We start from the raw sequence: 144,179 nt of genomic DNA, 5'->3' as shown, positions 1-144,179 counted from the left end.
ATGTGAAATATCCGTCACTGTCAATCAAAAATATTGGTTTGTCAACTTGTTCTTGAAAGTTATTTCGAAGTGTTAGATAATGCCTAAAAAAAGATATAATAGGTATAATGAACAATCGCAGCTGATGATTTTAAATATATTGGCTTTTTTTCAACTGGAAAAGGAACAAGTCCGAAACGGAATTGCACTTCAAATTGAGAATGTGATACAGCGAGCCGCAGATGCAGCAAAATTGGGCACAACGATTGCAAATATAAAGAAGAATGGGATAAAATCAGACCAGGATTACGTAGCCTGTATATCTTCCAAGCAAAAAACAGCAAAAACCAAAATTACAACATATTTGAAACATAGAATTTGGGACACAATTTATTCTATGTACGCCAGAAAAGAATATGTAATATTGGCAACAATAAGAGAAAAGTTCAGGGAAGAAATTGAATATTTTGAGTTTTCCATTGACTCCTTAAGAAGATGGATCAATAGTATAGGCTTCAAGTGGAAAAAATCAAATAACAGAAAATATTTGATGGATTTGCCAAATATTGTTCATAAATGAATCAATTTTTTAAGGGAGTATATCAAAAATAGAAGTGTAGGTTCGGAAGGTTTTACTCCAGTTTTCATTGACGAGACGTGGATTTTTAGCAAGGGATCATTTCGTAGTAGCTGGCAAGATGACACCAAGCACACGGATTCAAGGAAAAACAGTGAAGGTAAAAATTATCTGGTTATCTTTTTAGATTTTTTTTTGAATAAAAACTATTGCCCTTGTAAGAGCCCTCTAGCTTCATAGTTTCATCATTCATCTGTTTCATAGTTTCATATAATTTCTCTCTAAGACAATATGAGGGAATTTAACTCCATACACTACTCGTATGTGCATGGAACTTTACTTATTAATTATACAGGGTCACAATTTCAAGAGTAGCCATGGCTTATAATTTTTAAACCGTAAAAGATATAAAAAAATGCTTAAAACCGTTTCTATAGTAACAAGGGGGAACCAAAATGATGAATTTTTTAGGGATATACTATCATCCCCCTAACCCCCAGAGCCACCCCCTTAAAAATTTTAAATTGGAAGGGTAGTCGAGTGATACCTTGTTTGAAAGGTCTATTAATTCCCTATATTATGCGACCCTACTTATAATAATCAATGCATTTATTTTAGAGTTATGCCAATTTTAATATTTTATTAAAGGTTATTTAAGTGTTTTTTAATTTCTTATAAAATTAACATATTTTGAAAATGTCATAAAATATTTAACATTTGAACATTAGTACAAATGGTTAAGAACTAGGAAAACACTCTGCAATATTGCGTTTATTCTATTTTTAAAACAATAAAAATCTGCATTGAACTTTAATTATTTTATTAAATGCTCAAAGTGGCTTCCATTATTTTGCAAGCAAAAGTACAATCTGTTTTCAAACTCTTGACGAACATTTCTAAAAACTTCAGTTGTTAATAATCGGCACTCTTGTGTAATTCTTTGTTTTAGCTCCTCAATGGTGGCAGGCTGCGTTTTGAAAACGACTGATTTTAGGTGACCCCAAAGAAAAAAATCGAGAGGGGTGAGATCTGGCGATCTTGGCGGCCACTCAATAGGTCCTCTTCTACCAATCCATTGGTCTGGATAATGATTATCTAGCCACTCTCTAACAGGCAATACATAATGTGGTGGGGCCCCATCTTGTTGAAAATGCAATAAATTTTCATCAAGAACAAGATCTCCATTTTCATCCCTTTGGTTTTCCAATTCCGTTATTACTAAAGGCTCAACAGTTGTTTCTAATATTTCAGCACAAATTTCTCCATTTAGATTTTCATCAATAAACAATGGCCCAATTATATTATTCCCTAGAATTCCGGCCCACACATTTATTTTTTGGGGATATTGGGTGTGCCCTTCCCTAAAAATATGGGGATTCTCATTACTCCAGTAACGGCAGTTTTGCTTATTAACGTTACCGTTTAAATAAAAAGTGCACTCGTCACTGAAACAAATGTTTTTTATAAAACATGGCTCATTTATTATTTTTTGGGTCATTAATTCACAAAATTCGATCCGCCTGTCTGGATCGTCATCACCAAGTTCTTGAACAATCTGTAGCTTGTAAGGATGGAATTTATTAATTTTTAATATCTTTCGTACTGATTCACGAGACACTCCTGTGGCAGCTGCTGCTTGACGAGTCGACATACCAGGATCCATAGCAAAATGCCCAAGAACCTCAATCTGAGTTGCTTTATCCAGTATTCTTGGCTGATTTTTTTTTATATCACCTACAAACCCAGTTTCTTCAAATTTTCTTACCAACTTCTGGATGTAATAATGCCCAACCTGCTTATCTGGGTGCCTCTCATTAAATATTGTGGCACTTCTACGAAAACAGCGATTTTGAGAACCATAAATAAATATCATTTCAACTCTTTCGGCGATCGTATAAACCATTGTAAAAATAAAACTAGAGCAGTGAGAGAACTTTAAATTACAAAAAGAACCACGATATTACTAACCAAACCAAAAATTGAACATTTTAAGGCAAAATTTAAATAAACAAAAAACAACAAATATTTCGAGAATGGCAGGCATCGAAAATTTTCCTTTTTTTTACATCGCCAAATACCATTCCGACAATTCAATAATTTCAGTATAAGTGTACTATTTATTGGAGTTTTGTTTTGGCTTTTAACAATTCATTTTAGTATTAGAATAAATATTTTTATTCTGATAGTAAAATGAATTGACTAACATTTAAAAGGACATACATATCTCGGAAATGGTTGCATTGATTTTAATGAGTAAGACGGCAAAATATAGGGAATTAATAGACCTTTCAAACAAGGTATCACTCGACTACCCTTCCAATTTAAAATTTTTAAGAGGGTGGCTCTGGGGGTTAGGGGGATGATAGTATATCCCTAAAAAATTCATCATTTTGGTTCCCCCTTGTTACTATAGAAACGGTTTTAAGCATTTTTTTATATCTTTTACGGTTTAAAAATTATAAGCCATGGCTACTCTTGAAATTGTCATCCCTGTATATTTATGTTCTGGATGAATGATTTCTAAAAGAAGAGAATTGAATTATCTTTTATTTTTAAGGTCATCGTTATATCGTGGTCCACGCCGCAACCAAAGATGGCTTCATCAAGGGTGCAAATTTAATATTCAAGAGTGGAGTAAAGACGAGAGATTATCATGACAATATGAACAGGAAAAACTTCGAAAACTGGTTTAAAACTCAGCTGGTTCCAAATCCTCCCCCAAAGTCATTTATAATCATGGACAATGCAAGTTACCATTCTGGTTTATTAGAAGAAATCCCGAGAAAATCTTGGACAAAGCAGAGACTGACCGAATGGTTGAAGAAAAAGAATATTAGCTTTCCAGAAAAAGCCATGAAAGATAAAATATGGAGTATTGCACGCAGAAACTGCCCTAGTGAAAAAAAGTACTTCCTCGATGACTATGTTAAACCTTTAGGACACAAAATTTTGCGACTGCCACCATATCATTGCCAGTTTAATGCAATTGAAATGGTATGGTCGGAATGTAAACGAAAATATGATCAATATATTTCCAATTTTAAGGGGTCACCTTCGGAAGTTCTGACTACATGGGAAAGGGTAATAAACGAAATTTCTATAGATCATTGGCAAAAATATATTTTTCATACAGAAAAGGTCATTGAAAAATTGGCTTGGGAGGCAATACAAGTGTGTGATGCTTATGACATTCTGCCATGCAATATGGCGTGTTTTTTTTGAGTTTGTATGTTTTATTTTTTGGAATGGTATTTTCATTTTAATATGTTAACATATTCCTTCAAGCAGCATTTTTTTCATGAACAAGTAAATTAAATTGTCAGTATTTAAATTTTTCCCAGTGAGTTAAAATAATTTTATACCATTATTCACAATTTTTGTAAGCTCGGTTTTGTTACGTCTACTGCTCGTGCCGAATTCTACTTTTCAAATATGTTGTAGATTTGGTTTTTGCGGTCTTTTGCTTGCAAAATATACGAGCAGCGTAATCCTGATCTGATTTTATCCCATTCTTCTTTATATTTGCGATCGTTGTTGTGCTCAATTTTGTTGCATCTGCGGCTCGCATCACATTCTCAATTTGAAGTGCAATTCCGTTTCGGACTTGTTGTTTATGTCCCATTATTTATGATTAATTATAATAATATTTGTTAATTGTTAAGTTTGTTAATAATACAATAAATACTACAAGATTTTTAAAAATTTTTTGGGAATGAAAGTATATACACGAATATAAAAATATAATAATATGCTGCTAAAATAAATCATTTGTTAATTTTTGAACGTATAAAAATACATAGCAGACTATTAATTTCTGAAGGCGATGGTAAAGTTTCTAACCTAATATTGATTGGCAAAAATATCTACGCCATACGTTTTTTCTCACCTGGATGACGTAACTACAAATGGGTATAATTTCGACTTTAAATTGAATGATTTTTGATTCCTGTCAAAAAAAAACAAATAGGCGTTATGTGATTGGCAACTATGAAAAGAACTTGTGACATTTCTGCGGTTATTACCAACGAAGTCATAGAATTGCAAAATTATAGTCTCATACGGCAAGATCGATTAAGCAGGGGAGGTGGTATAGCTGTTTATGTAAAATCATGTATCGACTATCGTGAAGTTCTTAAAGAAACATGCGATTATCTTGAGCATGTCTGGATCGAATTAAAAGTAAATAATCAAAAAGTTTTAATTGATAATATATATCGTCCTCCCAAGAGCGACATACATCTATTCTATTCCCGTCTTGAAAATATTATGACCGACTTTTATGTTAACTATGAATCTATTTTACTTTTGGGTGACTTTAATATACGTTTTTTAGATTTGAATTTTAAGGTATCATTAAGCGAAATTACTGAATTATATGGTTTGCAACAGCTTATAACTGACCCTACCAGAATATCCAATACCACTATGTCTTTAATTGATTTACTTTTCTCAAATTTAGAGTCGGTGGAGAATTGTGGAATAAGGGATATTGAAATATCGGATCATATGCTAACTTACTGCAAGATAAACTTTGATATACCTAAGCCTCAAATTTATAATTTCACTTATAGAAATTTAAAAAATATCAACACTTGTTTATTTCAGTCTGATATTGAATCGATTCCCTGGCATAATATGTACAATATGGCTGATTTAAATAATACAGTTTTTTTTTTACTCAATCTTTATTAGAATTAATTAACTTACATGCTCCTATAAAAAACGTAAAGGGTAAAACTAGACCATATTGCCCCTGGATTACTCCTAATATTAGATTTATACAAAGACTTCGCAACTCGGCTTTACGTAAATTTAGAAACACCAAAAGTCGCGAGGATTGGGAAAATTATAAGCAGTACAGAAATCTTGCAACTAGTTCAATTAGGGCGGAAAAAAAGGCATACCTGACTCACAGATTTAGAGTATGTAATAACAAGGAAACATGGCAAGAACTTAACAAACTAAATATTTCTAATAAATCAAATATACAACTTCCTCCTCTTATGCAAGATGTAGATAAACTTAATTTTTTTTTTCTAATATTAACAAAAACAAATAATAACCCTGACGAAGAATTTGTTGGGTATTTTAAAAAACATAGGTTAAATTATTTGGCTGAATTTAAATTTAATTTGGTGACACAAGATATAATAATAAATTACTTAAAATCTATTAAATCTAAAGCATTTGGCGTTGATCAATTAAACATTACCCTGATTTTGCTTTGTTGTCCTGCCATAATTAAACCACTCACTCATATTATAAACGTATGTTTAGAACAAAACTGCTTTCCCGATCAATGGAAAGAAGCCAATGTTATTCCTTTGCCCAAAATAAAAAATCCTGTTGAATTTAATGATGTTCGCTCAATATCTGTAATTCCTATACTATCAAAAATATTAGAAAAAGTTATGGAGTATCAAATAGTTCAATATTTAAATGTAAATAATTTAATTCATAAATACCAGTCTGGGTTTCGTAAGGGGTATAGTTGTGCAACCGCTTTATCTAAAGTGACTGATGATATTTTTAAGGAACTTGATAAACATAAAGCTACGGTGTTGGTTCTCTTAGATTTTTCTATAGCCTTTGACATGGTAAATCACAGAATATTACTGGCTATATTAGAATATATGGGTTTTGCTGAGTCTGCGTTGGCATTGGTGTCTTCTTTCTTGTTTAATCGAAAACAAAGATAGTGCTTAATAACAATAAATCAAATGCACTGGATGTTACCTCTGGGGTGCCCCAAGGTAGCATTCTTGGTCCTTTGTTTTATACTCTTTATACTTCACAAATTACCAAAAAAAATTTACACTGTAAGCACCATTGCTATGCAGATGACACCCAGCTATTTTATTCATTTCATCACACTAATGTTGTCCAAGCTAATCAATATATAAATGAGGATTTAAATACCTTAAATATAGAAACTCAAAAATTACTTCTAAAGATTAACCCCACTAAATCAGCAGCTATTCTTTTTTGTAGTGACAATCATCGAATTAATATTTTAAATAATTTAAATGTACACCTTAATAACAATATAATAAGTTTTAAAAACTCTGCAAAAAATCTTGGACTAGTAATAGACTATAAACTTAGATTCAAAGAACATGTTACCCTTAAACTAAAAAATGGATATTCTGCCTTAAAAACAATATATCGTCAAAGACATTTTTTAAGCTCAAGTATCAAAAAACTACTCTGTGATGCTTTAGTACTATCACCGTTAAATTTTTGCGACACAATTTATGGACCATGTCTCGATAACTCCGACTCAAGTAGAATTCAAAAACTTCAAAACTCTTGCTTAAGACTTATATTTGGTATAAGAAGACGGCAACATATTTCTTATAAATTAAAAGAAGCAGGTTGGCTAAATATGCACAATAGACGAATATTACATATTTTATGTTTTTCTTACAAAATTCTAAAATCAAAAACTCCGCCTTACTTACTTGAAAAGCTTACCTATCGTATTGATGTGCATAATCTTAATATAAAACGTAAAAATCTTTTAACAATTCCTTGCCATAGCAAAGAACTCTTTAACCGATCCTTTTCTTATGTCGTACCAAATTTGATTAATAAGTTCAAAGTAATTAATTTTACTGTCACTGAAAAACTTTTAAATTAAAAACCAAGCTTCTTCTTTTAACTCAAACTTAATTTTTCTTGAAAGCCTTTCTTTATTAAAATACTACGCACATGCTAACTAACTGAATGCAACGTAAAATATTCTATTAACATTTATTATTTAAAAATTAACTGTTTAAAAAAAAAAAAGAAAGGAAGAAGGGAAAAGAGAAAAAAAAGAATTTTTCCATTCCGTTTCATCCATTTTTCCCCCTACTGCTTTTTCCCCTCATAAGTATATGCCTACCTATTTGTTTTTTTTAGTTTGTCTATAAGAATTGTTTTTTTTTCTCTCACTTCTTCTATTATAAGCCTTAACAGAATCCAGGAAGTTGTTTTCTTCTTTTCTGGAAGTCTGAATGCATGGCTTATTAGTTGCCTTACTTGTGTTAACTAAATTCTTTATATAACCTATTGTTTTCAAAATGCTCTCTTTGTTTAATATTCTAATATTCAATTACATGTATATAATCATATTACCCTCTGTAATTATGTTTTTTTTGTATTGGTGGCTAATAAACGTCTTATTATTATTATTATTATTATTATTATTATTATTTGTCATGTAATTCTGCGGTGGAAAAATTGAATTTTTGGATTGATTTTATAAAATAGGTAAACGTTTATGTTTTCCTCAATTAATTTCAGTTATTCAGTATGATTAAAAATATACACAAAGCGTGCATGTATAAGATGTGAGTCACGCCTATGACCCATACATACGCAGCACGTCCGATGCATTTACTATATCAAAAGGAAGCAGATATCACAAGAGGGTCAGTCATAGGAAAAACACGTCATTTGGGGAATGACTCAACTGTGTTTGGGTTGAATTTTTCGTTTTGGCATCTCAGGGTCAATATCATTTAAAAGGGGGGTCCTATAATTAGTCTTCCCTCTTATGAGGGTTGTCTAGTCTGGGTCTATCAATCGATTGAAAAGAATTTGATGCCCAGCGGCGTACCGACCATGGGTCTAAAGTGTTCAAAAGACACGGGCCCGGCGATCTCAGCATCTTGTTAGTTTTTTCGTGCAGATGACATAAAATTTTACAGCACACTTTAAATTTTAATTAAAATATAAAATGAGAAAAATACAGTAATTTGAGTGAAAAAAAGTGAGATCGGTGCATGTTACTAACGTTATACGGCATACGTATTGAGAGTGGGAGTGCCATGTAGTGCTGTAGTTGGGTTGGCTAGAGCCGAACTTAAAAAAAATCACGAAAATACTTTCAGAGTATTGACCAAGAATTAGATGAAAATATGCGCCAGGAAATTTCTATATGGAGAAAAATCTTAAGGCGCGTCATTGATGTGACCCTAACACTAGCTTCTTGCAACATGCCTTTTAGAGGACATAATGAAAGCAAAAATTCAAAGAATCCAGGTCTTTTTTTATCTATTATTCAATTGCTTTCAAAGTATGATCCCGTATTACAAAATTTATTGGAACACAAGGAAAAAAAATCTGTTACGTATTTAAGCCCAAAAATTCAGAACGAAATTATTTAAATATTAGGCAATTCGGTTAAATAAGAAATTTTAAAGAGAATTAAAGAAGCTCCATTTTTTTCAGTTATAGTTGATATCACCCAGGATATTGCAAAAGTTGATCAGTTAAGTATAATAATGAGATAAGTCATAACAGATTATGTAGAAAACACACCGGCGCAAATTAAAATCCACGAATCTTTTTTAGGGTTTATTCCAGTAACGGACCAAACTGGTGCGGGCCTTTGCCAAACCATTTGGCAAATTCTAAACAACCATGATCTTTCTATAATAAAGCTTCGTGGGCAGGGTTATGACGAAGCTGCTAACATGAGCGGTGTGTATAAAGGTGTACAAGCGGAAATTTTAAAATTTAAAATTAGCACCACATGCTCGATATGTGCATTGCGCAGCACATAATTTAAATTTAATTCTTAATGATTCAGTTAAAGATATTGCGGAAGTAAGAAACTTTTTTGACATGGTTCAAAATTTATATGTGTTTTTTGGTCACAGCATCAAACGATGGGCGCTATTGCAAAGTGTGAAGCAAAATAAAATAACTTTAAAAAAATTAGCGCCTACTCGGTGGTCGTCCAGGCATGATGCTTTGGAAGCTCTTCGTTTTAGGTACATTGATGTATTAAAGACACTTTCTAAAATATCTTACTTCTCAAAATACAGCGGAAATTACCGAAGCAACATCTTTAAAAAGTCAGTTAGAGAAATTTGAAACAGTTCTTTTAATTATTAGTTAAATAAATAATAGAGGTTTATTATGTTTGGCTGCTTAAAAAAAATACGTGTTTTGTTGCTTTCTTTTTTCTGTAACTTATTTATTAGGTGTATTTTTGTTAGAATATTTAAGATTTAATTTTTTTTTTCTTAAAGATGACAAATTTTTTGGAATTTAGTGATGAGGTTGAGGAGGGTAGCAGGTTGGATGTAGTGTTGGCGGATGACATGGGGCGGGCTGGCGAAGTTTTTGGTGATGGTGGTGGGCTTAATATTATACATTTTAATATCAGAAGCTTACAAAAGAATTTTGATGAATTGATAATTTATTTGAATGAATTGGATATCACAAAAATCGATATTGTAGTGTTGTCAGAAACATTTACAATTAGCAATGTTGACACATTCAGGCTTGCTGGTTTTGGTGATTTTAATAATAACTCTTTCTTTAATAAAAATGACGGTGTTGTAATGTATATCAAAAATAATTTGCATGCAATATCTCAAATAATAAAACTAACTGAAACTAATCTCTTGCATTGTACTATGAAAATAAACGATATTTCTTTGGGTATTACCGGTGTATACATACCACCTTCTACAAATTTAAACTTATTTTTAAACGATCTGGAAACACAAGGATTTATAGGAAAGCAAAATATGTGCAATATATTTATTGGGGATATTAACATTAATATTTTGGAGGAAACTGATATGAATGTAACTAAGTATTTAAGTGTTATGTCGCAAAATGGATATATGTCGTGCATAAATCAAGCAACAAGAGAAACCCACAATTCTAAAACAGCACTCGATCATATATTTTTAAAAATAGATCAGTTTGATTTAAGAAAAAACTCTATCTTACCATTAATTTTTAAAACTAATCTAACTGACCATTATCCTATTGGGCTATCTATTAAAAATGTAACAAAAAATATTGCCCAGTTTAATAGCATGCAACGGAAAGCAAATATAAATTACACAAATTTAGAAAATGATCTGGCTAAAGAAATATGGGAAGAAGTGTTTACAAACAACAATATAGAAGAGTCATATACCTGTTTTAAAAATAAAATTTTATATTTTCTAAGGAAACACACGTATATTATAACACTAAATAGCAAAACAAGAAAACGTAAGCCTTGGGTAACCCAGGGTATTATTAATTCTATAAAACAGAGAGATAGCATGAAAAAATCTTTAAACATGAACCATAATATTGCCGATGAAATAAAATATAAAAAATTTAGGAATAATTTAACTAAGGTAATGAAATTGGCAAAAAATAATTATTATAAGCTAAAAATAGATGAATCCAAAAATGACTACAAAAAAACATGGAAATTTATTAATGAGATTACCAACCATCAAAAAAAGCGCCTCAAAATAATTTTAAAATAAAAGTAAATAATGACATAATAACAGATGAAGTAACAATTAGTAATACCTTTAATGAGTTTTTTACAAATGTAGGTTCAAAAATTCAAAAAAATATCAATAAAAATTCATCGAGTTTTAAAGAAAAAATTAAAATTAATCCTAACTCCATGTTTCTTTTTCCAGTTAATACAAATGAACTTATAATGCACATTAAAAAATAACTAAGATATTTGAAAAATGTTTAAAGTCTATAATTATGAATTTCCTGGAAAAGAATAATCTTTTATATCAAAAGCAATATGGTTTTCGAGATAAAAAAAAATACGGAGAAAGCCGTATTTGATTTAGTTAATAATATTCACATTAATCTACAAAACAGAAAAAAAAGTTTAGCAGTTTTTATGGATCTTTCGAAAGCTTTCGATACCGTTTCACATGAAATTCTCTTTAACCGTTTAGAAAAAATTGGTATTCGAAACGGGCATCTTAACTTATTAAAAAATTATTTATCAGATAGAAAACAATTTGTTAAGATTAATAACACAATGAGCTCTCCTAAATACATTAAAACCGGAGTTCCACAAGGAACAGTGCTGGGACCAGTACTCTTCCTTGTGTATATTGATAGTATAGGAAGCTTATTGGACGACTGCGAAGTTATTTCGTACGCAGATGATACTGCATTATTGTTTTCTGATAATTCTTGGAAGAGAGTCTTTAAAAAAGCCGAAATTGGCCTTAGTAAAATGTATGAGTGGCTCAACAACAGTCTTTTAAGTTTAAACTTTAATAAAACTTATTATATGAGTTTTTCCGCAACGTCAGTAGATCAACCACCGCCCACAGAGATTGTTATTCATAATAATGACTTCTTATCGCATAATGATGCATGTAATTGTATCAAAATAAAAAAAGTTGAAAAAATCAAATATCTGGGGGTTATACTGACTCAGTATCTTAAATGGGAGGAACATATTGCATTCGTTAATAAAAAAATTAGGAATATTTTCTATAAATTGTATCAGGTACGTAAAATCCTAAGTGTAAAAATGTTAAAAACTTTATATAACGCACTAATAGAATCCAATTTAAGGTACTGTATTATTATATGGGGTTGCGCGTATAACAATACTATAAAGAAGTTGTTAATCACTTAGAATTCTGCACTAAAAATAATATTTAAAAGACCATATAGATTTTCAACTGGTGAACTATATAATAATCTAAATTTACTAAGTGTCAGAAATATTTATATCCATTTCACTTTAAACTATGTCCATACTACATTATCACCAATTAATAGTGATTCTATCAACTATCTCACAAGAGCAACAAAAGAGATAAATATGTTTATTCCATTTAAACGTACAAATGTGACCCAAAGATTTGTAACCTATTATGGACCAGTTCTTTTTAACACACTGCCTGCTGAATTGAAAAAATCTTATAATTATCCAAAAATTTTCAAAGCCAAAACCAAACAATTTTTATTGAAAAATCAAACATTTTTTGAAACGTTGTTCTGAGTGTGTGGATATTGGGTTATTTTAGTGCATATTAGTCGTAATTTTTACTACCTTTTTGTTCTCTCGCCTGTTTTCCGCCTGCATAGCGGCCGGGCTGTTGCCGTTCTTAACCTCTTAATATCTGTGCCATTTTTGGAAGAGGAAATCTGCACACAAGGTACGTCATTAGATGGCCTTAGGCCGATTCCTCTTCTTGGATTTTTACATTAGGTATATAGGTATTTAACGTTATTTTTCTTCTCTCATGAAATAGGGTTGTTATCTATTTTTATTTGTACCTATTTTTCCTATGTAACAATAACACTTTTGTATATAACTTTACGTAATATATTTGAATTTGAATTTGAATTATAATTGAAACAAATGTCTTAAAACAAGTAGATACCGTTTCTAGGCTCTTACAAAATAAAGACCAAAATATTGATCAATCTGTCACATTATTTAATACTTTATATGCAAATATGAAAGAAATGAGGAATAATTTTCACTTATTAATGCAGGAAGCTATTGAATTAGCAGGAGAATGGGGTACTTCTACTCAGTTCGTGCAAAAAAGAATGGTTCGCCACAAGATATTTTTTGACGAGAGCAGAAACCTACACCACATTGAAAGCGTTGATGAATGGTTTAAAATTAATGTTTTTTATAAAACAATCGACATAGTTATTGCTCAAATAAAAAGCAGGAGTGGCGCATTGAACGAAATTTACGACACTTTTAGGGTAATTTTACCAAAAACTATACGTAATTCATCCATTTCGGATAAGACATTATATGAAATGGGCGAAAGGCTTTATATCAAATATCCAGACGATCTATGATAATAATATCTTTTAGAAAATGCTTTCAGGGAAAAATAAATGACATCAATACGATTTTAGAACTACTCGAATTTATTTTGATTCAAAATTTTTAATCTTGCTGCAGTTTTAGCGAAATTGTAACCGCATGTAATATTTTCTTACAATTCCTGTTTCAGTAGCTTCTTCAGAAAGATCGTTTTCAAAATTAAAAATTACTTAAGAAGTGTAATGGGCTAAGAAAGGTTGTCTGCTTTGGCAATTATTTCTATTGAAAATGAGATATCTCGAGAGCTCAATATTGATAATATTATCTCAACTTTTGCAAATTCCAAAGCAAGAAAAAAAACGTTTTAGATGGATTTTTTTATTATTAAATGCTTCTTTTAGATTAGATAGGATAGGTGTAGGTAGGTACTAAGACATACGTTAACGTGTTTTAGTATAGTAATATAAATAAATGTCATACAAAAAGAAATTATTTATTTTATTTTCCGCGTTTTCCTATCAGAAATAGGGGCCTGGCGAAAATTTTGAACACAGGCCCGTGCCGACGTCGGTACGCGGCTGTGAGGCATATAAATTCAGTGAGAGAGACGGACATTGTTATAATATCTGATATAGATGTTTTAGATTGTATATGGATATTTTCACTTAAGCGTTCAAACAGTATATTTTCGAGCGTAATGGTCCATTCATAGAAAAATTTCACAGACCAAAAGAATGGACTTTAAGCACGTAAATATCAGATTTTCTCGCCGTTTGTTTTGAAAGAGCGCCATTTTAGGTACCGACCGTAAAGGAAAAATGACGCGATTTCACTTTTTTATCGCCTAAAGTAGGTACTGTAATTTCTTTAACATAAATGGTTTTTTAAATAACTAGCTTTAATAGGTGTTTTTAAGGTTCCTCCCAATAACTTTTAGTATATTCTTACACTTTGATAGAAACTAAGAAACTTGAAGACAGCTCATACGTCAACTTTTGATTTTAAAATGCTAGTTCGTTTTCCCTTTTCAGTCATTGAACCATAACCATATATTTCGATTCGTCCCTCGCAAAATTATTCAATCGCCATTTAAATAATCCGAAAACGGGTTTTTATTAAACCGTTGATGTGGGTGCAAAAGAAATTTTACAATACTAACACTACGCGATTTCAACGTTTTTACAAGGTGTCGCCAAAAAAGGAGCATCTTGTGTGTACGGCGATTTAACGATAACCTTAATATGCTCATTATTAATGCATTAAAAGTATGAAAAGCATATTAAAAGAACCGTAAAAACTCACCTAGAGTAGGTACTATTATAGATTTTATCACCAATATTAATGAAACAAACTTCACAGTGAAATCTTAGGTTTTTCAAGTTCTTAATAAACATAATAATAAACATTATAACATCTTAGGTTTATCAGAAACGTTATTATAGCAGATAAAATTGATGATAATTCTCTTCAAATTGTCGGTTACAAATTTATAAGAAAAGACAGTCTCCATATTGAAGGCAATAAGTTTCTGGGTCGAGGGGTTGTAATTTACGTTAAAAACTGGATATGTTTTAATTTTCTCGATTGTACATCTAATGGAAGCATTGAGCAACTTTGGATAAAATTTAAAATAAAAAAATGCATTTATTGTATAGGTTCGATTTATTGATTGCAAAGGGGAAACTTTCCTTTATTTTTAGAGACACTTGAAGAATCTTTATCCAAATTCTCTATAATGTGCGATAAGGTCATCTGTGGGAGAGATTTTAATGTTGACTTCTTGGATATTAATAAGAGTAATACCCAAAAATTAATTTCTCTTTTAAATACTTTTAATTTCAAAGAAATAATGAAGAGCCGTACTAGAATTTGTGCAGGATCAACAACTTTAATAGATTGGATTGTTATTCCTAAACATTGTGATAATTATGTGAAAAAGGTATAAAATATAGAAAATGTGTCTGATCACCATACAATGTACCGGGTGTCCAAATAAGAAAGGACGCCGGCTGTATCTCGGAAACTATTTATCGCACAGCGCTGAAAAAAAAATTTTCTCAAGAAAAGTAGCCAAAAAAAAATGGCTGGAAAATATTTACAAGTTCCTAAGACTACCACAAGAGGGCGTAACTGCACAGTAATTTCAAAAAAATCAAATTTCGTCTAAAACAGCCAGTATTAGGTACCATTTTGAAAACATCAGAATAATCTTCATTAATTTTGCCTTAATTTGGCTAAAGAATTTTCTTCATCTCCAATGAGAAGGGTGGGGGAAGATCATAAATAATGCAACTTTTTAATCGCCCTGTACTCAGACTCTTTATTAAAAGTAATTCAAGTGGGTACTCGTTTAAAAGGAAATTCAAAGGGCTTTCAAAATATGCACCTGTCAATGTCACTTTGTTTTCAGTGAAGTCGTCAGAGGGCGTTGTTTAACAGAGACTGGGATTTTAGAGATTTTCTCTAAAAAGTTAAATGCAATAATATGATTTTTTCACTGCGGTTTCGAAGACTTAAAACATACTAACAAATCAGTGAAAACCGCGTTTCGATATCTCTATTTGTTTTCGAGTAATTTTAAAATAACCTATTTTTCAAATTTTAAATATAAGTACCTATAATTAATTTAACAAATGATTCAGAATTAGCAGGAATTGACAGATTAGATAAGTCGGAATAAGTTTGTCTCAGGCGAATCTTAGAATATCTTAGGCGAATGGCAACGCCGATCAATCTGAAAAAAAACGTTACAAAAATTAAACTCCCCCGACTTGATAACAGTTTATTTCAAATGCAATCAGAACTCAACGGATGCCTCTAGAATAATATATATGCTATGCGGTATCCAGAACAGAGACATTATACGAAAAAGACATTTGCAAGATTAGCTACTCGGTTAGCAGAAAATGGCAGTATCCGCCTCTTATTCAATCTTCAAAATCCTTCTGACTAAACAATTATAACAAATAGCGCAAATTAATACTAAATATAAAATAAATAAAAATAAAACATATAACTAAATCAATTTCTTTCAAGATGTTCGAAGTGTCCACCATCGTTACTAATACAGTCGCGTACTTTTCAATAAGTAACGTGAACTGCAGCCTCCACTTAAAGCAACTGACATGCTTGTTACCGCATTTCTGATCCTAACTATCATATCATCTCGTGTTGTAGGTCTGGTTTGGTAAACGATATCCTTTAGTCTGCCCCACAAATAAAAATCTAGGCAAGTCAGATCAGGAGATCGCGGGGGCCAAAGAAATATACTTCCTCGACCAATCCACCTATGAGGACACCTTAAATTCAAAAATTTTCTCACATTTATCGCAAAATGCGCGAGACATCCATCGTGCTGTAAAAACATCCTTGCACGGGTTTGAATTGGGATGTCTTCAGGCAGTACAGGCAAGTGATCTTGTAAAAAATCTAAATAGGTGTGTCCATTGAGGACCTCTTCAAAAATGTATGGACTAATAATTCTTCCCCCTATTATCCCACACCAGACATTAACAGACCACCGACCCTGATACTGCACTTCTCTCATCCAGTGGGGATTTGTGGGAGCCATATAGTGCATATTGTGTAAATTTACACTATCAACACTGATGAAAGTTGCCTCGTCTGTCCATAGAATGTTTGAGACAAAATGGGGATCTTCTTCCATCATATTGCTAAACCAGTTACAATAATCAAGTCGTCTATCAAAATCGGTTCCTGTTAATTCCTGATGCAGCACCATATGATATGGATGCAACCTAAAATAACAATCAAATTAGGTAAAAAATAAAAATAATATATATTTTTTAATATTCGATTCTAGTAATAGTCAAATTTAATTATCAACTTTTTAACGAACCTGTGGTCTCTTAAAATGTTATGCACAGTTGATTTCGTAATGCCCAAATCCAATGAAATTTGCCTTATTCCTATGTGAGGGTATAATCCAATATAAGCAAGCACATATTTTCAACAATATTTTCTTCGGATCGTCCAGAGCGACGTCTTCTGTAAAGAGGTAAATGGATACTGCCACTTTCTCGCAACCGAGTAGCTAATCTTGCAAATGTCCTTTTCGTATAATGTCTCTGTTCTGGATACCGCATAGCATATATTCGAGAGGCAACCGTTGAGTTATGATTGCATTCGAAATAAACTGCTAGCATATTATAGGCTACTTCATTTGGAATTTTCATTTTTAAACTTATTAATTTGTACTAAAAAAACACTTACACATCAGAAATAACTTAAAACTGACAACTGTCAATTTAAGTAACTTTAAATGACATTTTCCAATCCTTTGTTTCTGTTTATATTTCCAAAGGCCTCTTGATATAATAGTAATATTCAAATAGAATTAATAAATAATGCTCTAATAAATCATATTCGGAGATTCTCGATTGCCAATTATATTTTCAAGTGGAAATATGATTATGAGCTTTCAAATAATTTTCAGTAATTTTTGATAATATTCTGTCACAAAGACCGCCCTAATATTGCTAATAATATTTAAAATTTGAAAAATAGGTTATTTTAAAATTACTCGAAAACAAATGGAGATATCGAAACGCGGTTTTTACTGGTTTGTTAGTATGTTTTAAGTCTTCGAAACCGCAGTGAAAAAATCATATCATTGCGTTTAACTTTTTAGAGAAAATTTCTAAAAACCCAGTCTCTGTTAAACAACGCCCTCTGACGACTTCCCTGAAAACAAAGTGACATTGACAGGTGCATATTTTGAAAGCCCTTTGAATTTCCTTTTAAACGAGTACCCACTTGAATTACTTTTAATAAAGAATCTAAGTACAGGGCGATTAAAAAGTTGCAAAATTTTTTTTCCAGCGCTGTGCGATGAATAGTTTCCGAGATACAGCCGGCGTCCTTTCTTATTTGGACACCCGGTACATTAGATATAAATATAAAAGAAACTCCTTTTTACATTAAATTAAGAAATTTTAAAAGAATTGATAAAGTACTTTTTAATTATTACCTTAATAACGCACCTTTCGATCAAATTTTGTACTTAAAGTCTATAGATGAAAATATTCAATGTTTGAGCCATGTAATTTTGTCTATATTTGATGCTGTCGCTCCTTTAATATCTTATAAAATCGGTTCTTATAAAAAAGCATCCATGGATGCCTCCATGGATGACAGATAATATCGAAAAATTAATACAATTAAAAGAAAAAGCATATACACGTTTTAAGTCTTCTGGTTATCAGGCACATTGGGACTACTACAAACGGTTGAGAAATTTTACTAATAACGCAATCACAAGAAAAAAAATTAGATAAACCTAGAGAAATTAACAACTATTTTAAGCAATATTAAGGATCTGTATCACAAGTAGACCAGGACCTGTTATCTTTTTACCAGCACAACTTAAAGGCTAATTTTAATGAGCTCTTTTGCTTTCGCACGGCGAATGTTGAGGAGGTTAAGAGTCAATTATTTAGCATAAACTCTTTAGCGTTTGGCAATGACGCAATTAATCTTCAAATGCTAACTCTGAACTGTCCCAGGATTCTTCCATACCTGGCTCATTTGATTAATACCTGCTTATTGGAATCAGTATTTCCCACAGACTGGAAAATAGCCAAAAGTGCAGCCATTACCAAAGAAAGCTATACCTGAGGAATAGAGCGATTTAAGGCCCATTAGTATTTTGCCATGTCTATCTAAGGTTTTGGAAAGGATTATGGATATGCAGATTAGGGAGCATTTGGAAAGGTATAGTATTCTACCCGAACACCAGTCAGGACTTAGGCCAGGATACAGCTGTGTTTCACCGTTAGCAAATATAACATGCAGATAATATTTTTAGGGAAAATGATGTTGGAAAGGCTACTGCGCTTATTCTTCTTGACTACTCTAAAGCGTTCGATACAATCAACCATGAACTGTTATTTGCCATTTTGTATTATACAGTGACCGCCTAAAGTTCCGCATAAATTCGATAAAAATTAAAGACATGATTTTTTGAGAAAACGCTCGGACCCGTCGATTTTAATTTTAAGTTGCAAGCATTATTTCACATAAATTTTTGTATACAGGGTGGAACAAAAAAAAATATATGACGTCATCGCTCATTTTTTTAAATGAAATGCTATATCTTTTATTGCATTTATGAATAATAGGCGAAATTCAAAGCAATTAATTTTTCGTATAACACACCTTATCTCAAAACTCAACTGTTTCAGAAATGTTTACATTTAACAACAAGAAGGCAAGTAAACACGTCTATTTACAAATTAAGATAAAATCGAGGATAAAATGTTATAAACTGTGAAACCTCTTATTAATGTATCAAGTGTTTAAACTGATCTCCATTAACTTCTTGGCAGAAAGCTAGACGGTTTACAAACTCATGTAAAACACTACTAACTATTTCGAGTGATATACGTCTAATTTCATATCTAATTCTATTTTTCAAATCTTCATACGTTGTTTGGCTTCTTAATATAAACTTTACTTTTCAGGTACCCCCATAGAAAATAGTCGCAGGGATTTAGGTCTGGTGACCTGGCCGGCCACTCTATTGGCCCTCTTCGTCCTATCCATCTTTCTGGGAACACTGTATCCAAGTAATTACGGATATCTCGAAAGAAATGTGGCGGTGCGCCGTCTTGCTGAAACCACAAATTATCTGTCGCGACAGCAGGGTCTTGTTCATCTGGGTATAGGGCAGCCAAAGCAGAGATAAGATCTTCTTGAAGAACATTCAAATAGCGTTGTCCTGTTAAGTTTTCTTCGAAAAAGTATGGTCCTAGTACTTTATTTTCCACGATACGAGCCCAAACATTAATAGATTTACGGTACTGTGTATGAGCCTCAGTTGCCCAGTGTGGATTTGACACTGACCATTATCGACAATTATGCCGATTTACGACACCGTTTAAACAAAAAGTTGCTTCATCCGAAAACAAAACTCGTAACACAAACTGACGGTTATTATTGCAAATGTTCATCATGTGCTCGCAAAATTCGTTTCTTCCATCAAGATCGTCCTCATTTAATTCGTGTATTAGTCTAATTTTATAACGGTAGTATTCATTTGCTTTTAAGATGCGTCTTACTGACGTTCCGGCTATATTATTATCAACTGAAATTTGTGAAGTTGCATTGTTTGGATTTTCTTCGACGGAGAGCAGAAAGTTTAATTTTGTTTTTTCTAAGATTTTTGGACGACCTGATCTTGTCAAATCCCTAACATGACCTGAAGTTATGAATTTGTGCTCTATTCTACTAACTGTTGACCGAGAAATAGGATGGTTCGGGTATTTGGCATTAAACAGTTTATTTACTTCTCTTTGCGTGCGCACTCGATCCCCGTACCCTAGCATCATCAAAATTTCAATTCGTTAGGTTTCCGTTAAAAAATATAGCATTCTATTAAAAAAAATTACCGATGACGTCATATCTTTTTTTTTGTTCCACCCAGTATACAAAAATTTATGTGAAATAATGCGCAACTTAAAATAAAAACCGACGGGTCCGAGCGTTTTCTCAAAAAATTATGTCTCCAATTTTTATCGAATTTATGCGGAACTTTAGGCGGTCACTGTATAGGTAGCACTATAGGCGATAATGAGCTATTTAGATAAGAGATTCCAGTTCGTACAAACGTCAACGGGGCAATCTGAGTTTAGCGAAATTAAGAGCGGTGTTCCACAAGGATCAATTTTGTCACCAATTTTGTTTTTAATTTTTACGTGCAACTTATCTAAATCTTTAAATAACAGCAAAGTAGATCAGTATGCTGATGACACGCAGGTTAGGCATTCCTTTTACCCACGAGACTGGATGGAGCAAAAGAAGCAATAGAAACGGATTTGGAAAAATTGTTAAAATTTTCTGAAAAGCACAATTTAAAAATGAATCCCAAAAAATCGGTAATGTATTTCGGAAAAGGAAAATCAGAACTCAAAAAAACAAATGAATATAACAATTCAGGGAAATTTGCTACCATTTTCAGTTCAGTGTACTAAAAACCTAGGTCTTATGATCGACACAGAACTAAGATTTAAAGATCACATGAGCCTCAATATAAGAAAAGCCTACGCGTCATTAAAACTTCTCTACCCTCACCGATATTTATTTTGCCAATGCGGCAGAAAATTGAGCTTACAGATAGTTTGGTTTTGGGCTACTCTAACTACTGTGATGTCATATATGGGCCATGCTTAGATCAGGATCAGCTAGATGGGATACAGAAAGTCCATAAATCGTATCTTAGGTTTATTTTTGGAATAAAGAAGTAACCAGTAACATATAAACTATAGGAGGCAAAATGGTTGGATATAAAAAAGAGAAGAGACTTGCACTGTTTATATTTTTTCCATAAATGATTAAATCTAAAACTCCTCCATATCTTGCTAAAAAATTACATATCGAACGGATATTCACAACCTAAATCTCAGATTTAAAGGGCTAATAACTCCTCCTCAGCATACCACTACTATGTTCCAGCGAAGCTTCTATAATATCTTTCGCTTGTACAACGGAATACCTGACTAGTTTAAATCATCAAATATTAAAAATTTGAAACGAAAAATTCTCTGTTCTGACAAATCTTCTCTGATATCATAGTCTTGTTATAGATGACTATTGTTATGTGTTTTTAATTTAAATATTTTTTTTGGTTCATTTTAATATTTTGCTGTATGTGAGTAATATTTTATAATAATGTAAATAAAATAAGGTAAGATTGTATATCACTCTTTTAGATTTTGCTGTGTAGTTGTAATCTAAGTGTTGTCATTATATGTATATTTATTAAGTTACAATAAGTTATAACTGTAGGAGTTTTGAATATTGGATGTTATTTTAAATCTTTTATTAATCGGTGCTGGACTCAATCAATTTTCAATTGACTTCCAGCTCCTTTTTTGCATTAATGTAAATAGCAATAGGGTATGTCACTCAACATTATCAATTACTCTAGATTCTACATTGTATTAATGCAAATAAAATATATTATTTTTATAACCCTTTGTTGCCCGATTGCGCCCTGGTTGCACTTTCTGAGGCAATCCACCAACCACTCCTTTCTGACTGGTACCTTTCCACAGTGTCTGAAGATTTCCATGGTGGTCCCACTTTAAAAATGTACCGATGCCAATAGCCCTGAACACATTCGGTACACTCTTGCCAACACTTTCAAAGAAAGTGGAAAAGTTAATAAAAAATAGAGTAACATCATTTTTGGAGAGCAAGGAGATTCTTAACTTTAATCAGTTGGACTTTCAATCAAACAAAATATATCTATCTGATGCTATTTTTCACTTTCTTACTGAACTTTATGTACATCTTAATGAGGTAAACTTTGCTGCAGCAGTATTCTGTGATCTCTCAAAAGCTTTTGACTGTGTAAATCACAGAGTATTGCTGCAAAAGCTGGAACACTATGGATTTAGAGGCAATTCTTTCCTCTGGTTTGAATCATATTTATCATATACGCAGTAAACTGTAAGGGTTGAACATTTTAATTCAAAATTAAACCACAATTTATCTGGTGTTCTACAAGGATCAGTTTAAGGACCCGTCCTGTTTTTATTATATCGGGTAAAACAGAAAAAAGGGAACACTTAATAACTATTTTACTCTTCAAGATAAACAAATAGAATTTGGTAAATTGATGGAATTGACATATCCAGTTGCTTTCCGCCATTTCCTGTTTAACCGGAAGTGATACTAATTTTCCTATTTTTAAATATTATTATGTATTTTGATAGAAATTAATATTCTGAGAACAATGAATGAAACAAAAAGTATTTGCTACTTTTTGTTTTATACCTATAGAAAAAATCAAGTTTTTAAATTTGAAAATAGGGTGCGATGTATGCGTTGAAAGTTCTAATTTTTAATCAAGTAATCACGGACAAACAGTTTTCATTGCATTTAATGACTTACTCTGGCTGACTCTTTTACACGCCTATTTAAATTGTCCAAACCAGTCATTTTGGCGTTTACTTTATTTTTTTAAATAGCACGTTACTGGGAACAACCACTTTTAAAATAAGGTTTTTTTTTCCCAATAATTTAGTATGATCATTTTTTAATCGGTGGATAAACAATCCCATAAAAAGAAAAAAAATTAAGTAAGTAAGTAAATTAAGTCATATAAATAAACGTATTTAATTAATAGAACTAGCATAGAAGGGTATTTCTATGATATTTTTCTTGATTTCTTAACTAGGAGGCTGTGTTTTGACGCGTTCTTGAATTATTTTTCAATTGACATAATATATGACATGATCATGCATAATCTTGTCAAGTTTAATTATTATTTGTGATGCAAATAGATTTGTTGCACTTTTTTGTGTTTACTAATATTTGAAATGTTTTCTGACAAACTGATTTAAGTAATAAAACACAATGAATATTATTTTTCCGTGATTACTTGAATAAAAATTTAAATTTTCAATGCATTTATGGCACCTTATTTCAAAATTTAAAAAAGTATAAAACAAAAAGTAGCAAATGCGGTATCATTATTCTTAGAATATAATTTTCTATCAAAATACGTAATAATATACCAATTGTCCCATTTAAAATAAAAAAGTTAGTGTCACTTCCTGTTAAACCGAAAGTAACAAACAATAACAGAATATGTCAAAAGATGCTCTTATGGCTATTTTATTGATATACCAAATTTCATTTATTGTCACAAGGTATATACATCTTATATTTATATTTTAAAAGAATTACTAAATTGTATCCTCCCTACAAGGAACACATTTTTTTTTGTTAGAACTTGGCCAATTTACCCACAAAACCTCACAACAATTTACAAGTTTTGGTCATTAATTTACAATTCTTGTATTTATATATTTATTCTTTTTATTGATTTAAGTCGGCAAGTATGTAATATAACTATAGGTATATTAATGACATTGTAAATACCAAAATCAAGAGACTTATTTGCAGATGACACGACCATTTTATCCTAACAGCGACATCTTAATGCGTACCATAAACTGTGGTATTTAATATATTAAGGACTGGTGTGATTGTAACCTATTATCCTTTTATCCTTTTTTAAAACAAACATTATGCATTTTAATTGCGTACTTGAACCATTCATTTTAGATGATAATAAAATCACTTATAGTGAAGTTTCTAAATTTCTTGATATCCTAATATATAAAAACATTACTTTCAAAAGCATTTTATCATGGCTTATTTCACTTTATATTTGTTTTGCTAAGGGGAGCTGTCAGTAGAATATATGGTGTGGATCCAAGGGAATCCTGCAAACCCCTATTTCTAAAACACAAGTTATTGACTTTCCTCTCTCTTTTTATTCTTGTTGATTATACATAAAGTCCAGACATCTAGCACCCACGGTAAACAATATAAGGCAGAGAGGCTTTTTACTAACACCGATTCCTCACTCAGCGCTTATCAAAAATTCCATTTTATATAATTCCAGAAAGATCTATAATCATTGGCCAAAAACGTTGAAGGAATCCAACTGTTTCATAATTTTTAAAAGTAAACTTAAAAATATTCTCTTAAGCAAATCCTACTATACCGTGAGCGAATTTTTGCAAGACAGAATTAATTTTATCCCTCGGCACTTTGGTTTATCTTCGCTGCTTCCCTAAACATATTAACTAGTACTAGATTGAACATCGTAATTTTTTTTTATTTGTGTGCGCTCAGTTTATAACTTGTCCTTTTAATGTCCGATTATTTATGTTTTGTTTTGTAAAACAAATTTTCAGTGTTTAATCTGGATTTTAGCTTATATTTAAATGCCTTGTTACTTAAAATATTTTTTATTTATTTATTTGACTCTTATATCTTATAGCTTGATCGACAGAACTGTAATGTTCTATGATAATAAAGCATTTTTTTAATTTGAACTTGAACTTGCATCCCTCAAAAATCAGAAAAGTTTTCGTTGGCTTAAAGAAGATAAGAACCTTACTATTTCCAAAAGCAATAAGCTAATAAAGAAACATATTTAGTTCATATGCTTCAACTAATATATTTTCAAAAGGTAGAAAGCTTAAAACAACAATTTTATCGAACTATCTAATAATCCTCTTTTATCAATAAAACTAAAATAGAAATTAAAAAATGCGAATTAATTATTAAAAAGTACTGGAGCGAAAAGAACTTACTCCGAGCAATCCTTGTATTTCTAGACTTTATGATAGGTATGTACATCATGTCATGACAACATCGAAAGCAAACTGGAATAAACCAAAAAGAATATAATATGTATATGGCAATTCGGGTGAACTTCGAACTGATGAGATCTACAAAAATCAAAGCCGTACTCTCGGAAGAACCAAATCATTAATAAATTATTTACCCTCTGTGCGGACATCAATAACAAAAAACCATTTAAGATCAAACACCAACCACTAGCATTAATTAGAAGCACTAGATATAAGCCTGCAATTCCATCAGAAAATGCACAAGTGAGCACTATCACCCTGCTATGAATTTCCATATGAGATTGCACTGGGATCTTATTGAGCCATAGAATCTATTAAAAATCACACGTTAAAAAGAAACTAATGGAAATCACCAATAAATCATTCAGTTTATCTCAAAATATCATGAACACACTATAATGTACAAATATGCCTCAGTTGATCAAAGAACTAAAGTATGTAGAATAGGAATATATTATGAAAACCCACACGTGGCCATAGGAAGGAGAATTTCTGATTCGACTTATATTTGATAGCCGAAATTCTAGCAATCAGGGAGGCAGTATGAATTCTCACAGGACAACAAATAAATTATGAGTTATCTCCGAATCCCTAAGCGGAATACACTTTTACTATCGGCAAGACAGTAAATAACAGGCACACAATTTACCAATATAAACTTAATTTGGATTCCCAGTCATACAGCAGAGCCAACGAAAGACCAGATAAACTAGCAAAGGAGGGAAGATTGTTACACGAAATCACAACCCAATCTAACAGACTTAAATAACTTCATAAAGGAAGGCAACTATAGAAAAAGAACGAAAATTCCAATGGTCCCAAGACTGTCGGATACTTTTGATAACCTAAAAGAGGCTTTGATAAATGCATCTATCCTACACCGACGCTAGTAATGTGGGTATAGGAGCCGCGCTGTCCACAATCCAGCAGGTTGAACCATGAAAATCAAGGAAATCTATCAAGAAAAATATGTCCATTGTGTCCAGTGGACAGCAAGCAGTGTCAAAGGGCATACAAAAAATACGATGATACGTTAAGAACAACGATCGTCGTTGATACTTGACGAAATGGAGATCTTATAAAAAACCAAGAGTAAAATCGATATCCAGATAGTACTAGCCCGTATAAAGAAAGGCAAAAAGTCAACTTGGGAAGAATTTGCCAAGTATCCTCCTATAATTTATTAAGACAAAATAGGAAGAATTTGAATTTGAGAAGACTTTGACAGAAACTGCCCTCTTGCAAAAAATGAGAAGAATACGTAAAACTAGAACCAAGGAAACCCCATGGTTTCATGACAACGGGTAAAAAAGCTAAGGAGTCATAATATTACTAAAGAAGACCAACTACCACCTAACCCCACAAAATATAAACGAACAAGACCTGAATGATAATCCAAACTGCATATGCAGAAAGGAAGGGGCAGTAAATCACCTAATATTTAACCAAAATGCGGAGAAATATACAGGGTGTCTCACGACGAATAGACGCGATCGATATTTCGGAAACTAATTTTTCAAAAATTTTGAAAATTTGGCAACATGGCACTGTCGAGGGGGGCTACACAACTAAAATATTTTGATAGTTGTGACGTTTCCGGTTATACCGGAAGTAGGTGTCAACTTCGTTATTTTAAATGGAACACCCTGTATATTTTTACTTTTTTGGCTTTTACGTGAAATTCTAAGTATATTTTGTGTATAATGTCCTATACCTAAGTGTAACCGTTTTTGACATATTTTTAATTTCATGTGAAAAACTATGTTTATAAGCCCTAACATAATTACCGATTACTCCCTTTTAGTAGCCTTTATTTATTGGTTAGTTTTGGTTTTATTTTAGAGGAAGGACCACTTTAAAAGACTATTTTAAAATTTGGCTAAAAAAAAGATACAGGGTGGTCAAAAACTAGCATTAAAAATTAAAATGAAAAAATCATTAAAAGTCAATTTTTTTAAATGGAAACCCCCTATTTTTATAATTTTTTCATAAAGATAATTAAAAATAAGGTTAACTTTGTATAAGGTTATCTAGTCCAAAAATTGATAGTTTCCGAAATATTGGCAGTTTAAATTTGGCCTAATATTAAAAACCGTATAATAACACGGCTCAAGGATTGTTGATTAGTTGGGCATGACGATTGTCATAGTAACCGCTAGAAGCGGCAGTAAGATAATGGATTATAACAGAAATGTACACTTTTTAATTAAATTACACTTTTACGAAGAAAACTTAAATAGCAAGTAACTTATAAATTTAATGCATATAATCCATTGTCTTACTGCCGCTTCTAGCGGTTACTATGACAACCGTCATGCCAACTAATCAACAATCCTTGAGCCGTGTTATTATACGGCTTTTAATATTAGGCCAAATTTAAACTGCCAATATTTCGGAAACTATCAATTTTTGGACTAGATAACCTTATACAAAGTTAACCTTATTTTTAATTATCTTAATGAAAAAATTATAAAAATAGGGGTTTCCATTTAAAAAAATTGACTTTTAATGATTTTTTCATTTTAATTTTTAATGCTAGTTTTTGACCACCCTGTATCTTTTTTTTAGCCAAATTTTAAAATAGTCTTTTAAAGTGGTCCTTCCTCTAAAATAAAACCAAAACTAACCAATAAATAAAAGCTACTAAAAGGGAGTAATCGGTAATTATGTTAGGGCTTATAAACATAGTTTTTCACATGAAATTAAAAATATGTCAAAAACGGTTACACTTAGGTATAGGACATTATACACAAAATATACTTAGAATTTCACGTAAAAGCCAAAAAAGTAAAAATATACAGGATGTTCCATTTAAAATAACGAAGTTGACACCTACTTCCGGTATAACCGGAAACGTCACAACTGTCAAAATATTTTAGTTGTGTAGCCCCCATCGACTGTGCCATGTTGCCAAATTTTCAAAATTTTTGAAAAATTAGTTTCCGAAATATCGATCGCGTCTATTCGTCGTGAGACACCCTGTATATGGCAAGAATAGAACACAAACTACTAATAAATGTTTAAAATGTACTCAGTGAGAAAAACACCTAAATAAAAATTAAACAAAACTATAATTCTAGTGCATGATAAATGGCATACCGGAGTCCATTGTAATTAAGGATAAAGAAGAAAAGATGAATTTTTAACCTCAAATAGTACTTAACTATAGCTATTTTTATGATTCCAAGGTCAAAGCATCAGGGCTTCTTTAGCTTTAGTACAATATAAATTTCATCATTTTTTTTGAAATCTTGTCCTCGTCTTTCTGAGCTATCACAAGGCACATACTTTGAAAACCGGCCAAATTGTACCTATTCACTTTCGAATTGCTCAGTTTTAATCCATCAGATTTTCAAAGATTGCAGTCAGATATGTCTATCTTTGTACATTACTGCACTTTAAATAAATTATTTGTTAATCCTGAAAAACGTCTCTGTATACCTTTATTAAATAAATCACCGCAGCGTGTACTTAATTAAAGCATGTGGATTGTATTAGTGATCTGGGTGTAACCTTGGATTCCAGACTGTTGTTTGACTTACATCAAGAGAACTGTGTTCAAAGCGATTAAAAATGGGGGATATCTCAAATAATTGTCGGTTTTAGCAATATTAAATGATTAATTTTATTATATAATTCACTGGTTAGGACTCTCCTTGAGTATTCAACACTTGGTTGGAGTCCGATGTATCACAAATATATTTATCAGTTGGAAATAATACAACATAAATTTATAAATATATTAAATATTTTTATATTCAATCGACCTAGGCATTAAAACTTACATTGTTACGTAATGTTATGGAGTCTTTCGAAAATGTAGATATTTTTTTATCTAATTTTTGCATATAGGGTTATTAATATTCAAATTGAGATCCCTTACTGTACTTAATATATTATTAGCACTAGCCCTTACTTTACGCCTAACAGTGAAACTTTTAACATTTCCAGGTTGTTTTTTTAACTATTTATCAAACTCTCCATTATTTAAGTGTGCTAGATATTTCAATACATTTGAACTTGGCAAGTTGCCGATTATTTTTTATTAGTTTTATTCCTTTGCTTTTTAACTTACTACTTTGTTTTTGATTTTTGATAAATCTTGTACCAACTTCCATATATTGATTGTTATTTGAAGATTCTAAATTAAGTCAAATATTGTAAATTCCTATTTACTTGTAATTGCTTTGTATTAATCTGTGCTTTTTGTTTTTTAGCTAGGTAACCATATCTGTTGTAAAGCCTTTGTAAATGAAGCATTGATGACACAACATAAGCCTATTATTATTACTATTATTAGTACTCCGGTGACATCACTAATAAAACAAATAATAATAAATTTTATTTTTTTATGGCGGCTTTAAATAAGATTTAAAGCGGCAACACTTGCGTTAATTCCCATCATACTCCAGTTTTTTTATTCGTTTTAAATTTCGTGTTGTGGCGATAATAAAGTTATTATGTTTATACGAATTCATAAATATGTTTTAACGGATATTTAAAAATAGGTCTTAATCATGGTTTGTTGTTGTTTTAATTCAAGATAAATCGGTTGTTATTGTTGATTAAAATGTTGTTCTTTGGATAGAGCTATGATAAATAACATTGTGTCTAAAACGTCCACACGAAGGTCATTTTCAATAATTATAACCCATATTAAGGTGTCAACGAAAGTGAGCATCTTAGTATTCTCCGCTCTGACCAGTTTTCACCGATTTTCTCTGTCACTATCGCGAAACATGCGAGAAACAGTTAAAAGACCGCATTGCTGCATTCTATTTCCATATAAATTGAATTTTGCCATTCGATCGGATAACAACTACACCGGTTATTTACGTTTTACGTGACAATTACAATAATCACTTTAAAGTAATGTTTCTGGGAGGTCCTATTTTACTATGGATCTTATAAAGGCGTCCAATGTCCCAAATTGACATTAGGTCTGTAGAAAATTGCATTGTCCCTTTTGAGGACTCAAAAACCGTTTATTTCTTATCTTTAGTTCTAATCTAATCTAACATTATAGGCATCATAAACAACGTTATAGACTAAATAATTATCTACAAGAATCTACTAAGACTATTTTTCGTAAGATTAACCATTCATCTGATTTTCGCTTCACTTCATCATAATCCCTTATATTAATGTGTTTTGCCTTAAAAACCAAACTCATTTTTTATTTTAACGGATGTTTTCAATCACTAACAGATAATGTGTTTAACATTAAAATTCTTTGTGTCGCCTCTGCCACATGAACGATTATCACAGAGACGCGTTTCCGTTGGGTTGGGTCTTTTTTTTTTAAATTATCTTTTTGTATTGTTCCTTTACTGGCTTACATCAACGATAAATATTTATTAGTTTTTTTTTTGAAACCACTGGATGTCTTATAGGGGTTTGTATGAGATTTTGTATTTAAATTACATTAAGAACAAATTTTATATATTAGTGACTCATCAGAAGCCTTTTTCAAGGCGAAAAACGTGAAAATCCAAGCCAAGAGCAAGAACGTGTGGTATACACTTGGAACTTAACGACCTTTCATATCAAGTATAAGGTTACAGTAAACGCAAAATAAATCCAAACGCGATTCCTTATGTAGTAAAGGTCGTTCACTCCTCTTTAAGAACTTGACACAGAAACTAACATGATAAATGCCGGTACTTTTAAGGAAGTATGTAAAAAGCTAATTTGAATTTATCACAAAATTAGTATATAATATTAAAGGCATTTCCTTCTTTTACTATTGTATTGGAATTATAATAATAGTTGTCCTACTTATAGCGTATAATGCTTTTTTCAAGATGGCGTCCACTCAGTTAGACATTGTATATGGTTTCATTTTGTTAAATTAGGTTTGAAGCATGACATCTCAAAACCTTAAGTTATGTGTTATTATACTATTCTTAAGAGGCATATTTCAATATTCATGTATTTTAATTTTTTCCTAGGAGTAATAAATCATAGTTAGACTAATCAATTTATCATTATCGTATTTTAGGTCATTTTAATGAGGGTGGCACATTTAAATGTTATGTCTGTAAACGCAGGGTTTAATGAGTTTCTGCAGAATTTAATTCAATGAACTAATGTTGATATTATATTTGTTTCAGAAACGAGAGACTACAGGATAGAGATAGTGGTGTGGCGGTTGATGTTAGGAATGAATTTAATGTTAATATACATTTCTTTTGATTTTGACATAAACAGAGTGACTTCATTCCATTTCATTGTTTTTCAAAATTTAATATAAAAATAAAACTTATATTTTTGCGGGTATCTATAAGCCGCCTGCACTTCATTTTAAACAACATTTTATCTAAATTATATCCATTTACTGATAAGATTTTTTGCTTGGGCGATTTTAATATAAATTTACTTAATGTTGATAATCTCATCTGTAATAAACTCACACATTTTTTTGCAAACTAAAATCTTTTTAACGTCATTGAGGATTTAACTCTGGTAACAGGCAGTGTTGGCATTTTGCTTGATGCATATGCGGTGTTTGCCTCTAATCGCTTTATTATATAATTGATGACAAAATTAAATGTTTTAATGAACTATTTAATAACTGTAAGTCTTGCTTTAGGTGCTATTAGAAGGGAAATGAAGATTTAAATTTGTATTTGTAAACAAAGAAAAAACGACACATGGAAAGCCTTAAAAAATATCAATATATGTAAAAATAATAATAACAGGTAACTATGTATATTGATATGCTTGCTTATGAAGCTAACGATACTAATAATTTTTTTGATCTTGCATTAATAGTTAAGTTAATTTTTACAATAATAATATATTTCAAGATAAGTTAAACTTTTCTTTCCATCAGCTTGTAACTTTGGATCAAATAGGTAAATTCTGAAATAACATAAAAAGCAATGCGACAGGCTCACCTACGATGCTTAAATATGTCACATTTAAATTTCTGTATAGAGGACAATAATTATTTTCCGGATCAATGGAAAACTTCTATTGAAAAGCGAATTTTGAAAGTCACTAACGCTTCATCATTTAATGACCTTCGAATATCCGACCAATCTTTCTATTTTTCTAAGTATTTGATACAATACTCCAAGTTGTCATTTTATGGTTTTTCGTGCACATTTTTAATCTCACCTTAAACGTAGATTTCAAACTATTTGTTTAAATTATAATTCAGACAAGTCGACATATTATCCGGAAAGGTTTTGTTTTGGGACCTTTTTTATTTTTAATTAATGCGTCAGAAATCCCTAAACCTCTTAAGTATTCCTCAGACATTTACTGATGATAGACAGCTGTAATTTTGTTTTTATTCTGAAAGCTTCAAGTATGCTGAAATGTGCATTAATACATAGATTTAGACGTTATAAATAATTTATCCAAGTTACAGAATTTACTTCTATGCTCATCTAAGACTAATTTTATGATTTTTGAAAATACTAATAAGTATAATGAGTTACTATGAAAAAAAATATACACTAAATATATACAGGGTGTTCCATTAATAATAGTAAATATTTTAACAACAGATTCCTCTCATAAAAATAATGAGTTAGGTTAAATTTTCCTAGTCGGAAAATGAAATGCAACCAAGATACAGGGTGATAAACATTATGTATTTTTTTTTAATTTTGTCTATAACTTTAGCAGTTGTTTTTTGTTTTTAACTAAATTTGGCATTTGGAAGTTTTTTTATATGCCAAATCTAATTTTATTAGTTTTTTAAATTATCTCATAGAGGGCGCTCCCAGCCACATTTTAGTAGTTTTTTGAACTCCATAGCTTTTTACGCCCTGTATAATTTTATTTTTTATTTTAAATATGCATTCTGCAATCTTTTTTGCTTACAAAAGGTATACCTTAAAAATTTCTCTAGGATTACTCTTTTTCTAGATATTTATATTTAAAGATTGTAAAGAAATCCATGAACACCATATTTTATACTATTTAAATTGCTATATTACACTTTAAATGGTTGATAAATAAAAATATAAAACCTAAATAATTATTTAAAAATAAAAATTATCAATATTTGCCAGGAAATGTTCCACATGGCCTCCATTTGTCTCAAGACATTTTAAAATTCTTTTATTAAAAGACCGCCGAATCTTAAAAAATAATTGGTCATTTCGAAATGACTCGGCAGCGGCTTGAATTTTTTCTAATAATTGTTCCCTAGACCCTAGTGTTTATTTGATTTTCGTAAACAATGGATTTCATGTATCCCCATACGCAAAAATCCAATGGGTCGAAATCAGGACTTCATGGGGGCCAAGGTCTTTGACTTCCACGTCCTATCCAGTTGAAATTAGCACCTGATTTTTTACAACGGCGATAATGTCACAGCGGTAGGGACTAGAGACCCTAATCACAGATGTAAATAGCGTGCGGAGCTATTTACATCTGTGCCCCAATATTTTGGACCACTTCTTAATATATTGCAGTTTGCATTTTGAAAAAATTGTTAAACCTCCAACCTATGGTTTTACTTATCGTGACATCCGAAACATTGATAAAGATAAATTACAATTTGATTTGCGGAATATTAATTGGAATATTTTTTATGAATCCAACAATACTGACGAGAAGGTAAAATTCTTTACAGACAAATTGCTTCAGCTTTTTAACCGTCATGCACCAACAAGAACCATCAAAGGTAAAAAGAACCCCTATGCACCGTTGATAACTGAGAATATTCGCTTAATGATTAAACTACGAAATAGAGCTTTAAATATGATGATAATCACTGGTCGTATTACAAACAACTTAGAAATTATACTACTTCTGCTATTCGTGCTGAAAAACAGGCTTTTCTTAACCATGAACTAAAACATAGTAATACTATGGAAAATTGGAATTTAATGAGAAAAATAGGAATTTGAGGGTTCAAGAACTCTACATTACCTGAGAATTTATCAAAAAACTTGAATGACGCAAATTCACTTTTTTCCAATATTTCTGTGAAGCCACTTAACATCGATAAAGGGCTTCTTAATTATTACCGTACTAATAGTCTAACGCATAATTCATTTAAGTTCAATGTTCAGTCACAAAATACCGTCATGAAAATTTTAGGAAAATTTAAGTCAAAAGCAATTGGTCGTGATAATTTAAACTTGGAGCTTATATTGCTCTGTTGTCTATTTATAATACCACAATTACTCGTTTGATAAATTCATGCATAACATCAAATATATTTCTGACCAGTTGGAAACTAGCTAATATACTTCCATTGCCCAAAGTAAAAAATCCAAAAGAATTTAGCGACTTACGTTCAATTTCGATTCTGCCTATCTTATCGAAGGTTCTAGAGAAATGTCTTGAGTAGCAAATTACGTTGTTTTTAAACAGCAATTCTATCCTTCCTTTGAAGCAGTCTAGATTCCGTTCTAATAGCTGTGCGACCGCTTTATGCGATGTGACGGATAATATTATTCGATCTTTAGATGAAAACGAATCCGTTGTACTAGTGATGCTAGATTATAGCAAAGCTTTCGATATGCTTAACTGCGAGCTTTTATTGTCGATACTTGGCTTTGTAGGATTTTCTAATGCTGCAATGAAACTCGTGGAAAGCTTTATCACACATCGAAAGCAAAGATTTGTTTAAATGACAATTTTTCGGAAGATATGGCTGTTGTTATGGGAGTTCCTCAGGGCAGTGTTCTTGGTCCTCTTCTTTTTTTGATTTGTACGGGCGTTTTGTTTAAATGTTGAAAGTATACTAAACATCATGGTTAAGCTGATGATACTCAGTTGAAGTTATCTTTTGATTCTTCGAATCCGGGCAATGCTGGTGACTGTTTAAATCAAGACTTGTCAAGTCTATATAACTTATCTGTAAAACATGGCTTACAGTTAAACCCTAAGAAATCTGTTGCGATGTTAGTTACCAAACAAAATTTAAGACAGCACCTATTGGAAAATTTAAAGATACAAATTAATAACGAGCCTATCGTATTTCAAGATATTTGCAAAAATCTCGGTTTGTACATTGATGTAGGATTAAGATTCTCATATTATGTGACATCAAAATTGCAGAAAGCCTATTCAATGTTGAAAACTTTAGCGCCATGAGTTAAATGTGGATACTAAGCGAATGCTGTGCGATTCTCTCATTCTTTCTCATTTTAAATTTTGTGATACTGTATGGTCCTTGTTTAGACAACAGAGATAAAAAGCGTATACAAAAGTTGCAAAATGCATGTATAAGGTTTATTTTTGGTATTCGCAGGCCATATGGAGTGTTGCACATTTGCTACAATATTCTTAAGATGAGGTGCCCACAATATCTTTTGGATAGGGTGGTATTTAGAGCTGATATTCATCATCAGGCTAATGTTAGAAATAGACGGTGTTTAAATATTCCACGACATCGAAAAGAAATTTTCAAACGATTATTTCTTATATTGCATCTGTAGTAAATAAATATATTACTGATCTTTCACTAACGAAAAACGGCTTCCGAAAATGCATGAAATCTAAGCTCTAGAATATTATTTAAAAACAGAGCAATGCATTTAAAAATATGAATTTTGAATTTGTTATAGGTTTTTATTTTTGCATACTCTCTTTTTCATTTTATTTATGTAAAAATGTTTTAAATGTGTTTCCTCGATTTTTGTGCACTATTTATTTATTTTTCTTTGGGTACTTACTATTAGATACTTTTTTTGGATAAATTATTCTGCTTTACAGGCTACAACAGCCCAAGAAGCTAAAATTATGCCTTTTAATCCGCATTTTGTCTGTCATTTTTTGTTACAATGATGTTTTTTTTATAACTTTGTAAACATATGTATATGAGGATTAATAAACGTTATTATTATTTTTATTATTATTTTTTCGTTATTGTTTTTTCGTTATTATTATTTTTATTATTATTTATTATTATTTCGGTGCCCTTAAGTGACCTGAAATGTAGAGTTATCTCCTAGGAATTTTCGGGTGCTGCGAGCAGTTGCCAGCAGTACTGCCTTTTGCATGGGCTTATATAGGTGTTCACCAGTTCCTAGTTGTTTAAGGTATTCCAGTAGACTCTTCGGTATTACACCCGTTGTCGATATAACAATTGGGATGGTCTGAACATTATCCATTCTCCATTGCCTTCCGATTTGAATTTCTAGATCTCTGTATTTGGCGATTTTCTCAGTGTGTTTCTCTTGCAGATTATTGTTGTTCGGTATGGCTACGTCAATTAGAGTTGTTTTCCTGGAAATTTTATCTATTAAAATAAGATCTGGTCTATTATGCCTTACATGTTGATCGGTAAGTACACTGCGGTCCCAATATAACTTATATCGGTCATTTTCCACTACGGGTTCTGGAGTATATTTATAATATGGAACCTTCTCTGTTGTAATAAGTTCCAACTTCATTGCCAGCTCTTGATGTAAAATTTTCCCAACTGAGTCGTGCCGTTCTTTGTATTCTGTCGCTGCAAAGGCCTGACATCCTCCTATTATGTGCTGGATTGTCTCTGATGTTTGGCATCCATACCGGCATTTGTCGTTTTGTACGGACGGATCTCTGACGATGTGCTTGAGATAATTTCTTGTTGGTATAACCTGATCTTGGATGGCGAGTAGAAAGCCCTCGGTTTCTGGAAACATCTTGCCTGATACCAACCAATAGTTCGACGAAGCAGTGTCGACATGATTTTGGCTGATCTCATTAGGATGCCGCCCATGAAGGGGCTTCTCCATCCAGATGCAGAGTTTTTCTTGGTCCGTATGATGGTAGCTGCGCGCTTCCTCGCTCTTAAGTTGTAGAGGAGTGGAATCGTCTCTTTGATTTATTGCGCGATGCAGCGTGGAGGTTGGTGGTTGTGCGTTTTAGTAAGTAGGGTCCTCACTTTTCTTTGTAGCCTTTCTATGTCTGTCCTACTCCAATTAATTTCCCCAAAAGAATAACTAAGAGCTGAACATGCGTAGGAGTTAAGTGCCTTAAATATATTTTTGCTGTTGAGATTGGTTCTCAAAACTTGTCTTACCCTTTTCACAAACTCGTTAGTCAGTTCGCATTTCATTGTTTGTTGTTCAATCGTTTGTGATTGTTTCATCCCCAAGTATTTGTAAATTTCGTGTTCGCCCATGGCCTCGATGGTCTGGACATTCTGCATCTGATATTCTCCTGGCTGAATTTTTCCTCGGATTATATTGAGAGTACGGCATTTATCTAGTCCAAATTGCATGCCGATGTCATTGGAGAACTCTTCTACTATATGCAGCATTTGGTTTAGTTGGTTCCTAGTTGCAGCCATTATTTTTAAATCATCCATATACAGTTATTATTATTATTATTATTATTATTATTATTATTATTATTATTATTATTATTATTATTATTATTATTATTATTATTATTATTACACACCTATAAAATGTGAAGTGCTCTATTTTTCATAAAGTAGCTATTGAAAGCTGTCTCTAAGGGGCTATTGTATTTATTTTTATATACAGGTTGTTACAAAATTCGGTGCAAATATTTTAAGAGCATATTGCTCGAATCAAAATAAGACTTTTTTTCCTATAAACATATATCCTAAAATGCACTCCCTCAGAGTTACACTACGGGCAAATTGCTTGAAGAAAATCGCTTATTTGGAACCGTAACTACAGTTATGCGTCAAATGTCCTGAAGGTCCCTGTTTTTTGAGTGCTTTTCAGTTTCTGTGACAAAAGTCTTATCCTTCTGATCGTCCCTATCTTAAGCCTAATTTACACGAGCAAGTAAAACTATCGCAAGTTTATATCTGAGAGCACTTCCAAATAATTTGCATAATGTAAATAGTGTCCGAGAGTTCTCTCCCAGCAAGTAGCAAAGCTTCCGGTCAAGTAGTTGCGTCATAAATTATTGCAGGTCTAAACAAATCAGGACTGTTCTTTAGCAAGTTATAATTTCTTTTCCGTTTTGTTGAAAGTTGGGTGCAAGTTAAATAGTGCAAGAAAAGCAAAATGGAGGGCAAACGTGTATGGTCCAAAGAAGATACGTGCGAATTAATAAGTATTTTTAAAGGGTTTCCGGAGCTGTGGAAAATAAAATAAAAAATATATAGAGATAGAAATAAAAAACAGCAGGCAGTAAAGTTTATAACAGAAAAATTTAATACAACTGATGCTGAAATTCAACGAAAACTCCAAAATCTCCGCACTCAAGCAAACCAGGAGTGGAACAAATTGAAAAAAAGGAAAAGTGGTCAGGGTACTGATGAGAACTATAAGAGTTCCTGTAAATACTTCGATTTAATTAAGTTTATATTTGATCAAAACATAACAGCAGGGACCGAGGATAATTTATTGGTAAGTAAAAAAGTACTACAGTTTGAAATTATGTATGTTTATTGAAGTTTTACCATTATTTTAAATATATTTATATTGCCAAGAAACTTCACCTTCCGCCGAAACAAAGTAATCACGAAATTCTTCACGGATTTCTTTAGCTATTACTGAGTAATTGTGAACATTGTCGTTTTGAAGTGGTAACATATTGTCTCTAGGTAGTCCTTTATTGCGTCAATTTCCCATTTCATCATTGTCACCATCAAAAGTACCAGTCGGCGCATATTCATTTATAGAGGTGTTACGTGACATAAGAAAATTATAGAGGACACATATTGTTTTTGTAATTGTTATTACTTTTTCCGGTGCTAGCGGAATGGGTTTTCTTAAAATTCGAAATCTATTTGCTATTATGCCAAATACATTCTCCACGATTCGTCTGGCTCTCGAGAGACGATAATTGTAAATACGATTAATTCCAGGTTGATTTCTAAATGGATATGGTTTCATTAAATATGGTTTAAGCCCAAAGGCATCATCGGCAACGACTAAATATGGTACTTGCTTTGTACGCCCAGGTAATGGCTCTGGGGGAGGCAAATTTATTGTATTTTCCTGCAACGCTGTTGCTAATCTTCTATTATTAAAAACTCTAGATACTCTCCCGTTTGCTCCAATATCGGCATATGTAATTCTATAATTAGCAACGACAAATGCCATGAGAACAATACTATTTGTCCCTTTATAATTATAGTAATAAATTCCACTGCCAGGAGGTGCTTGTATAACAATATGCTTTCCGTCTAATGCTCCCAAACAATAAGGGAAGTTCCATTTTTCTTCAAACTGTTTTGCAATCTTTTTCCATTCTTTTTTTGTAGTAGGTACCTAAAAGTTGAGCTTTTGTTACATTTTGTAGAATGTATCAGAAAAGGCAGCTGAAACGTATTTCCAAGAATCAAGTCAGGCAACTGAGGTAACGCCCAAGACTGCCATTACTAACCAATGCATAAAAAAGAAACGTAGTGCTATTGACAATGATGCTATGGAAAAAGCACATATCACCGAACTTAATAAGCCATCCGATGAATATGATATATTTGGAGAATTCGTTGCTTCTGAAATAAGAAATTTAAAATTTGACCAGAAAAAGAGGAAATTAAAACGAATAATTCAGAAAGCTATTTTAGACATGTCCGAAATGGACGATCATGAAAGAAGTTTATCAGCTACCTCAACACACTCTTTACAATTTTAAAGATCATTTTTATTCTGTTTCATCACCACCACATTTAACCCAATTGACTCAGTCACATTCACAAACATCTTCCACTGTTCAGTATCAAGAATTAGGTAAACAAGAAAAATAAATCGTTTTATTATTTTTACCTTAAAGTATACAAAGGGTAAAGTATACAAAATAAATATTTTTACCTAAAGATACATAAGGGAATGGTATGAATCACCTGAAATCAAAAAATGTTTAAGTTTTGTTCTGGTTTTGTATAAAAAAATTAAATATTTTAATTATTTGTATTTGAAACTTTTTAAAACTTACCTGTGGCCAAAAACCTCAACGTTAGCGCTAACCGTTCTCTTGGTTTGATGGATTCACGCATATTTGTATCCAATTTTAATATTTTGTCGGCAATTGAAGTAAAAAATTAAAATCGGTTTCTGACATACGAACGAAATTTTAAAATTTGTTTGGATCTTCACTTCTTAACTCGTCTAACAACATCGCATACATAAGCGCCAAGAGTAGGCCTTCTTACTATCCATTCTTTCACCCAAATTCTTTTCCTAGTCTTTTTTCGGTGTTTTTGGAAAATTGTACTAAGGACAACAACCGCAGCTGCAGCTCTCTTTCTGCGGCTAGACATTTTTCCGTCTAGCAAACACTATACTGTCTATACGCAAAACCAATCACTCTATCCCATGTATACACCCAAAATCAATTGCCGCAAGTATTGTCTAGCTAGAGCACTTGCCGATAGAAATTGCTGCAAAAATTTGCTTCAGTTTAAACACTTCCACAAGTTACTCTCACAAGTACTATCGCAATTTACTATCTCGTGTAAACTACGCTTTAGTTTGCAATAATAACTTTAAAAATCTAGCAACATCATCTCGTTAGCCATGAAGAAATCTTAAATTGTTGTCCTCTGCATTAATTCACCGTTTTCCAGAAAATCGCTGGTAAATCAAAGGCAGCGGCGTAACGACCAGTGTTCCACTGTGTTCCATCGAACACGAGCCTCCTCGACTCCGCTTACTACTGCTGAATAATAATAATTTTTGGCCATTTAAATTTAATTTAAATCAGTTGCTAACTTTCAAAGCTTGTTTTAGCAACAGTGTAAAGAAAATGGAGTCAACTTAGAATTCATTTTGATTGAAAATTATTCGTCGTGTACTAGCTTCTCAGAAATAATAACTGCGTGTTACAAGTTTTTGACTATTCCAGTTACTATAGCGAATACAAAAAAATTATTTTCGAAACTGAAAATTATGTAAGGTCTACAATGGGACAAGAAAGGTTAAGTCAATTAAGTGTACTTACTGTCCATTGAAAGTGAAACTGCACGAAACCTTGATGTTTGTCAGTTGACAAAGCTATTTGTATGCAGAAGCCAAAGCATGAAAGAAACATTTTTAATGAATAAGTTTAATTGTACCTACTGTAAAATGTAATTAATTAAGACAATCATCTTCGGTATTTTTGCGTAATACATCAAAACCTATGTAATTTTCATTAAAAAAACATTTTTATTTAATAAACTATTTTGAGATTGAAAAATTATTGTAATTTCACATATGATTTGCAAGGGCCAAAAAAAACAGGGGTTAAGGGTAGAAGGCCTCGTAGGATTTTTCGAACACACCATCAGCCACACACAATGTCAGCGTTGTTACGCCACTGACCAAAGGGGAGCATATTCGATTAAACTATATCAAATTAGAAAAAACGAAGTAGACCGTGACTACTATTTTTTGTCAAATCAAATTAATGGTATCGAAGAAAAAAATTTAGAAACGATAACTTTAGATTTTTTAATGGCTAACTAGACTCTATCCGAGATTTTCAAAATTCTTTTCGGAAATATAAGATATAGGCCATCATAAGGGTAAGCTTCCCTAAATGTGACTTTTCACCATTTTTGGGACTAAAAATGTCAAAAGAACCCAAAAAAATTGAGACTTCAAGGAGGGCCTAGAAAAGTAATATTTCAAGGACAAGTGATAAAGATAGGCTGTAGAATAAATAAAGATAGAAAAACTTATTCTTTAATCACGTTTAAACAGTTAATGAGACACAGTACCGAAGAAAAAAAGAACTGTTCTAATCAGCTAATTAGTTATTCAAACAGCAAACAAAAACATCAATTAACATTTTTCATGACTAAGCCCAATCAATTCCCGCAATAATAATGAAATACAATTAAAAAAATACTTCCGTTTATTTTTCATGTTATTTGTAAAACGCTTGTTAACTGTTTGCTCTTCTTATTCAGTCAAGTTTATAAATAATTGCCGAAATTTTGGCGTTAGATCATGAGCACTATTAATTAATATGACTAGCTCTAAAATTAGAAGTCAATGTTTGACAGGTGGCATTTTCGCGGGATTATATTCTTATACGTCAAAGATAGCCGAATGACTCTTCGGCGAATTAAAAATTATTTATAAAAAATATTTTTTTATATATAATAATGATTATAATGGAGTTGTTTCATTGCTGTGCTGAAATAATAATAAGTAAACGTTCGGTTAAAAAAGGCAATGTTGTCACCGCACGCGGGATCCCATTTGGGCAACCGGTCGCCCATATGGGACTTCGTTGGCTTTGCATGGTCGATTCAAGCCTTTTTCAGACTACGTTATGTCTTAAAGCCTTATTTGGCGAGGCTACTGATATCGCCTTAAGCGATCCGAAAATAAAACCGATATATATAAGTGCATCTGCTGCTTGTATTGCCATTTTTACTAAAAATGGTTATCTTACATTTTACTGGGTTATAAGGCAAACCAGCTCAAGATTAACTATGAATCAATAAAGAAGATTTTTGATGATCTCACTTAGATGATAAGATTTACACTTTGCTACTACGTCTCTTTCTTAAAATTGCGATGATTAAATAAGTAATTCACAATATTGAAAACAATCAATGATGACTAAGTGCGACCAGTTTAGAAGGCCACCATCACGGTTTTATGTTAATCGGAGTTTCAAAAAAATAATAATATTAACTTTTTCCATAAAATTTTAATTGGATGGTCATTAAATAGTAAAAATTATTGTAATATAAAGATGGTTGGGGGGAGGGTCTCTCTACGTGAGAGAGTTCATTTACCGATGGCGGCGCGTTGCCAAGACCAACAAGAGAAGAAAAGAGAAAAATGATAAAATCTTTTACAACTTTCAGACAATAATGGGAAGGATAGTGGTTAATAGGACTAGTGAATTCGAAAATTGTGACTGGCCCAATTGGTATAGTTGATTTTTTCACCGAAATAAAACCCTAATTATCTGTTGGGTTTTAAAAAGACCCCAAATTATCATATTTGTGGTCAGAGCCAGATTAGAAATTTAATATTTACCTGAATTACAAAATATTAAGTAGGTACGATTAATGGCAAAAAAATGTAAATATGTTTATATATTTATACCTAAATTGAGTCCGAATTAAAATTTGTGATGTTAGGTTGTATGTTATATACCTAAGGTTCAATATAAAGAAAAAGAAATTGAGGGTGACAATTTAGTTTGAATTAAGTTCTTTACAAGTTAACTTAAGCGGCTATTGCTGTTGTAAGCAAGTAATTTTTTTGTGGCATTATACCGCAAAAATGTCATGACCATCGGCAGGTTCTGATAGTGGGCCGTCCTGTAGTATCAGCTTCATTTTCAAGCCGACCCTGATCCCTTTATCACCGCTTTAAAAAACCTGGACATAATGGGGCTAATGGTCTAATTGATTTATGGTAGTAGGAGTCAACGGTATATCTTTGAGTGCACTGTAACCATGTACATCATCAGCCTTCTGTATCTGTGTAACTGCAGAGGGTTGTGTCAGTGTTACGTTTGTTAAATATTGGCATGAACCGATTTACAAAAATTTATCAAAATGTACCAGTTTGAAATATTTGATACTATCATAGATATAATTATACAGCGAGAGTCTCTAACTTGGAATCAATTCACTAAATCAAAGATGCGTTTATTCGGAAATATGTTCGGATACGTTGATTAATATTTTACATTGCCTTTATTTTAATAATAAATTTTTTTTTAAATAAAATGTCTTAAATGTGAACATTGAGAGTCTAGAATTAGCATTGCCGTGGAACTATGGGCAGTTTGTTTCCTAGCAACATCTCTGATGCAATGATGCCAAATGCTTATGTAGAAATGGCAAAAAACCACACTTTATAATATCTTAAAAATTTGTCACTTATTTTGCGCAAAAAAATACTATTCCTCTTTAATAAAATATGCAGCATTAACAAGATACTCTATAAACAGGTCAACATTCAAAGTTAAATGAATGTAGATAACGTCCCTATATTAGAGAAAAACACAACAACATCGCAATGGCGCTCAATCGCATTGTTGATTCCACCGATACAAGTAATCTTTACCAGTGACGTCGTCAGAAAATATTTACATGATAAATATTTATTAATAATAGATTATGCTTTAAAATATAAACAATATTGCCGTTATAAATCTTTATGCGTTTTTTTATCGTACTTCATATCATAGATTTCTTAATAAGTTTTTAATATTCTACGATTATTTGATTCTACGATTATGACGACGGTTGCTTGGTATGATGATGCTGTGACAATATCGGATTTACTTCTTAAAAATCGGCCTTTCCCATGGTGCGACACAAAGTTTTTACTATCGTAACAGTTTACAAAAACACTGAAATGACTCAACCTTTTTCCTTTTTTAACCAAAAACTAAAAAAAAAACACAGAACTTCACAAATGCCACATGTAAACACAAAGCCGTTTGACGTATTATGAAAATTTCTTGTTTTGAAAATGCGTGTAAATTTGACAACACAGAATCGACGAATATATTTGTAAACAAAACACCCCCCTTACCCCTGTGTACATGTTGAACTCAAACAAAGTTGTTGTTTACTAATTCTAGCCTTTCAATGTTCTAAGGATATGACGCAATCGATAATTTTTTAATTCCATCTCTGTTTTTTTAATGACTATTATTAAAGGGTTTAACACATGAATTCTTCTTCCTAAAATCGCTCTCCGCAATGGGTGCGAGGCTGATACAAATTAACCTCCACCACTGCAAAGCAGCCACTGCGGCCTTACAAAAATGCATAGCCGACAACAATATTCAGATAGCCCTGATTCAGGAACCTTATACTTATAGGGGCCAGATAAGGGGACTAGGAAACCTCAACGGGAGACTAGTGTCAGACCCAAAAGAGGGACCTAACCTAAGAAGCTGTATCTTTATAAGAAAAGATATAGAGGCCACACCGCTGTTGGAGTTTTGTGACAGGGACACAGCGGCGGTCAAAGTACAAATCAAAACAGCGGAGAGGAGCTACGATACAATAATAGTATCAGCATACTTTCCGCACGATCAACAAGGGGAACCACCTCCGACAACAGTTCGGAGGTTGATAGACCATCAAAGATTGGAAAACCTTATAATAGGCTGTGACGCCAATGCTCACCACACTATCTGGGAAAGCACTGGAACAAACAAACGAGGCGAATCATTATTAAATTACTGTGCTGCCTCCGGTCTAAATATACTTACTTAATGTGGGGGAGGAACCGACCTTCGTCAACATACTCCGCAGAGAAGTAATTGATCTAACCATTGGCAAGGGACGCATCTGCGACCTCGTTAAAAAATGGCATGTATCTGACGAACCAAGTTTGTCGGATCACAGGTACATAAGATTCGATCTAGAATCTATGGATACAAATCCGGAGACCTACAGGAACGCCAGGAAAATGGACTAGGACCTCTTCAATGAGATACTAGGACGCGAACTGGAAAACTGTCCAACGGAGGCAAAAGACAATGTAGAGCTCGAAGTGCTGACAGTCAGTCACTGAGGCTATTAAAATTGCTTTTGAAAACTCATGTCCACTAAGCAAACCGCGTCAAGCAGGGAACACCTCATGGTGGAACCAAGAATTGGGCGAGCTAAGGAAGACAGTAAGAAAGCTTTTTAACAGAGCCAAAAGAACTGGCGAGTGGAATCTATACAGACAACACTTAACCAGGTACAATGATGCTATAAAAAGAGCAAAGAAAGAAGGGTGGAGGAAGCTATGCCGGGACCTAACAGAGACACCAGCATATGCTAGACTCCACAAGGCAATATCCAAAGGGCCACGACAAACCCTAGGCTCTTGTCTAAAACCCGATGGAGAATATACGACAACCGAGGAAGAAACGCTTGGCTTAATGCTGAACACGCACTTTCCGGGATCGAAAATTCTCCACCAACCAGAACATACCCAGGACCCAACTCCTATCATTCCGAACAGGGGCAAAAGGGAACACTGGGAACTAGCGAAAAAGGTAGTAACCTACGAGAAGGTTAAATGGGCGATAAATTCCTTCAAACCATTTAAATTTCCCGGAATGGATGGCATAATGCCAGTCATGTTACAGCGGGGTAGCGAACTGCTGCTGCCTGCACTATATAAAATAATGCGGGCAAGTCTAGCCACGGCGCATATACCAGAGAGTTGGAGGGAAGCAAAAGTAGTATTTCTACCAAAGACGGGACGCGACTCCTATGCGAAACCTAAATCCTTCCGACCAGTCTGCCTTACATCATTCCTCCTAAAAACAGAGGAAAAGCTTATAGAAAGGCATATCAGGGACAATGTATTACGGGTCAACCCTCTACATCGACACCAGTATGCCTACCAAACAGGTAAATCTTGCGAATCAGCGATTCACGAGATAACCCAGAGGGTCGAACAATCTCTGAACAACAAAGAGATCGCCCTAAGAGCTTTCTTAGATATTGAGGGAGCATTCGACAATACATCATATGACTCAATCAACCGTGCGATAGCAGCACGAGGAATACATCCCATGATTGGCGGCTGGATAACCCAAATGCTAAATCATAGGAAAGTAGCAGCAAATCTCAACAGCACAACGGTTAAGGCCAAAGTGTGCAGGGGAACACCGCAAGGGGGCGTACTGTCACCGCTGCTGTGGAACCTTGTATCGGACAGCTTGCTGACACGACTGGAGAGGCAGCTTATCTTTGCTATAGGATATGCTAACGATATAGTCATCCTTACACGAGGGGGTAGTCAGGCTTATGTATTCGAAAAAATGCAAAGAGCCCTGACTACTGTCGAGCACTGGTGTGAGGAAGAACAACTAAGGGTAAATCCCACAAAAACTACTCTGGTTTTCTTTACCAAAAGAAGGAAACTAGAGCCCATTAAAAACATAAAATTTTATGGAGAAAATCTGCGACTTGAAGACGAGGTCAAATATCTAGGTATAACCCTGGATAAAAAACTCAGCTTCAAGAAACATGTAATCCAGGCTACAAATAAAGCCACGAAAACTCTTATGTACTGCAAGAGAATGTTCGGTAGATCATGGGGACTGTCACCAAAAATGGTACATTGGATGTACACGACAATGGTTAGACCCATCATTACATACGCAGCACCTATATGGTGGCATGCGGCAGAAAAGAGGACTGTTATACAGATACTCAACAAAACACAACGAATAGCATGTCTGGGCATAACAGGAGCGATGTCAACAACGCCGACTGCTGCCCTAGAGAACCTGATAGGACTAAGCCCGCTACACTTAGTGGTACGGGCTGAAGCTATAACGGGGGCGAAAAGACTGCTGTCAAATGGCGCAACAATCCTATCGAAAGATGGGCACAATGCCTTATTTGACAAGATACAGGACCTTGGGCGCCGCCTGGCCCTAAGAACAGACAGAACCAAGGTCACATACCTAGACAAACCTTTTATCATCAAAGAAAAAAGGGGACCACTGGACGCAGAAGCGAACAGGCTCAGGCAAAGAGGTTACTCAGTATGGCACACGGCAACCAAACGATCCAAGATCGGGGTAGCTGTGGGCATGGTGGAGGACGAACAACAGGGCAGACAACTTATGCTAAACCTGGGCCTCGAAACAACAAATTTACAGGCAAGCATAATAGGAATTTAAACCTGTGTCCAACTGATGAGAGAAGGGCTGCCAAGAGGCAAAACCTTCGCAATTTTCACAGGAGACCAGGCTGCAACACTTGCACTACAACAGTTCGAGACTAAGTCAAGGACTGTGCAAAGCTGCTGGGAGGATCTCAGGAACCTCGCCGAAGCGCAAAATAGGCCAGAGATAATCCTAGCAGAGAATATGGGCAACAATAAGGCTGCAAGAAGGGCTATCCAACTTGCAACCCAGGGAGCCAGCAACAGCCTGGTAGGCCCTGAACCAACATGTTATGTCAGCGATAAGACCTGGAAGGGGGAAATCGGCAACTGGCTAACAAACCAGAACAAATTCTACTGGGAACAAATTCTACTGCCAAAGATGGAATAATCCAAACAACTTATAGGCAGCCCACCCTTCAAGAAGGGTGAGAACATACTGGGCCTCTCCAGACAACAACTGCGAAGGGTCGCAGGGCTACTTACAGGCCATGCACCCAGCAGGAAACACCTGCATACGCTAGGGAAATCAGTTACCTCGCTATGTAGGGGATGCAATGAGGATTCTGCGCTTCTGTGAAGCATTTAATCAAACCAGGGCAACATTCCTGGGGGAAAAAAAACCCGCACCGGAGGGTATAAGAAATCTACCACTGGGCACAATCCTGGACTTCCTTGAAGCTACAGAATTGAACCTGTGGGACTAAACATATAGTTTATTTTTTTTTTTTTTTTTTTTTTTTACCTTTTATAAAAGTGTATGACCAGTATCTTTGGGATAATGGATGAGTTTTTCGAGCTAAACATATGGGACACAATAGGACTGCTTCTTAGCAGACCGCAGTGTAGGGAGCCACAAGGCACCACCCAGCGGTGGAGTTTTAGTGGGTATAGGACGAAACAGACTCGACACTGAGTCTCACACTACTGGGGGCGGCGCCGCGTAACCAGTGTTCATAAAGAATTTCTCCACCGACCCCAAAAAAAAAAAAAAATATTTAACAAACATTATCTAATTCGAAAAATGAATTCAATTCATTAGTCTCTTAAAAAGTATTCAAGATGTTATCCATTTACTAACCGAAAATACCCTAAGCGGAACTGAAACTCGTTTTAAACTGAAGTACGTTTCTAATTACTTTGAAAAGTCGAAAGGTGTTAAATCCGGAAGCTTGGATGGCCATTCAAAGGTTCTCTTGCGGTGCCAATCCATATACCTGTAAATACATCGTCGACATAGATATATAAAGGAGGGTATATTTATATCTATGATCGTCCATGTACTTACGGACAGGCCTTGCAAAATGACGGGTCGCGCCGTGCTGTTGAAACCAAATCTCTATTCAGGAAGTCAGCTTGTCTCCTGCAAGAATTCTCCGTTAAGATTTTCTCGGAAGAAAATTGGTTCTATAACTCGTTTACTAACAATCTCCGCCCAAGCATTGACTTCTTCTGGATACTAAATGTAACCGCCTTCACTTAGCCAGTGTGGGTTTTTGTCTGCCCAATAAATAACGATAATTCTGACGATTTACCTCACCATTCAACATAAATGTTTATTCATCATAAAATAGGAACATTCCTGTCTAGTAGATCCATCATTTGATCACATTAAGGATTGTTATTTTATAGAGATGACATTTTCAGCTTTAAGAACTCCGGCTGGTTTCGAGTTTGCTAGGTATCTGCTTATTGGGAATATTTTCTTGGACAGAAAGAAGAACATTAATTTTGACCTCTTCACTAAACGCACTCCGACGAAACTTTGCGGAACTCTTTTCTGTTCTTGCTGATCGTACTTTGTGATATGGGTGGTAAACGTACTTTTCTCTGATCAAATGGTCCTATTTCTGTAGCCAATCTTCATTAGATTAGATTCAATCTTGTGTATTTCAGTTAAGTACGGCATTTTACAAACAGGGAACAATAAACTGTGAAACCACTAACAGTTTCGTCGCACCAATATGAATCAAATGCGATACTATCCTTCTCACTTATTTTAATGACTTATTTGTTATTACAACGTCTTTGGTCAGGTATCATACCTGACATTCCAAGCATTTATTAAAGGAAGACTATTGAATTGAATTAAATTTTCGAATTAGATAATGTCTGTTAAATATCTTTTAAAAGACAGAGAGTAAAGACAAGAGTAAAAAATTAAAATTTAGCACGCACGTGTAACTTTAACTGTGTAACTTTTTGTTAAACCTTTTAATAGGAGTCATTTAAAAATTCACATTGTTTAATAAGATTTGCTTTAAAAAATAGGTAACTCAAAAGTTTATTTAAAACATAAATATTACACTGAATCAACATACTGGCTTTTTTGTTGAACCATGTGATAATTTTTAGCCAATTACATTAAAGCAAGGGTTGCTTCGAATAATTTTAAATATTTTTAGTTGAAAATAATCACGCAATCAAAAACGGATACTACATTAGATCTATATAAATTTTTAAAAAAATTAACGCAAATTAAACATTTATTTTATACTTTAAACGAACAGCCTGTCATTCAAAGCATGTGGTAAGGCGCAACATTTCCTTACTTAATAATAAATTGTGGCTCGAGTTTATTCCAATAAATTTGAATTTTTATTAAATCAGGTGCTTCAACAACAAAAAAATGTTTTGTTGTTGCTGCTCCGCTGCTGGATCACCAAATTGTGTAGTGTCTCTGCTGCTGGGAACAGCAAGGGTTAATTGTGGACTGTATTTTTTTTATAGTTGAATTAAACAAACAAGTCCATCGTGAACCACTTCTTTATTTAAGAAATGCACTTAATGTGTAAAGAAAGTGGAGGGCTTATTTGACGGCGTTAGTTAGTAGTTGACAACAACGTGACTTTTTTTCTGTCAAAACGATTCAGGTGTTTTAATTAAAGACATTAAAGTAAACCTTAACATGACCCTCACCTTGAAAGAATGAAAATACTTTCAATGAAAACTAGAGGAATACAAATCACTAAACATAAAAAACATGACTTAACCTAAGTAAAAAATGAAAATACGCAGGTTAGTTGAAATAAATGAAGTAAAAATGAAAATGAACTTAATAATTATTAATAACGGAGACTTACTAAATTAGAACTATTCTAAACAATGTCAACTTTGCTAAATGTCAATTGTCACTAATTGGAAGCGGACACAGTTTGGTAACAGTGCATCTAATGTTACCCCATATAGTTTTCACGGATACAATGCGCACAATACCATCATTCCCTGGATAGAGGGTATTAACGCGACCTACTTTCCACTTAAACGGTGGCAAGTGATTGTCTTTGATAAGAACCATAGTCCCTAATTGAAAGTTCGGTTGGTTCTTCTTCCATTTAAGTCTAGTTTGCAAATTACAAATATACTCTTTGGTCCAGCACCAGAATTGTTGTCTTAGAAGTTCTAATTGCTCAAAATTAGATAATCTATTGATAGCAGTATTCTGTAAATCAGGGTGAATAAGAGATTGAAGTGATCGCCCAATTAAAAAATGTGCTGGGGTGAGCACTTGCAAATCATTTGGATCTGTCGAGAGTGGCGTTAAAGGTCGTGAATTTAGAATAGCTTCTATCTGGGTAATTACAGTGTAAAGACCTTCGAAAGTCAATATTGTATTAAATAAAATCCTTTTTAAGTGATGTTTTGCCGCTTTAACACCAGCTTCCCACAAACCACCATGATGAGGATAATATGCTGCAATAAAATGCCATGAAACTTCAAAAGATGATTCTAGATTTTCCTTAAGTGTTGGTGAATTGCTTTTTAGGAAGGTACCTAGTTCCTTCAAATAATTGCATGCGCCTACAAAATTAGTACCATTGTCAGAATAAACATTCAATGGTTTACCACGTCTTACAATAAATCTCTGAAAAGCTTCAAGAAAGGCCCACGTGCTTAACTCAGTGACCAGCTCCAAATGGATCGCTTTTGTTATTGTTAAACAAATGAAGAGTGCTAAATAACATTTGCTGATCTTGCAACCACGTCCCTTTCGATCCTTTATTTGAAAAGGTCCAGCATAGTCAATGCCAACATCAGAGAACGGAATTCGAGGACTGACTCGGGAACTTGGAAGATTACCCATGATAGAAAGAAGATTACCCATATAGGTGAAGTGGGATTGAAACGAAATCAAATGAGGCACTCTTTGATAATTCGCTTTGCTAAATTCTTACCGGATATAGTAATTATCTCCGATCTGTGCAAGCAATAATCGAGAGCCGCAATGTATAAGCACTTTGTGTTCATGCTGAAGAATCAACTTGGTTAGGTGATGCTTGGGACATAACACTGCTGGATGTTTCTTATGAAATGAGTACAATGAGTTCTTTAGTCTTCCACCAACTCGGATAATTCCTTCTTTAATAAAAGGAGTGAGACTGAGTAGCCTACTTTTATTTGACACTACCCCAAATTTTACCAGTTGTTGATAGTCATCAAAAAATGACTCACGCTGTGATAGTTTGACTAACATGTCTTTAGCATTGCGAAGTTCAGATATTGTCAAATGGCTAAAATGCCTATCGAATTTTTTAATTCGGCAATTAAAAATGAACCTAAGGCAGAATGCCATAATTCGAGTAATACGAGTGAAAGTTGAAAATTTGTGGAAAGGAAATAAATGTTGATTTTCGATTTCCACAAATGTTTGGGTTGTTTTGCGAAGAATTGGCAATTCTGTAACAGCTATTGGTCTGTGTATGTGAATATCTAAGGGCCAATTGATAGATGGCTCACGAAGCGACAATGGACCATGAAACCACATGTCTGAATTAATAATATCGTTGGGTAGCATTCCTCTTGATAGAATGTCTGTAAGGTTCTGATCCGTAGAGACATATCTCCATGAGTCAATTGGAGTAATTTGTTGTATAGTGGAAACGCGATTTCCCACAAAAACCTGTAGAGTGTTGGGTGAACATCTTAAGCACCCCAGGGGTTACAGTCGAGTCACACCAAAAATAGACTTCACTAAATTGTAAAACTAAAGAAGATTTGACCTTGATATACAATTGTGCCAAAAGTAAAGTGCCACATAATTCCAATCTTGGAATGCTTAAAGACTTGAGTGGCGCTACCCTAGTTTTGGATGTAAGAAGTTCGACATGAACTTTATTATATTCGTCCACAGTTCGAACATAGATACATGCTCCATATGCACTATTTGATGCATCCGAAAATCCATGGAGTTGAACAGTGACTGGATTTTTTACTGAAATACATCTTGAAATTTGTAATTTATTTAAATTAAACAGTTGCGATCTAAAATGTAACCACTTCTTGGCTATGTCAACTGGAACTGGTTCGTCCCATGAAAGTTTTAGTGTCCTTAAAATCTGTAGAAGTATTTTCGCTTTAATGACAACTGGACTTAAGAGACCAAGGGGATCAAAAATCTTTGCCACTTCGGACAAAATAAGTCGTTTTGAGAATTGCCCAACTTTTGGGGGGATATCGATATGAAATGAAAGGTTATCTGTTTCACAAGACCAAAACATGCCCAAGGTTTTGTTTGTTTCTGAAGACCCGAAGAAATGATCAGGAGTACAACTTCCATGTGCAATGTTTGATAAAAGATCTTTGCTGTTGGACTTCCATTTTCGTAAGTCAAAATATGCTGACTTTAAAATTGAGGAAATTTTGAGGCATAACCGAGTTGCATCTTCCACGGAGTCTGATGCTCCTGCGAGCAAATCATCAACGTAGAAATTCTTACTTATGATTTTTGACGCCTGAGGGTGTGATGAGATGTGATCTAATGCGAACTGCTTAAGACACCGTGTGGCTTAGAAAGGGGCGCTAGCCGTACCATATGTGACAGTGTTTAAAGCGAAAACCTTTAGATCATCCTTTGGATCGCTTCGCCATAAAATTAATAGTAAAGGGCGAAACTCTTGCTTTACCTGTATTTGCCTATACATCTTGCAAACATCTGGTGAAAAAACGATTTGATGCTGTCGAGATCTTAAGATTATAGAAACTAAATCGTCCTGAACTACTGGCCCAACCATTTGAATTGAATTGTATGATAAACCAGTAGTGCTTCGAAACGAACTATTGAAGACGACTCTGAGCTTGGTAGTTTGACTTTTCTCACGTAGCACGCCGTGATGGGGAGAAAAATAACAAATTTGATCATTAGAAGGTATAAATGGTGACATATGATTTAAACTTTGATACTCGGACATAAATTCCTGATACATTTGCTTCAACTTCGGATTTTTATGTAATTTTCTCTCTAAGGATAAAAATTGTTGTGTTGCTTGAACCTTTGTATGTCCCAAGACTTCTAAAGACTTCTTTAGCGGAATCCCTACAATGAATCTGCCATCTGAATCTGACTGGTTTTGCACCAGCAGTTTCTTGAGACAAGCAAAGAAATTAAAAAAAATATCCACAAATTAGGAAATAACTTTTCACCCAAAGCATTTTTTGTAAATACTACTCCATAATAAAATTTTTTAAGTTAATTTTCCTATTAAATTCTGGTTTAGGTAGATCCTAAATATTCGCCACTCGGTACTGATACTTTCATATAACTCTTGATCTATCATATTCTCTAGGAAAGCTCTTGATCAAAGGTGTTATGTAAAACAGAAAAAATATTTTATGGATCTAACCAAGTCACTTGTTTTTATTTGCTTTGATAGTTCAATGTTAAATTATAAACACTTTAATCTAAAGTAATTTGCTATCTATATAATCTAATAGACGATTTTTGAAGATGCATATGTTTTGACGCCTATCATAAACGTAAACGTTATCTTATCTAGCCACTGTTTGACAGCTCCCCAAAAAGTGTTTTCGAAATAGGTGATACGTTTACCGCCAACTTAACGATAGCAAAAAGCTTTATTTCCAAGAAATTCGTTTTCATTGTTTTCTTTGTGATTATTACTCCTTACATTTTCTAATCTCATTTGTATTTAATATTAGACAAACTATATATATTTTATTAATATTTGGTCTACAGTACAATATCTAATTATTTAATTAGGTAGCGTTATTTAAAAATTGGAAAGTACCTAAAGTTAGAATATGATTGAGGATTTTGCAGCTCTAGAATCAGACAAAAATTATTGTATATGATGTTATAGTTTGCTGGATCAGCATAAGGATTATTTACTAGGATGTCCATTAGAAGTATTTGGTCATCTTCCTGATTAAATCTGACCTTACTTCTGGTTTTGAATTGAAATTTGTCAAGACAATGGAATTTAGATTTGGGTTGGTCATGGTCATTGTTATGAAAAGTAAAAAAAAAACAAATTTATTTTTACTGTTTCAGACAAAAGAAGACCAAATAAACTTTAATTACTAGTTATTATTATTTGACAATAATGTAAAAAGCATTAACATTCCAGCGCATGTTTATGGCTATGTCTATCGTCCGTAAGATAGTGGAAGGTGTCGGTAGGGATATACGATAAATGATACCTCAAATCTCATACATGTCAATTAGTTCTTACCGGTGATACTTTTTAATGGTTTTGAAAACTGTCTAATAAGATGCTTTTGTTCTACGGCATTTAATACTACTAGTAATTTCAGAATCTTTACAAATGCATTTCATTAAATTTGGAAAATGTTTCAAAGATAAATTATGCTCTATGCAGCTAGTTTAAGCTTAAATTTGTCGATTTTCGATACGTCTTTTTTAATCTTCCGAATTGGTATTGGGTTGGACTTTAGCAAATATTTTTTTGTCCGATTTATCTTTTTTGCTTCCTAATAAATGGGATTAATTACGCCTACTCTCTTTTGTTGCAAATGTTACAATACAAAAAGTTGCTATTTGGTGTTTTGACACTATTTAAACGCAATTTACCATCGGTTTAAATATTGCTGTAATATAATTTATTTCTTTTCGTTTTTTATTGCTTTTTTCTGCTGGTGAACAACGGCTTATTGTCTGTCCTACTCCTTTCGGTGGTTATGGGGGATAGTAAAACTCAACTATACTTGACGCGCTGTCGAAGTAGAGGATGTTGAAGTCAATGGACTAATGGAGTCAAAAACACTTCAACCCTAAAGATTTATTGTGTAAAATCGAATATAGATTTGATCTTTAAACCCGGGGAAAGTACCGTAAAGGTATTAGGAGAATCATCGATGGTCTTATGTAAATTACGCTAACTGTTGACTCTTAGAGCTCTGAAAAATCTTGAGCTAGAAAATAATAGAATTAGGACCGAAGCCAATACATATCGCTGGATCCAGTGAAAAGTTTAAAGTTATCCTTAAACGTGGACAACACAATCTCTAAAAGGGTGAGATATCGAAACATTTCGATATTTAGGAAGATTTTTAATTTAAACATAAACATAAAACTAAAAAGCAGTTCAGATTTAATATCTCGTCGTCATATGCGCGCCATGGTTGAGAGCCATTTTATTTCTAAATCAGCCCAGGTTATTAAGCGAGTATAAATAAATAATTGTTCAAAAAAACTAATATATATGTTTTGATTTAATATATCCAAGGATAACCTGAGATATTTCAAAAATGGTAAATTAATCTTAAAAAGAAAGTCGAATTAACCAACGTCCATGTTCGCCGTCTAGCAGACAGTATAAGTAAATAATCCTTGGCAATGAAGCGGATAGAGAAAATAATGGGTTAGACGAAGAGAAACTGGAAGTAAAAAAAGAGAAAGACAGCGTTGTTCGTCATTGATTACCCAGCTGTTGCGTACGGCCACTCGAATTCAAAGTCAAGGCCCGCATTTTGAAATTAAGAATTTCGGATGGTAAGAATTTGGTGAAAGGAGTGATGAGAACGCGTTTTTGGTAGAAAATTTCACATTTCATGTTGCGCACATGTCGTTTTTATTTTAAATTAATACATATATGTTTAATAATGAGGTTAGAGCACTATGGCAAACAAATTCAGCCCAAGTTTTTTTCTATTTAACAGAGACAACCAAATTTGGTTGTCTCTGTATTTAATTTTTTTTTTAAATGCAAAATTGTTGCAGTTTGCCTTTGGACACCGTTGACATATAAGACACGCATTAAGTTGATTCTTCATGCATCCGCTATACAATCATACGACATTACCAAAATACTCAATAAATCGCTTCTATTAGTGAAAATGCTTGCTTCTTATTGGTCAAATAATTACATTTTCTATAAATGTAAGGGAATTTTTCATGCTTCCATCATACGATCGTAGGCCGGGACGAGATCGTTTCTTATTAGTCAGAAACTTCTACGCCTGCAAATAATTAGGGAAAGCCATAGCAATTACTATTCTAGTAGTTCTCCAAATAGAAACAAAAATTTTTAGTTATTATGACCCGATCAGTGGAGCCAGCACCCTCTGTAAATTTGGTCGAGAGCAAACTTAGTTTGTTTCTTATAAATATTCAGTCCTTAAGATACAAAACAGATGAATTATTTCTTCTTCTAGAAAAGCTTAATTTTCCAACATCATTGCCATTTCTGAACATAGGTTAAATGTTGATCAGCCTGTTGTTAAAAATTATACATCAATCGCTAGCTTTAATAGAAGTAATTTATCTGATGGAGGTACCAGAATAATGTCTCCCTACTAACAATGATTTTTCAACAGTTACCCAGCTTGATAATCTGCTATCTAAAAAAGTATTCGAATTTTCTATTATCTATCATAATAATTATGATCTCTATGCTGTTTGTATTTACAAAACTTCCGACGCGGACGTAAATATATTCTTTCAGAAATTCGGTATAGTCATGCATGTTAACTGACTAACTAGAATTTCTAAAACTCGCTGCAGCACTATAGATTATGTAGTTTAATCTTTCGATCCAGGACTCGTTGACAGTACTGTCTTAAGTTCAGGTTTCGTTGACCATGAAGCAATATTGGCAAACTAACTTTCTGTTGTCGTCTCAGCAAAAACTCCTCGCGCAAATTAAGCCGTATTTTTTCTAGCAACTGACTGGAATGTTCTCTCTGGAGATGTTGATATCGAATTCTCTATTTTTATAAAAACATGATCTAGTTTAGCGCTTAAATCCTTTCCTCTTAAGCTTATCAAATTTAAAAAACATAAAGCTTGGTTCACAAAAGACCTAGTAAAGAACATCAGCTAAAAACATGCGCTCATTATCCCACCAAAAAAATTTTCAGACAACACTTTCTTTCTTAATTACCTACGTAAAACTCTGCAGAAAAGTTCATAAAGACTATAAAGGGCGCCAAAGACATTTATTATAATAGAAGGTTGACTAAATCTGGCAATCTTGCCAAAGAAATATGGTCTATTGTTAATGATTTAAGAAATAAGGCCCCCATATCTAGCAACATCTCTACTTTACCCAACAGCCTAAATGATTACTTTGTAAATGTAGCTAAAAATTTAATTAGTACCATAACCCCATCAATGGATCCACCGTCATATCTTCCTAATTCTAATATAAACTTGCATAGTTTCGTCTTCACACCCGTGGTAACAGCTCAGCTTAACAGTATAATTAAAGACATTAAAAACAAATCTTCATCGGGAACTGATGAAGAGAAGAACAAGCATTCATGTTTGCAAACCTGTCGGAATGCACTTGAAATCATCTTACTACTCTTATTAGCCTGTCATTCCAAAATGGAGTTTTTTCCGTCTGTCTTAAGACTGTGATAATTACTCCCTTGCATAAAGAAGGAGAAAAAAAAGGAAGCCTCGAACTATCGCCCAATTGCACTTCTCCCCACACTGTCGAAAATCATTGAACGATTAGTTAAAAAAAGACTCCTATTCTTTCTGTCCAAATCTAAAATTCTCACTTCATATCAATTTGGATTTTTGAATAACAAATACACAAATAACAGCCAAAAAACAGCCTAAACAACCATTATTCAACAGTCATCAACGTCACAACGTCAATCTTTTGTGATTTTTCAAAAGCATTTGATTGTGTTAATCACAACATCCTAATTAATAAGTTACAGTACTACGAATTCAGAGATACGCCTCTTCAATGACTTAAGTCGTATCTTAATAACAGAGGTCAGCTTGTAAGGGTTGATCCGACGATATCTTCATGCAAGCCAATTGAATGTGGGGTACCTCAGGGATCTATTTTAAGCCTTATTTTGTTTCTGCTGTTTATCAATGACATTGCAAACCTGAATATTAGCGGGAAAAAGTGTCTCTTTGCGGGCGATACCAGTTTCACTTGGAGCAATCCGGACAACACAACACTCCATAGAATCATTTCTATTGACTTATTGACCATAAAGTGTTGGTGCGATTCTATCTATTTTCTGTGCCTTAACATTTCTAAAACTAAGGCATTATCATATAAAAGTACGTTGCAATCTTTTATACTAAATAACACCACTATTGACGTCGTTGATTCATTAAAATTTTGGGCCTTGCTGTGTTTCCTTAAAATGGGGCTTGCATATTGACTCTTTATCAAAAAAATTAAATTCTGCCTGTTTTGGGCTAAGAACAGTTTCTAAGGAACGTAATTTGTCCACTCCTAGAACAGTGTATAACTTCTGTAATTTTTTTGAGTCGCATCTCCGTTATGCCCTTCCATTCTGAAGTTCGTGTTACGTTACACAATTTGTTCGTATTTTCAAGCTTCAAAAAAAAGCTGTTCGTTACTACTACACTTGGGCTAAACAGTAGAACCCAATGCCAGGATTTCTTTAAAAGATTCAAAATTTTAACACTTATTAACATTAAAATCGTACTTTCTGGAGAGAGCCTTGTATGCAGTAAACGACTGCTAAATTGTTATTTGTATTTTGTTAAATTGTATACAGTTTTGTATGTTTGTTTTCTTTTTACGTGTATTTTGTATTGTATTTTTGTATGTTCTGTATTCTCTTATGTTTACTTAGGCTTTGTCTACAAACTATAAATTTTTTTGACAATAAAGCTTAATTATATTATTACTATTATTATTAAAATCCAGCCTTAAGCTCCCAGTATCCCACAAATATCATTTCCTACAATTTGCTATTGCTGCTTTGCATTTTAAAGTTGAATGTCAGAAGACTTAGAATATAATAATATATTAAGCTTATACGGACAATTAAACCACTTTAGCGGCTAAAATAAAACGGTAACATAGAGGTAGGTAAAAACATAAGAGGACTAAGAATTCTAAATTCCACCTTAAGATTAAACATCTGTTTACCATTGCCATCTTAGAAATTTAAAAAAAAAATTGGTTGAGCTGACTAGTTAGTTTATTACTTAAAAAGTTGACTAGTTTTACAAGTGATAACAAAATGATTTGGCAAGAAATTAACATCAAACTCTAAAAAATCTGTTTATTTATTTGTTTAAAGCATTTGCGCATTTTTGTTACTTTTTGCACTGAGAGTTAAATCGGTTGAGTGGTGACAGGTGTTTACAGGATAGTTTAAAGCGGTTTAAAACCGGATTATTCACTTGCGGTAAGCAAAAGCGGTTTCTACATGTGAATTATGTTAAATTTATTTCCACAAAAGTACTTCAAGGTGTCCGTATAAACTTGGTACTATATATTTGTGATTTTAGGATGTTAACCCAATCTATTGAATATACTGTAAAGGTGTTCCTCACTTCATACGGAATGAAGGTTGGCCCCCAAGGACCGAGACAAAACAATTAAGGACAGTATATCGTTGAAGATATATACAGGGTGTTTTCAGACACACGAACTTTTTTAAATAGCCCCTCAGAAAAAAACTGGAAGGCGTTAATTCTGGAGAACGAGAACTCCTTAATCTATCTATTCGGTAACTCATTATTTAGATGTTTATGAACTTCTCGTCTACAACGTGGTGAAACCCTATCATATAGGAATCACATATTCTGCCTCTCATTTAGAGGAACATTTTTTAATAATTGTGTCGAAGAAAATCTAAATAAATATTTAATTGGTCAGTCGATGTGGAAAAAAGTAGGGTCACACCAGCCCAAACATTTATTGAAAATCTATGATGAAAATTAAATCTTTTTAAAACATCCATCTCCATCTCGTGTAAATGTGATCTCGTCTGTAGAAGAAAAGTTAATTTCGTAAAATCTTCATCTCTGCTGCCTGCTCAAAAAGCCACTAGCAAAACACAATTCTGGATTCTAGGATGATCTTTAGGTTGTAGCGCTTATACCCGTTGATAATGATGAGGTATACTGATAAGTAATACTGTTCTTGTCTTATTGTGTTCCACACTTCAACTTGAGCTGTTATGGCTTTAGGACTCATTGTTAGGTTGTCTTCGACCATTTCTCTTCAAATTAATGTCTTCCTCAATTTGTAACATTTCAGGTTGAGCAACTCTTCCAGCATGACCTCCTCGGTGATCTTTTAAATATCTTGCGTCACGAAGTCTAAGAGTAAATTTGCCAATAAAGACTGATACAACTGATCGAGCTAAATATTTGTGCTGAAAACCATAAAATACCACAAATTTTGATAAACCGTAAGAGCAGTAAACAAAATGGTAAGAATATACACGGCATTTGCCGATAATAATTTGTTTATTAATACTCTTATTTTTCAAATTTTGAATGTTTTTCTATTTCTTTTATTATACAAGTTTTATATAGGGGATTTAATATATTTATATAGATGGTATATAAAACGGTGGTAAACTCACGTACGTCATACGACCGAGGATTTCCGTATTAAAGGTCCTCAGCGCCCAGACTGCAAAGACTAGTCTGTTTAGAAACATCTCAGGTTGTGTAAGAATATACCAATTGAGTGGCAAAGTAAGGTTAAAGAAGGGCTTTCAAGTCGAAATCCCGACAACGGAAGAATGATCGGAAAACCAAATTAAAGAGCCAAAAATGGTTTCCGGACCTGGTACACAGTTGGATCATGGATGAAAAGCACAAATTTGGCCAGAGCCGGAGTGTACAGGATGAAAACGAACACAGGGAAATCCTTTCCGCTAGGGAAACACACCACAGTTTTCCAAGCGGAGGTGTTTGCTATACTTGAAGTAACAAACAAACGAGAAGCATTGGAAGATAACAGAGGGATTTGCATGTACTCTGATAGTCAAGCTGCGCTCAAGGCGATCCAGAAACGCAGGTTTAACTCAGGGTCAGCTAGTCCAGGAATGCAGAGACGCATTGGAAAGACTTGCACCACACAGGGAAGTGAGTCTGAGGTGGGTTCCAGGATACCAGGGTGTCGAGGGCAATGAGCGGGCCGACGAACTGACCAGACAAGTTTCGTAGGTCCCGAACCTTGTCTCAGTCTCAATAAAAGACAAATCTTTCAGGCACTTAATAATTGGGAAAAAAACAAGGGAGAATTGGAGAAGGACAGAAGGATGTAGACAGGCCAATGAAATGATACCAGACCATGATGGCTCTAAAGCAAGGCGACTGCTAGCAAAGACCCCACAGAGTATCAAAGACTTAACTGTCTAACCAGGCATCTACACCTTTTTGATATAAGAGAAAGCCCGCTTTGTCCGAATTGTGGTACAGGGGAGGAAACTTCCTACCACATACTAGGTATCTGTGATAGGTGGAGTCGCCTGAGAAGGAAAACTTTCGGAGCAACGACCCTCCAACAGGAAGATCTTAAAGATCTGAACTAGGACAACGTGCAAGCCTTTATTAAAAGGACGGCCCATTCAGTGAAGACCGCCATTGGGAGTCGAGGCCTAGGGGTGGATGATTCTGGGATTGGCGAAAAGCGACTCTTTAGGCCTACTTGTCGAGCTCTAGCTCCCCCACCTACTATTACTACTTCTACTAGGTAGTATATCAACTCCTTTTGACGAGTCCTCCAAGCAGTTAAATTAAATTACCCAACTTTGAAAACACCTTGTATAAGAAGTTTAAAGAAAATCCAAAATTTTCTCTAGATTTTCTCCAAAGTGGGTAAATCTAAGTCTAAATCTAAACAAAACGTCCTTTATAAATATTAAAGTATAAATGTTAAAAAACAAGAATAAATGATCAATTTTTATATAACAAAAAAAAACGTAAACAAAATGTCATGCCATAGTTAAATAATTTCGATATGGTATAAAAAGTTAAATCTATTTCAACTTCATCAGACTACGGAAGATTTGTTAAAATTTTTATATGGAATTTGGAGTGGAAATTATCTAACCACTCAGAGGTCCATCGGATCATCGTATCGATGCATGAAATATTACCTTTAAATGTCCCCTGTCAAAGTTTGACGTGTAAATTTAGGTCCGGCCTTGCTTTTTTTTAGGGAGAATTTATTACGTAATATATGACTATTTTGTTGCCTTTTACTGGGATCATTTGTATTGGTCATTTTATAAACATATATATATACAGTCTATGTAAATGCAATTGACTTATGTTGAATAATCGCTATTGGTAGGAAACCAAATGGCTATAAATGGAATTGTGTTCGTTTGCCCCAGATAAATTCCACATAGATATACGAAGACTGAATAGCTTCGCCTGATATGGAAAAATCAATCGTTTTACCATGTTTTGAACGTTTAACTATTAAAAACAGCCTATTTATAACTTGCTACGAGATAGCAGATATTGTCTTTATAGCCACCCCCGCTTAAAAAAGGCGATATGTCTCTTATTTTTACTCGGATCGCTTTGAGATTATAATATACAAATATTATACCATGGTTTTTAATTTATGAGAATACCCTTACGAACTTGTAGATTTTCAACTTTGATCAGTTATTTTTGTTTCTTATCAAACTTGAAAATGAAAAACCCATCCCTGACACACGTTTCTGATTAAAAGACCTACAAAATAACATCATCGTCCAAAAATAAACCTTATATTAAACAATTTATTCTTATCATATAATAATTATAATATAATCGAAGGCGTCATTAAGTTTATTGTTTTAAATGACAAATCAGATGAGATCATGTTATTAATAATTTAAAGTACTTTGAAAACGATTTTAAAGGAGGGTTTTATTAAAAAATAAATTGGTTTTCGGCATTAAAGTTGAAAGTTGAAAATACTTGTTTCATATGTGTAGTATAGTTATTTTGCATTTATTATCATTATACATTTAAAATTCCTGTTAAATAATAAAAAATCCTTATTTCATAGAACTGTTTTACAGATAACATTATTGCTAAATATTACCATTATATTTTTTACGATAAGATTACGAACTCATTATTACCGTCGTGTTATCGTCTTTATAAATCATTGTTTGACAATGATGCCAGATGTTAAAATGAATTACTGGACAACATCCTTAACCCTTTACAAAAAACACTTTCAGTCAGTTTCGAAATTATGGCGTTTTAAATATTTGAATATTCCCGCGGCTGGCATTTTCGCCGATCCTAATGGGTTCAGGAATGGGAGGCATTTAAGCAAATTTGATTGGTTAAGAATTTCGCGCCCGTTTTTAAATATTTATGCATTGAAATAAAAATAAAAGATTCTGATATTTTAAAATAATTCGAATTCTCGCTAAAGCATCAGTATATAAAAATATATTTATTAATGAACGTTTTTAGATATATGCGTATACCTACATGGGTGTTTTTATAATGTTTATGGAAGTTAATTTATATTCTTTTGTAAGGTTCCTACGAAACATTACAAGAAATATAAATTATCTCGGTGTTTCTATAAATATGTTCCCATATTGCTCTGGGACATATTATTAAATGCCAAAATAAACTAAACAATATAATACACCCTATAGTTTACGACCCCTCTCCCCTTATTGCGATTTTGCTCAAATATAAAACTAACATTCTTATTTTTTGTGCTGTTCTTTTAAGGTGTAATTCTTATTAAGTGTGTGTCCAAATTCGAAGATGATAATAAACTGGTAAAAAGTAAACGCATATTCACCGCACGGAGAAAAACGAAATTAGGAAAATGTTTGTTGCTTAAATCGAATTTTCGACGTTTTAGCACATTTTAGGTTGTTTATAACAAAAAGAAACCTATGAAATCTATTCATAATCCTAAAATATCGCAAATAAGGATACATATTATACATGTATTAAAAAATAATATATGTATTAAGTACTGACATGATATTTACGAACTATTTTATTATTTAATAATTATTATTTTAGTGAGAGAAATGCACTTATTAAAAATATGGCTACTTAATGTAAAATCACAGATATAACTAGCTACCTCGGTAGTTATATCTACTATACCTACTCAGATAGTTACATATTTGGGGTAAAATCCTCTCGAAAATAAGTAAACAAATAAAACAAATTTTAGACCAGGATTTTTTATTCAAATTAAAATACAAATATATTTGTCCGGTGTACTTAAACTTTAATCATTAAGAATTTACACATTTTTCTATATTTATATATACAGTGCGAACGTAAAGGTTGGAATAAATTCATTTAAAATTCAGGGGTATGTTCAAAAAAAAACGCTCGGACATGTCGATTTTTATTTTTAACTGCAGGTTTTCTTACTATAATTTTATGTATACAGGGTGGCCCAAAAATAAGTTACGGTCATCAACGTAATTTTTTTAAATGTAAACACCTATTTTTTATTTTAGATTTAGGTTCTACATCAAATTCTAAGTACATTTCATGTACCATGTCCTATACCTAAACTCGACCGTTGACGATTGAACACAATAAAAGGCTATTTTTGGAAGAGTTATTTATATCAAGCAAGAATACATAAAAATATTTTAATTAATTTATTAAGTGTTGAAAATGGCTGCCACGAACCTCTTGGCAATATCCCAGTCGATGCTGAAATTCTTGTAAAACGTTATCGATAACAGAAGGTTCTATCAATCTTATTTCTTCCGTTATTCTAATTTTTAAGTCTTCAATGTTGTTTGGCTGATTAACATAAACTTTGGACTTAAGATACCCCCACAAAAAAAAATCTAAAGGAGTAAGATCCGGCGATCTGGCCGGCCATTCAATTGCACCCCTCCGACCAATCCAACGTCCAGGGAAAACGGTATCCAGGACTGGCGCACGGGACGAGTGTAATGGACTGGAGCTCCATCTTGCTGATACCATAAGGAATTATCTAATATATCCGGGTCTTCTGGATCGGGGTATAAAGTGGCAAGGCATGGAACCAAGTCATTTTCTAAAAACTCTAAATACCTCTCACCATTCAAGTATCCTTCAAAGAAAAAGGGCCCTATAACCCTGTTTTCAATCACCCCCGCCCAAACATTTACTTTTTGAGGGACTTGGCTGTGGCACGCCATCATCCAGTGCGGATTTTCAGTAGCCCAATATCGGCAGTTTTGCCGATTTACACTACCATGAAGACAAAACGTTGCCTCATCAGAAAATACAATTTTTTTTAAAAATTGTGGATTAGCATGGCACAAGTCCATAAGTCTCTCACAAAATTCTAAACGCCTATCTGGGTCATCTTCATTTAGTTCATGAACCAATTGAACTTTGTAAGGGTGCCATTTATTTATACCTAAATACTTAACGACGGATGTCTGGGATATCTGATTTTCTAACGCAATATTGCGAGTCGTTTTATGGCAATCTTCTTCAACTGCCAGCAAAACATTTATATAGTTGTTTCTCTTCTGATATACTTGACCGACCTTTCGTATAATTATCCCTGACATGACCCAAATCCCGATATTTCTGTTCTATTTTACTGACAGTACTTTGAGATATACGTGGCCTATCAGGATACTTGGCATGATAAATTTCACAGACTTCCATCTGAGTGCGCATCCTGTTTCCATAACCAATCATCATCAAAATCTCTATTCGCTCTCGCTCACTAAGACGTACTATTTTTTGAAATTTTAATTTTATCTTTTGATAAACTTAACACAAGCAAAACTTTGCTTAGGCATCTAAATCAAACTAAATTCACTCAAAATTATTTGATGTCAACAAATTGTGACAAGTTAACAATCAAAAACACCAACCACAAATGTAAATAACCAAACAATAACTGATAGGTTGCTTGATATAAATAACTCTTTCAAAAATAGCCTTTTATTGTGTTCAATCGTCAACAGTCGAGTTTACCAAACGTCAACCGTCGACCAATTGCTGTAGGTTGAATGTTTTCTTCTTAATTGTTTATTTTGTGCTGTTTTCTTTCCATTTTTTAAAGGTACAAGTCCACTATATTTACCAAATGTATGTAATGCACTAATAAGACCAGTTTCTGTTTTTGCAAATTTTTTCGTATTACTCAACATTTTTTGCACTGCTGGGACAAAAATATTTGGTTGGTGTACACCTTTTGTTATTCTATCAAACCAATTTTCAAGTTCCATTTTTTCTGTATCCAATAGCTGAAAAATATGGTTTTCATCCTTCTTTTGAATTAAAGTACTCAAGGGTTCTTTATAAGTTTCCTCGGGAATTACCAAAGGCTTCAGTACGTTACTACTTGGGTTACTAAGGACGTTATTACTTTCAAATATTTCTGTATTGCTTACGGAGACAGGAATTTCTTTCAGCGGCTTTAACCAATTACTAGGGCACTTTTTTCCTGTGGCTATGTAATACATTGTTTGTTTGGCATTCTCAGAAATTAAATTAAAACCACTCTCAAGCTTGTCTTGCATATGAAGAATCACAGCAGATGCATGTGAACATAAACTGCCTGTTGTGCCTTTAGCACAAGAGCAGGTACCATTAATAATGTCTACCCAATATTGGTTCTTATTTTCACTAGAAATCAGGTCAAAAACACCCTGCATATCAATACATCTCTGAATCTCATAGGACACATTGCCTCTTTGTTTGGGTAACATCCTTTTTAACATAGCTTTTGGGTATCGACCGTTCGTGAAATCTATGAGTCTTTTTTCCATATACATTTCATAGCGAGTAAGAATATAGTCAACCAGCTGAATGATACTAAAGGCCATAACTCTATTTAGGATAAAGTCCTTTAGAATTCGGAAAACCACCTCTACATAATTTGTTGTGTCTACTACCTCTTAACATATATTCTTGTCGATAACAGGGAGCCCAGTCCTCTTTGTAATTCCATAATTTTAAATAATGGTTATAAGAGGATACTTTTTTGAGACATTACTGTTGAGAATTACTGTATGGTGCTTTAAAGCTTCTTCTACATTTAAAGCATAAACAAGGTTTTTTATCATGAAATATAGCTCTTGTCGATTAGATTGCAAAATGCCATGCTTGGTGTCACATAACCAAGTCCAACATGCTTTTAAAAAATGAAATTGGCACAACAAAAGCACAGAACCAGCAAACATTTTTTTAAGGGATTTCTTTCTTTCAGGTCATTGTCAGTTAAAAATACTGTAGGGTATCTTTGTTTATAAAATGAGTCAGGCGGTAATATATTTTTCATTTCCTGTAATGCTTCATCAAAAACATATTCCTTTTTAGTATCAGTTATGATGACTCCAAGTGGCAAGCCACCTGCCACTGTTGGCGTTATAAAGAAATATACTCGATGTCTCTGTTTGTCCATTCCACCAGAAGCATCGACCATTACCAACTCTCGACTTTGACTTATGTTTTGATGAGCTCGAGACATAATTGGAGTATACAAAACTATAAAATGTGGGGTATAAACGCAAAACGCGACATGTCCATTTTTCAACGAAAATGACCTTCATGTGCACCCAGAAAGTGTATAAATTTCTCTATCTGCCACTAATATATTTGCCTGCAAACCACGAGATTTACGCTTTTAAAGGCTCGTTAAAAATTTCGGTTAAACGCAAAATGCGACATCGCAACCTGCATTTGAGATTCAAAATGCGACGTTGTCCACACAACCAATCAGCGAGCAGCTTACTAACACCTGATAAATCGTATGTTTTAGTATAAACGTATTATTATTTTTTTCTTTACAAGCATGCAAGTACGAGGGTGAAATTTGTTGATATTCTGTGCATGTGTTTTCATAAATATTATAAATATAATGGCCGATAACAACAAGAAACTCTTGCCGGATACCCAAAATCGAGCTCGAAAAAGATCTTTTCAACCACAAGAATGGAAAAGGGAAAAAGCTAAAGTAGGAAGGTAAGTTAAGACCAAGTATAAAAATAAATAAATAGTTAACTAAGAAACGCAATAAATGTTTACAATACGTTAAATGACTGTGATATTAATATTTTTCTCATAAATATTTGCCCTTTTAATAATATTTAAAAATGTTGCTGAAGTTTTTGTTTAATTCTTTGCCGAGTTTTTATTGTTTGAGAAATAATTAAAATTGCTTAAATTATTAATAATGTAATGCATATTTTCTACGACTATTCCAACCTATAGAAACAAATTCATAAAAAAAATCGAGCAATCGGCAAAGCTATTTCAAGCTGAGCTTATTTTTTTTTTTGTTTCAGATATTCACCTAAATCTTTACCAGAATTTCCCAAATGTGGACATAGGGAAAGTAATAGACCATTTCTATGCTGGCATCTTACCATGAACGATATGAAGGAGTTTCATAGAAGTTTTTATTCAAGCAAGAAGAAAGCTGACCAAGATGCATTTCTTTTAAGTTATTGCTCAGGATCCACGCCTGCAAGAAAAAGAAGTAGAGGGCGTGCTGCTAGTAAGCCAAAAGCAGTGTCTTTAACCTATAAGGTACGAAAGCAAGACGGTAAAGCAGTTCAAGTATGTAGGGAGGCATTTCTGGGTATCTTAGGAGTGAAAAAGGACAGAATATTGCGCCTGGTGAAAAAGTTTATAAACACAGGAACAGCGCCAAAGGAGAATCGTGGCGGTGATCGTGTTATGGGGAAAAACGATGACAAAAAGGTTTGCATGAAGACATTCATTGAATCATTAAGGTGCACCGAAAGTCACTATTGCCGCTATGATAGTCCACATCGTGTTTATTTGCCTTGTGACTTAAACATAAAAAAACTATGGAATGTCTACAACGAACAAGCTGAGCCTGATCAAAAAGTGAAGCAGTGCTACTTTCGAAAATATTTTAATAGGAAATACAACGTTGGATTCGGAACACCTCAAACAGATCTTTGTTCAACCTGTCTTCAATATAAAGAAAAAATTAGGAGATGCACGGATCCTAAGGAAAAGCAGTCATTTATTACAAATCACAGAGTCCATACTCTTCAAGCCAAAAGCTTCTTTGCTTTTCTCAAACAAAACTCCGATGAAGTAGTAAATATTTCTTTAGACTGTCAAAAAAATTTACCCCTACCGAAATTACCCGATCAGCAGGCCTATTTTTCAATGCAAATTAACTTTTTTAATTTTGGAGTTGTCATAGGAAGTTCAAAATCACCATTAACAAAAGAAAACGTAAGGTGTTATAACATGGACAGAAGTCGAAAGACCCAAGAGCTCCAATGAGATTGCATCTGCTATTCATCATACTCTAAGTACGTATGAGTTTAAAGCTACTAACAAAATCATTCGACTTTTCTGCGATGGTTGTGGGAAGCAGAATAAGAATTCGATTTTTATCGGAATGCTTTGCAACTGGTTTAATTCCAACGCGCCTCCGAACATTGAAGAGATACAAGTATTTTTCCCTGTAGTAGGTCATTCTTTTATGACAGAGTTTTCGGCAATATCGAAAAAGTAGTCCGAAGAACTGCGGAGATCCTAGAACCTTCTCATTACGTGAACATGATAAAAGATCGGGCAACAGTTTTTAAAATGGGTGTAGATTTTCAGGTTTTCGACTGGAAAACTGAAATAAAAAAACTTTAAAACCTACTACACAATGGCACTTCAAATTTAAACCAGCAAAAAGATTCGTTCTAACCAAAAATAAATTAGGCACGGTTTTAGTCAGAGGCGAAGCATTATACAGGAGTGATTTAGGACAAGCAAAAGGTATTTGTAGAAAAGGGAAGCGAATTGAAGCAGTAAGGCCTAAAACACTCCAAGTTGGACTGAGAATAAAAGAAGATAAAATTAAAAGCATTTCAAACTTATTAAAGACTCACTACGGGGATGAATTGAAATCAAACGAAGCATTAGGTTATTTCAAAAATATTTTCGACAGCAATGTAGAAAATAATTTTGAAAGGCATGTTGATGCCGATGAAAATGAAATAATAAGTGACGAAGAAATTAATATCTAAAAATAAGTTTTTCTAAGTGACTTGGTTTTTTTCCTAATAAAAAACGGGAGCTAATAATTTTAGTAAGTTGGGTTTATCATTGCTCTGCTCGATTGTTGTGTGCAAAATAAGACATGTCCAAGCCTTAGTTTCAGAATGCGACATGTCCAAAATATAGCTCTAAATTAAAAGAAGCCTAATGATTATGCATTCATCAAAATGGTAGGGTAGACATATTTAACAATTCAGTTTTAAACAATAATTAAAACTTATTTCAATAAAGCAATGAAAACCTCGAAAAAGGTTTTTTTTAGTTTTCTCAAATTGTAATCTAATGGACATGTCGCGTTTTGCATTTATACCCCACAAATAGTGATTATCATCTTTGGTTTTGTAAAGCTTTGCTCTTCCTTGATTATATGTTTTAGTGTATTCCTCCAATTTTGCTTTTAAATTTTCTAACATCAAATTTCCTAAAATAAAATAAGTTTTTTGTTAAAACCCACCACTGCATAGGTAGATCCAGGTTTTTCAGTTTGATTATTTGTCTATGTTTTAGTTAATATAGTTAGTTATAGCTCTCGCAGCCTCACGGTAATATTTTTTTTCATTACGTTACAACCTTATGTCTTTTTGTACAACCCTGTATGTTTATATATGTATATGTTGTACCCCCCTAAGATGAACCTTGGATCTACCACTTTGTACTTTAAAGTAACAGCAAAATGTTAAGTAAAATTACCTGTAAAACATCCATACTCTTTTGAAAACTCCTTTTCAAACAATTTATGTGCTACAGAAACTGTCGGGACATAATGAGTATCTGCTGCCATTTCATAATAATTTCCTGGATTTTCCAGCAACAAATCTGTTTTTAAACAATGCAAGACCGATGAAGGGTTATGACCTTGTCGAAAAAGGTTCTGAAGTTTTGCCCTGGTCTCATCTGACATGTCACAATATTTTAAAACTGCTGCACTAATAATGCAATGATTATGCGTAGCCTTAAATGTTACAATAGCTGGCCATTCAGCAACAAGATGGTCTACATTTTTAGCTCTAGATTTAGCTATATACCTAAAAATAGTAAAAACAGTTATGTAAAAACAAATAGAGTTAAGATTTTTGCTTTAAAATATTACAAACCTTTTAATGACAATATTAAGCTTTGCTGGACAATCTGTATTTCGTGTAGATCTTATTCCCTTGACTCTTTTATCTGTAAGATGAATGCAACGTAGATCAACCTTGTAAATATTAATTTTTCCACAATTTGGATATGTAGCAGCTTTTCTCCAGCTGGTTTTCGTGTGTTGCTCATAATTCTTAAGCCATACCTATTGAAAGTATAATATTTTAAAAATTCAAAAATTAATAAAAGTGTTTAATTAAGTCCAATGCACTATTTGCTACTGAACTGATTTGCTAGTGAACCAGAGCCTTTACAGTATAATAAATAAATATTTAATAACAATATTAATTTTAAAAAAAGTGTATTTGTTTACTTGCCTCAGCAGAAGACTTATCCTTCTCTTCCTCATTATTTTAGATATTGCCTTTAGTATGCACTACTAAATATGTATAGCCTAATGGTAAATTCAGCAATATATGTTCATCTACGTCCATTTTTTTATTATTTCCTCCTGTAGATTTTCAATTTTTCAATTTCAATTTTAACTCTGACCTAATAACCAATAACCACTTTAATAACACTAATAACCTGCACGGCAAAGTGAGTACAAAACAAAGTATCACGTGATCGCTTTTAACCAATCAAATTCACCTACACGTTTTCCATTACTGAACCCATTAGGATCGGCGAAAATGTCCGCGGCTGCGTAATGACATTCTCCCATCTTGACAGCCAGCCCAGCTGTTTTAATTGAGGTTAGAATTCAAATCGGATTCGTGTTTACGTTTACATCATACTTTCACACCAACAACAAACCATGGAACATACTGCATATCAAATCCCTAATCGAACCTCGATGTAAAAGTATGGTAACCTAAATTAAAGTTAAAATGTTAAGGTATCTAAACCCTCCAAAATTAACCGTTCATGTTTTTAATTAATTATATTCCCACAGGTTTTCCAAGAAGAAATTTTGTATATATTTTTGGGCAATTTTAACATTATCATTCATATTCTATGCCGAATTTCTTAATTATAAGCTTAACAGCAGGACATGGCCTCGGATGTCTTGCAAAAGTGATAGTGACTGCACCAGAATTTTGCTTGTTGCAGACCCACAAATTATTGGGAGACTTAACGAAATTATCCATCCAATAACACCATTTAGTATATTTGATAGTGATAGGTAACAGCAATGACCTTTCAAATAACCCTTTATTAAATCATACCTTTAATTTGTTTAGGTACTTAAAAATAACTTACTTTTATGCATATACTTTTGTCAACCCTCATGTAGTGATATTTCTTGGAGACTTAATGGATGAAGCCCATATAGCAAGTGATGATGACTTTTATAGCTATGTTAGGAGAATATTTGATATATTTTTAAAACCATATTCTCAAAATAATCATGTAAAAGTAAACAATTGTTTTTCTAATAAAAATATCTCAGTAACAGCAAATGATTTCAGCACATTTGGTTACCAGGAGACAATGATATAGGAGGAGAAGACACCCAAGTGACCCCAAAAAAGCTACAGAGGTTTGAAAGGGCCTTTTCCCAAGCAAGTATTAATAACATTAGAAATATAACTTTCTTTAAGATTAATCGTCTTACTGGCATAATACCAGTATATAAAAAGGAGAGAGAATTCTATGATACAAGTAAGATATTTGTGGGTTTAAGTCATGTGCCTTTAATGTTTAGACCATCAGTGTTTTCTGAAAAAGTAAGTAATAATTAGTGATCTTAATGTAGTCAAGAAGTAAACAGTTTTTTTAGGTGATAAATAAAATGTGGCCCCATATTCTCTTTACTGCTCATGAGCATAAATCAATGATTATTAATACTGATGCTCTGTTGCATAGGGATTTTCACATCATTCCTGTAAATCCAGATAATTCTGAAGTGTATGAATATCCCTTGGGAGTGCAGGATATGTATGAAATCATGATTCCCACCTGCAGCTATAGGATGGGTACTATGAAAATCGGATATGGGTTTGCCATTATAGGTAATTTGCTATAATAAATTTAAAAAAAAAGATTTACATAACTTTATTGTTTTTAGAAAATAGTGAGGTTAGATTTACAGTGCTATGGTCACCAACCAGATTTGACAAACTGTTTGGGTACTTAATTTTAATTGTCTTGCCTTTTGCATTCATTTGCTTTTTTAAAACCTATGGCTGTGTTAAAAGAAATATTTGTAAAATGTTATTATTGTTTCTTTTACATTTTTAACAGTTATTCTATGATTTTACTGTGGTAAATACAGATTTTTAAAATGAAGTGTTATTTTTCTGAATTGAGAGAATCTCCTTTTCTTTTTACAGTCAACTTGATTTTGTAACACCATATATTTTTGAATAAACTGGTGCCCTAGGCAAAGATGATTTAATTTTCAAATTTTAATTTTTAATCTGGACACAAAAAAAAATTATTGATCTTAAAATTTTATTCATGTCAATGTGTAGAATGAACGAAAGAAAGAAAATGTGCTATATTACGTAAGAATAATCTTGTGTACAAGCATCCTACAAGCTAAAAAAACAAAACAAAAATACAATTTCAAAAATTGACAAAACAATGAACAAAATTAAACACAAGAAGACAAAACTTTTTGAACATACTTGATTGAAAGATAACTAAATAAAACAATCAATTACTACTAAACCTATCATTAAAAAAGTCATCCAGGTTATAATGGCCAGGTCAAATGGCCAGTGTCAGAGGGTAGTTTGGGAATTTTGTGAATAAGAGCAGCTGTTTCTAAGATAAAGAAAGAAAAAAGAGTTAGGATTTTTTCAGAAATGAAGAGGGATTTGCAAGAATCTCTTAACTTAGCAGAACACAGGTATCTAACTGCTTTTTTTTTAATAACAAAGACAATGTTAAGTAGCCCCTTATTGGTTAAACCCCAAAAAGGCAAGCCATACCGAATATGAGATTGAATAAGTGAAAAGTACACTGAACGTGCAACCACCCCTCCCAGCTCTTGTTTTGCCATTCTTACTGCAAAACATCCAGAAGATAATTTCCCAGCTAAATGTAAAATATGATCTTCAAACCGAAGGCGACCATCAATGGTAATTCCTAGGAACTTGCAGCACTCTTTATTCTGCAAGAGGGAATTTTCGTCAAACATCAGACCCTGAACATCGCACTTAAACCCCATAATAGACGTCTTTCTTACATTAAACACGAGCCTGTTGGAAGCACACCTCCCTGATAAAATCTGAAGGTCTTTAAGGATACAAGTCTTAATATAATCTGAATTTTTATGGCTCCATAGTATGGTGGTATCATCAGCAAACTGAACCTCCTTGCCCTGCAGTTTCAATGAACTCAAGTCATCCACATACAGTAAAAATAACAGTGGTCCCAACACTGAACCCTGGGGAACGCCGCATTTTAGGGATCTAGAAGCAGACAAACGCCCAGATACTGTAACCTTCTGAGTACGATTTGATAGATAGGACTCAAGCCATCGCAACGCTACGCCCCTAAAACCATATTTATCGAGCTTAGATAACAGTATTCCATGATCCACACAGTCAAATGCTTTGGATAGATCACAAAACACTGCCGCCGATGACACTCCAGAATTCAAGGACACATAGACGCTCTCCAAAAAGCTAAAAACAGCATCATGAGTCCCTTTACCGGCTTGAAATCCAAACTGATTTGCAGACAAAATGCCATTATGATGTAAAAAGGACAAAATTCTGCTTTTTGCAAGTTTTTCAACTATCTTAGAGAGGGTAGACAAAATAGAAATGGGACGGAAATTACAAGGCTGATCCAAATCTCCACCCTTATGAAGAGGGATAACCACTGCCTCTTTTTAACATGAAGGAAAAATGCCAATATGTAATGAATTGTTTATGGCAGAAACTAAAGCATTTAAGGCTGAATTAGGCAAAAAGAGTAACAACCTCGAAGATATCCCATCAGCTCCAGATGATTTATGTTTTTTTAGGCGTTGGATTTCATTTTTTACTTCGGTAAGATCGACAGGATGAAAGAAAAATGAATGCTCAACCGACACTTGTTGAAGATAGTATAAGGGATCAATGTTACTACGAATGTCCTTGATGCCCTTATTATTGTGATATACCCAAGATATTTGGTATATCACAATAATAGTCGTTTAAAATGTCAGGTCTTAACTGGGGTTCAGATACTTTTCTATGTCAATGTCTAAAATCATTAATAATCGACCAACACTCTCTTTGCCTATTTGATGACATATTTAAGCGATCCCTATAATAATTATAATATAAAAACACCAGCCAATATAACCTTAAAGTGTAGGGACAACTGGGATAAAAGAGAATCAAGTTTGTCCAGAAACATAGCAATATCTCCTCTAGGTGGCCTATAAACACAAAGAATATATAAATTAAAACGCTTACAAAAAGAAAGAGATAATTCAAAAACATTCTCTAACAGAAGATTATCATACTTATCAATATTACAAAAAATCGTTTCAATTGTTTGCCTAGCCAAGATCATGGTTCCTCCATGTATAGATTTTTGACGACAAAAATTTGATATAGGAACATAATCAGATATTAAAAAACATTCACTAGGCCTCAACCAGTGCTCAGTCATAAGTACAATATCAGGAAAATTACATGTGTCCAGCAAAAGATGAAGCTCATCCATCTTGTTTCTTAGGAATTGTATATTAAGAATAAAGATACTTAAGCTTTTCAAAGAGCTAATTTCAATCTTACTAGTAGAATATGAACATGAATGAGATTCAACCTTCGTGGACATGTCTATAAAAAAGAAAAGTTCAATTCACGATCAGTAATCAGTTCAGACTCATTAATTTGATGATTCAAAGACAATTTATTCGATGAAATATTAATTTTAAAATATTTGAAAATATGTGCATGTAATAATGATGCCAAGTCTGAACCAAAGTTACTGGCGTGATTAGACTCTAAAATCCCATACAGATTAATATTATTAGCATGAAAAGTACGATAAAGGGCCTTATTACTATTATAGATAACATTATGGTTTAAATAAGTATGAGGGCTTGTCATCACTAAAGTGTTTGTATCAACATGATTTTGAATTAAATTTTTAAAAACATCAGATGAAGAACAAATTCCATTTAACATTACTATTAAAAAATCTTCTTTCGTAAAGTCCTTAACTAAATTTGATGCTGTCCTAATCACTTCACTGGTTGAACTTCCCGGCTTCAGGAAACACTGCACCTTGTAGTAAGCTTTAGGAACAGTCTGCTACAATTTCCACCAACAAAGAGAAGCCGAGGTCGACTATCGTCAGGTGTATTTGGCCTAGTTGGTAGCTGTGTTGGAGAATTAATAACAACAGATTTAGATATCTGTAACTGTTCCTTCAATGCACAAATGTCGGAATAACAGGTATCTTTTTCAACTTCCAACACCTTTACGGAGTCTAACATCTTCTTATTTAAGTTAGTTAAGTCGTTTACGTCTTTTTGTAGCAAGTTTATTTCAGTCTTATAGGTTGAAGACTCATTTTCTAATGTTTTTATCGTTACAATTAAATTTTTTATTTAGGATATTTAGCTCGCTAATTTGTGAATTGAACTTAAGACTTGCCCTTTCACTCACTTCCAGTAATGCCAACAATTCACCTTCTTTAATTTTTAAGTTTTCCAATTCAACTTTAAGTTCTTCATTCCATTTATGCAGATTTTCCAGGGATGAGGAAAACTTCTTTTCGGCCTCCGACACTTCATCTTCAAAAACCATGCTGTTTCTTCTCATTCTCTCTATATGTCTATCCTTCTCTTTCAATTATGTCAACAAATCATAAATCTTTTGCTCATTAATCTTTCCTTCCTGATCTCTTTCATTAAAATCATCTTGACATCTTTGTGAGCATAAAATCCTGTAGCCTCCCAGTTTTATGGTATCAGAATTTCTTTCCAGACAACTTGGGTGGAACATTGAAATACAAGAGATGCAGCAATAATTTGAAAAATCCTTTTTTTGACAACATTTAAAACTGCGGTTCATTTTGGATTATAAGGAAATATTATTAAATTGAAATAAATATTAATGGTAAAAACAGGAACTGCAAGTAAACAGTAACTTGAACTTAAACCCAACGCAGGAAACAAACGTACAACAAAACACACAATTGCACGTCCTACAGTTAATGTTCAATTATTTCAAGTTAAGGTCAATGGTAGCCAGATAATTTTAAATTTAGTCAAAACAGGAACTGTTTTGACTAAATTTAAAATTTTTTTTAGTTTTGAACTACTCTGTATAGTGTATGACTGCTAAACCGATACTGAATGTGTGCACAGAAAACAGACCAAGGTTTTCCTCTTTGTGTTCTGTAAATATTCTACTTATACACAGAAACTTAACGATATACAAAGGGAAGCTAAAAGTTAGGTTAGTTACAACACCTAGCTACACTTAAAGGCTAAGATTTTAAAACTTGTGACTCAAAATTTTATTATATGAATAAAATGATTGAGCAGTCAATAGATCCCTGGTTACCACTTTGAATTTTAAATAAGGCAAGTGATCTTAGATTTATTGACGGACATTCCAAAATGTAAAACTTCAGTACTTATCTTCTGTTTGGCATCTTTTCAATCTGTTATAAGTCATTACAGTATACACTCTTTGTCTTGTAAATTAGTTGTTTTAATTTTTTTATATACAGTAAATTCTGAAGAATAAACACAGAAGGAAACGTGAGAATTTTTATAATACTTCTCTACAGACTAAAACTTAAATATTACTCGTCTTCCACAGAAGTGTAGGGTCAAGATCCTCTTGATACCCTCAAAAATTTAATTTTTGAGGCAGAGATCTTCAAGAACCATAATCGCCATATCATCAGCAAACAGTGTGAATTCCTGATTTTTCAGAAAATGATCATTAATATATATTAGAACTAATAATGGCCCAATCAAGGAAACTTGTGCCATCCTGATATTAAATGATATCACACGGCTTGTTGGAAACATACCACCCATTTTGACACACGGAGTTCTGTCTTTTAAATATGATTCTAACAACTCTATACTAGAATTTGCAATGACGTATAGAATTTAAGAAAAAAAGAGAATTAAAGAATGCTGTGATCCATCTTGCCTAGATCACATGAAAGGACTACTATACGCGAGGTAGTATGGAAATAGGTCCATAACGTCTCCGGATGCCTCTTCTGGTGGAGAGGGATCTCTCTAAATTCTAAATTAAACTTTTTTAATACGGCTATATATTATATCATAGCTATTTTTTGTTTTTATGCTACATCTCGCACGTTATTATATGAAACCTCTTAGAAATTGAATAAGTGATTGGAAAAAGAATAGCATTACTGGAATGTTATCGTTTATCCACACAATGTAACATCGATGTCATTTATAACCTTTGGAGCCTGGGACAGCTATTTTTCATTTTGTGTTGGTTTTGTAAGTGTTAAGTAATAGTAGTATTATAAAGTGGTTTAAGCGGGTAAGTTCGTATTTAGTTATTATTAAATTAAAATAATAAAATTTACTCTTTTCATATAGAGATGTCAGATTCGGAGGGAGAACCCGCAGGTATAGTCAAAAAACGAAAGTTCAATACAAAATTTCACATAAAAGAAAGGGAAAAATTGACAAGACAAAAAGGAGCGGAGTTTTTTACGCATAAAGGTAAACTAAAAGATTAATGATAAATTAACCGGGCTAGATTGCACATGGCAGATTTAACAGATACGTACCTTATCGGATTAATAGAAAGACATGATGTTGCCAGACATCTTCTTGCGGCAGCAGACACTAGACAGTTTTCTTCTTCATTCAAGTATTTTGCAATAAAAGGTTCGAGCAGACTTGAAATTGTCCGCAATGCGTACATAAGTTTACATGCTCTCTCCAACAAAGCTGTACAACGCTTAACTAAGATTGTTGAAACCAAAATTTTGCTAGTTGATATGAGAGGAAGTCATGCATGAAAACATCTTGTCGGACTTGCATTGTCTTATTTATTTGTAACACGACGTTTCGGTTGGTAAGTATCTCCAACCGTTATCAAGTGTAAACTGATAACGGTTGGAGATACTTACCAACCGAAACGTCGTGTTACATTAAATAAATAAGACAATGCAAGTCCGACAAGATGTTTTCACTGTACCATTGTCTACCACCTTCAAAAACGAAGTCATGCATATCGTGCAAATAAACTTGATGTCGGGATTATTACCAAAATTGATGATTATATAAAAGCATTTCCGAAAGAACAGTCTCATTATTCTTCTCGGTTAACTAACTACTTAGATGCCAGCTTAAGGGTGACTAAGACGTATGAGCTCCTTATTAATAAAAACCCAAATTTAAAAACTCGTTAAATATGAATAATACCTCTGGCATTTTCGAGAAAACTACGGATATCGGTTTGGTAGACCGCAAGTCGACGTTTGCTCGACCTGTGAAAATTTAAGTACAAAAATAAAGTCAACAGCTCTTAATGAAACTGCAAAAAGATGTGCAGTTGCAGAACTTATGGTACATAAAAGAAGAGCGTCTACATTTTACAAAAAACTCCAAGCACGGAATGAAATTGGTGCAATAGTTTTTGATTATATGCAAAACCTTGCCCTTCCTTTAATGCCGGTTCAGGAGATGTTCTACCTACGTAAAATTTGGTATTACGTTTGTAATGTTCATAGCCTTGGTAATATATCAATATACAGGGTGTAACATAAGTGATGACTTTAATTTTAAGGAGTGATTCCTTGTAATTTTTTAACTAAAAAAGTTCATATAAACATATGTGCGGAGACGCTTCGTTTTCGAGATACAGGTTGTAAAACATTTTTTGTTAAATGGATTTTTTTCATTAATATCTAGAAAACACGTTTACCGAATTTGTTGAAATTCTTACAGTTTGTTTGGCTTATTTGTATATCTCTTAATTTTTGTGGAAAATAATAAAAACTTCCTCAGAGACAGAGATATTATAAGGATCTATAATTATGTTTCTTATGTAGTAATAATTTTCATCCACAACTGGCGTTGCATAAACAAGCAATTTCAGATATCTCCAAAAGAAATAGTCCAGAGGATTCAGGTCTGGGGATCCTACTGGCCATAACTGACCATTGCTGAGGAAAAGTGTTATTAAGAGAGGTACATTCAGTCGAGGAGGGAGAAAATGCGGTCCGATAAGATGATCACCAAGAATTCCTGTCCAAACATTCACCGAAAATTGCTGTCGAAATCCACTTTCTCCAATGGCATAGGGATTTTCGTAGTCCCAAAAATGATTATTGTGGAAGTTTCTGATGGCTTCCTGTGAAAAACTTGCCTCAACTGTAAATAGAATTTTAGATGTAAAGTTTGGATTCTGCGCGTTTTTTTTAGTTATTTTCTCTAAACGAACCAAGATATGTAGAAAATTTAAGAAACAAAAAAGTTCAATTTTTAATTGTTTTATTGGAAAAAAATTAACACTCTGTATCTCGAAAATAAAGCCTCTCCAGACATATGTTATATTAACTTTTTAATTTATAAAATTACAAGGAATCACCCTTTAAAATTAAAGTCATCTGTATATGATATATCAATGTTCTACAGATACACAGAGGGAGATGCTCAGCGAGGCCCGAATGAAGTGTGTACGTCAGTTCTGGACTTCATTGGCAAACATATCCTTGAAGAAGTAAAAATCTTGCATGTTTTTAGTAGTGCATGCAGGATAAAACTGTAATCATACTTTAACCAGGTTGTTTACTGCACTGACCATGAATCGTAGATTTCAAGAAATTTACCAATATTTCCCAATCCGAGGACATAGTTTTTTGCATTGTGACAGAGACTTTTCAATTAAAAAATACTTATTTAATAAATTTTAAAAAATACTTGTAAAAATACTTTTCAATTAAAATACAAAAAATATGATAGGATTTATTCTCCTGATCAATACAATGAAATCATTACTTCTTCCAAGAAAAAAAAACAATAATAAGTTTCAAGTAAAACTGATAACAAATACCGATATACTGGATTTCAAAGGCCGATGGCAACAATATTTAAAAAAAAGGCCAAAGATGTTGAAAAAGGACGGTCATTTACCATAAGCAAATACAGGCATTTAACATATTCATACTCAAACAATCAAACCAAGGCGTCTGAATTTTTTGATGGTTTCAGTTATGGTATTTTTAATATGACGAAACAAGACAATGTAAACCTTCCCAATTTGAAGGCATACAATGGCAAACATCCTATCAACCCAAAGAAGCTTGAGGATGTTTCCAAAATAAAACATTATATTCCAGAAGACTACTAGGGCTTTCTATAAGAATATTCTCAGAAATCCCACAAAAAAATAGAGAAAACAGTGACTCAGAAGAAGAAGACTGAAAAGCATATAAATATCAACAATTTTAGGTTTCTGTCATGTTTATTCCTTAAATAAAAATTAGTAGTTAATAAGGCCCATTTTTTTATTTTGTTTGTCGCGTTTTCGATTTGGAGTGCAAAAAGGGTAAGGTTTTTGTACTTTCAAAGGTCAATAACTACTAACCTTACTAGGTTTTTTTAGAACCATTAGTACTTTGGCATTAAATGTACGTTGTTAAAGTACACAATTGGCCAATAGAAATATTTTCAGTAAAACTAACGGTTTCGGCGGAAAACAGTTTTTTTTTGGTTTTCCACATGGTTCGCAGGAATGTCCAGTCACCCATTAAATTAAATGTATTGTTATATTTTTCGTGTTTTGGAAAGAAGTAATATTTGAAGAGGGTATATTTTTTACTAAATCTACACCTAAATTTGTAGAATATGACTTAACATTTTCAGGAGTAATATTGCAATGTTGGTTATTACATTTAACTTGACATCTATGTTGGTTCAAGGAAGAGTTTTGTAAGAAATTGATTACTCAGTTATTAGCTTCCTGCTTTTCAAATTTCACTTTTTGAACCTTGTAAAATTCTTTATCAAAAATGCCACTCCTATCACTATTCGTCGAAGACTATCATTAGATTTTGATGTGTTACTAGTTGAGCGCACCACATGCTTGCTTTTCAGGAAAGTATTTTATAAATCTCTGCTCAAGATAGTGAATTATTATTAATGAAGTTTGAGCTACTAGATTCAATTTTATTGTAAAATTTAGATAAGCCGTTATTGATGTGAAAACTTTTTTTAACTTTAACTGAGGCTATTTGGGTTTTATAATCAGATAAACTTGCATGAACGACTTCTCAAGCTAATACGTGAGACTCCTCAATCACAAGAAATATTATCAAGGCAATGGCTGAGTATGGTAGTCTTCCATCTTGTTTGCTTAAGATTATAACTTAGCAGGACAGCGGACATTCCACTCCATGCATACTTTTTTAAATAAAAGCAAGCTTTCCCTGGATAACCAGACGCTTCTCTATAAACAACTAATTAGACCCCAACTGCTGTATATTCGTCGATTTACTTTAGGGCAGCAAACAAACGGATCATAAAAAGGAACAACCTTTCTTAAACAAAACATTAATATTGACACCCTGAAGATCGAAGCGAGGCGTCTTATAGCTGAAGGGCAATGCAAATCTAAATCGGTTCCACAGTATGTACTGGGTGGCCAACTAAGAATGGACGTCGGCGATATCTCAGGCCCTAATAGTCGTAGCGCCTTGAAAAAAAAAATTTTGTAATAAAAGTGGCCAAAAAAATTCTGGAAATTATTTTGAAGTTCGTCGGTCAACTGCTAGAGGGCGCCACAGCTTCTTTAAATTTTAAAATTGCATTTTTGCCAAAAAACCTCCAATAAGTTACACCTCAAAATATTATATTAATATTCTAGGAAGATTTCCTCACAAAAAAGTTTCTACAAAAATTTCTGTCAGTTGTCAAATAAAGTGGTGGGGGGCTTTTTTAGCTTGAATAAAAAAAAACAGCTGAAAATCAGCTATGACTGGACCGATTTTTTTTAAACATATTTTTTTTTTTAAGTCTATTGTTGCCTTATTTTTTCAACCAAAAAAAAAATTTAAATTACTTTTCCTAAAATCCGCTAGAGGGCGTTGACTTGTAACTAACCCTTTCTGACGGATTATTTCAAAAAACTCAAACGCAACTATATATATTTTTTTACGTCATTAAAAGCAGGGAAGAAAACCAAAGAAACTGGTGAAAACGGCACTTCGATATCATTTTTTGTCTAAGGAAGTTATAAAAAAAGTGTCCATTCGAAAATAAAAATGGCGATAAACTCCTATTTGCTTAGACAAACTGAATAAACTCCTTTTATATAAGTATTTTTTTAAACAAACAAACTCATAGTACTCTTTTAGAAAATCCGACATACAGGATTAATCGTTATACGTTTATTTATACAGGGTGTTAACTAAACCAAGTGGACCAAATGGGCCTATTTTGGGAAAACTGTGCATAGGAAATTTGAGTTAGTAAGCTATGAAAACAAAAGTGGCAGGTAACCATGGAAGCAAAATATGTAAATATTTCAGTTAAATGTCATTTTAGTGTCTCTTCTTGCGATTGTTAAAGCGTTTTTAAGTTTTGCTAATAACATCCAATAGTTTTCTTGTTAGTTCGCCGTATTGTGAACTTTGTTTTCCAGTTTTCCGTGTTGTTCTAGTTTTTCGTGTTGTTCCAGTTGTTCGTATTGTTCCAGTTTTTCCTGTTTTGTTCCAGTTTTTTGTGTTTTGTTCAAATTTTTTGTTCCTTAACTTTTTATCTCTGTTTTTCGTATTGCTTTGTTTAACAATGCTTTACACAAACGAAGAGGCGTTTGACATAATAGGTACTTATTTTAAATGTATGAGAAATGCCACAGTTGCTGCAAGCGTGTATGCGCATCAGTATCCTGATAGACGCCATCCTACTGCAAAAGTTTTTCTTCGGATCATACATCGTTTGCGAACGACTGGAAACGTTCGGCTGCCCGTGTTTCGGAGACAACGCAGGGGTCGCACTGAGTTTAATCCTCACTTAAGTACTAGAGCAATAGCGCACGACCTGGGAGTAAATCGAACTACTGTTCAGAATATTCTTAAGGAGTACAGGTAAGCGATCTTTTGGATATTAATCTTCACTATACGCGATGAGACTTAATTTTCCTAAGCAGAGTTCATTTTTTGATGATGATGCTTTAAATGTAAAATTAATTAATTTTTACACGAAAAGCACCAGATTGGTCTATTCTGTTGAATCTTGTTCCGGGTTTCATCCATATCATTTAGTCCTGCATCAAGAATTAAGTGTACAAGATTTTGACCGAAGGCTAGACCATTGTCACTGGCTTTTGGGTATGATTGCAGAGGATCCTCAGGTGCTTTCAAACATATTGCGGACAGATGAGGCTACATTTCACAGCAATGGAGGCGTGAATCTCCATAATATTCATTACTGGTTACCAACGAATCCGCACTGGATGCGAGAAGTCCAGCATCAAGGCCGTTGGTCTTTAAATTGTTGGGCAGGAATATTAGGAGGTCGAATTATCGGCCCATTTTTTTTTTAACAACGCACTAAATGGTGCAAATTATTTGCAGTTTTTAAGTGAGGAATTGCCAATTTTATTAGAGGATGTGCCACTTGAAATTCGCCAACGAATGATGTTCCAGCACGATGGCTGTCCAGCACATTTCGCCCGAAATGTTCGGGAGTTTTTAGATGCTACCTACCCTGGTAGATGGATAGGACGGGGCTACCTTTCCATGGCCGGCGAGATCACCAGACCTAACGTGCCTGGATTTTTATTTATGGGGTCGAGTTAAAGAAATCGTTTTTTGCAACAAGACCTACGACACGACAAAATATGATTGGCCGGATTAGGGATTGCATGCAGACTCTCTCACATTTGCTGAGGTAGAGACTGCAGTTTTGTCTACCGAACAAAAGATGTTTCAGTGCATAGAAATTGATGGAATGCATTTTGAACATTTGGGGAGGCACTTAATAAATTATGTGTATAACATATTATTTATTGTACCACCTAAGATTTTTTAAAATTGTATGTAGAATTTAAATATCAAATAACATATTATAGAGTGTTCTATTTAAAATAAGCAAGTTTTCATCTACATCCAGTATCATCAAAATTTAAAAAAAATATGTTTAAAAAAATCGGTCCAGTCGTAGCTGATTTTCAGCTGTTTTCTTTATTCAAGCTGAAAACGCTCCTCACCACTTTTTTTGACAACTGACAGAAATTTTTGTAGAAACTTTTTTGTGAGGAAATCTTCCTAGAATATTAATATAATATTTTGATGTATACGTTATTGGAGGTTTTTTGGCAAAAATGCAATTTTAAGATTTAAAGAAGCTGTGGCGCCCTCTAGCGGTTGACCAATGAACTTCAAAATAATTTCCAGCATTTTCTTTTGGGCACTTTTTATTACGTTATTACTTTATATTTTTTTCAAGGCGCTACGACTATTTGGGCCTGAGATATCGCCGACGTCCATTCTTAGTTGGCCACCCGGTACATAAAACAGGTCCGATTGAACGGTCAATTTCCCTATGTGGGGCGAAGCCGAAAACCTCGTCTTGAAACGACTACAATAAGCCCTTTTCGTTCTCCAAGAAAAGAAAATCCTGTTTTTTTTAACCCCCAATCCATGACAGGACCGAATCCATGAAATATGATTTAGAGAACAAAAAAAGAGAGGCTATAGCTCGTACAGAGTGTTTGTTAACGAGGCTATAAAGGGTATCAGCAGCCAAACCATCACCCAAATGAAACATTGCAACTACTTCAAAAATTAAAACAAAATAAAAATTAACGAAGCAAAATTCTTACATCGGGCTAAAATTGGAAAAAAAAACACTTTTTTTAAATGAAAATTCTTTTTTTATTACTGCAATTGTCAGTAATTACAATATACTAAACTATTTTTGTCAGTAAAACTATTTCCAATCGATACAAATCCATATTCTATTATTTAATCGCCGCTGTGCGAGTTACATTATATAAAAATGTACATCTACATTTAAAAAAGAAAAAAATAAATTTTCGCACTAAAAACAAAAACATTTAAAAGCTATTTTAGTTTTGTACATTTTCTTTAAAACACATTTTCGAAGTAATCTGTTAAACTACATTCGATTAAAATGTAAAATATGCAGTCCGGAATATATATACAAAGAATACCGAGAAACGTTCACTAAACCTAAATATTAAGGAAATTGTATTAAATTCCGAGGGTCGGTATTGCCCACGATCTTGAAAATACTGGATGCACTGTGCTCTACACGCGTCTTGGGACTCGCACTTTTCTATTTGATCTTTTATGTCAAAAACTAACAGTTTTTACATTTAAAATATTAAATTTCTTAATGACAGGTAGAAAGGCCTTTTAGATTTTAACCAAAGAATCTAGACCTTCTTATGCTACATGTGTATTAAGAAAACTTACGGGTTGTCCTTGTTGAATTTACTTCCTTTTCTGTAACAGAAAAAATACAAATTATGCCTCATAATTGACTCCCACCCAATTTCGGCCTATAATAATTTCTTACCTGTCCACCCCATCCTTGCTGTTGACCGTACTGGCCGTAATAATTTCCATAACTACCCTGGCCGTAACCACTTTGTCCGTATCCGCTAGTCTGGCTGTTACCGTAACCTTGAGATCCATAACCTCCTTGAGTGCCGTAACCTTGGTTACTGTAACTTTGAGAGTTGTAACCTTGATTTCCGTAACCTAAAAACCGACAAATGTAAGCGTCTTGTGTTTTATTTTTTTCACCGGTTAATTAAAAAGAAAATACCTTGTGATCCGTAGCTGCGTTTCTGTGTCTGTCCGTAACTCTGACTACCATAATTCCAGGATTGATTTCTGTTTTGTTGGCTGTTTGTATTCCAGGCACCGTATCCTTGGGACCCGTACATCGATGCGTTCCAACCTAAAATGAAACATTCACCAGCTCAGTACATATTAAGCGGCGCAATTTGTGGTTTTGAAATGATATTTGATCGTAAATATAGACGGTCAAGAAAGGATTTTGATTGCACTGTGGCATAAGCAACTCTGCGTATCAAGGATTTGTCCAAAAAATAGAAAATGATATCGATTATGACAGCTCACAGTTATGAACATTTATACGGATGAAAAAGGGTAAATCCCGAATAATTTCTGGTACTTTAAAAGATGGGGATAGAGATTTTTATCGTCTAAAACTATTGTTGAGGCATTTTCAACATTTTTTCAAAGTGTTTAGGCAGAACCGTCGATATTGATCCTGTTTTTCTAACAAAATGTTTTACTAAATTGAATGTGTTGGTGGAATTTTTAGCTGCAAAAAAATTGAAAAACAAATTAACTTATCCAAGCCATTTTTTCAAGCCACTTCTTTTTATATTAAACAAATCTATTGAAACTGGTATTTTTTCAAGTTGTTGGAAAACCGCCAGTCATACCTGTTTTGAAAAAAGGCGATCCAACGGAACTGCGTAATTACAGGCCTATTTCGATTTTGTGCAACTTTTCTAAACTTCTTGCAGCATTCTCTCATCAAATCTGCTCACAAATTAAAACCTTTATATCATCAGATCAGCATGGATTTATGCAGAGTCTTGATACAACTTGACTTACGAGGTTGTCCAGTTGTATCAAGCCTCAGGCGTCCCGCAGGGATCTTATTTAGGTCCCTTTTTTCTCTGATATTTATTGATGATCTTACTAGACTTATTAAATGCCCGAGAGTCAAGTTTGCGGACGATCTTAAACTTTTTATAAATATTATCACTACCCACGATTTTATTGATTCGCAAGATCAAATAAATTAAATTAATATATGATGTAAAACAAACAAGTTGTGCTTAAATAAGTCTAAATGCTGCATTTTAAGCTATTCTCGAAAACAGAATCCAATAATATTTGATTTTGCAATTGATAATAATATTTTATCAAGATGTAGTGAGATTAGGGACTTAGGGATTACTTTTGATTGTAGGTTTGACTTCAAGACTCATCTAAATAATGTCGTTTCAGCTGCCTCCAAATCTTCGGGATTTATTATTCGCAATAGCAAGAATTTTCAAAACTCTAACACACTAAAAATTATGTACTTTAGTTTTGTTAGATCCAAATTGGAGTATGGTTGTCTCATTTGGCATCCCATTTACCGGATCGATATTATAAAGCTTGAGTTTGTGCAACGCATATTTTCGAAGTATTTAGCTTTCAGAGAGGATGGTGTTTACCCTGCTAGAGGACTAGACAATGATTTTTTTAATAGATAGGTTTGGAATGGTGTCCTTGCAAACCAGAAGGCATAGATTAGGAATTACCTTTTTTTACAAACTTAAAAACGCAAGATGTTCCTTAACTTTTTATTGTCAACGTCCGAGAACTGATATGCTAGAGCGCTAATAAATTATATCTGTTATTTGTTTAATACTTATTGTACACATTGTGATATTTTCTGATACTTTGCAAGCAATATGTCCGATGTTAACATTTTAGCTGACTCTTTTGTCAATGATGTGGAAAGTATTATAAATCGCAGGTGGCCAAGACTAGAAATCATAAAAAGTTTTAAATATTTGAACAAAAAATGGATTACTGCTGAAATTAGAGGGATGATGAAGGATAGGGATAATCTGTATAAACGGGCTGTAATAAGTAAAAATTTGAGCGCATGGAATGAATATAAGGCTAAGAGAAATTCATTGTTAACAAAATTAGAACAGAAAAAGAACAATATTACACAGAAACTATAGACTCAAACAAAAACAATCCAGCCAGGAAAGAAGCAAACCATACCGGATGAAATAATATTTGAAAATGTAATTAGTTAGTGATAATATGCCTCAAACAACAAATTTGAGACCAGATTTTCTTATGGCGGAAGCAAATATAGTGTTTTCTGATTTTCAAAAAATCTCAATAACAAAAATGAAGGTAATATTAAAAGGTCTAAAAAATATAGGAGGGGGTGAAAGTGGAATATCAAAACAAAGTAATTTGCGATATTTCATATTTAGTCGGTGATCGTCTTTTGGACATTATAAACACATCCCTGGGAAATGGTGTTTTTCCAGAATCGCGGAAATAATCAACGATTATTCCTGTCCCTAAATTCCCAAACACTAAATGCGACAACGAGTTTCGCCCAATTAATACAGTTCCTATATATATAAAAATTACTGGAAACATGTGTAAAAGAACAATTGCATGATTTTTGTCTAAGAAATAATATATTAGTGCTCAATCAATCTGAATTTCGAGAGAACCATTTATGCGAGTCAGTTGTTGTTGGTATTTGTGATGATTTCCTCAAAGCAATTGACTGTGAGAATCTGGTGTTGGCGGTGTTTCTAAATTTTAGAACCTTTGAGAATGTCGATAGAAATATATTGTTAACAAAACTAAAAAAATTAAGGAAATCGTTTTAAGGTGGTTTGAGTCCTATTTGTGCAATCGAACCCAACGTGTAGTGTACAAAAGTTGTTTGTCAGAATCTGTAAATGTTAATTATGGCGTACCTCAGAACACAGTATTGGGCCCACTATTATTTTTGTTGTACATCAATGATATGGTACATGTAATAAAATAATATGTAATACATGAATAAATTAAATTTTGTGTATTCACTAAAAAATATAGAATTAATACTGAATAAATTAAAAGTATACAAGGTAAAATGAAAATCCTGCAGTCTCCCTCCACTTATTTATTAGGTACACTTACAAAGTATTATATTATATTAATTTTTTAAGTTTTTTCTGTGTGTTTGTCTTTTATTCGGAACTATTTCCTTTTAGTACCCTCTGATGATGGACACCACTGTGTCCGAAACATGTAGGGCATTTTAAACAACTAAATGTTTAATAAAAAGTGGAGGGAGACTGCAGGATTTTCATTTTACCTTAACCTACAACTCCACTGCAAGTATGGACTATTTTTTTCACTAGTAGTATACAGATCACAGTAAATGCAGAGGAAATTCAGTATGCAAGAAATAAACTATTTGGGGGTCATTTTAGATTAAAATTTAAATTTCATTGCACATCCAGATCATGCCATGCGGATGTTTTCAAAGAAGGTCAGCTTCATATCATTACACGTCAAATTATTATTATACAATGGAATTGCACTACCGCATTTACAGTTCTGCTCGACTTTGTTGTTCTCTCTACCCCAGTGTAAAATAAATGAATTTGAAAAGATCCAGAATAGAGCAATGAGAGTTATTCTAAAATGTAATGGTTATACACCAATTAAGACCATGTTAAATGTTTTAAATATATTAAAAAAAAAAAAAAAAATACTTTTATTACCATTCAAAATTATTAAACATTATTACAGAATATACAAAACAAAATTCCATGAATATACAAATAATTCAAAATTACAACAATTTGTTTGGTAATCGGAGTGCAACGCGATTTTTATAAAAAAAAACCGATACACATGCAAGTACATAGATTCCTTGTACATGTGCTGTACAACCCGTGTTCCTAAATAAACTATTTTCTAAAAAACATAATATTATGTATTTACAATAAGGTCCATACCAAAATCAAAAGGGACAATATGTGCATTTTACAATGAACTAGCGAGTGGCTATGAAACTGGGCAAAAAGAAAAACAAAAAAAAACAAAAGAATCCAAAGACGAGCGAGAACGGTATGAAGCGAGCACGGAGGGTAGATAACAGGCGAGTGAGAATTCAATTTTAATGTAAATATTTGCAATTAGCAAGATCAGGTGTGCAGAACATTAATTAAAATGAAAATACCATTTTATGAAATACGGTCACATTAGGTTACCATAATTTGCGTGTTTAAGAGATATTTTTTTAAGTTTATAATATATTTTTTAGGCGAACATTCCTTTATATAAATAGGTAGTTCATTCCACATCCGAATGCCCATATATAAAAAAGATTTTTTAAAGGTTGCTGTTCTATGTAAAGGAATTCTAAGCGAATGGGGATTTCTTGTATTATAAGGAATATCTTGATTAAAAAATAAATTTCTTAATTTTGCAGGCTGTCCGGTTTTCATTATTTTATAAATTAAATTAAACATATGGACTTTCCTTCTATTGCTCAAAATTAGAATTTAAATATGGAGTTATGCGGTTTCTAGAGGCAATATTAAATGAATATCTCATGCTATTCTGACAACTATTCTGAAGTTTTTGTATTTTGTTCGATAAGTATTTAGTTAAAGAATCGCCGTATACAATACCCCCATAGTCAAGTAATGAAAGAACTAGTGTATCACACAGCCAATATTTTATTTTTGAAGGCAACATTTTCTTATACTGATAGAGGCCCTTTAATCTGATGTAGGCGGCTTGAAGTTTGACTTTAATATGGGAAGTAAAGTTAAGATTTAAATCAATAACTACACCTAAATTACGTTTTTCAGTTACAACTGGAACAGACTCGCCATTAACAACTACTTTAAATCTGTTTGAAACCTCTTGCAGCCGACTCTTGTTATGTGTTACAAACATTACACACGATTTTAATGCATTAAGTTTTAAGTTATGATTCTCAGTAAACACGGCCAAGCTCTGTAGATCAGTATTTATTTTATTTTGCGCCTCATGCAGACCTGGAGTATCAAAAGCAATATATACCTGGGAATCGTCAGCATACTGTTGGAGTTTTGAATTTTGTAGACACTTTTCCATCAGCCACATAGAGAGAAAATAGCAACGGTCCTAATATGGATCCCTGTGGAACACCCATGGTAAGAGGCAAGAAGTTGGAGAACTCATAGTTTGACTTTTTGATTACCCGAACGCAGTGAGACCGACCCTCAAGATAAGATTGGAAAAATATAATGGCATTTGTTGACAACCCAAAATAGTGTAATTTAGGTAATAGTAATTTATGATCAATGGTATCGAATGCTTTACTAAAATCAAGTAGGGTTAAGCAAGTTATCTGTTTTTTGTCTTCTTTAATTCTAATATCATTAATAAGGCTTATGAGACTTGTTGTAGTACTAAAAGACTTTCGAAATCCCGACTGACAATCAGGAATTATTTTAAAATTATATAAATATTTAGAGAGTTCATTATAAATGTGACGTTCTAATATTTTTGATATAACTGGTAAAATGCTTATTGGTCTTATGTCTTTAAATTCTTCAGGGGAGGAAATTGTAGGTAAAGGAATAAGAATAGCTTGTTTCCATTCACCAGGATAAATTTTCTGCAAAATACAACTATTAATAATATTAACTAAAGCCTCTAAACAATAAGGAAGACATATATTTAAATCTTTAATACAAATTTCATCAACCCCCATTGCATTACTTCCAATGTTTTTTATAATATTCGCAGTTTTTTCCTCATCAATTAAATTGATATAAAACTCTTCCTGATTAACATTTAGTTTATTATTTTTGTAGAAGTCAATTTTTTCATTTGAGGTTGATTTTGTAAAAGCCACGGAGTTAGAAAAAAATGAGTTTAGGTCTACTGTATTATTTAGTGCTTCTGGTAGAGGATTGTTTATAGTTTTTGTAAAATTAAGTTTTTTAGCGGTATTCCAAAAATCTTTACCTTTTTTTAAGGAAAATTGTTTGAAATATGCCGTTTTCTCTCTACTTATGGCATGTTTAGTGAAATTTCGAAGCTGTCTGTAGTAATTTAAATTCCCAGGAGTTTTAAATATTTGTGACGTGCCTTATCTCTAAGTTTCATTAAAAATTTTATATTGCTCGTGATCCAGGGAGTAAAAGGTTTCTCTTGTAATATTGTAGTTTTAAAAGGTGCATATTTATTAATTAAGTAAGTAATATTATTTTTTAGTATTGCAATTTTTTCACTAATATTATAAGTATAATATATATCATGCCACGGGAGTTGTTCTGCCTCATTTTTAAAAGCTATGGTATTAGTTTTTGCATAGTCACGATATTTTATAACTTTTTTATATGCTTGATATTTAGGAATATTTAGCTCTATATATGTTAGGTTATGATCAGTTACACTCTCTGGCATGTATACAGATTTGGCATTCATGTATTCAAGGTTATCACTAATTATTATTAGATCCAAAAGGGTAGATGTATTTGAGGAAATATTTATTCCAGTTGGATCCATTATTTTCTGACAAAGATTAAACGTTTCTAAAGTATTTTTAAATTCTTGAGTAATTGTAGTTTGTTTTAATAAGTCGATATTAAAGTCACCAAAAAGAATTACACTATCAAAATATGGTACAGAGACACTTAACATGTCCTCAAAAAAATCAAGAAACCTAGATGTATTCGTAGAAGGAGGCTTGTATAAGTTTGTAACAAGTATATTTTTTTTATTTAACGTAAATTTAAAACTGAGATACTCAAAGTCATCTGTGGCATCTTCAAATGTGACTAACGAAAATTTTATATGTTTTTTTACGTATGATGTCTGTCAGACAGAAAATTATGTTTAATGTCTGTTTATACTTCTTAAAGCTACAAGAAATCTTGTACCTGAGTACATTTGTAATAAACTAACATTATTTAGATGTACATAATTATATTATCAGGAACTGTACAGATTTTTTATTACAAAATAGATGTAATGGCACACAAATGTTGAACTCTATTTTTAACAAGGGCCTGTTGGAGTTTAATAAACTACCCGCAGACATTAAAAACTGATAACCTAAATCAGTCAAAAAGGATATTAAGTAAATATGTTCTAGCTACATTTTAACTGTTTTATTATATTTGTTTTTAATTTAATATGTCGTTATTGTTTGTGATATATAAATTTTTTTTTGCCTTATACGATTTGTAACTTACACGTTAAATACTTTTCTTATTTCTCTTATTGTATTATTAATGTAGCATTGATGCTAAATAAATAAAGATTATTATTATTATTATTATAATTAGCAAGGTTAATTGATCTATTACTGTCTTCTATCTCGATAGATCTTTATTAACCTTGGAGTTTTTTAATATTAGAAAGGAGGCTCTTTATCCTATGAACCCTAGAACTCCTCTCCTTTACGGGCTACCTAAAGTTAATAAAGAAGGACAGCCAATTAGACCAGTGGTATCTTTTGTGGATTCTCCTTGCTATAAACTTTCTTCATGATTGAATGGGGTTTTGAGAGAGGTAACAGGCTTTCGAAGTTGTTTTTCCACTAAGAATTCCGTCGAATTTGCTAATTTTTTAAAAGGCATATATATACCAGACAATGCAATGTTAATTTCCTTAGATGTGAAAAATCTTTTTCCCAGTATACCACCCACTGACTGCATTGAACTAATGGAATCTTTACTAGCAAATTCTAATCTTCCCAGACTGATTTCTTCAGACTTAATTTGCCTACTAAAAACTGTTTTAGATCAAAACTTTTTTAAATTCAATGGCAAAATGTATACACAGAAGGCTGGCTGAGCCATGGGATCATGCCTTTCCCCTTTTTTAAGTGAAGTTTTTATGAACAACTTGGAGTGCAAAATTATGAACAGTTCTTTCGCCGATCATATAATAGCATATAAACGATATGTGGACGACATTTCTATTGTTTTGGGAGGCAATGACGATCAACTGTCCACCTTCTTAAATTTTACAAACAGTCTACATAGTAGAATTTCATTTACCTTAGAAAAGAAGCACAACAAAAGTTTGCCTTTCTTAGACCTCTTGTTAACCAGGAATAATAATAAAATGAATTCGATATATACAGGAAACCATCCACAACTGACAACATCATACAATTCACTTCTAACTCACCACATACCCACAAGTTTGCTTCATTTAACTCTTTATTATATAGGATGTTCACCCTTCCTCTATCCAAGGAATCTTTTTATAAAGAATTTAACATAATAAAGCAGCTTGCAGTTAATAACGGTTTTCCACTTTCTACCATAAATAATAAACTTTTTTTCATATACATGAATAAATATAAATTCTCATACCACATCTTACATTCCAATTCTTTAAATCTTAACAAATTCAGATCTTTAACATTTTTTGGTTCAATATCTCTCCAACTGCAAAACTCTTTAAAAATAATCTTAATCTTTCAATAGCTTTTAAAACTGCAAACACTTTGAAAAAGCACTTGATAAACACAAAGGATAAAATGGAGCAAACTTTAAAATCTGGGGTGTATTCTTTGAATTGTGTGAGTGTTCCGCTGTGTATGTTGGTCAGTCTGGTAGAAGAATTTCCACTAGGGTGAAAGAACATATAAGTCTTTTCAACAATTGTAAGGACACCGATATTAAAGAAACAAAGTCAGCCTTTGCAAATCACCTTTTATCGACTGGTCATAACTTTTCGGTGTCGGATGATGTAACTATATTACATGAGTGTGGAAAGGGTAAAAAACTAGATCTCCTCGAAAAGCTGGAGATTACAAGAGCTAAGAGAACCCCAATATTAAATTGTGTCAATGATATCTTCAATTTCGAACCTAATCTCATTTTCAATAATCACCAATAAAAAAAAAAATTTAATCTTGTCTCATATAACGTAATTACTCGCATGCTACATCATTACCCCGGTTTGGCGACAAGGTATATGCTTCGGACTTTAGATCCAATGGTCTCTGGTTCGATCCCTATGTTTTGAAAAACCTTTTTGTATTTTTTTCCTTTCATAATTGTATTTGTTTTCATTCTTTATAAAATAATACGTAAAAAATTTACTGGATATGATATTTGGCGTTTTAAAATTCATATTTTAGTCAATAACAATACACGATGGTATAAACTTATTTTATTTTATTTTTATGTTAGTGTGAGTCAGTGTGCAGTTTTTTGTATTTAGATAGGTATGTCTTTTCTGTTAATTAGCGTTCTGCTCCGTATTATTTAATTTTGTTAATTTTACTTAGGTCTGATGATGGCCTAATGCGGCGAAACGCGTAACCTTTAAATAGACGCTTGATTATGAGACTTGGACTTTGAGTTTACTTTCTCCTCCCCTTTGTTCATATACTTAAGTCTCTTTGAGAATAATGGATGATTATTTTGAATTATGTTACTATGTTTTGTAATGCAACACTAGACCAATATACTGAGGTACTCACCTGAGCCCCTAGAATTTCCAGATCCCCAACTATTGTATCCTCCACCACTGTTATTGCTATTTTGCCATGGATTCTGGCGAGAGTTACCGTAGCCCTGCGTCCCTCTAGATCCGCCTCTTTGATTGGCTGAAGAGCCTCTCGACTGCTGCGCTCCTCTAGACTGTTGGCCCCCTCTTGAAGATTGATCTATTTAAATGAAAAATTCAGCTTTTGTTTCTTGTTAGCGGTTCAATTATCACTGACCTCTTGGCTGCCAAACTTGTTGGGACGTGCCGCGCATACCGCCTCGTATCGGGGCGCCCCTTGGTGCTCCCCTCATAGCAGGCGGACCCCCGGGGCGTCCCCACGGTCCTGGTCGGCCCCAAGCAGGACCAGCGGGGTATCGGTCGAAACGACCCCCGAAACCACTTCCTCCTCTACCACCTCGGGATCCTCTTGGAAAACGTCCGCCTAAAAAATGTATTTATTTATAAAAGATATCAACAGTTAATCACAATTACAGATATTCATATATACATTTTTAAGTCTGTCGAATCAGCTCTCCTATACAGGGTGTTATTTAAGTACGTGGCCAAGCCAGGCCAACTCCAGGAGGTGATTCTATGAGTAATTTCAAGATGAAAAGTTCACATAAACATAACTCCATAAATGCTTCAATTTCAAGATACAGGGTTGACACCCTTTTTTTACCCACAACTTTTTTTTAAAAATAGGTTTTTCCTAAATATCTTAATAAGCTTTCAGTCGACTTTGTTCAAATTTAAATAAACCTATTTTTAGATTTACCTTTAAACTTTTATTTCAATAAAAAAATGTAACAATAAATAACACAAGACTTATAATAGTTGCTGAAAATGCCCTCCTTCAACCTCAATACAAACATTAGCTCGTCTTAACATTGATTGCCGAACTCGTTGAAATATTTCCGGCGTATGTCTTATCTGATCACATGAATCCCGTCTCCGTTGGGTTAATTAATTGGCTGAGTTAATTCTTCAGTGTTAACTGGAGTTTTATAAATGAGGGACTTTAAATGCCCCTAAAGAAAAAAATCTAACGGATTTAAATCCGGTAACCTGGGTGGCCATGACTGTGAACGTGAGCGCCCGATCCAGTTTTTTCCAAAAGTTGCATCCAAAAATTGGCGAGATACTATGCTGAAGTGAGGTGAAGCCCCATCATGCATAACCCACATTACTCCTCTTACATCCAGCGGGACATTTTCTAATAGTCCAGGTAAAATTACGATATTCTTGACCATTTAATCTCGGGGGTAAAAAATGGGGTCCAATGAGATTCATAAATCATTTACATATAATCATTTATAATACCAACCCAAACATTCACGGAAAACTGTTGCTGAAAATTAACTTCTGTAACCGCAAAATATTCCCATTCTTGAGCCCAGATATGATTATTGTGAAAGTCCATAATTATATTTCGGGAAAAAACATGCTTCATCGGTAAATAAAATACGTGATAGAAATCTTGCAAACGCTACCTGTTGTTACATACAGTAAAGTGAGAAATATTTAATTGTTCTGTAATTTTGCATGTAGTTGTATCGGGGCTACGCTCACCTTCATGTGAAACCGCTTCCTTAATCTCCACTGTTCTTACTGTGGCAGGTCTCCCAATTACAGCAGCCGACATTTGAAATGTGCCTGATTCGCACAGCCTTTGATGTATAGTCACAAATCTTTATCTATTTCGTATAATGCGATGAGGGTATCCTTTTTAATAAATGCGCCTAGCCGCTCTAGAATTCAGCCATTCCATAAACAAAATGCATATCGGCTATTTCTGTGTTTGTAAATTGAACCATTTTCCAATATTAGTAATTTTATTAGCTTAATACTCGTCAAAACACTTTACTTCACTTACGCACGGTTTTAAGTAAGTTATGTCAAAGTCAGATTTTTTTGAATAGTAATTGTTTTTCCTTCCATGGCATTCCATGGCATCTTATTTTTTGTTACTTTTGAAACATTGCTGTTATAAATTATTACATTATGCGATTATTTTATGTTAATTTGTCTTCATTGCTTGTTTAGTTTGGTGGTTCTAATATTTTATTATGTTATTTTCCCGGGGACATGCAATAATGTGCTTTTAATTTTTTATCTCGCAAACGAAGAGAGATGTGTAAGAAACTCAGGAGACAAAAAAGTTGTATTTTTAGCTACTTAATGCGAAACAAATAAAAACATTGAAAAAAGTCTGTGGCGCAATAATTTTTTTGTCAAAAATATTGGTTAGGGTGTCTTCCGAGACGCAAAAATATTGGTTAGGGTGTCTTCCGAGACGCAACTGGATATAATAATTTTAATCTAATTGCGGCTAAATTAGTCTCTTATTGCCCTTAATATCACTGTTAAATTTGAACAAGATCGACTGAAATCTTATTAAGATATTTAGTAAAAAAAAAAAACGATTTTTAAAACAGTTTGACACCCTGTATCTTGAAAATGAAGCATTTCTGGACCTATGTTTCTGAACTTTGCATCTTGAAATTACTCATAGAATCACCTCCTAGATTTTGGCCACGTACTTAAATAACACCCTGTATAGCCCTTGAGCAACCCTTGAGTAAGTCTTTGAAAACACTAAACGAGTTTTAAGGTGGACTATTATGCCACATGCTCGTGGTTGAGTCTCGGTCTGTTAGAAATTACTTAAACAAGATGAGCAGTAATTCCTTGGATGATGACTACTTGTTTCTACATACTCTGCAGCCATTGTGAAAAAACGTTGCTTCTGTTATTTATCGAACTCCAAACTCGAATTCCGACAAAGTCAAAAACGGAACACAACGGTCTTATGGGATTCAGCATTCCTTTGACATTTATGCATTTTGCTTAATGATGCTTCATGTTCAATTGTTAATTTATTAATAAAATGTTTTTACTGACCTCTGTTGTTTCTAACTGATGGCGTCCATCTCTTGAAGTAACCCTTCTTGTTGGCGTCCTCGTTGTACTCCTTAACCTTCTTTCTGGATTCCTCTTCATTAAGTTCTGGGAAAATGATCTCGTCTAGCCATTCGCACTTTTGAGGAAGTTCCATTTGTGCTAAAAATTGATGTTTAGTTTTAACGTTGTTAAGGGATAGAGGGACTCTGATTATTGAAGTAATTAGGTAGAAAACACTTGACTTCCACGCAGTTGTAAATATTATTACTTCTGTTAGTGGTAAGCAAGTGTTTTGGTACACAAATCTGAAATCAGAACACTTTTATTAGGTTGGTCAGATGTGGAGCTTAAATTTGTACTTTTTTATGTTAAAATTTTAGTTATTAATATTTTCAGTCAACTATTTAGGGACATTTGAGTCCAATGTAAAAATACTTGAAGGTACTTAATGTAATGTAAGTAACTAAATGTAAGTAGAGCCTTTGATAAACTTAAATAATCAACTTAAACTACGAAATACGGGCAAAACAGTACAAAAACGATGAGAATAATTAACGTATTTAAATTTTCATAATATGTTTTAACAATCGAAAATTTTAGGTAATAAACAGCATGTTCATCAGAACAATTTGCACACTAACTTTTGCTTAGCTTTGTATGGATATAAAAAAATTGAAATCTAAATTTTCAATGGGCGCCGTCAGCATTACTCAAAGCTTCAAAGAGTTTTGGAAAAATGTCTGTAAGAAAGTATGATCAAGCAAGTAATAAATTAAGAAATGTCTATAGATATTACCTATATTTTGCTTATAACTGAATGGCCCGAATTCATAGTTCGATGTGTAAATACAAGTTGGTACTAATGTAAAACAAGTAAATTGGTGTTAAATTTCTTTAAAATAGCCATTGCTATGAAAATCTACCAATAAGTGAAAAGTTGTGGTAGTTTTTTATTAAAAGCAGTAACCTTCAATTTGGCTCCTTTTAGTAGTCGTCCCTTAAGTATCTTTCTTCTCTTATTTTCTACCAATTTCCTTTAAAGAAACCAATAAACAAAAACATGTATAACAAAACACCATCCTTGAAGTTTTCTGATTCTTTGAATAAATTAAATGTACAATAAAGTGCCCTGTAATAAGTACAGTAGAACTTAGTTTAGGGTTCGTTTTCACCCATAAATACCCTCGTGTTTAATCTGAATACGTTAATTAATTACATACGTTAACACTCTGTAATGGAGAAAGAACAAATGCTTATGTCCTCCTTATATGTCACTAAAATAGTGTCCCGTTATAAGTTTATATCCAGTTTGATATTTGTCTATAATCACATTCAAAATTGTTATATATAATATATAATGGAAAACAGGATAGTGCGCAAATTGTGGATAAGCGTTTGAATCATACTGGAAAACTTAGTATCTTAAAAAAAGGAATTAACCCAAACACATGCAACCTTAGAGGCTGTGTTCTATGGATAATATATTTCAATGAATATCTATATACTCAGATGCAAATTTTATATCGAATGATTCGGGAATATTAAGGAAAAAACAAAAGATTTATGAAAATCACTAGTACGAACAAGATCAGAGACCTGCTAGATCATCTGAACTAGAAATTTGCAATTTTTAACTTCGATCAGTAAAAACAATATTTTCCAATACACCATGTTAGGTCAAAGTGAAATTGAAAACCAATAAACTATCTTTTTGAATTCTTACATCTTAATTTAAGTATAAGTGTAGTATGTATGTATATTAATTTTTTAGGTTCTGATTTGTCTTGATTAAAAGTGTAGAATCGCATTTTGGGTGGTCTTTGTTTGGAAAACTTTTGAATCTTTGTTTGTTGTTTATTTATCAATATAACGTTAAGTTGATTTGTATGTAATTGTTTATTTATTTATATTTATATAAGATTTTTTTAGAGCTGAAATCGAAAGTTTAGTTACTAAGATACGCGGTTTTGAAAATTGCTGTTTTTATGACTTTAAAACTTATTCTACTAAAAATAGAAAAAAACGGATTGCACTTTTCTGTTCTTAATTTTTAATTCCTTTTTTCTGAAAACATACAAAATATGATACATGTCAAAAAATATGGAACAAATACATTAAAATTGTTTAAGTATCTAATAAAAAAATAAGCGTTACTTAAGGGATAAGAGATATATTGTCCTGTTAAGTATATTGTTAAATATGATTTGTGTCAGTGCGTATTTAAAGTAAATATGGTTCTTTAAAATGAAACCCAACGAATTGAAATTTTAATTTTTATTGGATACGGAGATAAACAAAGAACTTAAGAAGAAGCTTGTAATTTGGTTAATGCAAAATATCCGGAAAGGCCCACTACAAGAAGTACCGTAACAAATCGTATACCGCCAGGTCGGCCAAAAAGTAATGAAAATACAAGATTGAATATTTTATTAGAAGCTTGAAAAAATAGGCCAAAAAAAGGCACAGGATCTAAAATACTAAACCATCTTTTGGTATGATTATATAAAATATTTGTTATGAAAAATTCTCTTGTCTTATTTTCGTAAATTTAAGCCCGGCGTACCTGTAAGTATTACTCATCTTATTTTCTATATTACGTATTGTCACCGAAGCTACACCTCGTATATTGCACCGTATTAGCAATGTCAGTATTGAATAGACACATCAATTAACCAAATAATCATAAACAATCAAATACACATAACAATCTCTGTTTGTTCTGTTGTGTAACTTAAATCCATTGCTGCATGGACAGATACTATTTAGTGATGATGCCACGTTTTGTTAAATGGTACGGTAAATAAGCAAAATTGTAGGTATTGGAGCACGAATAATCGCGATTGGATGAAAGGAAATCATATACAATATCCGCAAAGATGAAATATTTGGGCATGGATTTTAAATAATTTTTACCGGAGACCGATATTTTGAATTTCTTCAAAATTACTTAATTTCAACTCTCACAAGTTCTTTTCCAAATCCAAATCTGCTTAATATGCTAAATAGATTTATTTGGTTTCGACAGGATGGTGCCCGATCTCATTTTGCTCATCATGTACGCGAATATTTGAATGCGGTATTTCCCGAGCAGTGGATTGGTAGAAGGGGTCCTACGGAATGGCCTGCACGATCCCCAGATCTCACGCCCCTGGATCTTTTGCTTTCGGAGGTAATTAAAATCCAAAGCTTATAAAGAGAAGCCGCGCAATTAAGATGATCTAAAATTTAAGGATTACCTCAACATTAGACCCTGGAAAGTTTGAAGATCTACTTAAAGGGAAAAGCTGGGGAGAGGTTTTGGAAACAAATAACGGTGAGGCAGCAACACAAAATTTTACGAATAAAATTGCATTATTTGTGGAAAAAGCGACTAACCAAAAAACAGATTACTACACCGAGCAGAAAAAACTTAAACCGCGGATTACCACAGGCCTTATCTTAGCACTGAGAAAACGTGATACAATGAAAAAAACTTTTAAAGAATAACAATTTGGAAAATAAGAGTGTTTATATAAATTATAGAAACAATCTATATAAAATATGAAAACATCTTGTCGGACTTGCATTGTCTTATTTATTTATTGTAACACGACGTTTCGGTTGGTAAGTATCTCCAACCGTTATCAACTGTAAACTGAAAGCAAACTACTATTCTATAGGCTTATATACTAGATGTGTGCAGCGATATGGAAGGGGGGGGAAGGGAGGGAAAGTCATCCGTGAAAAAGAGTTGGAGGGGGGAAGGACACGCGTCTCTCTAGATCCTACACTGTCCTGAGAGTAGAGGCTCTTATACCCAACATCTGGAAGCCTCTACTCTCAGGACAGTGTAGGATCTAGAGAGACGCGTGTCCTTCCCCCCTCCAACTCTTTTTCACGGATGACTTTCCCTCCCTCCCCCCCCCTTCCATATCGCTGCACACATCTAGTATATAAGCCTATAGAATAGTAGTTTGCTTTCAGTTTACACTTGATAACGGTTGGAGATACTTAACAACCGAAACGTCGTGTTACAATAAATAAATAAGACAATGCAAGTCCGACAAGATGTTTTCACTGTACCATTGTCTACCACCTTCAAAAACAGATTGGATAACCGGTACGGACCCGGAACCAGCAACCTATTTAGAGGCTTTGAGAAAACCAAGATAAAGATGACCAAGGAGGAGGAACACATCAGCTTCCTGCGAGAGACAAGAGACGCCAATGTCATTCCTACTGGTCTACGTCTCAAAACCGCTATACCAGGTAGAAGATCAGAACGTATTCTTGAACGTGCTAGTATGGAGCTGCTGCGATCTCAACTTAGCTACCACCGTTGGAAGAAAGCAAAAATAGAAATCGAATGCATTCAGCGATTCGAAGGAATCAAAGAAGTTACATTGGAGGAAGACTATCAACCAATCTTTGACAAAATAGACTTCACTTGCCAAAAACTAAGAGAAAAGCTAAGAGCAAGCCACCTTTCAAAACTCCAAAACCTTAAATCCAGACGAACCAACAGGACTCAACCAGCACCAACCTCTAACCTCCCCGCCACCATCATTAATGTGTCAAAAAGAACCCTTACCGATGCTGAACAGAAGGTGTTAAACAGAGGACTAAACTTCGCTATATCCTCAAAACCATCCTTTATAGACATAGTGTCTTCAGTAGAATCAATCCACCTACCACGTCCTGTGGCCGATGAATTTCGACACGAGGTAAGGGTTGCTCTAGACTCACTTAAAAAACAGAAACCTTTGCAGAACATCAGCAAAGAAGAGGAAACAGCTCTCAGGAACCTCAGAAGTGAAAAGAACATCAAAATTCTTCCTGCAGATAAGGGCAATGCAACTGTGATTATGGACCTGGAAACCTACGAAAACAAGGTTGAGGAAGTTTTGAACAAAGGCGAATACAGGCTACTATCTAAGGATCCAACGACAACCATAGAAGGTCGAATTTACAGAGCACTTAAAAAATACTCCTCAACATTGTCGGATGCGGTACGCTTTAGGCTGACACCACATTATAGCAAACCTCCACACCTATACGGACTACCCAAGATTCATAAGGAGCAAATGCCTCTGCGGCCCATCACGAGCTCTAGAAATTCGCCGACATCAGAACTCTCGAAATTCCTTTTGGAGATCATTAGACCGATCCAGGGAAATGCAGCGTCTTTCGTGCGAAACTCTGCCCACTTTGTAGACCTTCTTGGAGGGATCGAAGTCGAGACCAATGACAGATTGGTGAGTTTTGATGTCGAAAGTCTCTACACCAATGTACCCATAGGAGAGTCTCTTAACATCATCCGAGACAAACTAAGCAAGGATACAGCTTTCTCAACTCGGACCACACTGCCTCTGGACGGGGTGATGGAACTTTTGGAGATCTGTCTTCGTAATTCTTACTTTCAGGTCAAGGATAGATTCTACGCCCAAGACGAAGGACTTCCGATGGGTTCAGCTCTTTCCCCAGTAATAGCAAACATCTTCATGGAATGGTTTGAGGAACATGCAATAGATGCCTCCCGGTACAAACCGAAGCTCTGGCTTCGATATGTGGACGACACCTTCATCATCTGGGACAAAGAGGAAAAAGCACTTCAGGAGTTTCTGCTTCACCTCAACAGTTTCAGACCAACAATCAAGTTCACGATGGAGACAGAAAAGGACTCAGCTCTACCTTTTCTAGATGTTCTCGTTAAAAAGGTCGGCGGAAATCTACGAACTTCAGTTTATAGAAAACCAACACACACGGGCCAGTATCTGCACTATGAGTCCAACCATCCTGCAACCACCAAAGTAGGCATAATAAGATCCCTCTACAATAGAGCTCGAACCATCTGTAGAAACGACGAGGATCTCAAGACTGAAGTGGATACCATCTACAAAGACCTACAACAGAATGGATATCCAAAGAAGCTAATAAGTAGGACCATCCAAAGGACGCGTCCAAATCAAATCAGAGACGAGGCCACCACGACAACCAGGCTTCTACCCATACCTTACATTAGGGGTACATCGGAACAAATCCGACGCATTGCCAGCAAGTACAATATTAGAACTGCCTTTAGATCTAGCACCACTATCAGAAGCGTGGTTTCAAAGACCAAACCAGATGGCATGGTGGATACCAAAAAATTGCGTCTACCGGATCCCATGTGAGTGCGGTGACTCATACATAGGTGAAACGAAGCGCCCCCTAGAAATCAGAGCGAAGGAACATCGCAGCTGGACCCAAAGAGGAGAGGTTTCCAAATCCGGGATAGCAGAGCACGCGTGGCATAATGGACACAATATCCATTGGTCAGAAGCCAAGATTCTGCACAAGGAACAGCACTGGCGGAAGAGGAAGTTCGTAGAGGCAGCTTTCATTTCACAGAATCAGAGGATCTTCAGCCAGCCAAGCGTCGATATACCCAACATCTGTAAGCCTCTACTCTCAGGACAGTGTAGGATCTAGAGAGACGCGTGTCCTTCCCCCCTCCAACTCTTTTTCACGGATGACTTTCCCTCCCTTCCCCCCCCTTCCATATCGCTGCACACATCTAGTATATAAGCCTATAGAATAGTAGTTTGCTTTCAGTTTACACTTGATAACGGTTGGAGATACTTACCAACCGAAACGTCGTGTTACAATAAATAAATAAGACAATGCAAGTCCGACAAGATGTTTTCACTGTACCATTGTCTACCACCTTCAAAAACTATATAAAATAATTGCTAAACAAAAGTTTAACTATTACAAAGCCCAAATAAATTCTGATCAACATGATTTCAAAAGGATATATACCGGATCATTTCAAATGCAGTTAATGAAACTAAGGAGCAATCTGGAAACATAGATGATCAGTATGATAATAATCAGCCCTTTACTGACAAAAAACAGATGGCTGAATACTGCAACCAATTTTTTGTTAATGTAGGGAAAAACTATGGCCAGTAAAATAAAATCTCAAAGCAATATTTTCAAACTAAAGTATAGATAGAACTCAATGTTTTTAACTCCTGTTTGTAGAAATGAAGTTATTGAACATAAAAATTCACTCAAAAACAACTGTTCGCCTGGTTATAATGGAATACAAACTGAAATCATAAAAAAATTTCACCTGTATATGATTAATCCATTAATACATATAATCAATCTTATATTTACATTAGGCACTGTCCCTGAATGATTTAAAACCTCAGTTGTTACTCCCATCTATAAAGCTGGTGAAAGATCAAAAATTACAAATTTTCATCCAATTAGTGTGATTAGAAATTTAACCAAATTTTTTCAAAAATGCCTAAAAGAAAGACTTTCTAAATTCTTGTACGATAATAACATTTTATCTAAAAACCAATTCGGATTCCGCACAGGTATTAGTACTTCGGACACTATACTCCTGGTCACAAGAACCATAATGAAACACCTCGATAAAGATAAAAAGTGTCTTGCAACATTTCTTGATCTAGGGAAGGCTTTTGACACGGTACCTCACTTCTTAATGTCCTAAATATTTATGGTGTCAGAGGGGTTGTGTTAGAAGTTTTTAAGAGTTATCTGGCGGGCTGAAAACAGATGACATACAGAAACAGATTAATAATATCTATAATGATCCCTCAGAGATGCTGATAGGAATATCACGTTCTTGGGCCATTACTTTTCTTAGTATACATAAATTCGTTAACAGGTATCTTACTTGAAAATTATATGGTGGTTTCTTATGCTGACGATGCTGTGGTCATTTTTGTGGGTGAAACTTGAGAGGAGGTGCGTGAAAAAACATCTTTAGGTTTAAGATTAATCAAAAATTGGCTAGACTCTTTCAAACATACATTAAATGTTGACAAAACCAACTACATAGCTTTCTCCCTAACAAATGCCAATCGTCCTAATTTTAATAGCATCCAGGTAAATGGATTTGAGAATGAAATAAGGGATGTACAATTTACTAAATATTTAGGCATAGTCATCGACCAGAACCTCAAGTGGAAACAACATGTGTTAAGATTAACTAATAACATTAGAAAATTAATTCGGAAATTTTATATGGTTTAGAATTTCCATATTCTAAACGAACAACTGTGTTTAGAAAACTCTAGAGAGCTACTAAGAGAACATATGTGTTTAGAAAACTCTTGTAGAGTCTTTACTGAGATATGCTATAATAGTATGGGGAAGTTCTTACGAAAATGCATTAAAACCTTCCAAAGACAATCCAAAATTACATTCTTAAAATTATTTTTAGAAAGGATAAAGAGTTTCCAACATACCTACTTTACAGTGAAAGAATACTACTGGCAATTCGATCTTTATATATTTTAGTGTTTGTTCTTTTATATACGAAAATCTTGAAATAGGTGTACATGTTAGTCATTCTTATTCTACCAGGTTTAATGTTGAAGGAAACTTACAGATTCCCAATAGTAGTACCAACCTAAACCTAAGGTCATTTCACTACTTTAGTGTAAAAATATACAACATTTTGCCGCCAACAGTAAGGATGACAGGGAACAGAAAAGCTTTTAATAAGAAATGTATCACTTTCATAGCTGATAATTTTGAAAAAATTTCAACATTATTCTAAATCGTTTTTTTTAATTCAAAGTAATAAAACTTTTTTTTAAATTCAATTACCAAGCTAATTAAGTTTTGTTATGAGTTTGAGCAAATGGTGCACAACTATATCTTATTTTAATATTTATTCAGTTAGTTTTTATTGTTAAACTCATAGTATTATGGTTATTATGATACATACAGAAATTAGGTTTTCTAGGTACCTAATATAATTACAATAGTAAACATAAAAATTTTTGTATAATATAAACATGTATGTAACAATTTAATTTTTGTAATATATGAGTAATGAGATATGAAATTAGTTAAATTATTGGAAATACTCTTAGCAATGTTTTGGATGAGTTTTTAAATAGAGTAGCATTCTGCCAAGAAGTGAATGGTGAGAATTTTGAACACTTAATAAAATAATTAAAATATTTAATTCTTTTAGTTTCATTTATAATTTTAGGGATATTGATTTTTTTCGACATGTATCATATTTTTTATGTTTTAACAAAAAAGGAATTAAAAAGTAAGAACAGAAAAATGAAATTCGTTTTTTTCTATTTTTAGAAGAATAAGTTTTAGAGGCTTTTAAATTCATAAAAACAGCAATTTACAAAACCGCGTATCTTAGAAACTGTTGAATAAAAGTATGGCATGTGATATATCAAAATATTTATAATTTTGTGTAGAATCCAAAAATGTAATCAAATATAGGGTGTTCCATTTAAAATAGGAAAATTGGTATTGACCACGGCAACATGAGACACCAAAAAATATTAATAGACGTGTGCGAGCGTATTTTCAAAAAATAGTGAAATTCACATTAAAGCTTATTTTTGGAGGATGTTATGATATACAGGGTGCGTCAGCAAGGTGTACGGCTAAAATAGCGCCTAAACTATACCGAGTAGAAAAAAACTTATATGACATGGTTAAAACATTGACAAAAATCTACAAACTAAAAATAATTTTACATATACAGGGTGCGTCAAAAATAAGTTACGGAAAAATATGTATTTTTTTCAGACGGAATACCATTAACAAGATATTACACTAATACCTCATTTTTGAAATTTCATTACGGCGTCGTCACGTAATTCGTATTTTTAGGATATTTAAACTATTTAGGATGGAGAAACTTGAAGAAAGATTCGAAAGGACAGGAAGTGTTACGTATGAAAAACATGAACGGGTAAAACCAGCTACAAACGAAGAAAATAAAATTATGGTAGCTTTGAGTGTAATTGAGACGCCCCAAAGAAGTACTAGACAACTTGCTAGAGAATTACCGGTTGGAATTAATGTAAGTTCCATTACACGAATGCTTCGAAGTGAACATTTTCATCCTTACCATAATCAACTGTTGCATGAATTACAGCCGCAAGATTATGACAGACGACTTTTGTCAATGGGCACAAAATATGATGCAGCAATCTGTTTTTTTTTAAATTTGGTACTTTTTTCGGAAAAAACTTTTCATAATAACAGGCACAAGTTTCATTATTATGATACCAGCAATCCTTTCTTTATACGTAAAACTCACCACAGATGGTCTATTAATATTTGGGCAGGGATTATTGGGAATTATGTCATTGAACCGCATTTTTTTCATGGACATCTCACAGGTGAAATGTACTTGGAATTTAACCAAAATAGACTAAATGAAATGTTGGAAACGTTGCCTGCACATTATGTTCAGGACCGGATTTGGTTTAAGCAAGATGGGGCTCCAGCTCATTACAGTCAAGCTGTAAGGCACTATTTATTTAAATGACCGGTTTCCAAATAGATGGATAGGTAGGGGTAGACTAGTACAATGGCCACCCAGGTCCCAGGATTTGACAAGATGGATTTCTTCTTTTGGGGATATGTAAAGGAGAAAGTATACCAACTGACTCCAACCACAATGTGAAAATATGCAGTTAAAAATTAAAAAAGTTTTCCGAACAATAACACCTAATATGTTAGAAAAAGTGAGTGATTCATTTTTAAAAAGAATTAATGCTTGCGCACGAAACTTAGGAGGAGGTGATATTGAGAATAGTTTGTAGTGTAGTTATAATTTAATTTTAGGACAAGTTTAAACTTTTATTAGTTAGTTTTATTATATAATTGTTAGTATAAATACATACATAGTTAATACAGACGATTTTATTACGCATCGTTTTTTAAAGAATGTAAAATATCTCAAAAAAAGCGAATTAGGTGTAGGACATTCTTTAAGAAAAATACAGGGTGTTCCATTAAAAAATATCGAGTTATTGCATATTTTATTTGAGTAAATTGGTAAATTTATATTAAAATTTATGAAAAAAACTTCACTTTTGCTGAAAGATAAAGCTGATACCGTAAACTAACTATATTAAAAATGTTGTTTATCTAGATTGGAACTAAACTACTAGTTAAACTAACTTTATCTAGAACACAGCGGCTGCTATAAGAATTTTAATAAACCCCTTAAAACACTAAAAATATCCTAAAAATACGAATTACGTGGCAACGCCGTAATGAAATTTAAAAAATGAGGTATCAATGAAAAAATCATGTTGCGGGTGTTCCGTCTGAAAAAAATACATATTTTTCCGTAAAATTATTTTTAGTTTGTAGAATTTTGTCAACCTTTTAACCATGTCACATAAGTTTTTTCCACTCCGTATAGTTTAGGCGCTACTTTAGCCGTACGCCTTGCTGACGCACCCTGTATATTTTAAATGTCAATTTAAGGTGCTGAGATTTGTACTTGATGCAAATATATGTATTATTAAATGTCTCAAAATTGTCAAAAAAAAACTTTTAACTTGGCAACAACTGGTGCCAGTGCGGTGTTATTTAAATTGAGAACAAAAAATTTAAATTAAAAGAACTTTCACCTTAAATACAAAACTTAAAAGAGATATTTAACCGGTTCAGTACATCTGACCATCCCAAAAAATAGTATCACGGTTAAAAATCTAAACATAATTTATAATCAATACCTTTGAGATCGTATAAGGTGCTATCCGGTACGAATTTACCATAGTCCTGTTGTTGTTCCTTGAGCCTACGGGCCTGCTCCTCGTCCTCGCAGACCAACACCACCGCCTTCCGTTTGAAACCGTCGAAGCCGCGCAACTTGCGCCGTTGGGCGTTCGAGAACACGTTCGTCTGCCACGAAACACGCTCACACTTTAGTTTTTTTTTACGGTTTCCCAACAAAGCAAATCCGCCTTTTTAGCGGATAAATTCACAAAGAAAACTGTTGGGACGGTTTCGTTTGCGGACGCAGTACAGTATATTTATAGCAAGTTTGATTGCGGATACGGAGGGATAAATATATAAAATAACGAGATCTGCCACTTATATTCTGATTATGTTTATAATATATATATATTATATGGGGCTTCATACAATATGTCAGTTTTTTTTTTAAATCCACTTAATCGGAATAATAATTGTTCAATATATTTATATATATATATACTTACGAAGGCACATTACATTAGGTGCAGCAATTTTATTGTGGCCAAAACACGTTAGACCCCTACAGGGCCTGGGTGTTGTCTTAATACTTACGAATGCACTTTACATTAGGTGCTTTTTTTTGTTTGATTCTTTTTAATCTCTTAAATATATCCTGCGGTTTTTAGGAGTTGTCTTGTTGGCACACTGCTCACCCCTACAGGGTAGCATGTTGAGGAAAATGTCCTGAGCTACTTCCTACAAAAACACTAATAAAACGAATTACTATTTTTGTTGATCATTTTTCTATGGTGGTGTTTAATTTACTAGACAAGTTGCATCACTAAAATAGTAGGACATAATTCCTGTAAGAAGTTTTGTATTTTATTTATTTTTTTGTTAACCATTTGTATATTGATCTATATACAACATGTTCTTCGATAGCAATATATGTTTTAAAGTGACTGCACTTGATTTTAATAGGAAAAATTATGCAATAATTAACACTGTGTAAAGAGTTAAAACTAATCTGGATAATAACAAATATATCTTCTACGTAAAGAATGATTTTGTTCTTTAAGTTGACGAATTATGGCATTGTAGGTATTGCTTTTGACCGGACTATTCGCAATAATGTGGGGATACCAGTCAGGGCAACATAATAGGCTCTTTGCTTTTTCTTTTTTATATTGATCATATGTTTATGGTTTCTGAATTTATAAACCTTTTTTGCTGATGACACCTTTTCATTTAAACAATAAATCTTGAAAAGCGGAGTGCATATCATTGACGCTAAATTCTTTTAAATAGTTTATATTTTAAAAGCACTACACGAAACGTAATTTTAAACACAATATTGCGTGCGATGTTAAGATAGAATAAAGCCTAACCGGTAGTTAAACAGTATAATACTTACAAGGTAGCATTAGAAGAAACATAGTCCAAAATAATATATAAGAAAAACTAAATTCCTAACATTAATATTGTTTGCTAACAACTGCTCAAAACTTCTTAGAAAAATCCAAGACTTAAATTTATATTTAATTTCGATATAGGGTTTAATCCTCATAACGCATCCCTCTGAAGGCATGGGTGATATAAATTATTGATCTTTTGATGAAAGTAACATTTATTTTAGGTTAAAATAGGGGATTGTTATTTTAATATCTGGTTGACTACAGGTGTATTTTTAGTTGTTTTGATGCGTATTTTTTTAAACCTTTAAATAAGCAAACTTTGAGCAATGACTTTTATGTGAAAACAAGAGGACTAACAGAGGATTTAACGGAGGTTCCCCATGTATCATAAAACCCAGTGCAGATCCTGCTCAAGTTTTATACAATGATAAGACTATTTTTATATATACCATTTAATAAATAAATAAATAAATAAATATGTCTTTATTTGGTATCAAATGCACATTACATTACATTTGCCCAAAAAGGCGAAGATTAGCTAAAGCTACTTTTATCTCTTAACCCTAATAATAATAATTACAAATGTTTTGAGAAACAAGTAGTAATAGTAATATAAAAATTAACCAAAGAACAAATTAAGAAAAAAAAAATTAAATACATTTGTAAATCCGCAGAGAACAAAAAACTTATTGTGCAATTTTTCCAAGAACAACTTCAAGAACAAAGTGTTATAATCATTTTTAAAGCTATAGAGAGATTGGAATTGAAGAATTAGGTCTAAATCGATTATAAATTGTTACGGCAATGTAAGTAAAACTACGTGAGAAAAGAGCTGTGCTATGGTGTGGCAATGTCAGAATCTTATGTCTTATATCTCCGCCATGAATCGCATTTCTCGGAATTAATTTTTCTAACAGATATTTTGGCTTTTGGTTTTTATAGAGCCGATACATAAATGTAAGAAAATGAAAATTAAAAAGAAATGACATTTTTAGCCACTGCAATTGATAGATATATATGGACACATGATCAAATTTTCTTAAATTACACACAAGAAATCGACAACACGTATTTTGTACACGTCGCAGTTTCTGCTGGGTTGTTTTATCAAGACAAGGATAGTAAACGATAAAAGAGTAATTTAAAATGGATAATACTAACGATACTGAGAGTTTTTTTCTTGTCTTAAAATTTAAAATATGTTTGTTAACATAGAGCAAACGCATACGCAAATAGCACCTCTGCAAGACAGCACTAATATGTCCTTGGAATCTTAAAGAAGAATCAATAGTTAAACCTAGAATCTTGACGCTCTTAGCAAAAGCCAAGGGGTTATTTATTATCATATTGAATGTATATATTTTTGTTAACGTTAGCACGACGATTTTTATTGGCAAAAAGTAAAACGTTAGCCTTATTGGCAATAATATTAAGATTGTGTTCTTTCTAGTAGTGCAAGATTAAGCTTAGGTCTCTATTTATAGTTTCAGAAGCCCGTTCTATGTCATCTGGATCGAAATAATGAATTAACTGAGTATCGTCAGCGTACTGGTACACTTCAGAGCTCTTTACGACTAAAGGAAGATTCGAAGTATATAGCAAGAATAAAAGAGGTCCTAGAATCGATCCTTGAGGGACTCCAGAAATTATCTGTTTCGAATCGGAGTAATTGTTATTGACGCGTACTCGTTGAGTACAATTCCAGAGATAGGACTTAAAAGAAGAAAGAACAACTTCATTGCAACCATAAAACTTTAACTTGGCGACTAACAAGTCATGATCGATTACATCGAAAGCCTTTGAATAATCTAAGGGAACTAAAATTACGGCCAGTTTTTTATCGAAAGCCCTTATTATGTTGTCTATGATGTTCAAGAGGGTAGTAGCTGTACTGAATCCTTCTCTAAAGCCAGACTGTTTAGTTGGAAGTATGTTATTATCAGTAAGATAAAATGACAACTGTGCATAGACAACTCTTTCCAAAACCTTCGATATTATTGGAAATAAACTTATAGGGCGCAACTCCTCTAGGGATTCGGGATTACATATTTTGGGTATGGGGCACACAACTGACTCACGCCAAGGCTGTGGAAAGTAGCCTGATAGTAAACAAGAATTTATGGTATTTGTTATATGGTCAATAATCTTTGGCAGAAAAAAAAGGTGTAGCATTTGTAAAGAAATGCCAGCTCAACCTGAGGTATTTGACCGAATATTTCAAATTATTTCATAGACGGTATCTTGATTAACTAAGACAAAACTAAATGTTTGATCGGAAAATTTGTTGCTAGAGTAGTAATTAATTCTATTTTGACAGTTGTTAGACTTATTAAAAATATTTATAGTTATTTATTGCATTGGCATCACATAAGGTGGGAGGAAGCTCTGCAATTTCTTTAGATTTGACAAATGTTATTTATTGTATAATGTCACAAATAGTACTAAATATTTATACACGATCAACGTTAGTGCTATACCGGTCCTGATTATAATTTTGACAATCAGATTTATGAAAACATAGTGTAGTCTAACTGTTGAGTCTTTAATTATTAGGCAGGTATCACCGGCAAAATAGACCACACTATCTCTATGTCGACAGAAGAGGCCCAAGCACAGTACCTTTAAAGTTAACCTTAAAAATTATTAGGCATAAGCCAATATGGTTCCTTAGTGAATTAATTTATAAACTAGCTAACATTTTAACTCTAAGGCAACTATATATAAGATTGTTGTAAAATTATTAGGTGGCAAATATAAAGTGCACGTTTTCCGCAGTTCAAAGAACACTCTATTACACTATCTCATTAATATATAACAAAATTCCATCTGATTTAAGATTGTATAATTGTAAAACTATCATGAGATAAGTGACGGAATGGCTTTTAGATACATGAATAAAAAAATTGTAACATCATGTTTAACTATGTATTATTTTTAGCTTTTAGTTGATACTCTTAATTATTGCTTATTCCCTAGATCAAGTTACTTGGATATAACTTAACATATGACACACCCACATTTCTTTAAGAAAACTTATGTGTCAGATGTACCTTACATAATAATTTTATGTTTCGATAAATATTTTTCTTCTGATATACCATACTCATTTACTTTTACCTGCTGTGTTCTATTTTCTAGGAACAATTTTACAATTTTAATTATTGATTCTGTAATCCACTTATACCTATATCTTGTAGACATTACAACAGAATATGGAGCAGCACTCTGTCGAAGCCTTTTGTTTAGATTAGAGAAAATCTGATGGCTGCAATATTTCCTAAAGCCATATTATTCATTTGATAATAAATTATACCTATTTATAAACTACGCGAATCAAAATTTCATGCATTTTTCATCTAACTTACTAAAAGAACTAGCCGAACCAATGGGCCTGTAGTTAGGTGATTTTTCTTTGGTACCAGATAAATCAAATACGTTTTAATAGGGATTTATAATATAATCTGATAATTTCACTTGAAACATGTAGAGGGTTTGATTTTTAACGTTGTGAGCAAGAATAGAATTCAAACAGAAATTATGTTTGGCCTTTTTATTAGAAAAATAGCATTTCATCAAATTCTTTATTTTACCAGCCAATTTAGAACCTACCGAGCCTTAGCAAATGAATAATTTCTTCTTTATTTTTAAAAATTTCTGGGTTAATTTTTAATACATTTAAACTTATTTTTGCCCACTAAACGGTTTTCATTGGTACATTTTTTTAAAGCTTGTCAGGTCATCTTAGGATCCCTTGAGTGAGAGGAGAAAACAAAAGACGATTAAAATAGGCAACTCTAACCACTTTTAACACTCTAGTAAGAAATTTTCATTTTTCAAGAGTTTTATAACAAAATTAAGAGAAGATAAAAGTCTCTTATAAAATCTAAATATTAAATACTTCTTTAAAATGCCCCTTTTTACACAAGCTTTTAAAATTGTGCGCTTGCATTTGATATATACCTTATTAATACGTTAAATTTAACACGTTAACTGCCACAATACAATTTTTTTTAACCCCACGAGCCAAAAGCTATTTTTTATTTGTTTCACTTCCAAAATAATAAAAATGATGACCCACAATTAATTACTTCTCAATACCTGTCAAAAATTGTGTTTTTGAACATGAATCAAGTGTGTCTCATAAGGCCTGGCTGACGAAAATTGCACAGTAGGCCACGTGAATCATACTTGATTCAAAACAAAACTAGCCTATTCTTGTTGTTTATCGTCATTTATGTGTGATCAGTCAAACAGTAAAGAACTAAAAACTTGTGTTTTGAAAAGGTGTGTGTTTTGATAATTGTTTATTAGCGGTCTTTATTATTGACTATGGTAAGATTTTATCGCAAATCTTGTTTTCCAAGTTAATTTTAGATTTTTTTTTGAAAAGATGGATAGTTATAATAAAGAACAGCAGCCCGATTCTTCTTCAAAAGCTGATGAACGAGATATTTTCTGATGAAGAGCCCGATTCTTTCGGAGAATCCTCAGATGAATATGAACCTGATAGTTCGCCTTCATCATCTTCATGTAGTTCGGAAAATAGCAACGAGCCATTAGTAAAAAAGAAGAAAACAATAAACATGCGCACTTCATTAGGATTTCCAGATGTTGGTGGAGAAGGTTCCAGTACGCAACTTCTTAACAGAGCTGATGATCCACCATTTTTCCAAAACGTAAATAAAAATGACGCAATTTCGGAGACCATAGAGGCAGTTATTTAGCAGTTTCAGTTAGATAGTTCAGATGTTGAGGAACTTGTTCCAAGATTGATGTGGCAAGAAGTGACTGGACAATACCTAAAGAACTTTCCAGTTGATATTCCTGAAAGTGGTATTGTAAATCACTTATTTCAACACATTGATAAGCCTCCTGTTTTTTTTTTCAAGCTGATGGTGGATGACAATGTTGTAAGTAACATTGTGACGGAAACTAATCGTTTCGCTGCGCGAAAAGAAAAAAGAATCAACACTTTTAAAATGGTCATGTATAAATGAATGGAAAGATACTAATCCTGAGGAGATTATAACTTTTATCGGTCTTCAAATTTGGATGGGCTTACTTCGTGCACCTAAATTGGCAGACTATTGATCCAAAAAGAAAATTTATGTAAACCAAATTTCAAATGTGATGACACGCAATAGGTTTGAGTTGTTGTTGGCAAATTGGCATTTTTAAGATGAAAACGCTGATAGTTCTAATAGGTTATACAAACTTGGACCCCTTTTGGACCAGCTGAAAGGGAATTTTCAAAAGTTCTATATTCCCAAAGAGCAAATATGCGTTGACGAAACGCTTGTCCCTTTTCGTGGAAGGCTGGCTTTCATGCAGTACATCAAGAATAAACGGCATAGGTTCGGCGTGAAGTTATACAAATTATGTCTTGAAGGAGGATATACTTATGATCTGAAAATATATTGTGGCAAGGAAAAAATAGATGGATCAAGCGTGCCAACTAACGTTGTTACGAACCTTTGCGAACCACTTTTGGACTGTGGGCGGTGCATTTACGTAGATAACTACTACACAAGTATGGAGCTGGCTCACAAGTTACTAGAAAGAAAAACTCATTTAGTAGGTACACTTAGAAAAAATCGTAAAAATAATCCAAAAGATCTTATAAAAAAAGCTAAAGAAAGGCGAAGCATATAGTCAAGAGTAATACAGGAGTTGTAATTACAAAATGGCAAGACAAACGGGATGTCCTTACTTTATCTACCAAGCATACTGGTCAAATGATCAAAGTACCAACACGGCGTAATGCGGATATAGAGAAGCCAGATGTCGTTGCTGACTAAAATACATGTAAAGCTTTTATCGATTTATCGGACCAAATCAAAGCATATTCCTCAGCTTTGAGAAAGGGAATTAAATGGTACCGAAAAATTGCAGTGGAATTGCTTTTGGGAGCGGCTATGGTAAATGCGTACATATTGTTTAGGGTAGTAACTGGACAAAAAATGACAATAACAGCATTTAGAGAAGAAGTTGCTACATCCCCTTTACATCTTTCCCAAGAAAACCAAAATGAGCGAAGAGATTCACAAATAAACGCAAATCGAGTGAAACATATTTTGGAAGACGTCGGTACTGCTAACTGGCGAAGATGCTGCTTCAAAGAGTGTCATGTCTGCTTAAAAGAATAATTATTTTTATGCTTTTAAAAACTGTGTACCTTGTATACCTAATCTGTACTTTGAGCTTCTAAAATGTCTTTAATTTTTCCTAATAAAAATATCTTCAAAAATAAATTTTGTTTTTGTTCGACAAAAATTAAAAAACCTTGCATTTAACGCCATTTATACAAAAATTTCGTGTGCTAATCATTACATTTTATATGCCAGGCCACGCTTTTTAAATTACCATTGATTTATATGGCTACTGAGAATCACCGGCGAGCTACAGGCATAATTACAATAGTTTTCCTGTGAATCATGGCTGATTCACGTGGCATAAACTAATATGCTACCGGTGAGTCACACTTGATTCACGTGGCAGTTAACTTGTTAATATGATCACATTTCTTATTTATAAAATGTACAGCACATTCTTTTGGGTTTCTCTAACTGAAAAAACATCCCGTCAGACTTCAAAGGAAGCCTCACACTAATCTGAGCTGTATCCAGATGGATAATCTTTTTTTTTTATTTAATTTATTACTTTCATTACTCTATGTAATATCTACAGAGTAATGAACTAAGTATCCTCCTTTTAAAAAAACAGCTTTAGAGAAGAACTCTCATCTGATAAAAATACAAGTAAGATACATACATATAGTAGCAAGTAAGACATTGTCCTTGTTGCCTCGTCTTAATATTAATTTTGGTTGTATACGCTCTTGATGATAACACTAAATTTAGGTATCTATTATTAATATTACACTGGTTATTTAAAGAATTTATATTTTTATTAACAAAATATATTTCTATTTCACACGATTGCCTTTGGTTATGAAGATATTAGAGCTTGTCTATATTATTCCAGCGATAAAAACTAGTAATATCAATATAAATGAAATGTAAAGATGTTTAATGGTGCAACGATCCTTTTGCTGTTAATACGACAATATTGCCGCTTCGAACAAACAATGCAACATTGGGAGAGACAGTTCATAGTGATTTAAGCAATATGAAACAATGATAACATCAGTAAGGCTAATCTCGGAACATTTCGAGTGGCTTTTATAAATACTTCATTAAATGTAAAACAAATCTTGAATGAAGACTGCATCAAATCTTTCTATTGATTTTGCCTGTTAAGCTTTAAGACTGTTTCGCAATAAACTATACACAGTCAGCAAGAAATATTTAGTTTGCACTTGTTGAGTTACAATGGAGATAGAGAATCCAGTGGGGCAGATTTTGTAGTCCTCTCCAAGGAACAGCGCTCCTTGCTAACATTGTCTTTTAGAACAAGATTTAATACTAATAAATAATAATTAGTACTGATACGCAGTTTAATAGATAAGCTTTTTTTTAATAAGATGAACGACTATAATAGCTTATATTTTGTACAGAGTAGAGATGACAGTAAAGTAATGTTTCTACTATTTAGGTCATTTTTTTATTTAGTTGTATAAATGAGGATGTAATCCACTCTTTGTTTAATAAGGCATTTTTTTAATTTGAATAAGAATTGTTATTTATGTATATTAGAGATGTCAGCCGAACCAAAAATTGATGCAAAAAAAAACTTGGAGCATTTGGTTTTTCCGGGCTTCTCTAAGGCTTTTGATACTGAGTCATAATTTACTTTATTCTATATTAAAATTTATTGGATTTAGCGACTTTTCCAATTAGGTTTGATAGAAAACATACTGCTATTTTCTGAAACTGCATTTCAGAAATTGCAGATTTTCAGAATTCATGTTCTGTACATGGATTTGCTGGTGATACACAACTTTATTACAGTTTTTAACCCAGTGACGATGCGCAAGCAAACTTAAATATAAATCACCATTTACAAATAATATGTACATGATTCTTCAAATTCCCATAATCTTACACTGAATACTAGAAAAGCACACTTTTTACTCTTTGGATGCTCAAAAAAGTCGTGCTGTATTAAAAAAAATTCCTATACGTCCAAAAATCTTGGTCTAATCTTTGACTGAAATTTACGATTCAGGAAGCACGTCTCCGGGTTATTACGAAGAGCATATTCTACTAAAAATTTTGTATGCAAATAAAAATGTACTTATGTTTTATTCTAAGAAAATCTATGGTATTTTCGATGTTCAATTACGGCTGTAGCATTTATGGCCCTTGTGTGGATGTTGACACAATAAACCAAATACATACGAGTGCAAAGAACTTGCGGTAGATTTGTAATTAAAACATACGATAGTTGCCCCATGTCAAAGCTTAGTACAACTTTTAGTCTTTACTCATCGTTTAGCCCTAACAGGCCTGCCCGAAGCTCGAGTACCTCAGTTAAACCATTCCTTTTTCGTTTTCACATCATAAAATGTTCCACTTGCCCTTTCTGAATTTAAAAGCTGTCTTTCATAAGTCGGGATTTAATTATATAACACTCATGATTCGCTAAAATGTACTCGGTTAAAAATTTCAAACAAAAAAAAACAACAATATTTTCAAGATTTTTTATCCCATCCTTATTTTATCACCTTATTTCTAATATTGTATTATTACTTGTTTTATATCCTATAAAAATAGCTAAATGTGGAATTTTCTGAAAGAAATGAAAAGGGACATTCATCTCTTTATCCTTATTGTGATCGTAAAAAATTTTAACTATACCTCGGATCTGTGGGTATTTTGGAGCATTTTGTATTGATTATGCATTTTTAACAGTTAGTAAATAAAATTCTTAACAGTTTAGTTCTTAGTTGGATTATAATAGTGTGAGTATATTTATTGACATGCACGGTTGATGGCACTGTCAGGGCGGAGAAGTCTCAAGATTCCGTGACAAAACGCTATACAGCTATCGGTTCAATCAGTTTATATTTTTATTTTATTTTAATCAATAGACGATTATTATTATTTAATAATGATATATTTCATTTCGAAATTTCCGCAACGAAAAGATACAAATAGAAATTATATGATTTAGTATTCTTAGAGGAAAACAAACCTTAACTGATAATTATCTCTGACAATACCAAATTCAATTTTGATATGGAATGGCACATTGTCAATAGAATATATAAAAATATGTCTTATATTGTTAATTGTCTTATAATGCTTATATTTAAACCAATTTTGTTCTTCGTGACCAAAAAAACTAGGTCTTCCTAAAGGTACTTCCCTAAATAGCCTTAAATAATTGATACGGTCTCACTGTTAAAAAATCATTTTGCTTACTACAAGCAAGAATTGATTATTAATGAGAAATCTGAGGTTTAAATTTTTGTGCTTGCAGACAAGTTTTTATGTCTTTATACTGTTTTAATATTTTAATCCAAAATCCGGGATTTAGTATTTTTTTTATTTATTATTGTCATAAAACTGTATTGGGGCCTAAAAATTCACTTAAAAAGTTTGAAAATCAACATAAACATATAAATCTTCTTAAAAATTAAATAAAAATATTACTAAAATTATTTCACATATCACTACAATTCATGCACAATTCTCTTGAGTTTGTTAAAAGAATCTCTTTGGAGTTGCAGCACTTAATAATTTGGGGTATTATGTTATATGTTTGTAAACTAGCACAAACTGATGAGTTTTGAACTTTTAGGGTTCTGGAGTAACCATTTTTAAACTTTGTTACATTGAATAATTTGTTTGTTTACTAGATTTGATTTAGAAGTTTGCTTTTAAAATTGGAATTTTTGCTCTTCAAATAGTTTAATTTTTTTTAGATTCCATTTTTTTTTCTACCGGTACACCTGAGCTGTTAAATCATGATTTTATTAATGTGGTATTTTGCAAACGTTTTTTTTCAGCTTTACTGCCTTAAAAGACAATAATATTGCTTATATTGAATATTATTTTATAACTGGAGATAATAATGGAATTACAGTAAATTCAACCATAATTCAAACCCTGTTTGCAAACGTCCGACATTTTAGTAACATGCTCCCAACTCGTCTAGTAAATTAAATGAATAAATCATTTTGCACATATAAATAGTACCCACAACTATCCAGTTGTAGATAATTTGTCATGTGGCTTATAAGTTTTCATATAATATGCTAATAAAATAGAATAGTTATACTTAAATAATACTTAAAACTGTCAATATGCTAACTTGTAGCCAACGGTTCGTACCTAAATAGAAAAAATATACAATCAGTAAATAACACAATTGTATCCGACCATGCTTGCATCAAAACTGCACTGCGCCCGCCCAAAAAACCGCCCTTTACGTGGCAAATCTCACCCTAACCAACTTAACTCTATAAACATTATGAGAGAATGGCAGTATTGATAACACAGATGGATTTTGATTGTACAAGGTTCAATTGAAGCTTTTTTAAGATTAATCTTCTATTGGGGCGTATCCATGTTTACTGCCAAAATTCTTTGAATTTAGAAGACTTACCTTGTTAAATTCGGCCAGTCCGTGCCCTAGCAAGCAAACGGTTTTTATATTGTAAGAACAGTTTTTTGAAAAGGTTGTTCCTTAAACCCTAATCAGCCACAGCAAAGTAGTGTTTTTGCTCTTTGTAAATTGATTTTTTTTGTGTATTAAATCTCTTGATGGGCGCACAAGGAAAACAGCAAGTAAAATTTGTCTTCCGTGAATTAAAAATGATTTTTCATAAATTTTAGGGATTTGAAAAAATGTTTAATTATATTCTAGGTATCGATATTTCAGTATCGATGATATTTTGTGTCTTTCAACAATTGGAAATCATTTTTTCCAAAACAATATTGAAATGTTTGCCCTAGTTTCCAGAAGCATTCTTTCTTTATTCCGGACTTTCGGGAAGCAATTTTTATATGCTTTGATGTCATTTTTATGCATTTAGGTTTTTTAAAGTTTTCGCGCATTTAAAACTTAAACTAAGTTTTTCCTATTATTTTTAGTTCTCTTTGGCCATAGTAGCAATAGTTAGAGGTATATAGTTAAAGATAATATAAGAGTTGACTAGTTCTTAGGCACTAACTGTAATTTTTCTGGGTTCATTATTAATAACTTACCCTCAGTATTAACAATTTAGTATCCCACAGAAAAAAATATTTTTTTTCTTAAATACAGAGAAATTTTAAACATATCTATAAAACATACATATATCTATTATATATGTTATAAACATATATAACCTTCCTAACACGCCAATATAAAATATCTAATAAATCCTTTAATTTCTCCAAAGTTACATATAGTAAAGTTCATGAAAAATTAAAATTGCTGTGATATTTAATATAAAAATTACTTCTCTGAACATTGAGATCCACCAAAATGTGCCTTTCTATCTTACAAGTTATAAGCCAGATGCTATACTTCCTTATAACAAAATAAAGAGAGGGCAAACCGCAACTATGTACTATGTTGTAAAATTGTTGGACAAAATCCCATTCCATATACAATCACTCCCTATTTTTAAAATTTAATTTCAAAGTGAAGTCAAGGGAGTGTTTTATACATTCTTGTTTCATTTTTCTGTACACTATTGCCAACATATTTTTAAATTCCTTATTTTATTTATAACCTATTTGATCTCTTGGCCGTTTTTTTCTAGATGCATGGTTTTCACATAAAAAAATAAAAACCATAGACACATTGCTTAGATTTGAGTAGATCCATTAAATATTACTTTCTTTATCCTAATAATGAATGGTTGTTAGAAATTGAAGGACTTGAGAATTAACATTAAATTGCAAAATATGTTTATTTTTCATGTTAAAATTAAAAAGAAATATCCAATTGAAAAACAAATCCCTAGAAATCGTCCATACTTTGATGAAAAGAATGAAAATGTTGTAATCTGTAGTAGATTTGTTGTGATTTTTGGTCTTACAATGAAATTGTCTGACTAAAAAAGTATTTAGATAAGAAACGTTATAATACGAAATTATTCCAAATATTTCGTGAAAATGGTTGCAAAAAATTTTCAATATTTACAAGAAAATTTAAATGTTTAAACCTTTTAATCCTAAATTATAAATTCTTTATTTAAACATTTCTGGCCTATTCAGAGAACATTAATACCAAAAGTTCCATGAACATTCCCTCTAAACCTTAATGGCACATTCCTTGAACAATCTGTGTGGTGAGGACTTTTTAATTATTATACAGAGAAATTGATAGTAAAGAAACAATTTTTGAAGTATTACAATTCTAATTCTAAAGTCCTCGGACTAACCAACGGATAAATTCATGTGATTTTCAAACTGTTTCAAACCTTCAAACGTAACGTATTAAACTTTCATGACAGCTCCGTTATTAGTTCCTGACTTACCTACAGCGGTTTAAGTTACACTACTTTTGTGTGCTTCTATGATGTTAATAAGAAATTGCTTTTTATTCGGCATAAATACCAGTTTGTAATGATAGGAAAAAAAACCTTAAAATTGCGTTAGATAGTTGAAAGGTGGGATTGTGTCAGACAACTGTAGTGCATATACTATTTTGCATAAATATTTATATATGAAAAACCTTCCTTCTTTGGAAAATTATGCTTATTTGGAATCAAAGGAGAGTATTGTTTTCATGTTTTTTTTATGACCTACACCATTTATTTTTTTCCCAAGAAAGAGGGTATTGCAGAAACAAATACATTTTATGGCCTTGTTTGCTACTTTGTATATTCTATTGTTACTGTTTTGTATCCTTTGAGTTCTTGGAAAAGAAAAAAAAGTTTTCCTTAATCGCACCCCATATTTATATCAAAGTTGTATAAATAGGCTGAATAAATATATACTCACTGCCTCCACCCAGTAAAAATGAATCACCCCTAATAAATATATGCATGTGTAGTCCAATGTTGCAAATCCATTGTCACTTGTTTCACTTAGTCCTGCCTATAACAGCAACACTCTATTTACGGAACCCCCATAATTCACAACTGCGAAAACGGTTTCCCTGCCAATTGATGCAAATAAAATTGTTATAATAAAAAAAAATGTGCTTGCTAGGGACGGTTTTCCTATTTAAATGGTACCTGAACCAAAACGACCCAAATTAAAATTTAAAAAAAAAAAAAAAACACACAGAACGAATAAACCTCAATATGCGACCTCGGAAACTGCTGAAGCTGAAATTTGAATACTCACCTCAGTTGCTCGACTATAAATTGTTGTCTTTTTTTAAATAGAATGTGCGAGTGTTACCTGATCGATGATATAATTACGCCTGCGCAAACTAGCCTGGTCAGTTTGGTAGTTTAGGAATTTCTGCATGCGATCCACGAGGAGCTTCCAGCAACCGTTAAATCTTGATTTGATCGGTTCTCCTTCAACCTAAAGAGATTAAACAAAAAAAAATTACGATTTTATAAAAAAACGTTAGTTGAATCCCTACTTACAGTCATTCTATCAAATAAGGGGTAATTTCCGATAATGGTGTAAGATTTGTCTGGGGTGTTCTCGATATGGTTTTTCACCCAGTGAGTTTTTCCTGAGCTCGGTAATCCTATCATCAGTAGAACCTAAAAGGAAGTATATAAATATTTTTTTCACGAATTGTATTACCGTTAAGTATTAGATATATAGACAATTTATTTTAATACAAAAGATACAAATCTTAGATACAAAGCTTCTTACACTACCGTAGTGAAAATATGCACTTCTTCTAAAAAACTAATATGTTTACATTTGAAACATTTAAAGGTGTTTAGTATTCAAGAATTGATTTTGTGTAACATTTGTAAATAATTTCGCTTGCTTATTGACGACTGTCACCGTTTCATTGCTGGTGTTTCAACATTCTTTAAAATAGCTAAAACAAAAGAGTTATCGGTAGAAAGAAACAAAAGGTATTATCATTGGATTTCATAAGGCTGGAAAGACTAACCGTCAAATTTCGACGGATTTGGGAATTCCAAGGCGGACTGTCGATTATAATATTAGGAAATTCACCAGAGAAGGGACTATTAGCAACAAACCTCGATCGGGAAGGCCAAAGGCAACAAGTTCAAAGGAGGATTTAAATATTATAATTACAAGCAAACGCAATAGACGCCTTACCGCGCCTGAAATCACAGCAAAAATCAACAAGGAACGTAAAAAAGCGGTCAGTGTTTCGACAGCAAAACGGCGACTTTATAATGTTGGTCTTAAAGGACGTTTAGCTGTATCAAAACCGCTACTGAAGGATGTTAATAAGAAGAAAAGACTTGAGTGGGCGCAGTCACACAAAGAATGGACCATTGATGACTGGAAGAAAGTTCTCTGGAGTGACGAGTCGAACTTCGAGGTTTTTGGAACGAAGAGACGAGTTTTTGTTCGCCGTTATGCCATTGAAAGGGTCGCTGAGAACTGTACGGTGGCCTCAGTTGAACACGGTGGTGGTTCGGTGATGGTGTAGGGTCGTTTCGGAGGATCTGCGGTAGGCGATCTAATTAGAATAGAGCGAATTCTTCGAAAAGAGGGTTACAAAACAATTTTAAGTGACAATGTACTTCCTTCTGGTACTCGAATAATTGGGGAAAACTTCATCTTTCAACATGACAATGACCCCAAGCACACGTCGAAATTGTGCAAGCAATATTTAGGTCAATTACAAAGGAAACATCTTCTAAAAGTTATGCAATCCTATTGAATTACTGTGGGATGAACTGGATAGACAAGTGCGAAAATCATGCCCCACATCAAAAGAAGACTTGTGGAGGATCATCCAAGAAGAGTGGCACAAGATACCGCAGGAAACTTTGGACAAATTAATTAGAAGACTACCGAAACTCTGTGAAGCTGTTATTAACAATCGAGGCGGACATGAAGATGAATCCAAAATTTGATTTTCTTAAATTTAATTAATTGAAAAATGTATGATCATTTTTCTAGGCAAAGAGAAATTATGGAATTGACAAGTCAAACGTACAGTATTTCAAGGTGGTCTATCAGACAGACTGTGAAATCATCAAATGGACACCTAAAACCAGAGCCTGGTCCACATCGAATACCAGACGGTTATACCCATACCACTCTTGAATCATATGAATATCCTCAACAATAACAGATCTATGGTAATTTTGATTTTTGTGGTGCCAAAGAAGTGTAGTATCATCCACAAATTGAACAATCATACTCAGAAATTTTAGACAGCACAAGTCATTAACAAACACCAAAGTGTCTAAGACACCCGTAGGCAAACACAACAACTGTGCTGATTCATGCAAATTACACCTGACCCAGAAGACCTACTATGTTCAACAGAACTTTCCGAAATCATCAGAAGTTACCGGATGAAGAAAGAAAAATTCATTGACAGGGACATCTTGAAGGGAATCCATTAGGTTCTTATTGCTGGTTACATTCTCCAACAAAACTTCAGATATACTAGAAAAATAATTATTTAACACATTAGGTTCCAACTGAGGTTCAACAAAATTGCGATGTGTGCGCCTATAATCGTTAGAACATTAAACTTTTGATTTGAAACTGATAAGAAGTTTCTGTGCGAATGCATTTTACTTTATTGAGCATGTTTGTTTGTCAACAACTTGTTTCTTACCAAACAAACAAACAAACCTGAAATTAAACGATGTAGTGACCTTTAATTTTTTTTTGTAAATAAAATTATTCCAGTCAAATTGCGCATGACAAAGTAGACATATTTAGCGCATATACTAACTAGCCTAAGGTGGTCCTAAAAACGGAATAAAAAGAATGGCACTTCATTAAAAAAAAAAAGCTGCTTCTATTTCAAAATATTTTTTAAACATGCGCTAACACGTCCCAACAAAAATTTAAGAGATCCGTATGGATAACACTTTGTTGCAGGACCCTGCATATATCAGGTAAAAGAAATGACGTTCTGGAAGCAGTAAGGCAAAGAGCGCATTAAATAAAATTGAAATGTGGTTGGATTGTAGCTTGCTTTGACTGATAAAATTAAATTTATTAACTTCTCACTTGTAATACCTTCGAGTCTGGTTAGATAAATGTTTGAATTGGGATGATTTAATTAGGATGAGACAAAATAATTACAAGTTTTATGAGTTAAGAAGTATGTTATCTTTTAAAACATTAGAAATGATATAGTTCTGTTTAGTCGAATCTATCAACTACAAGCTCTATTATTTATGTGGTAGTACAACTACATAAATAAATTCTAAAAATTATGCTTTTCAAAAGGAAAAGTTACCCTAGTGATCTAATTTGTAGTTTTTAAATTAGAAATTCACTCTACACCCAAAATACAAAACATAGTTTACTGCCCAAGGTAAAGTTGAACTGGGAAACCTCTGTTGAAAAGACAGTCTGTCAAAATCATATTTCCCGTGTTGGCCCAAAGATTTATAATAACTTACCTATACTATGAAAGAAAAAATATTGTAAAGAAAAAAAAATAAATAAATGAATAACAAATACAGGATATAAATTATGAGAATGTGTTAACTTAACATGTCATAATAATAATAAATAAATCAATATTATTACCGCGTATAGATCATTGGAATGTGGTTTATTAGGTTTTGAGTGTGAAGTATCAAAACAAAATACAATTGGTTCAGATTTGCGGTATAGCTTTGTATATGATATTAGAAAATTTAATCATATAACTTCTATCTAAAGGGATGATATTTCGAAGTACGGACAACGTTATCAAGTTACATTTGCTGCATTTATTTGCAGAATATACATATTTAGATGTTCTATAAACTTATAGTTATAGTTACCTATTTGAACTTTTTGTGGTAAGCCTTCAAAATGATTACAAATGCCTTCTCATTGGAATTCGGCTTTTAGACTTTCATTTTTAACTGGAAACTCTTAAATTTCAGTTGACGGTAACCGGTAGTTTTAAGCTCGTAATTATCAATAACGTAGATCAATCTTGATTATTTTCGTTTTTATTTGTATAAGGCATTTTGAATACAGTTTTGTAATATGAAAGAATGCTTGGCGAATGTTACCTTTTACATAAATATTGTAAAATATTGGATAGTAAACATTATTATTATATTAAAATATAAAAATTTAATTTTTGTAAAGATATGTAGAATAAGTGAGATTAAGGTGTAAACAGTTAAATAAAGTGTTAATATAGAATATATTAGGATAGAAAACACCCATAATTTAACTATTAAATACAAATTCTTAAACTTGGCATAAGTAAATTGGTTATTGTAAATTGATTACCTCATTTAAAAGGTTTTATTGAGTACTTTTAATATTTATTACAGAGTGAAATGATACATTTATTACAGAGTGAAATGAATAATACGAGGGCGGTTCAGTAAGTCTTTAGAAACCAAAAAGTTAATCTTTAAATCCAAAATTCAAAAATTATAAATTATTTGTATATTATTATTAAAAACGTTAATAAAATCGCAACAATGTATTTTTTTGGCTGTTACTTTTAGACAGGTCAAAACGGAGTCCACCGAGTCCATGTAATAAATATTAAAAGTACTCAATAAAACCTTTTAAATGAGGTAACACAAGATTTCTATTTAATGCATTTATTCAAGATGGCGCTTATGTGTTATTTTGACATTTAGAACTGTCGTTTTTATGTCAAAATAAAATAGTGACGCATTTATTTTCGTACACTGATTTTTACCTATTCAAAAATCATAAAAATGTAAAACGTTAAAATGAAAAAAAATACTTTTTTATTAGGCCGCCATTTTGAAACGAGTTAAGATATGGGTCTAATATTTCAGGGTTATAAAGTACTCATTGAGACCTTTAAAATGAGGTACCACACGACCCCCCTTTCTATTTAAAATTTTTTCTCAAGATGTCGCCCAGCCGCCATCTTGGAATTTACAACTACCTAGTTTACAGTGAAAAATAGTATCTATAGACCAATTTACTTATGCCAAGTTTCAAAAATTTTTTTTGACCCGTTCAAAAAATAAATGGGGGGGGGGGGGGGGGACTTCAAAGAAAGGCACTGTATATAATATATATTATTTTGTACAGAATACCTACATTAATTTAAATTTATGAAGCAAAACACACAGTATTATAAATACTAGTGAATCAAAATTTATTTAATTTGATTCTTGTATAGAAGACAAACTAAGGAATATTAGTATTAGGCTGTATTTCTTGTAATCTGTTGCTGAATAAATAAATTAATTAATTTATTAATAATGAGCTCTATAGCTCAAGGCCCAGTAGTGAAAGAAAAAGGGAATATATTGAGATTTACTAGATTATCGCTAGAAAAAAATATAAGGAATTTTCGCGTAAATTTAAAAAAAAAAATAATCAAGTTTAAGAGTAGAAAAAACTAGTCCAGGTACTTGTTTTGTCTGGGTTTGGGACCATCATATAAAACTCCAAATATACGTAAATAGGCCAAATATATAGGCTTGTTTATGACAGTTAATTGAAAAACATCTATGTATGTTTTTCAATTAACAATTAATTATGTATAAATTAACAATATATGTTTAATATATCAATATAAAATATATGGATATTAATATTCATACATCAATATTGCAAACACATTACTACTTTAGTAAATAAAATGTTGATTGATGAAACGTCGGAAAATATGAATTGATAATATTTTACTAAACTAAACTTCATCTTACCTCACAATCTTCCCTTTTCTCAGGCCTCCTTGGTCCCTCGACCTTATTTTCAACCTCCTGCAAAAACTGGTAATCCTTCAACTCCTCTGGGTGAGGGAACCACGGCTCTTCTTTTTGGCCAAAGTTCAACTCGTATGCGTAATTCCTACACAAAACGTGCGGGAACAAAGAAAATTCTTCGGGAAACTCCGTGCGGGGAACGGTGATCGCGGTGGGTTGTAATGCTCCATTTACTGTGAAAGTTATAGAGACATTATCGTTGTCGATGTTTAAGTATGCGCCAACGACGTCGCCTGCACCAAAAGTGACGCCATAATCTTGGAATTGTTTGTTAGTGACGAATTTGCCAGTGGATTCGTAGCCGTAAGAAAACTGGGTTTCTCCTAACTGTAAGGAGGTACCCAACAGGGAGAATCCAACCCTAAAGTAGTGAGTAGGGATGGATGGTAAGTGGGGTTTGTCATCTTCTTTTGGTTTTTCTTCTGCTTCTGTTTCCATTTTTTGTTCTTCCTCATCCTTCTTTTCTTCAGCCTGAAATTTTTATAAAATTGAGTGCAATTCCACAAGGTGTTCCACCATCAATTAATCTTTTTTAAGTGATTTAAAGTTTTTTTGTAAAAAAATATGTTTGCAAGCCAATCTACTGCTGCTGGATTCCTGGTAGACAGAAATCTTACATCATTTACCTGTTTTTCTTCTACTTGAGCCTCCTCGGATTTTTCTGCTTCTACAGCATCCTTGTTCTTCTCCTGCTCAGCTTTTTCATCAACTTTCTTTTCAGTATTTTCTTTTTCAGTTTCACTCTCGGCCGGTTTTTCCTCATCTTTTTTCTCGTCTTTCTGACGGCGGTCGATTTTGTATTTATTGCCGCCCTCCTTCAACGTCTTATCGGTTTTTTCTTGCATCTTCTCCGCCATGTCCTCCCATTTGAGTTCTTCAGTTATTTTCACTTCAAAGCATATTTTGCCTGAAGAGACTCCATGTGTCGCTCTGGCCCCACTCCACACATAACCAAAACACCCCTCATTGTGTGGTTTGGCAGACAGGAAAGTTTTATCATCAATCTTGAGGTGCAAATCTGAGTCAACTAATAAAGAAAAAAAATGTAACGGAGTCTTTAGATGTACCGGAGAAAAACTTACACCAACTGAGAAGTGGTTTACTAAAGTCAATTTCTGGTTCATTTTGTTTTGGGGTTTGTTTCTTTGCAGGGCTCTTGGTTTTTTTGGTGTCTTCAAGTTGTGCTTCTGTGGATGTTTCCTCTTTTGTTTCTTCCTCAGGGACGTCTTCTTTTTTCTTTTTTACTTCGACAGTGTCGTCTTCCTCTTCCTCGTCGTCATCATCGCGTTTCCTTTTTTCTCCACGAGTTTCTACTTCCATTTTTTCAGGTTCTCCAGATGGTTCCTCCTTAGGGAGTGGAAAATACTAGATTAACGCATGAATAATAATTAAACGTATTAGAGAAAAAAATTCTGATTGCTGAGGGAAGATTGAAAAATCTTAATTACCTGAATAAAGATAAAAAATATGTCTCATTAATCCTACTAATTCAAAAAACAATGTTGTAGGTTGTATTTTTATCAGTGGTTTCAAGTTTGCCTATTTTTTATTATCTAGTATATTCTTGAATTATTATATGTACATGTTTTTGACGGTGACAGATCTATTTTTAAAGTGAAGAAATAAAAATTATTATAATAATCTCTCTGTATTGGGTTTTTAAGAGAAAATATAAATCTCTATTGTTACTGGTGGCATGTAGGTTAAAAATTGTGAATATAGTATGAAGACAGAGTTATAACATTATATTTTAATGTTTAATTTTGTATAGAAGCATAGAATGTGGTACTATGGAAGAGGGGCTGCAAATGCTAACCAAACCTAACCTTGCTCAGGGCTTTTTAATTTTTTCATTTAATTTATAATAAAGTGAAATAATACCTGATTGTCAACATCACCATTTTCTTCAGATTCTTCCACTACTGGTTCTGCTGTTGCAGTACTTTCCTAAACATAAATTGTATGTAATAAATATATTTTACTCAAATATTTTATTTATTTATACCACTTTAATAGGCTGAGCAACCTTTTTAGGTGTAGGTGGAGGCTCCTTTTTAACAGGGGCTGGTTTTTTTGGACTGGTTTTCACAGGCTCTTTTGAAGCTTCCTCCTCATCCTCCTCCTCTTCTTTTTCTTCAGGTGCTGGATCTTGTTCACTCTTCAAGACACCTGTTAAAGATCATTTAAATGTAAACATAATTTGGTAAGTTGTTGATAAAATGTCCTACAGAGAACAGAATTACATTTATTTTATTTATTTATTTATTTATTTATTGGTTACCTGCATCATAAATAAATAAATAAATAAAATAAATATTTATTTTAATATTTATTAAAATAAATATTTATTTGATAAATATTATTTAACAAAAAGAAAGAACAGTTGTAAAGATATAACATATTTTTACAACTTTAATCAAGCAGATTTTGTGTCTATAAATAACTACTTTTCTACATACAACTGGATGTCTATAATTGTTAACGATAACTTAAATACCACTGTTGCAAACTTCTATTCTGTTGTTTATGATTGCTTGAATCTGTTTGTGCCAATAAAAAAACACTCTCCCAAGAAACATTATCCACCATGGTTTTCTAGAGAACTAAAAAGTCTAGATATTCAGAAAAAAATAGCACATAGAAGGTACAGACAGTCAGGATCAAATACTGATTACTTAAGTTTTAGTGCTCTGCGCTCAGAATGCCGTTCATTATCTAGTGAATGCTACAGACATTACATTGAGAGAGCCGAAAATGCAATAGAGAACGATAGCAAGACCTTTTGGAAATTTGTAAGACTTTAGTCCAATCAAAGCGATTCTACCGTTCCAGATGAGATGTTCCTTCATGATCTCAGGGCCGATACTGGTATTTCTATTGCAAATCTCTTTGCCACCCACTTTTTATCTGTATTTAACAAGAATACTAACCCTTCTAATGCCTCTGACGGTCTCGATACCTCATGTAAATTTAACCATATCAACCACGTGTTCCTTAGTGCTACTACAATTGAAACAGCATTAGCTAAACTGGACAGCAGAAAGGGAGCGGGTCCCAATGGAATTCCAAACAGGCTTTTGAAAGAGTGCAGCCATTCCCTTTTCCTTCCACTTTTTCATATTTTCAATTTGTCCCTAACTTCTGGAACTTTTCCAGAGAACTGGAAGCTATCTCATGTATGTCCTATTTATAAATCTGGGAATAAGAGTGACATAACTAACTATCGTCCCATTAGTATCCTCTCTGCAATTCCTAAGCTGTTCGAGCACTGTGTAGAGGTGGTTCTATCTGGCACATTTCAGGAAATAATTGGTGATCAACAGCATGGATTCACCAGAGGTCGTTCTGTGGATACAAACTTGTTTGTTTTTAGCAACTATATCTTTAAATCTTTTGCCGACGGTAATGAAACACATGCGATATACATGGACTTTAGTAAGGCCTTCGATAGGGTCAACCATAATATTCTTATCTCTCATATTTCAGATCTCGGCATCAGCGGATCTCTTTTACTTTGGATCAAGTCTTATCTGATGGATAGAGAGCAGCGTGTTAAAATTGGTGGTTTTTTGTCCAACCCATTTTTGACAACTTCAGGGGTCCCTCAGGGCTCCCATTTGGGACCATTGTTATTCAGTCTCTTTATCAATCACCTCGGCTCCCTACTGGAGTCTGAGTTTTTGCTCTTCGCTGATGAATTGAAAATTTTTCGGCGGATTTCCTCCTCTCAGGATCAGTTGGTGCTTCAGAGAGATATAAACAGAGTGTTTTCCTGGTGTAAGTTGAATGAAATGTCATTGAATGTTAAGAAATGTGGGTTTATGAGGTTTACTCGTTTAAGGGTCTCCCCGCCTTGTCAATATGTTATTGATGGTATCCCCTTGAAGGAGCTTGACTCAGTCAAGGATTTGGGTGTCTTTCTGGACCCGAGTCTTACTTTCTCCCACCACTTCGAAAATACTGTAAATAGAGCTAATAAACTGCTTGGTTTTATCAAAAGATCTTGCAAAGACTTTACTAATGTGTCAGCATTGAAGACACTATATATTTGCCTGGTGAGATTTCTTCTTGAATTCTCCAATAATGTTTGGTCACCTCATTTTCTGATTCACATTGAGAGGCTTGAAAATATCCAGCACAAGTTTATCAGGTTTGCCAGATATACTCTTATGAAGTCAGGCCTGGATCTTACCTGTTCAGAGACCATGTCCTACCTGAGCATAAACTCCTTATCAAGTAGAAGGCAGTTCTTTGATGTTTGCTTTGCGTTTAAGGTTCTGAATGGTATTGTTAGAAGTCTGGAATGTCTGTGCCTTTTCTCTTTGCATGTATCTTCTTACACAACACGAGGTCAGGCGCTTCTCCATATTCCCTTTTGCAGAACATCCTATCTACTAAACAGCCCTATAAATAGAATAGCTTCTACAGTGAATAGATTTGCAAAAGATCTTGATTTTTTCAGTACATCTTTAAATAAATTTAAGTCGTCAGCTAGGGCAACTATCTTGGGATAGTGCTCTACTCCCACTCATTGGATTAGGTTTAGCACAGTATTGTTTATTAGTATTATAGTTTTTACTTAAGACTACTGTTAATTATTAATAAGTACTTGAAATGTTATATACGTTGATAAATAAATAAATAAATAAATACCCATGAATTCACTAAGATACTATAAAATGTTCTCATGAAATAAATAGTAAAAGAAAAAACAGGAACAATACACAATATACATAATAGCAAAAATTACCTACACCAGTAAAATACAATAATATATACCTATATGTATTACTGGTCAGGTCAGTTCTGTTTCGGTTTATTTAGTATTATTGTCTTAAACCTATTCATACTAACTATATAGGTTAAAATATTCACAAAGTCTATAAATGGGGATTTTTTTATAAAAGCTAGCTTGTAGATAAGCCAAATAACATACTTCTTGATGGCTAGTGTTTATTCTACTTAAAGTAAAAGGTAACTGACGAAGAATAAAATCTGAAGATAATTTATTTTGTTTTTGCTTATATCCGAAAAAATATTTTAATTCTTTTTTTAAAAAGACACAATCTATCTAAAATTCCTTAACAAGTAATCAATATCACAGCCTCTCTTGGGATATATAATGAATTTAAAAATTTCCTGAAATACATGCACTTCAAAAACCTCCTTTGAACTTGTTCGACCATTGCTATCCAGGCATTATATTGGGAGGACCACATTACAGACCTATATTCCAAAATTGGCAAAGCCAAACTATCAAAAAGATGAAGACTCGCTTCAGTACTCTTTTAAGTTGGTCACCACTCAAGGTATAATGAAAAATTATGGGTTTACAACTGATATTTAACCTGAAGCAATTCACACAACCTTACATCATTACAAAATTCTTGCAACTTTTGACAAGCATTCACTGTTTAACTCTGAAAAAAACATATGAAATCATTGACAAGTAATAGATGAGATAGACTTGGAGCTTTCAATATCGACATACTGGAACCTATAACTGAATTTGACAAGTGATATGAAGATGCATCTAAGTCTGACAAAGATTTTAATTGATAAGACTTAAAATTGTACAGTGTCTCACTATTAAATACTATCAGATTTCTTTGGCAAGAACCTATGTTTACAAGAAATACTGTTACTAGATATTTCATCAAATGATTCTTTATCTCTAGAGCCACATTTGTATATAAGAATTATTCTGAAAATGTTCCACCTATCTTGATGAATTGAAGTCTTCAATCTTATTCTCAAAACATATCCTAATGGCCTCAACAAATGATCATGGCAAGCCTCACATAAGCTGACACGCCATCTGGATCAATAGCCTTGTTCCTTTTAATTATGTTAACAAGAAAAAAAAGACATAGGTTTAAACGTCAAGCATTGCCAGGAGCAAAGTATTAATTGCGTTAAGTGATTAGTGTTCTCTGATGATATAAAGTTCTTTTGGCCAATAAAATCAGATGGCGATTGTCTACTTTTGCCAGCAGGTCTAGACATATTCCAGCAGTGATGCATCTTAAACAGGATGGATCTGAATATCCCTAAATAACAAATTAAATGGCATTTCTCTCTCAAGACCAGGATGTCAGTCTATCTCTTGATTCAAAACTTTCATTTACACCACATTTCCACAATATGGTCCTGAAGGTTATAGCCAGCCTAAAGTCAGATTCATTTTAATATGTAAAATTATTTGGTTTTGTCTTGTTTATATAAAATATGCTTCTATGTACAATCAAAATCGATTCTGTATTCTGTTTTTGTCCTGTATAACCAAATAAATACTTGTATTATAAATTCTAGGATTAGGAAGCTTTTAGCATAAGTTTGTAAACTTGGCAAATAAAGTATATTTTGACTTGACTTGAGCTTTATTCAGCATCTTACAGTGGGTCTTTCAGTAAATACTATAAAGATTTTGTATTGCTCTTTGGTTCACCCTATAGTAGAATACTCATATGATGTGCATGTTCAATATTGAAAGGTTATAGCGGAAGTTCATTAGAATGGTGGCTCTAGAATGGGTTTAATTAGAGAGAATTTTGTCCATCTCAAGCTAAACACATTGGAACAAAGGCAGAATATGCTGGACATGTGTTTTCTACATGGTGTACTCAATTCTCATATAGATTGTTCTGAGACTCTGGGCAGCATAAACCTTAATGTTCTGACCAGGCAAAATCATCACACTTGCATCTTCAATACACCCTTCCATTCCACAAATTATGGGCAAAATGAGTGGCCTTACAAGGATTCTGCATAAGCAAATAAATTAACTTCAGAAAAAAAGTTCTGCCTTTTGGATTCATCGCTTTGCTGTCTTAAGTGTATATTCAAAAATAACTTGTGATGTTTTGCATACTGTTTGTTATTTGACCTCTTCTTTTAATCTAGTTATTTTAAGATTTTATTTAAAGTTTAAAGTGAATGTAATGTTTTAGGCATGCATTTTAGGAATGCATCTGCAATTCTTGAGAATCTTAATAAATTATGTTTTCAAATTGCAATAAATTATGCTTTCAAATATCATGGAGGACATCAACAATTCTCCCAAATCTCTTGAAGGATTTCATAAAAAACTGACATTTTGGGATTTGTTTGTAACCTTCTTTACCTTTAAGAAAAACATCTTAAACACCTGAACCTCATTTACCCTAATACCATCAAAAGATGCAAAAGAAAATCCAAAAGTACCATTACTGTTTCTGATTTAGTTTACCTAGAATAAACTGTTAAAAGAAATAAATGAGTGATAAAGAAATAAACAAGGGTATTTAAACAGTCCCTACTGAACATAGACTTTACATAACTATGAAGTTAAGTTGCAGATATTAGTAAATTCTTAATTTGATTCATCCACAAGACTTGCCTCAAATTTCCCAAAAAAACATTCATATAAAATACTACCACAGTTAGCGACAAAATACATAACAATGACATATAAGTAGGAAAGAGGTATTAATACACAAAGCTTCCTGAAAATTTTAACTTCAGTAGCAATGAAGCTATCTTTAATTGCAAACCAATGCACCACCACCCTGAGATTTATCTGTTTGATTCCTTAAAGCTAACCTTTGCCTTACTAATAGACTAATTTAACAATATCTCAATAGCAGAGCTGTCAGTCATTAATCAGAAAATACATTGCAGTTGGGTTGATTTTGTTCCTATATCTCCACAATTTTGATAAACTAGTGAAGAATCAATTAACTGGCAGCTTCTTCTTACAGTTCCTGATGAGAATTTACACTAGAAGAATTGTTTATATTCTGGATAATGAAAAGGCGAAAAGCACATTATGGGCAGATAAGTTTAGCTGTAATCATTGTCACTTGATTTACTAGGAGTTAGAGGGTAAATATTAGATGTTTTATGATTCACTTATATATTAATAGCTAGGTCTACAATCTGCGGATTTATTAGGTCCATGGATCAAATGATATTTTTGAAAAGACTAGTTTTATTTAGTACAGCCCTGTTTACAAGGATTGATTTTGAGGGTTAAATTAGTGCAGGATTATCTCTAGTATCAAAATGTCGGCTAAAAAGAGTTTATCAGTTTAGAAAAAGAATTATAGGACATAACCTCTAAACCTTTAAAAGGGTTATTGTTGTTTAAAAATAATAAAAATAAACTTATAATTTTTTTTTCAAGACTAAAGTTTATCCTTCTCTTCATCTTCTTCTTTATTTTTGTGTACAAAAATAAAAGCCTCCTAAGCTAACATCCAATAAAATGCCAAACTTGTCATTTTGGTACTTCAAAATAGGTTTTACACAAAAAAAATGTATCTACCCTATTTGGGAAGCATCAAATTCGTGTATCAAATTTTAGTGCTCTGCCATTTACACTGAAAAAATAGTCCTTGTGATGTCATTTGATCCAAGTATTAAATATTTGGTAGATGCATTGTAAATGTAGCTATTAATTATCTTGATTAGAACCATAAGCAATTAATGCAATTTTTAATAAAACTTGATAAATTTGGTAAAATGTAAAGTTTGGATTAGATTTCAGATTAAAAGATGGGGTTAGATTTCGTCTCCTCAATGCCAAAACCACAAATGTGCAAATTTTCAATTTTTCACCTATATGCCAAAACTGTGCAACTATGCAAACTATATGCAATAATGTGCTCTCGAAAAAAAATTAAATAAATTTATTGCAACTCAAACAGTGACCAATCCTAATTATACATCAGCACTCCAAAAAAAGGGTGTATTTTTAGTGCTCTTTCCAATATTAAATAGGGGTTTTCTCAAAATGACAAATTTGCAAATCTGCGCCTACCTGTTCCAACATCCGCTCTTATTCAGAAATCTTTTTTTATGGAGATATAAAGGTATTCAATCACCTGCCATGCAACATTAGAGGCCTTGCAACGCTCAAATGCTTTAGACATAAGCTTAAAAAGTATCTGACAGAAAAGGCCTACTATAATCTTGAAGAGATTTATGCTTAATGTTTTGTGGAGTAATGTATGTTTTTGTATGTATGTATAGATTTTGATATTCCTCCTTTTTATGTATACATTTCTTTTTTTTTTGTTGTTTTTATTTTGTTTTTTTTCTTAATATTAAGTTGTTTTAGTAAAAACAAATATTTGTTTGTAACAATAAAGCTTATTTTGATTTGAACATTTGCAGTTTTGGCACTGGACGGACCAGACACTTTAAAACTAATCTCATAGTTTATAAATGTTTCAGGTATCTAGAAAGTAGCAATGATTCAAAAAGCTAAGGTATATAAAAGTATAATTTATATTGTATATAGACACAAAAAATATTGTGATTTTGAATATTTAACATATCTAAAGGAGGCAGAAGGTACAATACTTTTGTATGAAGTAATTTACATTGATTAAAGGCACAGAGTGTAAATTGTTTCAAGAGGTATACAAGAGTAATTAAAGAGTTTACCTCGGACTTTTATAGAACACAAAATAGTAAGTAAACAGAAAAATCGATGGTAAGGCGTATATTAATTTGGCATAACAAATCCAAGGGGGCATATTCTCTTTAGGATGTCCCAAGGTATAAATCCGGCTTGAAAAGCATTTCGACGCTTTATAACACCCTTAACTAATTATCACTAAATCTGTTCACAAATATGTTTGGAGCTACCGCTATTTTCACAAACCTTTCTCGGATCCCGCCTCTCCATCCAAAGCATCTTTCAAGCGCTTTACAAGTTCGGCTTTATTTCCTTTCGTGTTCAAACCTCTATTCTGTAATTCTTTACGTAAGTCGACCACTTTAAGCTTTTCCGGATCCATTTCACGTCACTTTAGTTAAGCAATAAAGCTTATTTTGGGCTAAAATACAAAATTTCGCAGATTATGGACAAATCCGCCAAGCCACGCGCAAAACTCTAAAATGGCGGCCGGCGAAGTTTAATGATGTCGATGACGTTTCGGTTATACGCATGCACTCTATCAGTTGTCAAAATTACTCATTACTTACGTGAAGGAAAAATTATTAGAGCCATATTTTAGCGAGGAAGCGCCTACAAGCGTCTTTAAGGCCGGTCGCACACTGCACGCGTTTTCGTACGAAGTGTACTCGTGCATATACGTACGTACACGCCCGAACGATCCCAACCTTTCAAGTATTATGATAGCGCGCAGACTGGATCCGAATTAATCGTACGTATCCGTACGTCTAGTTCCGATTATTCGACACTCAGTCGCCATAAGTGCACGTCAGTCAGTAAAGTTCATCCATTGAAATACACAGCGTGGAACACCCAACTCGCACAACAACCTAAGAAGACTCAAAAGCAAGAACGGCGGAGAAAAACGTCGACTCGCCCCTCATCGTCAGTGGGGGGCATGGACATGTCCGATGGATACTCTACGGATAGATCCACCAAAAGTGAATACCGAAAGAGAATGACAAGTAGACAAGAGAGAGAGGGGGGAAGACTTTGGACGACTCCTCTAAGTTCCTTAAACCTCAATATAAATCCCGTGATCCTAGACTATCCATCAAAACCACACCAAACCCCGACCTGGGAGCTGGCAAAACGCCACCCCAGAGTGCGGAAGATAGGCAAAGCGAGGAGAGAGTACGCAAACTCGAGGAGAAAATTCGGGAACGAGCTTTGCAAATTGAGAGAAGTGCTAACGAGATGAATGAGATTAAGCTTAAAAACTCTCATATCATTGAGAGAATACAACTATTTGAACAGAAGATTAATAAGTTAATCTCAGAGAATCATTCTCTCAATGGGTAGATCTCGGACCTGAAAGATAAACTCGGGGAGGTGCTGATCCAAAACGAAACCCTTACCATCAAAAACTCTAAACTGAAAGAGAAACTGATGTATAGAAACTGAACTGGTATGTTCCTGGACAAACTTGATTCTCTATTATCCCAATTGTCTCTACACTCCATAGTTATATTGGCTGGTGACTTTAATATTAACTTCACTGATGTAAGCTTGCCATCATATCATACATCCCTTTTAAGTATATTGGAATCTTATGACTTGAAGATGCATGTTCTTTCACCCACACGTATAACATCCTCATCTGCAACTACTATTGATTATTTGTGTACAAGTTTAAATGATGTGTCATGTAGAGTACTCTCATCTGGTATTTCTGACCATGAAGCCATTCTCGCTAGGATTCCATGCAACACTGTATTTCCTTCATCTCATTATATAGGAAGAATTTTCAGCAGAGCAAATTTTAATGCTTTTTCTTCTACTACAGCTTTGGTTAAGTGGAATGCAGTTGAAATGGCTCCTGACCCGTTTACTTTGTTATTTCATTTGCTATGTGACAAGATCAATCAGTGCTTTCCTAAAAAGAGGCTTAAAATGAAAAATAGAAAACCATGGGTCACAGCAGCCCTCAGAACTTCAGCTAAAAATCTCCGTTTTTTGGCTAAGCTGTGCAAGCTTATAACTAATGCAATTATTATTCTTTATCATCAGAAATATCGTAGTCTATATAGAAAGACGATAAAAGCCGCTAAGGTTAAATATTATAGTGACCGCTTGAATATGTCCTCAAACAGGCAAAGAGAATGTTGGTCAATTATAAATGACTTCAGGCATTCTCACAAGAAAGTTTCAGAACCAGAAGTAAGACCAAATAGTTTAAATGAGTATTACTGTAATATTCCTCATTTATTGCTCAAGGATGTGAATACTAATATTGATCCTTTGCATTATATTCAACAAGTGTCAGTTCAAAATTCTTTTTTCTTTTATCCTGTTAGCCTTACTGATGTTAGAGATGCAATTAAAAGCTTAAAAAACCATAAATCAGCTGGAGCTGATGGAATATCATCAAAATTACTACTCCTTTTGCCTAAAGGAGTATTGAATGAGCATTGAATGCCTTAGCTTCTGCCATAAACAATTCCTTTCATAATGGCATCTTTCCAGTATGTTTGAAGGAGGCAGTGGTTATCCCTCTTTATAAGGGTGGAGATGTGTGTGAGCCTTGTAATTTCCGTCCAATTTCTATATTATCTACCCTCTCCAAGATAGTTGAAAAACTTGCAAAAATCAGAATTTTATCTTTTTTGCAACATAATTGCATTTTATCTGCAAGTCAGTTTGGATTTCAAACGGGAGAAGGGACTCATGACGCTGTTTTCGGCTTTTTGAAGAGTGTCTATGTGTCCTTGAATTCTGGAGAGTCCGCGGCGGCAGTGTTTTGCGATTTATCCAAGGCATTTGATTGTGTAGATCATGGAATACTGCTGTCTAAGTTCAATAATTATGGCTTTAGAGGTGTGGCATTACAATGGCTGGAATCCTATCTGTCTAATCGTACTCAAAGAGTTACAGTATCTGGATGTTTATCCGATTCCAGATCCCTTAAAACTGTGAGTACCTCAGGGTTCAGTGTTAGGACCACTATTATTTTTGCTCTATGTAAATGATTTGGGTTCATTAAAACTGCAGGGCAAAGTGGTTCAGTTTGCTGATGATACCACCATTTGATGGAATCATAGAGATTCTGATAATGTTAGAGCCCAGGTTTTTAAGGATCTTAAAATTTTATCGATCTTTAAATTTTTTAGTGGTGTGCTGCAAACAGGCTTGTATTTAATGTGGGCAAAACCTTTATTATGGGATTTAAGTGTGACGTTCAGGGCCTTATGTTTAGTGAAAACTCCCCCTTGCAAAACAAAGAAAGCTGTAAGTTCCTTGGTATTACCATTGATGGTCGCCTTCGCTTCGAAGATCATATCCTAAATCTTGTATCAAAATTATCCTCTGGATGCTTTGCAGTAAGAATGGCGGGGCATGAGCTGGGAGGGGTAGTTGCACGTTCAGTGT

At 33.1% G+C, this 144,179-nt stretch overlaps 2 protein-coding genes and 1 long non-coding RNA gene across 7 annotated transcripts; 1 reads left to right on the top strand and 2 right to left on the bottom strand.

The window, feature by feature from the left end:
• Positions 1 to 64,949: 64,949 nt before the first annotated feature.
• On the bottom strand, positions 64,950 to 72,070 carry LOC126734916 (uncharacterized). Its single transcript, XR_007660205.1, has 3 exons — positions 71,884 to 72,070; positions 71,480 to 71,814; positions 64,950 to 71,210 (listed from the first exon to the last, which is right to left on the bottom strand). It is a non-coding gene; the product is annotated as an uncharacterized LOC126734916 (long non-coding RNA).
• Positions 72,071 to 72,580: 510 nt separating this feature from the next.
• On the top strand, positions 72,581 to 74,161 carry LOC126734818 (uncharacterized). Of its 2 annotated transcripts, none has more exons than XM_050438582.1 (6): positions 72,581 to 72,767; positions 72,825 to 73,055; positions 73,114 to 73,282; positions 73,342 to 73,599; positions 73,653 to 73,884; positions 73,941 to 74,161. In XM_050438582.1, the coding sequence occupies exons 1-6, from the start codon at positions 72,760 to 72,762 to the stop codon at positions 74,111 to 74,113; spliced, it is 1,071 nt and encodes a 356-aa protein (XP_050294539.1). In that variant the 5' UTR covers positions 72,581 to 72,759; the 3' UTR covers positions 74,114 to 74,161. The 2 variants fall into 2 exon arrangements, with proteins under 2 accessions (XP_050294539.1, XP_050294532.1); XM_050438575.1 differs by having other exon boundaries at positions 72,588 to 72,767; positions 73,114 to 73,288.
• A 12,528-nt stretch (positions 74,162 to 86,689) lies between these two features.
• Positions 86,690 to 141,274, bottom strand: LOC126734634 (heterogeneous nuclear ribonucleoprotein U-like protein 1). Of its 4 annotated transcripts, none has more exons than XM_050438338.1 (15): positions 141,018 to 141,274; positions 133,377 to 133,537; positions 133,250 to 133,315; positions 132,451 to 132,733; positions 131,995 to 132,395; positions 131,309 to 131,839; positions 126,119 to 126,241; positions 125,925 to 126,053; positions 111,298 to 111,466; positions 99,785 to 99,943; positions 97,116 to 97,322; positions 96,873 to 97,058; positions 87,633 to 87,767; positions 87,381 to 87,565; positions 86,690 to 87,307 (listed from the first exon to the last, which is right to left on the bottom strand). In XM_050438338.1, exons 1-15 carry the CDS (start codon positions 141,151 to 141,153, stop codon positions 87,296 to 87,298), a joined length of 2,883 nt encoding a protein of 960 aa, XP_050294295.1. In that variant the 5' UTR covers positions 141,154 to 141,274; the 3' UTR covers positions 86,690 to 87,295. The 4 variants fall into 4 exon arrangements, with proteins under 4 accessions (XP_050294295.1, XP_050294289.1, XP_050294300.1 ...); XM_050438332.1 differs by having other exon boundaries at positions 133,374 to 133,537; positions 141,018 to 141,273; XM_050438343.1 differs by having other exon boundaries at positions 132,451 to 132,715; positions 133,374 to 133,537; positions 141,018 to 141,273.
• Positions 141,275 to 144,179: the final 2,905 nt, after the last annotated feature.

The sequence above is a fragment of the Anthonomus grandis genome, chromosome 1 (assembly GCF_022605725.1).
Source record: "Anthonomus grandis grandis chromosome 1, icAntGran1.3, whole genome shotgun sequence".
Taxonomy (NCBI): domain Eukaryota; kingdom Metazoa; phylum Arthropoda; class Insecta; order Coleoptera; family Curculionidae; genus Anthonomus; species Anthonomus grandis.
Note: the sequence above shows the minus strand (reverse complement) of the source record. Positions and strands in the feature narration are given on the sequence as shown.

Bases quoted from the DNA above. Each gene is read 5' to 3' on its own strand.
- LOC126734818 (XM_050438575.1), top strand. The intron at 73,056-73,113 runs GTAACAGCAATG...TAATTTGTTTAG, and splicing joins AGTATATTTGATAGTGATAG to GTACTTAAAAATAACTTACT. The intron at 73,600-73,652 runs GTAAGTAATAAT...CAGTTTTTTTAG, and splicing joins CATCAGTGTTTTCTGAAAAA to GTGATAAATAAAATGTGGCC.
- LOC126734634 (XM_050438332.1), bottom strand. From the start codon at position 141,153: ATGGATCCGGAAAAGCTTAAAGTGGTCGACTTACGTAAAGAATTACAG. The intron at 133,316-133,373 runs GTATAAATAAAT...ATTTATGTTTAG, and splicing joins TTGCTCAGCCTATTAAAGTG to GAAAGTACTGCAACAGCAGA. The intron at 126,242-131,308 runs GTAAGATGAAGT...ACTTCCTTTTAG, and splicing joins AGAAAAGGGAAGATTGTGAG to GTTCTACTGATGATAGGATT.